We start from the raw sequence: 101,689 nt of genomic DNA, 5'->3' as shown, positions 1-101,689 counted from the left end.
ACTTTGTAATAAACACAGATTATTCATTTCAGATAACTGTACAACTATTCAAATGCTAGGCTTTTCCCCCATGTAAATCAAATTCCTAATCAAGCCTGTTATTTCATCATTCTTTGATTCAGACTGAATAGAATCACACTTCATCAGATATCACGGTAGTTGTTTCTCGATTATATTGTCTTTGACAAAACACTAAAATGATCTCATTTCATCTGGATTAATATGAACAATCTGAAGCGGAGATAAATAATAATATAAAATGCTTCAAATATTCATATCGACATCCAATCTTAATTGCAAAGAAAGAGGGTGGAAAAAGGTGCACGTGGAGAGAAAAGAGCAGCGTGGAAGGAAGCGGGGCGGCCGCTGCTGTAATTTATAGTCTGGTACAAAGAGGCACTTTAGTGGGCCTGGACCGCTCCAGCGGCTCCGCTGAACAGGAGGTGGGGTCAGATCACCCCCCCCTTCCCACCCTCCGCGCCATAATGACGAGCAGAGCCGCTCACCGCTCCCCTTCTGTTTGATTTCATCATCGCGCCTTTGAAAAGCACATCTTAACAGCACAACAATAAAACAGCTGTGTTTGTGTTGGCCCATTCATTGTTGAAAATTTTACCACCATCCCCTCTTCTCTCCCCTCCCTAAAGAGATAACACGAGAATAATGTCGCTACCGTGATGCTCTCTCGGAAAAGAGAAAGGAAAGATCGCTGTTATTAATTGGTTGTTATTAAAGCAGAGGGGGATGAAGGTTTTGTTCGACGTTCTCGCAGGCCTGTCCGTGAGGTAGAATGAGATTTGATGGGTTTTGTAGCAATGTTGTAATAAGCGTGTGAGGTTTTTCTCATGAATAACAGTTAATTATTTGGCAATTATTATTATTTTTTTTTTTCAGATTGGAAAGAATAAAACTGTTGGGTTTTTTTTCCTAGTTCAAAATGTGAACAAACACTAAAGCTTGTGTAAGCTGCGCACCGGCTGACCTCTGTCAGATCGGGGCATTTTGTTTTGGTTATGTAGAGCTAACACTAACAGGCGTGCATGACCTTCCCTTTATCAAGAAGACAATGACCTCATCACTCCTGGCATTACATGCGACTTCAGATGCAGCTGCATCGGTTTGGATCCAGAGCTCATGGCTGGATCCAAACGACATGGACAGACGCGGTCAAACGCGCCAGGCTCGTTTCTTCCTTCTTTTTTACGGAGGACGAACCTCTGGGGCATCCCGCCTCAGCTCAGAGCCGACAGGCTCCTTGCAGTTGGGCTGAAGCAGCATCCTTGCATTACACGAACAGTCTGCTTCATAATCAAATACCATCTGTCGCTACATCTGAACCTGTTTTTAACATCTGTGCTTTCTGGTCTTAACAAAGCTTTAAAAACCAATTCACAACTTTCACAGCTCACTGGGCTGGATGTGTATATTTACTACTTTTAATACATCTTTCTGCTACTTTTACGAGGGCTCTGCTCTCTCCCAGCTGGGGGGCTGTTAGGAGGGCTGCCGGCAGGATGATACTGCCTTGCTCAAGTACCAACTGGCCCGCCACGAGTAGCCAAGTGCAGAGCACTGCCGCACACCGGGTCACAAAGGAAAAGGAGTGAGGCGGAGGAAGGGAAAACAAGGCGAAATGTGCCCCGATGAGAGAATGAACACCTTTTGCCAAAACAAGTTTTGTCCATTTGCCCCTCCGATGAGGAGGCTTGGAGTTGATCACGCTTGAAGCCCTATTACTGGAAATGGCACTGCAGGCCGAATGGCAACCAAGGGGAGAATCACGACCGTGGAGCAGAAGTGTGTTCTGGGTAAATGGGTAAGTGAAAGGTCCCTCCGAGGACAGTTCGGTCTGTCACCTCGCACATGCCGAGGAATCTGCAGTGTCTTCTACAACTTCAAACCCATTTGCCGGCAGATGTTACCGGAGAGGTTTCCAGAAAACATGATGGTATACGTTCTGCAAAGCCAAAAGTAGACGTCAGGCCGATGTTTTCTATTCGCTGTGTCTCGTATTTGCTACATGTTGAGCAAAACAGCAATCTCTCTGTTCAGTTTGTGTTCTCGTATCAAAACGAACCATAGAAATGAGATGATGTGAAACAAAACCGCATAAAAAATGTATGCCAAAATGCAATTGGTTGGCAGTTTTTCTCTCTCTAATTTCAGATACATGCATCAATTTCTCAAAAATGTGCGCTTTGTATTCGTGTTGGGTTCATATGGTTTCAAAAAAATTTATGTAATTTAAATAAAAAAGAAAAAATATAAAGTGAAAAATAATGACATTTTCCGAGATGGTCCTTGCTGCAGAACATAGATCCAGATCCAAGTCCTCCCACCTTACATATACCTAAACCTACCCATCTCCGCCCCCTGATCCCTAAACCCACCCCTAATCCTACCCATCTCCACCCCCTGATCCCTAACCCCACCCCTAATCCTACCCATCTACGTACCCTAATCCCTAACCCCACCCCTAATCCTACCCATCTCCACCCCTTGAGCCCTAACCCCACCCCTAATCCTACCCATCTCCACCCCTTGAGCCCTAACCCCACCCCTAATCCTACCCATCTCCACCCCCTGATCCCTAACCCCACCCCTAATCCTACCCATCTCCGCCCCCTGATCCCTAAACCCACCCCTAATCCTACCCATCTCCACCCCCTGATCCCTAACCCCACCCCTAATCCCACCCATCTACGTACCCTAATCCCTAACCCCACCCCTAATCCTACCCATCTCCACCCCTTGAGCCCTAACCCCACCCCTAATCCTACCCATCTCCGCCCCCTGATCCCTAAACCCACCCCTAATCCTACCCATCTCCACCCCCTGATCCCTAACCCCACCCCTAATCCTACCAATCTCCACCCCCTGATCCCTAACCCCACCCCTAACCCTAACCCATCTCCACCCCTTGATCCCTAACCCCACCCCTAATCCCACCCATCTACGTACCCTAATCCCTAACCCCACCCCTAATCCTACCCATCTCCACCCCTTGAGCCCTAACCCCACCCCTAATCCTACCCATCTACGCACCCTGATCCCTAAACCCACCCCTAATCCTACCAATCTCCACCCCTTGATCCCTAACCCCACCCCTAACCCTAACCCATCTCCACCCCTTGATCCCTAAACCCACCCCTAATCCTACCCATCTCTGCCCCCTGGTCCCTAACCACACCCCTAATCCTACCCAACTCCGCCCGCTGATCCCTAACCCCACCCCTAATCCTACCCATCTCTGGTCCCTAACCACACCCCTAATCCTACCCAACTCCGCCCCCTTATCCCTAACCCCACCCATCTCCACCCCTGGATCTAGTGTACTGCAATGAGGTGCTACTGCATTTTCCTCACACTTTGAACTAGGGGTGTAACAATATATCGTGTCACAATATATCGCAATACAATTATGTACAATATGATAGTGACAATATGAATTGTGTATAGTTCACCCAAAATAAAAATGACTGTGAGAAGGAATTCAAGTTTTCAGAGTTTTAGTATCAGTACTACATTCAATTAATATATATAATGTTGAATATAATGCATAATAATGCAATGTGGGAATATTTGTGTAAAAAGTGGCCTACGTTATTTTAAATATATCTCGTCAGTGACAGAGTGCAAGCATATTCATCTAAAATAATTCAGTTTTTTCAGCTGCTGAATCATGAATATCTTATATACGGGTGTCACCATTGTCCTGTGTATTGGGTTACCAACACCAAGTCCAAGTCTATTCATTTTCACCCACACTGTAATATCAAATTCAGCGTTTTAATCAACAGTATTTTTTTTCTACCCTCTTATCATATGTCTTGGAGTATCGCAATAATATCTTAACGTGAGTTCAGTATCGTGATATGTATCAAATCATGACATGAGTGTATCGTTACACCCCTGACTTGAACACATGAGAGTGTAAACAAAATCATTATTTTCAAAGTTTTAAAATGTATTTATAAGGAAATATTGATTAGTAAATTTTTGAGGAATCACACCAAATTACATTTTAGAACCTGACTAACTTTACATTGTCGTAAAAGATTGAATATGGTATTTTAAGAGATTTTATGACACGATAAGTGAGGATCTGCATGGGCCTTTATCATTAGGCCTATGTGTTTTATGATTCATATAGTATCATGTTGTTGACCCATTTAACAGAATCTAAATCGAACGTTTGTTTTGTGGCATTTGATTCTGATCAATCTGGTGCATTTAAATATGTGCAGCAGAAGAAAGAAAAAAACTTTTTCTCGCTCTGTGGCCTTTCAGAAAAGGCTAATGTTTCAGATGACTTAGTGACACCTGGTGGCAGATTCATTACTCTGATCTCTGCTAATAGAGTCAGTTCCCACTCCTCCAATGTTGGGGGGAGGACAGACCACAAGCCAGTCATTAATTAAGAGTCACATAAGATCATTAAAAAGTCAATAGGGCCTTTCAAGTCTGTTAGCGTTTTCAGCATGCCAACTCAAAGCCGGACCTTTTAAATCAGAGAGCGAGAATAGCCACAAGCATTTCGCTTTCAACTGGCTTCTGTTTCACTTCCAAGTCCTCCTCCATTAGCATTTCCAGAGTTTTCTTCTGCAAAGACCATTCCATATTTGATATTGTGCCTCAATGGGATTCTCTAAGGGTGACTCTGTTGTCTCGATGTATGATATTTATGAGTGCGCACAGCCTTAGAGTGGCCATGACTACTTGTCTGTGGTGTTTTATTTGAGCAAAGACCTTCTGATGTGAAGACTTCTGGACATACCAGCTTTACTTTACGTTGTCTGTTGTGTGCTTTGACTTTCAGTGTAAATCGCATTGATTTCAAAGTATGTTCAGATGTTATGTTGAAGTGCTCTACACAGAGAGGAGACTTTGCTCAAAGACAAACCATCAGCATACGAGACCTCTTCCGTGCAGAAGCCTGTTTCCGCCTTAGGGTAGAAAATAAAAAGGTAATTGTGCAACAAAGTTTAAAACAAGTAATTAATAACAGTCACAATTGTCACTGCCACAAATGAGGAGGCCCTGACATTAAAATTATAGATTATAAGATGATCATTTTCATGTTATGCTGATAACTAAAAAAAAAGGTCAATTATTTTTGATGCCTTTTTGTTTGCATAAAGATTAAACTCTAAAACATAAGGTCAACCATTTTAAATGCTATGTGAATTTATCCATCACAACATTAATGTACACTGTGAAAGTGGATATTCATTTTCAGATTTGCTATGGATTGCATTTAACAGTGCAATGAAATCAATAATGTAATCATCTATATGGACAAAATAAGGGGAAATTAGCATGTACATATAAAAATTCAATATTTACCAATTAAAAAAATGAATATGAATCCTCAGTTGCTGGGTATCTTAAAGGGATAGTTCATTAATTACTCACCCCCATGCTGTACCAACCCCGTAAGACCTTCGTTCACCTTCAGAACAGAAATGAAGATATATTTTTTATTAAATTTGAGAGCTGGGTCACTACCACATGGCACCCTAAGGGATTGAAACTTGACGGCCCTGATAGTCATTGAAGAAAATGTTAAAATATTCCATGTGACTACAGTGGCTCAACTATAAGTTTATCAAGCGACGAGAATACTTTCTGTGCGGAAAGAAAAAAACAAAAATAACGACTTAATTCGACTATTCCTTTTCTTCCTTGTAGGCCTGAGACGAGAGTTCAAGAATTTCCACGACGCATGTGCGATCGCAGAGTTAGATCGCAGATCTCCAGCCCATTCTCACTCCCAAGGCGTCACCTAACTGACGCCTTGGGAAGCATTTGGACATGCTTCAATATCTGACGCTTTAGGCGCCCTTTAGCGTCAGTTAAATGACGCCCTAGGATCGCGTGTACCCTACCCCCACCCCACACCTAAACCTAACCGCGTCCTCTAACAGACGCTTCCCTTTAGCGTCAGTTAGATGACGCATTAGGATCGCGTCATGTAAGTGACGCTAAAGGGCGCCTAAAACGTCAAATATTGAAGCATGGTCAAAGGTGACGCCTTGGGGTGAGAATGCGTTGAGATCTCAGGAATATATTCATTTGTGTTCCGAAGATGATCGAAGCTCTTACGGGGTGAGTAATTAATGACTTAATTTTCATTTTTGGGTGAACTAACCCTTTAACAAAATGGCAGAATAGCTCTGATGTGGGATTGCTGTGTAGCATTTGAAGAACCATCAACTCTCATTCCTCCTAATCGTCATGCCATGCATTAAGTTTCTCAGACAATAAGAAAGACAGGCTGTCTTTGAAGATGAGGAATGGCATGCTTGCAATGTGCAAAAGAAGTGTGCGTTTTATTTTCAACTTTTACAAGTTAGTTCTGGTGCTCCTAAGGAATAACCTTGCCCTGCTTGTGTCAAGGCAAGGCATGCCTTAGAAGGAGATATCCTCTTGACAGAGGAGGCCTCTCATTCCTAAAACACTCCATGGTACACTTTTAACGCTTGGGTTACAGCCCCCTTACTCTGAGCTTCTCATGAGTGATGCATTGATATGGCTGATATTTATACATGTTAGACAACCACAGGTTGACACGCAGCGGGCAATACCACCTTCCACGTATTTCACGTTTTCGGACCAAAAATGAGGTTGTGAGATACAAATTAATAACAGATTATACACTGACACTTGTATTAAGCAATGAAAAAACGTTCATAGGAAATAGGCATTACCAGGGCTCCAGACAAAAAGAAAGAGAGAGGAACGAGGGAAGCCACAGTGTTTTGTAAGAATGTTTTTACCTGTTTAAAAAAATATATGTTGTTATATAATTGTAATGATTCCAACATGCCACCAAACAAACTTTAATTCAACCTTAAAACTGGATTTTATATGCTAAAAAAATGAACCAATAATAATTTTGATGTGTTTTTAAGTACATGTTGTCATATGAAACCAGTCAGTAAATAGATTGATGTAAGTCTCACAAATCCACACAGTTTTTGAAAACAAAATCCAGTCATTTTAATAGGAATCCGCACAATCTGAGATTTTGTGTGCGAGACATTGGATTCATGATTTACCACTGACCGACGTTTGGCTGCTAGATTTGGTAATATCACAATATGCTAATCTTCAGAAACACCCATACAAAATATATAATTAGGGGAGCTAATCACAGTACATTCACTTCGGGAGAGAGACCATTTGGCAATACTTCACATAACAGAAAAAGAGCTCCAGAGTGCAAATAATTTTGACGCAAATAATACGACAAAAAAAAAAATCTAATTTGTGACAATAATTTAAAATGTAGATTGCATTCATGGGGGATTTTGTCTGATGCCTTGTTAAGGTGAGGTCGCATTAGAGAAATATCAGCAACATTTTACTAGCAAAAAAGCTCTGACTCTAGACATCACTCACTGAAAAGAGTGACTGTAATACTGTAACACACACTCACACTCGAGTCAACCCCAATAATTCTAGATCAATTGTGAATACTGAAGATTAAATGATCATAAAGTATTAATGTGGGGAAATTTCATTAAGGTCCAAGATAGTCAGATTAAATCTACTTGGAGAGTAACTGGATATTCAATATACATTCAGACAAGGTTGTTGTATAGTAAATCAATTTTGCTAGACATGTTCGTCTTTCCTCCAGAAGCCAAGCTAATTCATCTAAATTTAAAGTGTCTAAACAGACAAAACTAAGAGTATTTTAAAGCTGTACTTTGTGGGATACAGACGGCGACGCTGAGATGTCTAGAGATTATAAACGACTGGCATCATACTTTGAACCCACGCCTCTGATTTTGCCAATCTCCTTCTGCATTTTGAAATGCCACAATCAAATCTATTTGAAATCTTCTTACGAGTAAGCTAAAAAGATTAATATCTTTTTAACCTTGCAGGTTATTACTTACCTTACAGAGGAGGGATTATTACAAACCTGTCTTCTTCCCAGGAAATATTTCTGGGTATGATTATATTCTAATGTAAGCAGGACAGGGTGACCAAATAGAAGAGAGCTGGACTTGGCATAGCAAGGTCTCGTGTCTTTGACGATACTGTGACCTACATCCCTCTTTGTAAGGTTCTGAACCCGTTTGTCAGAAAGAACAAGGAAGCAAACAAGAGATGGTTCACCCAAAAATAAAAATTCTGTCATCATTTACTCACCCACATCACCCAATTTTTAAAGAATATCCTGGTCACTTTTTTATGTGATGAAAGTGAATGGGTCTGTCAATCTTTAAAGGGATAGTGCACTTTGAAATTAATTTTGATATGTTTTAGCTTACCTCAAGAGCATCAAAGATGCAGGTGTCTTTGTTTCCACAGTATTTTTAATTTTGATATTTTTAGGTCAAACCGTTCTTGTCTGTTAGTCATATAATGGAGTTATATGGGGTCCACCTTAAAGAGCATGCACAGAGAAGTCCAAATTAAACATGATTCAATGACTCGTAAATGTAAATACACATTGATGGCCTAAGACATGTGCAATGTGCAGTTTGTGTGAGAAAACGAACAGTATTTATATCGTTTTTACCTCGTCTTGCACTTGTCTTGGACTTTGCTATGCTCTTTGAGGAGGACCCCATATACCTCCATTATATGACTGACAGACAAGAACAGTTTGACCTAAAAATATCAAAATTGAAAATACTGCGGAAACAAAGACACCTACATCTTGGATGCCCTTGAGGTAAGCTAAAACATATCATATCATTTAAAATGACAAAAAATACTTTTGAAGCCATTTGACAGCTTGTGTTAACACCAGACCAACAATTAAGTCTTTATATTTAGCACATTCATAAGAGAATTTGAGATTTGAAAACTCATTTGATTGCACAGGTGATGAACAAATGACATTTTGGAGTAACATACTTTATTCTTTTTTGTCAAACATACAGTAGCTATGATATTGCTTCGCAATGTTGGAATATTGTGCGAGTTGTATGAATCACTTTTATATTTTTATGATGCTTTTGCATCCTTTTTGAGGTTTGACAACCCCAGTCTTCATCCACTTTCATTAGAAAAGGAAGTGACCAGAATATCTTTGAAAAAAAATTGGTCTTTCGTGTTTAACAGAAGAGAGTCAGTCAGTCATACAAGTTTGAAACAACAGTAAACGATGACAGTATTTTTCATTTTTGGGTGAACCATCCCTTTAAGGAACCCCAACAGTGGACAAAGCACCATTTCGCATCTGAAAAATGGTTTCCCAGCTTCATTATTTTTCCAGTTTAATGGTGCTGCCTCTTGTGACAAAGCGTAATAGAAGGTAGCCGCCAAAGAAACTACAAACTTAACTCCTTTTCCAGCTCACATGTCACTGAGCTTGACAAAAGGTCTTTGAGGTGGCCGACATCAACTATCCATGCTCTTTGTAACCTTTGTTTGTGGGATAAATGTGTGAAGGCTGAGGTGCCATAAGACAAGGGATGACAAGCTGGACAGCTGCAGACTGCAAACTCTAATCTTTAAGCTGCCTGGCTCTCTCAGTCCAATTGTTGCGGGCATGGCCAAGGAATTTCATTTATCATGAAATAGACACCCCCTCCAAGAACTCTTCTCCTCTGTACTCACTATAAATAACCTCCATTTTTCCTGCAGTAGAAAAACAGCACGTAACATCAGAGACACACCATTCCAGGTAAAAAAAATAAAAATAAAAAATAAGGGTGGGGGAATTATCAGGGGTGTTGAAGGACTAATTAATCAGATGAGATCATAATAATCTCTAATATCTTTCAACTATACTTGTAAACTCCCAAATGTTATTTGAGAATGGAAGAGCGGTGGTACCAAGTGATGGACGCGCCATCTGTCATTGTTTAATCGTATTTTAGAGGATCACCGGAGGTAATAATTATATAAACCGAGACGATCCCAGTAATACGCTAATGCTTGGGGTGAACCGGGACTCCTTGGATCAAAGTGTGCTCAGGAGAAGGGATCAGCGAGGGTGAGGGCATTGGACGTAAATGTTATCTTTGAGAAGAGACTCACTAAGGCATCCGTGGCTTGTGTTCCTCAACAACTGTTGTCGAGCTAGTTAAGAGACAATGCAGATCAAGCCCAGGTATCCGACAGCTGTTAGCCAACAATAAATGGGAGAGGGGAGGCAGCCATGGAAGAAGTTACAGCATACAGCATTTAGTCAGCCCCCTTTCGCAGTTGTCACTTGGGCTATGTCCATCAAAGTCCAATTTAGGATGGCTATTGAGGGAGATGGACAATGCCGTTCTTTTTTTTTCCTCCTTGCTTCTTGGGATGCCAGGAAGATGGTGCCGCGCAAACACACATGGATGCACGCGCTTACACACACACCATAAATAAGACAATGACACATTGTTCCCTTGAAACCATGAACGTCTGGGCTATGAGAAGGTCAGCCGAAGGAGAGCTCTTGTTGTGGAGGCACAAGCAACATGGAAAGAACACAAAAGCATGCCAACTGGCATCGCGGCAAAGCACATTCTCAATCACTATCAGCGTGTTGACATGACATGATATGTCCGCAAGAATCCTCTAGAGGAAGTCAGAAAGGTGTCACACATCTCCTTCATGCGACTTTAGCCTGAATTAAACATCTCAGGTGCTCGTGAAGCTTTTTTTTCTATGTGAGATTTCTGACAGATCATGGCACTGTTACGTTCCCTCATTATTGTCAAGACCCATAACAAAGCAGATTACTATACACTCTTAGAAGAAAAGGTTCTATATAGAACCTTAAAAGGTTCTATCAGTGCTACGTATTTGGAACCCCTATAAGGTTCTATACAGAACCCTTTTTAAGGGTTCAATAATGATAACTATATGGAACCTTTTGGGTTCATTCATTATCATTTGTTCCGGATTAAATATTTCATATTATTGACAAACATCAAGACCCTACAATGGATTTATGAATGCATGTGAATGATCACAAAATTCAAGATATGGGGGTTAGAAAATGTATTTTATATCATTTTATGTAGTTAATGAATATCACACGACGAGTGCCATTTCAGTTTTTCTCCTCCAAAAATCAGCATGATTAAAATGTGATATTAAGTTACTACGACAGTTTAATAAACAATAATTTAATTACAACAATAAAACGTTGCAGAATAATGCAATATATGAATGAATAATAGCCTTTTGTGCCAAACGGGTTCTTTCTTGTCATTATAGAAACATTTTAGCATAAAAACCTATGCTTCATATACTGTATAGAAGCCCAATGAACGCTTTTTTGTTTTTTGAGTGTACTGTGACCATTGTATTTGTGGATGAGGTACCTTTGAGAGATACGGTAAAAGAAAGTCAATGACTGGATTAAGAGACTTCAGAATTTACATTGTGAGACATATTGTTTTTGTATTTTCTAATCAAATGATCTTCTTATCTCATAAGCCCAAGATTGAAGCACTAATCTAACCCAAGATTAGGCTCAGGTCTACCAATGGTTTTCATCTACGGTGACCCCAATAATGTTAGGACACTTAAGACAAGATTATATATATATATATATATATATATATATACATAGTCTAAAAAATGCTGGGTTATTTTAACCCAATTTTAGGTCAAATATGGACAAACCTAAATTTATAAATTAAATTTTTTAATCCAACAATTGAGTTTGTCCATATTTGACCAAAAAAAAACAGCATTTTTTAGAGTATATATATATATATATATATATATATATTAAAAATAAACATCAAAGCTAACACGCATGTAACAAATTCGTTTTAACTAAGGGTAGATGCTTAAACAATATATATATATATATATATATATATATATATATATATATATAACATGTTCCTTTGGTTTCAAATGCTTTTAATTAAATATTTCTGTCAAAAAAGTGCTGTTCTTTTAAAATGTTATTGATGAGAGAACTAGAAAGGTTGCTTGAGCAACAAATCAGCATATTAGAATGATTTCTGAAGGATCATGTGACACTAAAGACTGGAGTAATGACTGCTGAAAATTCCGATGCTATTAGCTGTGGCTAAACCCATGCCAAAACAATATAGAAGCAATTTAATTTTTGATAAACAGTATAAGGGGTTACACAACGTTCCCTTATGAACATCACCTATCCCAGGAGGACTTGAAAGGATTTCATGATGTAACAGCAATAAACTAAATGCAATCTATCCAGGCGCAATGAAGACATTTGGTAAATGTAATATTTTCTGACGAGGATGCTTCGGTCTTTGTGTTTAATCCACAAAGAAGCCTCCCCCCTCTCTCCAGACAATCTCATCCTTTTCATTCAATCAAAAGATAAGCACACAAGAACATGGTCAATTCATCAAATCTGTACCAGTTCAATAATATTAGGTCCTTCTACTCCATGATGGGATGATTTTTTTTTTTTGGAACAAACCAAATGCTTATACAAAGGCAAGTACAACAAATCATGCTTGAGTCCATTCCTCACATCAACTGAGACGTGCCAGAAAATCTGCAGAAAATGCTTGATAGAGAAATTTGCCATAAAAAATATTAAACTATAACAGAAATAGGGCATCTTAATCATTAGAAATTATTTATTTCCAATATTGATCTTGTTAAACAAGAAATGTCCTCATCCATATGAAACAGGTCATTGGAACATCTGTAAATGGCTATAAAGCAGCATCTGTTTCGCACACATAGTGGCTTGCATTTAAATGTCCAGATGTCCCGTTTTACCCATATTAATAAAATGATTGTGGTGGAGGAATTAAAGAAAACTGCTCTCATCAGCTCAAGGGAGACTTGTGGAAGCACAGCAGGGCCTACATTAATTCCTTAATTTTGCTTTACATTTTCTTATTTGAGATCAGAAAATAATTTAAGCATCTACCCTTAGTTAAAACGAATTTGTGGCATATATACTAAAATGTTTAATTTCAATGTCCAATATGAAGTTATATACATTAGAATTTAATTTATATCCTTGAGTTAACGTGAATGACAGGTGCTCACGCTGTCACGAGTAGCTGTACAAGATTTTATATCTTTGACAACTGCAACAAATATTTAATGAACATTCTTTCAAGACTGCTATTGAATTTTATATTGATACAAACATTTTAATAAATGATTTAACCCATTTAATTATTATTATTATTAAAATAATTAGAACCACATAACATTTAAAATTAATACTAATGTATAATATTTAGTAAACCAATGATATTTGAAGTATGGTCATATTTGAAGCTTCTTATTTCTTGTATTATTAAATCTGACTATTTTCTCAATGTAAATAGATTGATACTTTACAATTGACACAAAAATATTTTTTCTTGTACCCAATGATGCCCTAGTCAAATTAAATAAACAATTTGATGATTAAATAAATAAACAAAAGTGTATGTTTAAAAAAAAAAGCACTAACCAAAACTTAGACTTTAAACACCTTTGGATATGATGTGCAGCGCCCTTTCAGAACTCATGAAAAATGTAAATGTCACAGGTGTAAAGGTGCTTAACAGTATCATGCTAATTTTGACACTCAAAGCAGAAGTGAGACCATCTCTGACTTCAACTGAGGTCAGATGTGCACCTGTTTTGAGGGAATCAGTTGAATTCAAAGCTCCATGGTGAACACAAAGATCAGAGTGGTGATAGGAGACCACAGGTTTGGCACTCAATCTGAGCGGCATAATAACACAGCAGCGCCTACAACTGCAGGGAATTTTCTTAAAGCACGTTATGGGCCAACAATCGCACATTACTCATGTCTGCAACAGCTGCTGTTAGAAGAATCATGTGAAACTAAGATGTGCCCTAAAGGGAACATGGAAGAACAGTGTGTGAAATGAACACAGGATTTTTTTGCAAGTGCATTTGTGAACAGTGATTCCTTTACAGAAGACACTGAAAATTAATGTATATTATGGTAACACTTTATTATGCAAGTCCTGAGCCCAAGTACTTACTATTGTATTTATTATAGTAGTCACAAAAAAGCCTACTCCTAAACCTAACCTTAACCCGAGAAGTTACCTCATATTACAAGTAACCTATATCCCCATACAAGGGGTGTGTGTACCTGAACATCTACTAGGTTGAGAAAACTGCAGACAACAAAAGAAAAAAGCATTTCTGCATTCAGGGTTCAAACTAATTGAACTCAGAGTGTAGCATTAAGCCCTACATGTTTGTTATGGGGAGATTTAAGGGTTCAGACTGCTCTCTGTCATCTGCACAGATTGAAGCATTTTATCATATCTGAGTCTCCTTCGGAACTAAATCTACTTATATATTTTTTTTCATTCCTTATCATTTTCTTTCATTCAAAATGACAATCCTGACTATCTAATCCATCTTCCTTTTATTAGAAAAAAATATTATTATTATTCCCATAGGCTCTGCCCTTGCTAATATGAAAACTGATTTAGTATTTGGGACATGACGACTGGGGGAATGCCAAACAGAGGGGGGGTTATATCCCAAGAAACATTGGGTTACACATTAATCAAGAAAAGAAATGAAAATTATAGCATTATTCACAAATGGATAGGTGTATTCTTCTTTGCCTTGATGGTATTATAGAGGGTTGTGTCTTTAGATTAGAACTACTAAGAAAAAAAAACATTTTGATTGGTCTGCAGGGTTGGATAAATCCTTTAGGTGCATGTTTGTGTCAGATCCTTGTGTTTATCTGAAAGGTGCTTTTATGAAATTTTAATACAGAGAAGAATAGGGAATATTCGTGAGTCATTTCTTAATCTTTGATCCTTCCCAAAGAGCTTGGAATAACTTGTAAAATGTATTACAAATGAATCTGACTGAGATGAAACTAAGGCATGTTGGAGACCCACAGGAGTCAAACTGCAACACAAATTGCAGTCTTACAGTTTTGTAGAATTACACAAGAATGGTCATTAGTTAGGTAGCTATAATTACATGGAAAATTCAGCATAAACAAGTAATATATATATATTTGTAAGCGTTTTATTTTACATTGTTTTATTTTAAAATAAATATAAAATTTTAAATATTTTTTTAATTATTATTTTTAAAGGATTTAATTAATCATTAGCATTTCATCAATTTCCAAAAACCCTGCAGTTCCTGCACAAACCCCAGTTTGAGAACGCCTGACATATGTTTAAATGCATTTCACGTTGTTGATAAATTTTTATATCAATATGTTACAAGCTTATTGTATTCAAATCAATATGATAAACAAGTATCAAAAGTAATCAAAAATTAATCAGATTATATTACCTAAAATGTGCAAGATTACAGTACTAATACAATTCTCATAGCAATTTGTATTCAGTACTGAATTACTGATTGTAAGTAATCTACCCAGCACTACACAGTGTATATATATATATATATATATATATATATATATATACACACACAAATACACAGTACAGTATACACAGTGTGTGCTTTTGGCCCCTAAATCAATATATTATATGTATATATTGATTTAGGGGCCAAAAGCTATTGCTTTTATTACATGATGAACAATTGTGATGAATTATTCAACTCTGATGATAACTTAACACAAAGAGCTGATCTGTAACTTTGCCAATTGGACTAATTGATGATTTGCATGTGAATACTGGCCTACCATTAACCACCCTTTAATGTAGGATCGGCTAGAACCATTTTGAAATGAAAAGCTGAAACATCTTTGTTTTTAGGGTTGCTTTTGTAAAAAAAAAAAAAAAAAAAAAAAAAAAAACTAATTGATGCAGTGGTTAGTTTTTGTTTGTCATTCAGGTATTGACCATTTGGCTCCTTCTGCTTATTATTATTGAAATTTGAAATTGAAATTTTTCCACACACAATTATTTGCCAAAATATATTCAGATCGATACTGGAAAACAACATTCATGTTCACAGCAGAAACTCCTCTGCCTTAACAGATAAATTCTTTCAGGGTTTAATTTCTTCTGATGTCGCAAACCTAATTGAAATTCAATAATTCTTAGGTACAACATCCAGGACATTAGAAAAAACAACAATCCCAGTGGGACCAAGCGATAAATGAGTGTAACTCGCTCTTGCCAGCAGATGGAGGTATTGGAGAGCATGTTTCAAGAGTTACAGTAGCAGTGCACTATATGGTCAGCAGATGGAAGCACACATTAAAAAGAACAGCCAACTGTATTATGGAGAAATCAGCTCACTTTGTCTGTTTGAGGTAAAAAAATAAATAAATAAAAAAAACTGTAAGGAAAGAAAGAATTATAATTCACATTTAATATTATTAATAACATTTCAAAATGACTATTTACTGGGTTAAAGCAACTTAAGATATATATATATATATATATATATATATATATATATATATATATATATATATATATATATATATATATATATATATATATACATATAAAGGACTTTGCAAGAGGAAAGGGAAGTTGTTTTGATTAAAGATTGCGAGCTATTAGATTGCTATTAGAAACTATTTTAGCTTTGATTTCATGGCGAGGTTTTTATTATTATTATTATTATTATTATCGTATTTTTTATATATAATTTTTATTTTAGGAGATCAATTTGAATGTTTCACAATCTCAAATGGCTCGCACTTTCCCCTGATGACCACGCGATGGCGCCATGAAGTCAACTATCGAGGTAGGCCGGTGGTGGACGCTGCTCGCTGACGGGCTTTAGGACCGCTGGGCGTGTGGGGCATTGCCGTAAGCCGCCTGTCTTCTGGTGCAGCCCGTTGTTCGGAGTCTTTTCGCTGAACATGTGGTGTAATAGTGGCGTCACTACACTTGCCGCAGTCACTAACAAAACCTATTGAGAGCGAGGCACCGCTTTCTGGCGAATGCAAGGAAGTGTGACACGCGAGCAGCAGGTCAAGAGCAATGAAAACCGAGGGAATTGAGGGTACTGAAAGATTTCTGAGCCCCGGTAAAGGCCGGGGACTCAAAGCCACCAAGCATTTCAAAGTTGGTGATCTAGTGTTCGCCTGTCCGGCGTATGCTTACGTGCTGACAGTGAACGAGAGAGGCGGACACTGCGAATACTGCTTTACCAGGTCAGACTCAGCGCTCCTTTTAAGTCCACGTCTGACACTTTGTGTACGAGACTAGATCCTCCTGACTTGTTGTGGTGCACGGTGGTTATTTTGACAATGCATGCACGTACATCAAGAGCTTTGTAATAATTGTTGTTAACTTTTATAATAGTTCTTGATCAACTTTGTTTTGATCATGGCATATTTGACAGGAAGCTAATCTGCATTCACTACAAGGCTTGTCCCTCTTAAAGATGGCTGGCACATGCTTTCTATTTTCTCTGCGTTTGAATGCGGCTGGGTCATGCACTGTGAAGGGTGACCCACTTTACACACCTCCAACACGGACACTGAGTGCTGTGCATGAATGTCTAGTGAAATCTTTCTTTTCAGACAGTCAGTCTGTAGATTTTTACAGCAGACGTGTGTGATGTTAACTACACTACATGACGTCCACTAGATACAATGGCAATACATCTATCATAAGCATGTAAACACAAGACAATGTAAACGATTGTATTATAGACTTAAATGAGAGCTTTTGGTGTGATGCATTTGTCAATGGTGAACTTTTTGCACTTTTGTATTGTTGCAATGAAGGTGATGTATGACTTTGTTCCATTGAATAAGAATGGAGATGTTCAAGTTTGTATGCAAGAAAAAATCACCTTATCTGTTTTCTAATTGCTTGTTATAGATCTCATTGTGAGTGATTTATCCTTGCATATGTTTTGTAGTTAATTCATCTTATATGTTTAATCAAAATGTACAAACTGGACCTTCTGGTGAAATCTTCTCTCTGGGGATGTATTGTAAATGAACATTGTGTCATCATTAACGAACCCTCATGTCGTTCCACAACTATAAGACTTGTGTTCATCTTCGAAACGCAAATTAAGATATTTTTAATGATTATTTACAGATTTCTCTCTATCTCTATTTCTATCTTCATAAAGACATCCAAGTGAAACAAGTGGTTTAATCCAACTTTATAAGGGATAGTTTAGCTAAAATGATCATTCTGTCATTGTTTACTCACCTTTTTAAAACTGTAAGAATTACCTATTTTTATGGAACTTAAAAAAATTAGACATTTTTGAGATATAACTAAGTGTTTTCAGGGTAACCAAGTGTTTTAACTAAAACTGTATTGTTATTACCAACATTCTTCAAAATATCTTATTGTATGTTCTGCAGGAGAAAGTCGTATGTGGTTGGACCGGGTGAGGAAATTATGACATGATTTTTATTTTTTAATAAACTTAAGGCTGAGAGAATGACAGAAATAAGATGCAGTCATTGAAACTTAATGGTGACCGTGGCAAAAAATCTTTTGTGCTCTAGTGAAGAATGAAATTATTACGGTTTTAAAAGGCATACCGGTAAATAATGACAGGATTTTCATTAACTTTAACATAGAGGGAAACGGTGGCATGCTGAAATGTGATTTGAGGATCATATAAAAAAAAATAACTTTTTTTGTCATTTTATTCACAGGAGAGAAGGGCTGTCGAAGTGTGGAAAATGTAAACAGGCCTATTACTGCAATGTAGAGTGTCAGGTAAGTCTGTGTTTGTGCATTTTGTTGAGGGAAACGACATCATAGTCTCTCTGTTTGTGGATTTGCTCCATTACAGAAATAGTTCACCAAAAACAAGAAAAGAAAATTCTGTCATTATTTACTTACACATCATTATTTCCTATATGCTGTGGAACACAGAGACCTACAGTACGCTGAAACACTGTATTGACCAATCAGAAACCACGGCCATAACGACCTGTTTTATAAAGTTCATTTAGCTCTGTCAGCATATATCAGAGCTTTTTTTCCCAACACTTAGTACTTACACTACAGTGCTCTAATTGTGAGGATGGTCCCACTGGAGCAACGCTTGTTGAAGTGCTTGTCCTGTGTATGAGCCAGAATAGCATAGTCTCAGAATGAAATCCACAGTTAATGCATTCACTTTATCTGGAATCAAACCTGAAGGCTTTGTGTTAGCAGCGCAACCACCCTTTGCTACATATCTGATACTAGATTTAATCCATCCATTCTAATCAAATGTAGGGTCGTGGGGATTCTGGACAGTTTATATATAAATAAATAAATTGTTGTATATTTTTTACGAAATATATACAACACCGTTTTAAACTAAAAACGAAAAACTTATGCATTTTGGCCATTAATTTAAAGAAAGAATTCGTTTTTTTTTTTTAAGAATTAAACAGGCCGTCAAAGTTCTGTTTAAAGGAGTAGTTCACTTTTGAAAAAACTGTTGCTGATAATTTACTTACCCCCATATCATTCAAGATGTCCATGTCATTCTTTCTTCAGTCGAAAAGAAATTAAGGTTTTTAATGAAAATATTCCAGCATTTTTCTCCATATAATGCACTTCAGTGGGAACCAAACGGTTCAAGGTTCAAAAGACAGTTTCAGTGCAATCTGCAAACTGTTCAAAGGGCTTTAAACGATTCCAGATGATGAATAATGGTCTTATCAAGCAAAACGATCGCTCATTTAATAAATAAATAACAAAGTTTAAGTTTTATAAGCTCAAATGCTCGCCTTGCTCTGCTCTGTGACGCATGTTCGTGACTCTCTCCTGTTTGAAATTTTTTTCCGAGTCAATTTGTTCATTTCGTTCGTTGAATGAACCAAATGACACGAAAAAAGATTTGTTCACTTTGATAAACGATTTCGAACAGAAGAGTCACAAACGCGCATCACAGAACAGAGCAGGGCGACCGTTTGAGCCTATAAAACTTAAACTTTGTTTTGTTTTTTGTTTTTAAATGAGCGATCGTTTCGCATGATAAGACCCTTATTCATCGTCTGGAATCGTTTAAAGCCCTTTGCAGTTTGTATTAAAAGTCTTTTGGACCTTGAACCGTTTGGTTCCCACTGAAGTGAATTATATGGAGAAAAATCCTGGAATGTTTTCATCAAAAACCTTCATTTCTTTTCGACTGAAGAAAGAAAGACATGGACATCTTGGGTGACATGGGGGTGAGTAAATTATCAGCAAAAGTTTTTCCAAAAGTGAACTACTCCTTTAATTCTATGGCATCACTGTCGGAAAGTAATTTGTTGGTGAAGTGGATTTACGTATTATAGCGTTAACGAAAGCGCATCATAACAAATATCGGTAGACCGGGAAGATTTTAAAACGAGCAGTTCATTCATAAATCCGGAAGGTCTTACCTGCATACTGTGGAAATATAAAGCATAAGCATATTAGAGACTTAAAGGAGACATAAAAAAACTATCTTACCAGCCCCAAACATTTGAATTGTAATTTTTAATTTATATATTGACTTTTGACTGTTCTAAAAGGCTTTACAATATTTATTTCATCTCATCAACTTTGTATAAGACAAAGCACAGTTGACATAGTTCCTCATTTATGAGTTCCTCCAGGATGAGAAACAGGGATCGTTCTCTGTAGAAACCACAGCCAGAATGACAGCTCTGTAATTGATCATTGCGGGTGAGTGCCAAGCAGAGTCGAAAATCCAGCACAGAAAATAAAGATCATCAATAATCCATTTGCACTCTACCACAAGTCCCTTCTCTCTTGTCCCTGCTGTTTTTCCGCGCCTTACAAGTTGTGCCGTTAGAATCAGCCTATCCATCATCATACGGTTTTAACCTGTTCCAATTCAGGCTCGTCCTCTGTGGATCCTTGCTCTGAATTTAGGCTTTTATTCACATATAAACATTGATCAGCCTACATAAACAGAAGCTCAACCTTACTTGCTTGACAAACCTCATTGGTTCTTGTGGAAGCTCAAACGTGCTGCGTAACACAAGAATGAACCTCATTGGTTCTCGCACATCAAGCAAACATGCTTGAGCTTCTGTTTACCATGTCTGATGTGTCTGTTGATTCATGTGAATATTAAAAGCTGTTCATCATATAAAAAGCGAACATGTCTCTTCAGAAAATGTGTAGTGGACTACACTGCTCAATTAATATGGATCAGTTTTACAATCTCTTTATGAACTTTTGAAGGACGAAAAAAAGATTTCATGGACTCAATGGAGAGACCGTGATTTGAGGATGAACAAATATCGTTTGGAACGCCATGATGATGACAGAATTTTTTATTTTGTGTGAGGCTAACCCTGTAACGTATAATCATGAAGTAAGGTAGTTTGTAAAAATGTAAGGTTTATGCATTATCATTAAAATCTAAATCAGTTCCTCCAACATTAAAACGGAAAGCATTTTTACTTTATCTAAAATGCAACGCTCTATTCCCTGCTAAATGACACACAGGAAGTCCCGCCTCAAAATCACATCAATGATCTAAGACTTGCAGCAGAACAATGATTTGATAGCACCTCAGTGTTTATACTGTTGAAAGGGAAACTATAAATGGTTGTTTTTGGCAAAGAAATTACACACTGTTGCCCATTTAAATATAAAAAGCAAAGGTACAAAAAAAGAACAGCAGACCAATATAATTAAAGCAGTGATCATGGAGAAAATCTGCGTAGCCTTGTTTATTTTAAGGGACTTGGTTGTTGCTCTAGTCCTAAATTGAGCTGAAAGGCGTTCTGGCCACGCTGTTGCTATGACAATCCGTCTCAAATGCATTAGGGATCAGTTTCTGTTTGCTCGCCAGAGTGCAGGATTTAGTTTATTCGTCGCCCAGTAGCCTGTGAGGCAGGCTGAGACTAATTCATAGTCTTATCTCTCAGGAATTCTCGTATTCGCCTTGAGGTTCCATACCATTTGAAAGCATGACTCATCAAACTGAATCGAGCCGACTTGTGATATATCAGTAGACTATCATCTCAAAAAGGAGAACTGTGACCCTTCATGCTGGGTGTATTATTCATCTGTTGATGAAATATGAAAATATGCTCTTTTTTTCCAGTTTGTGTGAAAATAAACAATGGCCTTGTACTTTCCTCAGAGAGGAGACTGGTCCATGCACAAGCTGGAGTGCTCAGCCATGTGCGCATACGGAGAGAACTGGTGTCCATCAGAAACCGTACGACTGGTCGCCAGAATAATACTCAAACAGGTGAGGACAATCAGGTTTTGCAGGATAACTTTTTGTTTTCAGCTTTACTATAGAATGCTATTTATTATGTTTAATTATTTTATCAGTAGCCTTGTTATTATTTTATCTCAGTTTTAGTATTTCAGAATTTCTAATGTGAAGTTTCATCAAATATTATTTTTATTTTATATCAGCTTTATTTCAGTTACCTAATATGAGTTTAATAGTTTTAGTTAAAAATAACAACAGTGCTCTGAAGTCACCTATTTCCGGGTAAGTTTTCATGCACGTATTAAATGCAATTATTATTACACTTAGTAGTTCACTAGGACTTAGGAGTAGTTCACTTTTCAAAAAACTTTTGCTGATAATTTACTCACCCCCATGTCATCCAAGATGTCCATGTCTTTCTTTCTTCAGTTGAAATGAAATTAAGGTTTTTGATGAAAACATTCCAGCATTTTAATGCACTTCAGTGGGAACCAAATGGTTCAAGGTCCAAAAGACACTTTCAGTACAAACTGTTCAAAGGGCTTTAAAAGATTCCAGACGATGAATAAGGGTCTTATCATGCGAAACGATTGCTCATTTAATAAATAAATAACAAGTTTAAGTTTTATAAGCTCAAATACTCGCCTTGCTCTGTTCTGTGACGCACGTTCATGACTCTCCTGTTCAAACTCATTCAACAAAATGAACAAATATTTTTCCGAGTCATTTTGTTGGTTTCGTTCATTGAATGAACCAAGATTCTGAAAAAGATTCGTTCATTTTCATCGTCTGGAATCGTTTATAGCCCTTTGAACAGTTTGTACTGAAAGTGTCTTTTGGACCTTGAACCGTTTGGTTCCCACTGAAGTGCATTATATGGAGAAAAATGCTGGAATGTTTTCATCAAAAACCTTAATTTCTTTTCGACTGAAGAAAGAATGACATGGACATCTTGGATGACATGGGGGTGAGTAAATTGTCAGCAAAAGTTTTTTCAAAAGTGAACTACTCTACTTAATGATATTTTGCTTACTAACAGTCTTTGCCTAGGTGGATATTTTATCTGCTAGAATTATATTGCCTGTTAGATCTTAAACGTTTGTTTGGCTGTGGAAGTATGTTGAGGAGGCAGCTCTGCTGTATTAATGTCTATAGCTACAGCCACTCTACTCATGAGTACTTCAGTTCAGAGAGTAAGAGAGGTCTAGTGCAGGTCTCACATTCCTCACTTGCCAATTAGGTTTTTTTTTTTTTTTTTTGTAGTTTGAATGTAGTTTTAAGTTTGTAATGCATTCAGAACCTTCAACTGTACTTGTCTGAATGCTTTGAGAAAAAAAAAATGTTATAGATGAAGAGGCGGCTTGCTCAGGGTTGGTAATATTTTTAAATGTTTAAAATCTGTCTGTTATGCACATCAAAGATGCATTTATTTGATCAAATATGGATTTTAAAATGTGTTTTTTTTCCTGTGCTGATTTTCCTATGCCTCAGGCTGATTTAGTGCCCAGTAAATATTTCTTATTATCTGTGTTAAATCATTGTGCTGTATAATATTTTTGTGGAAACAATGTTTTTTTCAGGTTCTTTGATTAATCGAATGCTTAAAAGAACAGCATTTATTTGAAATAGAAATCTTTTGTAACATCATGAATGAATTGTCACTTTTGATCCATATAATGAGTCCTTCCTCGCTTGAACACAAGCATTTATTTCTTTAAATAAATAAAAAGTTAATGAAACCAAACTTGAGTTGCTTAAAAAAAACTTAAATGTCAATGATGGAAATTGTTTTAAACCAAACATCTATAAATGAGTTTGCTCCTTTTAGCCTCATCTTTCGACGCTATTATTATTAATGCGCCTGATCGTGAGATTATAGGCAGCGAAGACCGCACGCATCTCTGTTGTCTTCAGAATCCAACCAGATCAAGGAGTTTCACTAGACAGGCTGTTACACAAACATTGGATTTAGATGTGCCTTGTTGCCTTTCACTCTCCATATGTTGCTTGTGAATGTAGCATTTATCAAGTTTCAGACACATCTAGAGTGAGTCTGAAGGAATTTCAGATGATTAACCTTGGATGGCTTTTCTTTTTCTGAACACACTGATGCATAGTTCGCCAATAGTAATATTCAGTCATTTAAGAATCAGTACTATCCAGTGCACAGCTGATGATTTAGTCTAAGTTTAGAATTAGTTCTAGAATTTTCAGTGCTGCTCTGGCACATATGGTGCTACCATGTGTTTTTTATGGCTGTGTCAGGCCCGGCAGCTCTCCGTGACTCACTCTGCCGACACATGGCATGGTGCTTTGTGTCACACAGCATGTGCCCGTTCAGACAGTTGGCCTGAAAACTGTTCGGTCTCATCAAACACTGAAACAAGGTTTTGTTTTGCATGTTTGACAGTTTGCGAGGAATGTCACATCTAACTTTTAAACATTTTCTTGTTTTCCAGAAAAGCCAGACAGAAAGGAGTCCTTCAGAAAGAGTGTTGACTCTTAGAGAATTAGAAGCACGTAAGTGTCAAACAGTATCCTTATGAGGTTTAAAAAATGCAAAGTCCGTTTCTTTTACTTAAAAGAGGGTTTGAAGTTGAAGTCAGTAAAAGGCTGCTGACTTTCCACACCTGTTTAATGACCCTTACCATCTGCCCTGTTGGCCGTCACAGATATAGGACGCCTAGAGGAGGACTTAAAAGTCTTCGTCTGTGTCTGAAATTGCAACTGGTGGAGCCATGTGACAAAAAAATAAATAAATAATAATTTGTCAGAACATGTTTGATGAAAAGAGAGCTATTTCTGCTATTGTCCCTGATATTCAATTATATTGTAAACCTTCTATCTAATTTGTGGCACATAGGCTTAACTATGTAAGACTAGACTCTTTTTGAAGATCAAATGCTAATTTCGTTTTCTTTACAATGTTTGTCAGATCTGGACAAGATGGATGATGAGAAGAATGAGATGAATGATACAGACATTGCTGCACTACATCACTTTTACTCCCGGCATCTCGATTTTCCCGATAATGCAGCACTTACCGAACTCTTTGCTCAGGTAAAGTAAACTGTGATGTTTTTTTTTTTTTTTTTTTTGCGTGTAGTTTTGGGGCTGTGCATGTTTTTCAATAAATGAACAAAGAGAAATACTATTTAATCAATTTCATGCATCAATGAAGAAATGCAGTAAAACAAGAAATAATTGAAGTACTATCTTATGTTTGCTGCAACATTATAATAACTCATCAAATTTTGTAATGGAGTAATTGAAAGTGACTGTTTGAAGATAAATTTACAGAAATGAACTCGGCAAGTTTTTTTGCTTCTAAATAAAAAGCCGAATTTAAAAAAATGCTTTATTTTATATTGCCAACAAAATCATGCAAACTAAGTATTATAAGAGCTGATTATATTCTAATCACTTTATAAAGTATGAATGCGTATCTATAAAAATATATTGTATTTATATTTCTTAAAATATAAAATAAGTTTACTGTGTTTATTTTAAAGGGATAGTTCGCCCAAAAATGAACATTGTCACTGTTTACTCACCCTGTAAAATCTGTTTTGTGCAACATAAAAGAAGATATTTTGGAAATATATTAGTGTTTTCAATGTCAGTGGTATCTAAAATGTTTAGTTACTTGCCAAGATTCTTCAAAATAATTGCTTAAAAAAGAAAGTCATGTTTAGAATGACATGAATTCTCATTTTTTGTATGAAAAGTAAGGAAAATGTCAGACATGGAAATAAAAAATGCGATGATAGTGAATTGTGACCGTGGCTTCTCTTTTATTTTCCATGGAAGAATGAAAGTACTATGGGTTTTGAAAAAATGATAGTATCCTAGGTTAGTCTAACAAATCTAATAGTTATCGCTTCAGAAAGCATGACATTTGTTCCAAAACCTTGTTACCCTATTTGTGGATTATAGTTCCAAGTCTGTGTGTCTATGCTAATTCCTCCTTTTTACATCACAGGTGAATTGTAATGGCTTCACCATTGAAGATGAAGAGCTGTCTCATTTGGGTTCTGCTGTTTTTCAAGAGTAAGTCTCATACTAGAAATCAAAACCACTTCCTTGACCAAAATATATGAAGTACTTGATAGTAATTGAATGTCTTTCCATGGTAGTGTTGCTCTGATGAACCACAGTTGTAGTCCAAATGTGATTGTGACGTATAAAGGTACAGTAGCCGAGGTGAGAGCGGTGCAGGAGATCAACCCTGAAGATGAGGTGAGACAGGCCCATATTATGCTTGTTCTTAATATTGTATTGTATTGCAGGATGTCTTGCCATTGTTTGACACTAAATAGTGACTAAAATATTACACATACGGTAATGCTAAATTTTATCTTCACTGACTGGCCAGACTTTGCATGATTTTTATTGTCAAATTCAGGAAGCCTTTGTTTGTTATTTAGCATTATAATCATTTTCATTAAATTGTAATGGGAAATGCTCATGTAAAATGCAGTATTATCTAGAAAGTCAGTATTGAATTCTGACATCTATTATAGCATTGCATAATCATCTCATTACTAATTTAATTGTTGTATATTGTGTGACGGTCCTCTTTGTTTCTCTGGGATAGATCTTCAACAGTTACATTGACCTCCTGTATCCAACAGAGGATAGAATTGAACGGTTGAAAGATTCTTACTTCTTCACCTGTGACTGTAAAGAATGCACCTCTAAATCAAAGGTGAGTGTCATTTTAACCCTTCAATAAATGACTTTTCATATACCGTACAGGTGCGTTTACACTTTTAGTTCAGTTATTTTGGTCCAACCCAAAAAAATATAATAGATTTTTTCCTGGTTTGCTTAACGTTCACACTGTCATTTTAAAGGCCGAGCCTAAAGCGCAAAAACAAAAACAAAAAAAACAACAACGTATTTTGCGACTGAACTTACCGAATATCCAAAACAATGTTGTGTGCTCGGCTAAATGTGCTCCTTATATGTGTGTACATATGATGGCATTTTGTCCAGCTGAGAACTCGTAAAGAGTTTGTAAAATGTGTAGAGTCAAAACAGCGTCAGGAATTCCTCTGTTGCACACAAACGAAGATCGAAGGAGAAGGCGTTTCTGACGCCTCTACCGAACTGTTATGGCTCCTAGGACGAGAAAAAAAAATCAGGTATGCTTCAGCATTCTGTCCTTTATAGGGTCGCATCTGGTGACATCACGTCATGTTTTTGGTTTGTCTATGTCTTTGGTCCTTGTTGCGTTCATATGTCTGTCGAAACGCACCAGAGTTCGTTTGGAAGCCAACCGAGACCCATCCTTTTTATATGTAATAATAGTATGGATAAAAATTAACCCTTAGGGAACTCAAGTCGATATATGTGGAATAACGCCTCCTTTTTTTATTTAGGACAAAGCCAAAATGGAGATCCGTCAGAAGCTTAGCACACCTCCAGAAGAGGAGGAAATCACACAGATGGTCTTGTATGCCAGAAATATCATTGAAGAGTTCAGGAGAGCAAAGCACTACAAAAATATCCTTCATTGGCCTGTTCTTTTTTTTCTTTATAGTTTTGTCTGTGATATCGGGCAATATTTTGAATATATAGCAAAGGGGTCTGGGATATATTTAGTCTCCACTCTTGAAGCCATACTAACATTTGCGATACATTGCGTCACAAAACATGCACTAGTGTTTTATTAAAAACACAATTGCTGAAGTCACAAAAGTCTGAGAAAATATAGACTGAGCAGATCAAACCAAGCTCCCTTTGTCAGACAATATACACTACCATTGAACATTTTTGGGTCAGATATTTTTTTTATATTTGTTGCTTTTATTCAGAAGATCTGCATTCAAATTATATATTTTTTAGAAATCTATAAACTGTTTTCAGCATTGATTATAAGTTGTTTTTTGAGCACCAAATAATATTAGAATTCAGAAGGATCATGTGAAAATAAGAAAATAAGTAAGAGTGGAAAATAAATGCTGAAAATATAACAATATTATTATTTTTACTGTATTCATAATCAAATCATTGGTGAACACAAAACACTTTTCACAGACCCCGAACCTTTGAATGCCAGTGTATATATCCTGAAGTTGTGGTTTTGACTAAAAGTTCCTTGACCGCTAAGTACCCCCCAGTGAGCTGCTGGAAATCTGTGAACTAAGCCTGGAGAAAATGGGTTCAATCTTTGCCGAAACCAATGTGTACATGCTGCATATGATGTATCAGGCAATGGGTGTCTGTCTCTATATGCAGGATTGGGACGGAGCAATGAAATATGGCGAGAAAATTGTCCAGCCCTACAGGTAATGCTGAGTTCAATGTGTTTCCTGTCTTTAAAACTTATTTTAATTTAAAATTACACTGTAAGAATTTACAGTGTGTCCACTTTACTAATAGTGTCCAATGCGCATATCTTTCTAGTGTGCACTACCCTCCTTACTCACTGAATGTGGCATCTATGTACCTGAAACTTGGAAGATTGTACCTAGGACTTGAGAGAAGTGCACAAGGAGTTAAAGCCTTAAAGAAGGTAAGGTGTTAGCAGTGCTAATGTAATATTAGATGTGGACATCCTTTTGAAATCTAAAAGAATAAGAAAAGCTGTAAATATTTTGGAGACATCTAGGCTTATAAATTGTTGTGGCTGAATTTATCACAGGCTCTTGCAATCATGGACATTGCCCATGGTAAGGACCACCCATACATCGCTGAGATTAAAAAGGAAATAGAAGACCAGAAATAATGGGAAAACGTGGAGGAATATGCATCAAACACTGGCATGTGTCTTATACCTCTCCTGGGAATATAAAAACAAAGTGATGTCAAAATGATCTGTTTATTTGAGATGTCATTTTAAATGAGTTTTGTAAATAGATGGCCTGAGTCTGAGATACTTTGTTGCTTGTATTGTCTGCACTTTGAGCAAATGTGCTGTACTGTTTTCTGAGAAGAAGGGCTAAGGGCATACCTCATATATGCCAGGTTTTTGACAACATTTTGCCCACTCTTGTAGCAACACAATATACATTTATATATTCTCAATAAGGCGAAAGTCTCTGATTATGTTTTACTTGTCTGTTTGCATGGTTATTGTTTTTGCACTGATTAAAATATTTCATGGGTACTGTTAAGATATTGGACTTCCAATCAATCAGTGCATTTCATAGTGTTACTATCATTGTTGCTTATTTGTTAAACGTTTCTTGTTTGTTTAGTATTGTGCTATTTTGACAGGTAGTATTGGCAAAACCAAAAAAAAAAAAGATGCAGACTGCCACATGCAAAATACATTAAATTTAATGCGACAACACTAAAGTAATAAATTCCTATTGACAAACACTGACTTTATGGATTGCATTTTTTTAGTGGAATACAAGCTATTTAAGATGTGCAACCAGCATCAAAATAACACATTTATCTCTGAATTGTATCATCAAATACATTCAGCGACTTCTAATCATCATCATCTGCTATTGTTTTTGTCATAAGTCTTTTCTTGAGCTGGGTTGCATCCCTGGCAGTATTAACCATGGTGATGAAATCCATATATGGCTCTCATACCATCTGCTATGACCCAGAGCACGTGTTTGGCAGAGCCCTTTGGAAGCAGTATGGTGCCGTTCATCTTTCTACAGAGCACCAGAGCACTGCATTCTGGAAGACAAACAGGAACAGAAGAGTAACCATTTAGAAGTGTATAGTAGAAAGGGATTAGAAATCATTACACATAAACACAAAGCATAGGTTGTGTATTTACTATGGACGGTATTCTTAACTCGTGAGGTTTGCTCAAGCCCAGTTTCAATGTCACTACTAGTTTTATACAAACAAACATGATTAAAGTTTTCTTTTAATATGAGTATTAGGAAAGTTGCATGTCTTTGTTTTGGATGAGAGTTTACTGGTTCACACGGCTATTTATTTCAATTAAATAAAATATAATTGTTAAAAAAAAAACAGTGGGCGGAGTTAAATTCGAATGGACAGGGATTTCCAATCAGAGGCCGATATGTTCTTACGTCTTATGTCAAACGCGCCAATGACGACGGTCTATTCAGTGGCGAACAGTTTTGAACCTTTTTTTGAATTTTCCACTTTAGTAACTGAAGAAGAACACAAGAGAAGAACGTCGACAGTATTGCAGATTAATCGTGAGGGGCTCTTTGTTTATTTCTGGTAAGATAATATATATTTTTTGAATGTAGTAATTCATTGTTGAGAGTGGAATGTTAAAAGCCGTTTTAAAGTGTCATACTAGCCGACTCGTGCATTTTTTTTTTTCAGTTTATATATCGTATATTTACGTATTTTTATTGTTTGTTCTAAACAAATATAACATTAACTAAACCTAAAACTACCTCCGATCATTAGCTACTGACTAACGTTAACGTCACTTACTTAGATAGATTGCAATATGTTTACGAAATCTAACGTAAATATTTATTCTTAAATCAAACTAATAGCGTGAATAACTTGTTGTTTATACACCTCTTATTACGTCTCACAGCTGTGGCCCTAAAATATTAGTGAAATTAGGTAATAAACTAGGCTTTCATCCTGCAAGTCCATATGATATATTTCACTTGATATTATCGAGTCTAAAAAAGTTACACGTCCTGATGAGATCCGAGTTATTGTTACAATAACGTAAATTTTGACATAAATAGATCCTTTTGCCTTTAATAAATATGTGAAATGCAAAATATTATTTTGTGAACATTAATTTGTCAACACATCGTAAGATATTGTATCAGACTGGTGACTGCAGTAGATGAAGATGAAAATAAGTTTAAACCATCCTGTAGTCTCCATTCAATAAGTGAAGTGGATTCAAGATTTGCCAATATTTATAATAAATGTGAGAAACAAAAAATGTATCCGACAGTGTTTAATAATTATTATATATATTATATATATATATATATATATATATATTAATAATTTCATTATCATTATAATCAATTTCGCTAATATGTCTTATCTCTGTGTTAGCTTATGCATATAATTCTGTAATGTTTCATCTTGATTTAAAAAACAATGTTGCTTATTGCATTGTTCAGAGCATGCCACTTTGTCTTTGAGGAGCAACACAGCATCTTCAGTAAGTATGAGCTGGGCTGTAGAAGAGTGGAAGGATGGCCTTCCTGCAAAGGCCTTGCAAAAGATCCAAGAGATTGAAGGGCAGCTTGACAAGTTAAAGAAAGAAAGACAACAAAAACAGTTTCAGATGGATTCCCTTGAAGCTACTTTACAGAAACAGAGGCAAAAGGTCAGAAATATCAGAGTAGATATCCTCAGAGTTTAGCAGATTCAAATATCTTCATTATTTGTGTATTGTATTTCCCTACAGATGGACAGTGAGAAAAGTGAAGCATCTGCCCTTAAGAGGGAGAACCAGTCTTTGGTAGAGTCTTGTGAAAGTCTGGAAAAGACTAGACAGAAACTTACACATGACATCCAAACGAAGGAGCAACAGGTGAATTATCTGGAGGGGCAACTAAACTTGTGCAAGAAGCAGACTGATAGACTAGAGCAAGAGGTCAAAAAGTAAGTGGACTGTGTTTAATACTTTGTTGTGACAAAGATATCAATATAATATCATTATTTCTTTTAAATGTATAACTAACTTTTATATAATATTACTATAAAACCTAATTAGCTTATAAACTCTGTGTCAGAAAATACTCTAAACTAGCCAAACATGACTCATTTTGGGCTTGGCTTAATTTTATTTATTTTTATTCAGGTATAAGCATGAATTGGAGCGATCCCAAAATTCACATTCTTCAGAAATCCAGCAGTTTAGTACACCACAGAAAACGTTTGCAACCCCTGCAACACCTAATCATTGGCAACAAGGTAAGATATAAAATGTATAGAAAATGAAAATACAATTCAGAATGAATGCAACATACTTAAACATTGTAATATTGCATCTTCAGACTCAAAAATAAGTGACCTACAGGAAAAGTACAATCGAGAGGTTGAGGAGCGGAAAAGGTTGGAAGCTGAAATCAAAGTCATGCATGTAAAAGTAAGTTAAATGCATATATTTTGTTGAAAAGAGCCTTGTAGATAGATGGTATATTAAATTAAAATTTTATAATTTGCTCACCCTCATGTTGTTCCAAACCCATAAGCCTTTTCATCTTCGGAACACAGATTAAGATATTTTTAATGAAATCTGGGAGATTATTGTCCCAGATTTGACAGTCTGCGCAACTACCACGTGACTAAAAGGCTCAATTCAAATGGATTAGTTTTACAATCAGTTCATGTAATTTTTATAAGCATCAAAGTATTCACATATAAACATTAATCATCAACACACACATTTATAAACTGAGCTTGCTTGATTGACATGCAAAAACCAACGAGGTTCACTCTTGTGTTACGCAGCATGTTTGAGCCTCATCAAGAACCAATGAGGTTTGTTCTCGCATTGAGCTTTTGTTTGTGGTTGCTGATCAATGTTTATTTGTGAATAAAAGTTACATTTAATCTGTTCTTAATATAAAGCAACTGAGTTTCTTCTAAACCGCTTTAAGCATATGGATTCGTTTTACAGTCTCTTATGAACCTTTTGAAGTGTCAAAGTGGTAGTTGCATTGAATATTAAACATTTCTTAATTTGTGTTCTGAAGATTAACAAAAGTCTTACTGTTTTGAAACGACATGAAGGTGACGGTGAGTAAATAATGCCAGAATTTCTGGTTTTGGGAGAACTAACCCTTTAATTTACTAAATGGTAATAATGCATCTCTCTTTTGTAACACCTGAAGATTCTGAACCAGTCTGCAGTGAGCCATAAAGACATTGCAAGACAGCAGACAGGGTCATCAATTTTCCCTTGGCAGCAAGACCAAAAAACACACAGTCATCAGTCTCAGACTGTGATGGAGACACCATCTAGGAGAAGAAACGGACCCTCTGGGATGTCATGGTCTTGTGATGACACACCAGTAAAGCCACAGCAGCAGTTCACATCAAGCTCTCAAAGTGACACAGTTGGATCACAGCAGATGGAACAGCTTAAGAATATAAACCAAGGTTGGTCTGACCTTACAGGTGGATTTATTTATTTTTATTATGTAACTGAGAGTATGCTTTTGAATATAGCACTACAGTGATAATCTTAATATGCCTTGCGGTAACACATTTTGTCTCTGTTTTTTTTTTTTTTTCATTTTTTTTTTTTCATTTTTTTTTTTTTCATATACTAATCAGATCTGAGGTCAAGGGTTTCTGAGTTAGAGCTCCGTCTTCAGGCTCAAGAGAAGGATATGAAGAATCAGATCAATAAATTCAGTGAAGTTCAAACACAACTGGAAATGGCCAGGAAAGATCTGGCAGACAAGGACAAACTCCTGAGCAAATCCAGAGATGAACTCACAAAGACTACAGGCCACTATGAGCAGTCAGTTTCTAAGGTAATGTAGATCTGTTTAATATATAATACTAGGGCTGGTCCGAATACCATTTTCTGAGCTTCGAAGCTTCGGTAATAATGAACATCGAATATTCAAAGCTCCGGAATCTCTATGTCTGTCTGTCCGTTTGTATTTTGATTATTTCGAGAACCGTTCATCCAAATGACTTCACAAGGTAGTGCAATGTCGTATTTGGTGCAATATACAGTAGATAGACAGGCGAGACACGATGCGTTCAGAATATATTTTTAATAAACTACAGAACAGCGGGAAGCGGCGCGCCTCATGAAGACCTGAGGGTCGAAACATTGCTTTTTAATGCATTTTTAGTAGTCCGAGTGTTTTTACTAACACTTTTAGTAGTCCGAGAAGAAGCAAATATATGTTTTAAGTAGCTATGACGAAGTTATATGTTAAATATTATATTTCACCAGATTTTATAGTGTAAAACATATTCAAGCACGAATGAGAACCATTTCGAGGGGGGTGCCCTCGAGGAAAAATAAAATGAATATTCGAATGTGACATTTTCAAATCGAATACCAACCCACCGAACGAATATTCGGGTCCAGCCCTACATTATACTACTGCATATTAAATAAGTTATAGAATATAAATGATCTTATAGACCATTTCACAAGATGTAAACAACACTGGTCCAGAAACACTTCCTGTTTCAGTTTGTAACTGTTTTCTTTATTTCACATGTAAAGAAAACATCTTAAAGATGTTTGTTTAACTTTTTGATTCAGTTTTAAATGTTCTGTTGGTTGTATTTTATTCCAGCTTTTATGTAGTGTTAAAAAACTGAAACAGGAAGTGCTTCTGGACCAGTGTTGTTTACATCTTGTGAAATGGTCTATACAGTGGCCCCAGAAAATATTTAAAACACATTTAAAATATATAAATTTAATTATAGCAAAGAACATTTTTTTAAAGCTAAAACAAGCAAACTTTCTAGAAAATCATTCCACAAAATGTAACTATTTTGCTTTTAAAATTGTGCTTGTTAATTTTTTTTTTTTAAATAATTGGCACTTTATTTTATATTTTATCATGATTATATGTTATGTATAATGTATGAAGATATTAAAACATTAAGTGTCCTAATATATTTGGAGACCTTTGGGTGGGGGTGGGGGTCATTGTTTAGAGTCTCAAAATTTCTAAACAATGAGTTATCATGTGAATGTAGTAGTTCATCTTTGGTTAATTTTGTCTCCTCAGTGTTCTTCAGTTGAACTAAAGCTGAAGCAGGTAACAGAGGAGATGAAATGTCAGAGACATAATGCTGAAAGTGTGCATAGATCTCTGGAGCAGAAAATCAAAGACCAGGAGAGAGAGAGTCAAAAGGTCTTGTCTCCTTACTGTCAAATATAGTTTATAATTTTTAATTATATATTTCTGAATATTGGATGAGATGAAATTTTCAAATGTTTGTCTTCTCACTAATTTCAGGAACTTGCACAACTTCAAAGCTCTCATCAAGCTCTTGAGCAACAATTTAACCAGGTAAAAAATAAAACGAGTATGGAGATCCAGCAAGCCAAAAAAGACTACAATGTTTTGCAATCAGACATGGATAAGGTAATGTGAATATTTTACTATGAATATTGTTTTATAAATGTTCTGAATAACAAATTTCTGTTCAGTATATTTTCTTTTTTACTTTGTTTTCGATTTATTTATACACATATAAAGTTAATCACAACAGAATGTCATTGGTTTTGTCAAGGTTACTGCTCTAAAGAATCGACTGGAGAAAGATTTGGATGAGCTGAAACAGAAACTTCTCAGATCTGAGCAGGGGTTACAGGCCAATCAAGTGAAGGAGGCAGAATTGAAGAAAAAATTTGATGTAAGTTCTTTGTGTATCTGTTAAAGAAAAGGTATTAACTGGCTTGTTTTAATTTAATAATAATAGATTTTACTTTATGGAGAATGTGGACTAAAGTTTGTGGTACAAAAGCAGGTAAATGGCTTTTTTTTCTGCTTATATTAGGAGATGCAGAGAGAGAAGAACACTCTCAGTTGTCAGTTAGACCAAGGATTGAAGAGGGTCAAGCAACTTGAAGAGGAAAAACAAAATATTGAGCAAAACCTTGCCAAAAGCCGTACGATGGTGGATGATTTAAAAAGTATGTTTTAAAAGTGTAATAAATCTCATTGGTACATTTTCAATATTGCATAACATTTTAGAAGAAAATTCAAGGAAAATCTAAAGAAATGCTTTATCAAAATATTTTTACCCATTACTTTCAGTGAAGACACAAACCCAGAGTGAAGAACTGACTGAACTTCGCAAAAAAATGGAACGTCAAAATGCATCATCATCCCAAGAATTGGAAAATGCCAGGAAAACTCTTGCTGAAACAGAAGCAAAGAATATGAAGACTCAGGCTGAGTTGCAAAAACTAGTTCATGAAGTTGACCTCAAAGTTAATAAAATTTGTGCTGTGGAGAAAGAAAATGAAGACCTCAAAATGACCTCAAACTCCTGTCAGAAAGAAGTTGCTGAGATGAAGAAAGAGTATGAAGCTCTTCTGGAGTGGAAAAACGAAAAGGAACAGTTGATTAACAACACCGAATCCAACCTTGAGGAAATGCAGAGTAAAATTTCAGATCTGGAGAGAGACAAGGCCAAACTCAGTGATGCTCATGATGGCTTTCAGAAAAAGATGCAAGATTTAGAAAATGAGAAGATTTGCCTATCTGGTCAGATTGATTCCCTCAAAGGTGAACTGCTTCTAAAATCTGTGGATCTGGAGGAAAAAGTTAGAGTGTATGAGGAGCTTCAACAGCAGTTTAGTGAGACACATCAAAAACATAATAAGGAAATGGACAATTTGAAGCAACAAATCACTGTAATGCAGGAGCAGGTGAGCGAGCTTGAAACTAAACTGCATCAAGAAACAAGGAAGGTGGAAGGAATGGAGCAGGCCCATGGTCAGCTCCTTGAAGAATATGAAAGTGCTTGTGGCCTGGCTAAATCAAAGGACTCCATTATTGAAATGAACAGAACTGAGTTTGAGCATCTTCAGGAATCATTTGCCTTGCGAGAGCAGGAGCTAGATAAATTCAAAGAAGAGAAAGACATGTTGGCTAAAGAATGTGAAGTCCACCTTGCACAAAACAAAGAGTTGGTACAAGAAAAACTCAACGTGGAAACGTCTCTGCAGGAGGTTCTTGAGAATATTGCCCTCTTGGAATCAGACCTAAAATCTCAAAAAGATTTAAATGCAGATATTCAGGAAAAATATGATGATCTTTCTAAAGTCAAAGAAGATCTAGCAGAGAAAGTGTCTTTGGTGGAAAAGAGGGAAAAAGATCTTATTCTTGAAGTTGAATCAATGTTGCAAAAGAATAAGTCCTTCTGTTCTCTTGAAGAGCAGTTTAATTGTCTTGTTTCTGAAGCAGAAGAAACCAGAAGTTCCTTAGAAAAAGTAAAGGAGCTACAAGTTAAGACTGCCACTGAGTTGGAAAATCAGAAGACAATAGCTGAAAATCTTGCTAAAGAAATAGATGAAGAAAGAAGGAAAGCATCAAGCATGGAGCAGGATAATGCACATCTCAAAGTAAAACAAGAAGAGCTTGAAAATAAAGCAAATGATCTATCTGAGAAGTATGAAAGCCTTCAAAAAGTCAATGATGTTGTTTTCCAAGAGAAAGAAAAACATCTTAAACAGCTTTCCATAATGACGGAAGCACTTGCTGAAAAAGATGTAATGGCAGAAAAGATTGTTGTAATACAAAGTGAGCTTGAGGCCTCAAATGATTTGTCAGCCACCCTAAAGAATTCACTAGAAAGTCTTCAGAAACAGTTTGACTCTACTGTAGAGCTGAATTTATGTCTGGAAAAGAAATTACTAGATCGATCTGAAGAAAAAGCTCTATTAGAGGCAAGTGTCAAGGAGCTCACTGAGAGACATAACAGGGAATCTGAAATGTATGTCTCTGAAAGGGAAACTCATTTTAAAAAACAAAATAGTTTAGAGGAGCGCATCAGTGTTCTTGAGGCAGAGTTACAGAGCAAATGTTTGGAGGTCAGAAATGCTTCAGAACAACTGAAGGAGGCTGCCCTCGAAAAGGAAAAGCTGAAGCAAGATCTTGACTTATTAAAGGACCAACATAAAGAGGACACTGATTCCTATCAGAAAGTTGCAAAGGAACTTGAAGACTTTAAACAAAATGCATTTCCTTATCAGCAGGAGATAGAGAGTCTCAGAGCTGATTTGACCGTTCTGAGAAGCCAAGAAGCCACACAATCTAGTGAGATTGAATCTTTAAGAAACAAACTTCAGGAAGCTCAGTCTGAAAAAGCTAAAGCATTAGAAACATTGAATGAAAAAAAGATTAACATGAGCAAAATCGAAGTACAGCTTGAAATGTTGCAGATGGATCTTGAAGATAATGAAACTCAGTTAGAGGAGTTGCAAGGCAACATCTGTGTTCTTGAAGCAAAGTTAAGTGAAAGTGAGGCTCAGAGGTCCACCCTACAAGCAGAGCTTGAGTCTGTCAAAGATGACTACAAAAAGAGTGTCCTTGAAGTGTCCCTGCTATCTGCACGTTTGGAGGGAACACAAAAGGAACAACAATTTAGTTCTGCATTAGTCAAAGAGTTGGAGTCTCTCCATGTAACCCATGAAAATCTTAAAGTTTCCCTAGAGCAAGAGAAGTGCAAGCAGACAAACCTTGAAGCAATGTACAACAGTCTTATGGAACAAAAACTAAAGTTGGAATCTGATATCCAGGGATTGAAAGCAGATGCTCAGAATTCCCAGGAGCAAGTGGATAAATTAAAGCAGGCTCACGATTATCTGCTATCTCAGATTGTTGAACAGCAAACTCGCATGGAACAGCTTCTGTCTGAGAAGAATCTTGATGCAGAAGGTTACTCTGATGCAGACACAATGAATAAAGAGCAAACTGCATATGAGAATGATCTAGATATTTGTGAAATGGCATTTGCCAACACATCTATTTTGCCCTTTGAAGAAGATACTGCTGTTCAGAGAAGTTCATCACCTGGAGAGCAGCTAAATTCACAAGAAGAGGCCCAAACATCCTTGTCATCAGATGAGGATATCAAACAGTTACCACTGAAAGAGCTAATGCAAAATCAATCCAGGGAGCTTGAGGAGATATCTCGTGTTCTTGAGAAGAATGTCAGAACCATGGAGGAGCAAACTAGGGCTCAAATAGATCAAATCAAATTACAGCATGCTAAAGAGCTCCAGAGCTTGGAGGAGCAAATGCTCAATATCAAAAATGAGTTGGAGGCTAAACTCCAAAAAGAAAAACAACACACGGAGAACTTGACCTCACAACTGGTGACTTTGCAGCATCTACAGGAATCGGACGTTTCATCCTCCTCCTTGCTGGCTACTAAAACTTCACAGGTAACATATCTATTCCACAATGTAATGTGATGATTTGAATTCAGATATTATCCATTAAATCAGTTAAAGTGCTGACTTAAAGGTCTATTTCACTTGTGAAATAAATTAATCTTGACTTTGACATGCACATTTTTGCAGTTGCATCAGTAAACTTAAAATTTCCTTTTGCGTTATTCTACCTTCAGGCTACCAATATGACATAAACTAAAAGATTACTGAGTGCAGCTTTAAATCATTGTATTTAAACAGTGTTACTGGGGGCACTATAGGTTTGAAACTGCTGATATTGAAAAGTTATTTGATTTTAATTTCTCTTGATTTGATTTGTACTTTTTTTCATCTTGATCAGGAAATGACATCCAAAGCACAGAAGAACATAATCCATCATCCTGAAGAGTCAGACTCCACTCCAGATATTAGCGAGGAAAGTGAAAAATTACATGTGGAACTTGAAGGACTTAAGGAATCTCTAAGGTCACGTGAAAAGGAGGTTCAACATTTGCAATCCCAGTTTGAAGTCTTAGAATCTGAAATGGCAATCAGAAAAAAAATGTGCTCTGACTTGGAGGGAAAAGTTCGTGAAACGGAAATAGAAAAGACAAACAGCACAGACAAATTTATGTCTGTTACTCAAGAAAACCAGAAACTGAGCAACCACATTGGAGAGTTAATAGAAGAGATCAATTCATTAAAACTACAGCTACAGACCTCCAAATGCCAGCTCTCAGATGTAATGGAGATGATGGAAAGCTTAGAGATGGCAAAAGGTGAGTGGGATGAGAATTTTTTCCAGATTGAGAGCGAACTAAAAAGAGTACGTTCTGAAAAGGCCAATTTAGAAAAGCATATCCTTTCCATGGAGGCTGACATAGAGGAGATACAGGAACAGAAACAAAGGCAAGCAGTAGAGCTTGATGCAGCTAGGAGGACAAATTACAGCCTTGAACAACAACTTAATACAACTATGGCAGAAGGTGGGCGACTTAAAGAAGAGCTTATTTTGTGTACTGATGTAAGGGAAAGTGAAAACCACTCCTTAATGAAGTGGAAAGAAAAGGCTGAGCTTCTGGAGAGGAGAGAGAGCAATACACGAGAACTTATAAAAGAACTAGAAGAGGACATTAGGGCAGGGAAAAGACAAATCGAGGCTGCATCTAACCAAATTGATGTCCTGAGGAAAGAAAAAGAGCAACTAATTCAACAGTCTCAAAACCTTGAGAATACAGTGGCTCTTTTGAATGAAGACAATAAAAATGTGTTTAGTGAATTAAACAGTTTAAAGAACAATGAGAATTTTGCGTCAAGAGAGTCTGAAAACATGTCTTCCAAAATCCAATCACTTGAGAATGAGAATGTCAGGTTGTCCCAGTCCCTTGAATCCTCCCTCTTGGAGAAAGGTGAAATAGCCTCCAGGTTGATTTCGACTCAGGAGGAAGTAGCTCAGATGAGACGGGGCATTGAAAAACTGAAGGTACGAATTGAATCTGACGAACGGAAAAAGAACCACATGAGTCAGCTGCTCAAAGCTGCACAGAGGAAGGCAGATGATCTTCAGGACAATATTGAAAAGCTTGAGAGAGAAAAAGAACTTTCTGACCAGAATCTTGAGGACGCCATTCTTCAAGCAGAGAGTGCCAAAGCTGAGCTTGAGGAAATACAGGCTGAAACGCAAGAGCTTACCAAGAAAATTGACGAGATGGTCACTGAGCTGAAGGATCTCAAGGAGGAGAAGTATAAACTTGAGCAAGAACTTCAGCAAAAGAACAGCCTAATTGATGAATTGCAGTTGTCCAATCAAGCAGCTTCTGAAAAACTTAAATCTGTGGAAGAGGCAACAGTGAATCAGCAACAAATGATCACAGACTTCCAATTTAAAGTTGGTGCAATGGAGGAGGAACTTCAACTCTGTCGAACAGAAGTAGAATCGAAAGAACTGATCACACAGGATTTGACCTCTCAGTTGTTGTCTTTGCAATCTGAAAACGAAGAGTTTGCCCAGAGAGTTCTCGAATATGAAAGGTGTCAGGCAGAGCTTTGTTCAACCAACCAGTCAGTCTTGAAAGACTTTGAAAACCGTCAGCAGGAGCTTTGCAAAGAAAATGCCCGACTTCAGTCACAAATAGATTCAATTCAGGATGAACGAGATGAATTGCAAAAGGACAAGGTCAAGTTACAGTGTACTATTGCACAGTTGGAGGAGAAGACGCATATGCAGTCTTCCAAGATAGAGGACATGCAGAAAAGTGTCACTTCTCTAGAGAACAACATCCAACAGCTAGAGAGCCAACTTGATGCTATGAAGCTCATGAACTCTGAACTAACTGAAAAGGTATTTTTCATTACCATTAGCAGTTTATTTTTTTCTCCTTGTTTTCATTTCACCAATTAATTTATTTGTATATACTTTCAGGTAAATGCACTACATGAGAGCAGTTTGCTCCTCCATACGCAACATCAGCAAGAACTGTGTGAGGCAAGGGAAAGGCATAATACATTGGAGATTAATCATAATCAATTGACTTGTCAACTGCAGGAGTCTCAAAAACAAATCGAAATATACAAGGTAAGAATTTGTCCTTCACAGTGATTTACACTGGCTTCTTTTGCCGCGTTTCCATTGTCGGGCCAGTGTGAGTCAGGCCTTTAAACAGGCCGTGCCAGGCTAATAGCCTCAGGCCAGTAGCACAAAATCTACTGCGTTTCCATTGCCAGGCCAGATGCTCTGCAGCGCGTCACTAAAACATGGCAGTAAAAACAGAACACCGTCACACAAACTCATAATTTCACCAACAAATGGAATTTTTATCAGAAAACTAATCAGAATGAAATCACTGGAAACAGCGTGATCGCTAAGCAAACATGATAAAAGCGACCATTTGCTGGCATTTTTGTGTTGTTTACTTGAATATTTAAAACCTAAGCATTGATGTTTTACCACCAGTTTACAATAAAAAGTTATACATTGGTCATAATGAATTCATTTGTGTCAACTGCACATTAGTCACAGAAATAAAGTGGTTTACCGTTAGGTCTAACTTATTTCACAAAAGAAAGAGGACACACTTACTTATTCAGTCGCATCTGTTTCTGTTTATTTAGTAGTTACAGGACATTTTTACATCACATTTAGAAAGAATTATAATTTCTACAAATATGCCACCAAAAAAACCACCTGAGGAGCTTTAGCACTCTCTCCCAGTAGGCTACAGTTATATTTGTTGTCGGAGAAACAGGAAGTTTCCAGGGGAAAAAAAGTTGCTTTATTTTATGTAGTCCATTATAAAGAGGCGATACATAGGCTACTGACAGATAAAATAAAAACATTATTATGATAGCCTTTATTTGATTTGTCTGATTGCTTCAAGCCATCATATTTACCATGTTTACTATGGTAATAGTTAGCGTGCATTGTCTTTGTGACAGTGGTAATGCTATTTGACCTAGCACGCCCGATTTTGGCCCGACAGTGGAAACGCGGCTGGCTATTGATGTTTAGTGTCTGCTTGCACTACATTTTATTTACACCCTTCAGCTTGGCATGGAAGCATTGACGATAGAGAAAGATGGCCTGCAGAAAAATATATCTGATATTCAAGAAAGTCATGATGCTCAGATGAAGGAAAATAACAGGAGGCATGAGGAGAACCTGAAACATCTACAGCAGCAGGTGGGTAGATGTACAATGTGTTATATGTATATATATATATATATATCATAAATCAAATCATAAAATTAGAATATTTTTTTGAAGACTGAAGCAATGGAGTAAAATTCCTCTTTGCCATCACCAGAATAAATTTCATTTTATAATTTAAATTATAAAAAAATTAAATTTATTCCTGTGATGGGGGAGTTGAATTTTACTCAGCTGTTTTATATTTTAATTTACAAATATTTTTTATTTTAAAATGTAATATTTCACAATAATACCTTTTTTAATATATATTTTTATTGAGTTTAAATAATAATGGAGAATAATAAACTGAAGGAAGAAATGATGGTGTTTGAAGAAAAGGCTGTACAGTATCTCTGACCTACTGACCTCAATAGCTTCAAGTCTCAAAATTCAGATCTGGAGTCTGCCTTAGAGTAACAAAATAAATTGGTATATTTGTGAAAATTAAAAGGTTTTTTGTATTTGTTCATTCTTCATTATTTTGGACACAACTTTTATTCTATATTTAGTAAAGTAATTAACTTTTATATTTATTGGTCTTGGTCCCTGTAGGCAGAGTTGGACTCTAAGGTTGTGCGCTTGACCAAAGAGAAGGACAGTGCTATGAGTAAGATCAATTTGTGGATGAAGTCATGCAAACAGCTGGAACGTGAGAAACAGGCACTTCAGGAAGAACTTCAGCAGCAGGGACAACAGATAGCAGAACTGCAGGCCTCACAGAAACAAGGTATATACTGATTAGCTTCATCACTGTCTCCTCTCCACCAGTAAACTGGTGTGTGATGGGCGTTCTGGCGCAATATGGCTTTTTTTTTTTTTTTTTCATCAGTGATTTCATATCGGCCATATTTAAATTTGGTCCATCTCGTTTTAAACTGATATAATCTGTTTTTGGATTTTGACAAATGTTAAACAAAGAAACATGATGGAAATTCAGTAAGATATACTTAAATTTTGCACATTGGGCATTTATTTTATTTATTTTATTTTTTTTTTATTAAATATATATTTTTTTATGTAATATATATTATTTTTATATTTATATAATATATATATTATTTAAATATACCGGTAAATGTGCTTGTACTTTAAATTTTTTATGTATTTAAAAAACATGAAAGTAGTTTTGTATTAATATAACATTAGCATATATTGCATAATATATGCTAATGTTATATTAATACAAAACTACTTTCATGTTTTTTTAAAAAAATGTAATGTACAAGCACATTTACTGGTGATTTCAGACTTTTGGACACAGTATATAAATTTCAAGCATATCAGACAAGTTCAGATATTTACTTTTTTGAAAAAAAAAAAAATCAATTTTACAGCATCTGTCGTGTTAACAGGTGATGGCAGCAGTGACGGCCTGAAGGAAGAACTACAAGAGCTGAAGGAAGCTCTGGAGGAAAAGAGCCTTGAGGCAGACGACAACATGGACCGATACTGCAGCCTCATGGTCAAAGTACACAAGCTGGAAGAGACCAATGAAAGCCTCATGAACCAGCTCAAGCAGATGAGCACCCAGACAAAGACACCCAAGAGCAGGAGGTCCCTGAGGTCTGAGAAGAGTGACATGGAGAATAATAAGCCAGTGGAAGACACTAAAAGCGCTCCAGCAGGAAAGAGACAGAGAGCAGCGGATGACACCCCCAGCAAAGCACAGGAAGCCCTGTACAGTATCACCAAGAGACTGAAAGCTGCGGCTGCCACACCTAAAGCCACACAAGATGATGAGGATTACAGACCAGAGGGTTTGCCTGAACTTGTTCAGAAAGGTCAGAGGTTATCACAATTTGTTATATGTCCTCATGGCACAGCCGTCACATGGCACAGCCCATCAATTGCGAGTTGTGCTCAATCAAACTTTCAGAATCGAAGGAACAATTGAAGTCATTGAATGCTATTTTTTACACATCTACATCACTTTTTCTGTACAGGTTTTGCAGATATTCCAATTGGAGAGATGAGCCCATTCATCATTCGCAGAACTGCAGTCCAACGCTGCAGCCCTCGTCTGGCCGCCCAAACAACTGCGGCTCAGCAGAGCTCCGTTTTAGCAGAACATCCCGTTCAAATCTCCAAACGGACAGCAGAGGGCAGGAAATCAAACACAGTGAGTAGAACTACCTGTGTGTGTTCCTGCAACCACAACAACCTACATGGAAAATGGTGATAATGATAGTATTGATTCCATGAAAGTTTGTTTTAATCTTTGGTGGGAAAAAAAAACATAGGCTATATCTGTTAACCTTCCATTCCATTTGTAATGTGTAATAGCCATCTAATAATTCTACTTAAATTATATTAATTAGCAGTTCAGATGGGCTCTTTGTCTCTCACAAGTCTACTCTTTATGCCATCAATCAAAGCAGGATTGCAAAAAAAAAATGGTTTCACGCAATGTCAAAAGTCAGCAAAATGTTGGTGCTGCATTGGGGGGAAAACTAGGATTCGTTTGTATAAATAACAATACATTAACTTTCTCTTAATTACATTTACATATAGTCACTTAGTAGATGCATTTATTTAAACTAACTTACACATTTGGGAAACAAACACAAGCAATTTTCCAAAGCAGCCAATATTATTAGCAGTGTATTTATCCCACATTTTAAGAGTAGATCAAAATAGTTGAATATAATATGATAAATGTTCTGTTATTTTAACAACAAATATGGGGAATACAACCATGAGAGCTTTATATGTAATTAACTCTCATTGTGTAGCTGAAAATATGTAGGCATTCCTCAGTCTTTAACCACAGGAGGGCATCATAGACCCTCAAAAAATGGACCCTCAGACTCATTATGTCACTCTTAATGTTACTGACCATGAAAGCATTTTCCAGATGAACTGTGCATGACATTTCAGAGTTGGAAAGCCTTAACTACTCTGAGGCATTAAAGCTCTCCTGTCAGCTTCTCTGATCATGTCACATTACCCCAGGTCACCATTTCCTGGAGATTTTCCCATGTAGTCTTCAAGAATGCAGCATTTGGTCTCCACTTCCCTTTATTAAGTTACTCTTATGTCCCAGAAATACCCTTCACCAACTTGAATACCTGATTTAAGATATAGTTAAGCTTTTATGGAGGCCAAAGTTCTGCATACCTGCTGTCAATTTAAAGGAATGATCTGGGTTCAGAACAAGTTAAGCTAGGTCATTTGTGGCACTAGCACTTGTGGCATAATATTGATTAAAAAATCATTTTGATAGTAAAAAAAAGCAAGAGAAGTGAGTTATAGTGAGGTAATTGCTATATGTAACAATTAAAATAATCCTTTAAATTTCCTTTGTGTGTCACTGTCCTTTGAAGAAAACGAGAGTATGGATGTGTATGAATTAATAAAGATCTATTTGCTCAAAATTTGGCTTTCGTTAGGCCAATATACCAGCCATGAAACCACACCGTATAATGGTCTGATTACAACATGCAATACAACATGCAAAAGTGCTCATTTTGGATTTCGTTAGAGCGGTTCATCTAGTACAAGGCTGAATTCAGAATCTTATTTGTTTATCATTTATTGAAGCATGACCCTCCCCTTTATATAATACGACATTTTCTAAAGTCCTTTGTCTATGACTCTGCTTGCGATAAGCGATGTTAAAATTGAACTAAGAAATTCAGCATTTATCCACCATCTGTAAGGATGCATTAAATTTAAAAGTGGTACAATAAAGAGTGTTTTGACCTTGTGAAATACACATTTTTAGCATATTTTACAGTACAAATATTTGTTTTGATTGGCTGTTAATTTTATATGGGATAATTCCAATATAAATATACTACCCTTCTTTTTTTATTACTACTTTTTACTATGCCAATGTTTGTTTGTTTTTTATTTTTAGAAACAATTAAACTTGGCATCTACTTTAGGAAAATGAATTCTGAGCCACCTATTGCACCACCAGCCCATTATGTGGCAGCCACGGAGTAAAATTCATTAAAGCACATAATACTGTCTAGAAATACAATGTACTGCCATAGCAAAAGCCACATTTTTAGCACTTTTTACTGTCAGTCTCAAGTCAATGTGACTGACCTTAATTGTCTATCTATATATTGTCTATATTATATATATATATATATATATACAGACAGTATACACTTTATTTAAATAATAAATCATGTAATTAGTTCCCTATAAAGATAAGGAAACAATTGACAGCCCTAATTAATAGATGACATGACAGAAAACCCAACAACTAAACTTTGAATGAAACAGACGCTAGCCGAGATGAGCAAACCATTAGTCAGCTTGCAGCACAGCCACTTTTCAAGTATTATTCAGCACTGGTTCTTCTCCAGAAAGTACATGCTGGGTCTAAGTCAAGGGTTAGGGGAGAACAGAAGATTGATTGATTGCAACATACATTTTGCCCTTGTCCTCAGCTTGGCTCTTCACCCAGATAGAGAAATACAGTACGAGTGGTTTTGAACATTGCTGCTGGGCATTCTTGACAGCTCAGTGTTGCTCTCTTCTGACTTTGTTCATGTACTTTCAGGTCCAGGCTCCTAAGGCCATCCAGAGCAGTGCGGCTTTATTATCACCGCTCGCAAATAGTCCACGGGAAAACAGCTGTCGAAGCCCTGTGCAGAAAACTGGCAGGCGCTCTCGCGGCTTCAAGAAGACCCCTGAGAAACAGGAATGGCCCGGCGCTTCTCCAAAACAAAACGACAACTGCCAAGTTCAGTGATTACTGGGATGCCCTGCACATTTCCAGTGTTTTAATTAAATGCTATATTTTGCTGAATGTTTATACACTGGCATTTTAGCTTGTAAATAATATTCAAGAGCCGTATCTATATTTGTTTTTCATAATATTTTCTATTTCTTGTTTCATTCATCTGTTCTTTTTTTACGATTTCAAAACATCTGATGTGTTATCATTAACAGAATAGCAGTATTGTTTTAGAGTTCTATTGACCTGATTTCTTTTATACTTTTTGTATTTTTGTAAATAGAAACCTTACAACTAATCACTCCATTTTACAGTATGTCATTGTTTTTCTGACTGCTTTACTAAACTTTACTCTGCCTTACACATATGTTTGTTTGTGTACTTCTGTTTTTGTTGAAGTGGCCTTTTCTCTGTTTACTCGCAAACAAGAAATACAGCAGATTTTATTAAGCAATGATAAATTCCAGCCTTGAATGCATTAAGCTGTGTAATATGTAAAGATTTATTTGCAGACTGGCTAATACAGTCTATTATTAATGAACACACAACACCAGGGATCTAATTCTTAGTTCAGGCTCTGACTCAGTGCAGGTCTACTTGGCTCTTAAATCAATACCTTTGCTCTGATATTCACTCAGAAGTTCTCCCCTGAGGTTTGGTTAAGGTTTAGTTGAGAGGATTTGGGAAGAAAAATACAAAGCTTTTATATTATGTGATGATACAATGAATAATGAGTGTTTCATCATGACAACCTTAAAATGTGTTCCCTGAAACACTGCATCCTCCTTATTGGTCAGTCCTTTTACTTGAATAATTTGACACCAAAAGCTGTTTTGATATTTATTTTATCAGTAATGTAACTGGAAAATATTTTTTTAAAGGTATTTTTTAGCCTATGATCTGTGTTTTTTGAATTGGCTTATTTAAGTTTTAGTAATTGTGTTATAGGCTTTTGCCTTTTCTTTTTAAGAAAATGCCTATTTGGCTTTAATTTATATTTCTTTTAGTTATAATAATCTTAGTACTTCCAATTAAACTTTTATTTAAAACAATATTAGGCAACATTTCAAATTTTCATGTATTGGGCGTTTATTTTATGGCAGCTTATTTATAACCGTAAAACCAAACCATTAGTGAGTTTTTAGTTAACAGTGACAGCACTGAACATTATGTATTCATGAAGTATCTCTGTTGTCGGAAATAAATATACAATGCCGTTTTTTTTTCTCTTGTAGTGCAAAGCAAGAACAAATCCTCCAGTGCATTGAAGTTTCTGCTGGTGTATCACTGCACAGTAATGCATCATATCATGTCATATTTTAATAATTTCAACAAAATGCTTTTGGGAAAATGGGCTTTTATGACTCCACAGACATGCTTATTACGCAATATGTGTGCATTATTAAGTTGATCCCATGAGGGAAATTGTGGTGTTTTACCAGTCAAGACAAAATTCAACATTAATATATCGTAAATTAAAAATACGAACACGTTTACTTTTAATGATACTAACTCACACTACTAAAATTGCATGTCACTTCCACATTATTATATTAAATTGCACCATTTGTCAGCTGACATTTACAGCTATTGTTTTGAGTTTGAAGAGCTGCCCTTTGGATTATATCATAGTTCAATATTTCAGGACAGACAGCTTTAATAGAAAACATAAATACTGTCCACAAAGACATTTTAGAATTAGAATGCTGTGCCATATTAAATCCACTTCCTTCTGTGTACAGTGCAATAAATTGTAAGGCGATTCAATCGAATTTAATATCAACAGAAAAATTATATACACATTTGTGGTTCTGTTTCTGAGTTTTTAATTTTGATGTTATATTAGGCTACATAGATACAATTTTAAAAGTGTATGTTAAGGGAATATCAGATGGTGTATCTTTTTTTCTGCCTAACAAGAACTGTAGCCTGCATAACATTATTACTCACTGATATTGAATTTATATTTTGCATGCAAAAAGCACATGAAAAGGTTTCTTTGTATTTCTAAAATCTTTTAAATGATAATCATATTAAAAAAGGAGACTCCAAATTTAAAAAGCAGTCTGTGATATTGGTAATTGAAGAAATTTCCATTATTTAACTGACTTGTGCTGACTGCTAAGAATGATTTTGATCTAAGTCACGGGCTGAGGGCAACATGTCAAATTTAAACACAATCTGTGACAACTGTACACATTCTGGAAGGATGCAGTCCATACATTCTTGTCAATAAGATGCTAAAACTGTTAACTATCCTAAGACTAGTTTGATCAGATCAGTAGACCAGTAATTAAAATTATATTTAAAAAAAAAAATCTTAAAATGAAATAAAATCACAGTATAGTCTAGAACATGGTCTTCTTTTCAATGAATGATGTTCTTTTTAACTTGCATTCATTCTTTATTCTTTCAAGCAGATATATTTATTTGTATAAACAAAATTAATTTAAAGCTATTAAAGAGCTGAATGCTTTCTCTTTTTCTTTTGTTGTTTGATTAATAGCCTATTAAGGCCAAAGACGGCATTAGGTTTATTACGCACTATCAAGTCAAGTCACCTTCGGTTTTAACAGTAGGCCTATTGATTGTTTCAAAGCGGCTTTATAAAATTATTGGAACAGATTGTTTAGGCTTTACAACAGCAATAGGATAAAGTTATTGTCCAGCTAAATTTAGTTTTGATTGATTCACTTCCGTGGCGAAGATCATTAGTTATTATGGTTAACTAACACGGCACCGCTCTAACAGAAAAACTCAACGTGCCGCCCATCCGCACAAAACAGTGCCTGGTGGCACTGTAGTAGCTACTCGGTCCACTGTAGATTAGATTTGCTCGTTTGAATTAAAATAACAGAAAGAGAGAAAATCCCTCCCCTCTCCTACCCTCTTTTCCCCTTGCTGCAGCTTCTGTTTCGAATTCTATATTGGTATTTTGTTTCTGTCTCTCATTATAGGCTAATGCTCCCCTTCACCTCACCCTCACTCAGCAAGATCTGGGGGGGGGGGGGAAACGATTGATGCTAAGCCAACTCATCCATCCAGGCTATAAATAGAACACGTTTCAACCTAATGGGTCAGTGAAATATTCAATTCATCTAAACACTTGCGACCTCTTGCTTCTACCTGGGATTCCTGCCAGTCACTTGGCTAAAGCAACAACACAAAAATAAGTCAACAAATATATCCGAGAAATTTAAGGAGCAAAAGAGGGTAGCCATTCAAGTGAGATCTGAAGTGGTTAAAAAAGAATGCAGTATAGATCTTTCTGAATATCAAGCGATGAACAAGACAACATGGAGATTGCCATGAAATCGTTTTATTACAGTTGGGGACAATACACAAAAGGGGCAGAAAACAAAGAAGGTCAACATAACACACTCCACAATAAAAATACTTGCTTGGGCTTATAAGTGAAAAATATGAGAGCAAACAAAGCAAGTTAGTCATACTCAATCGAGACAAGCAAGGTGGAAAAGAGAACGGGTATACAGTCCTTGATTGACATGATGATGAGGGACAGGTGAATGCGATTATTCTGGTGAATGGGACTGTGAAGAATCAGGTGCAGGTGTGAAGCTGAAGGCTTTCTCAGGATGTTGCAGTCATATCCTTGACTGTACTGGGACATTCAGTCAAACAGCACATGCTGACTCCTCATTCATTCCAATCCCAGAGGTGACATCGTGTTTATCCTCATCCTTGCCTATGACTTCAGAAGTCCCCAGTGGAGCTGTAAATAAGCAGAAAGTGACATGAAACTGTGAGTTCCTGATAAGTCTCATTTCCTAAGCTCAGGCTGAAATTGGTAAAGGTGACAGCAAATCAACTTTTGTGTGAAAGTGTATTCCTATCTGTTCCTTATCAAACAAACAAACAGAAAGAAACCTAAGTTAGTCTATTTTTCTTTAACCGTATTTTCCACATCATGTTCAAGGCACCTTTTCTGGAGGTTTGTTTTGCTCAATAGGCCTGAATTTCCTAGAAGGCGTTATGCTCCACTATAGCCATTGAAATTTGTATTGGCAAAGTGAAGGAGGCTCTTAACCTCTATGAAACATTTTAAATGGTTCTGTATATAAGCACACTTATACTCCACAGCTGTAGTACTTTGGTAAAGTGGTACAAAGCAATTGGTATAAGAACATTATGGCCATGTGAAACGTATGAAAGCTGCTTCTAGAAGTGTCATCTTGTTTGTTGTTGCCAATCAAAGAATGCACCCTTTATAGATTTTCTTTAGAAGGAAAAATATCAGTTTGTGTACTTATTGCAGAGGACTTTACAAGACATGTAACACTTTTGTCCCTTTTTAACATGATAAAGTATGGTCTCTTTTTACGGTAACATTACAATAAGGTCTCATTTTTTTTACATTTGTTAATGCGTTAACATGTTCGTGAATAAAAATGTTTGTGTTCATAATGCCTTCATTAAAGGGATAGTTCACTTTGAAATCAATTTTTGATATGTTTTAGCTTACCTCAAGGGCATCTAAGATGTAGGTGTCTTTGTTTCCACAGTATTTTCAATTTTGACATTTTTCAGTCAAACCGTTGTTGTTGCACAAAATTAAACATGATTTAATGACTCGTAAATGTAAGTACACATTGATGGCCTAAGACACGAAACGAGCGGTTTGTGTGAGAAAACGAACAGTAGGCTATTTATATTGTTTTTACCTCTTCTAATCATAACCATGACAAAATGATCTGACGGCACGGGCGCTTCAATCTGTGCATGCACCGGAAGTGATCGCTTGCGCACCGACGTCACTCTTTGTTTATACAGAGATTTCGGAAGTTTTACCTTTCACTAAAAATATTTAGATGTACGGGAAACTGCAATGGAAGACTTCGTTATATCTAAATATGTTTAGTAAAAGGTAAAACTTCCGAAATCTCCGTGTAAATTTTGAGTGACATCACACGCAAGCGATCACTTCCAGCATAACATTGAACTGATTCAATTCGGTTCAGTTGGACATTGCACAACTGATTCAGATCACTTGGACGACACTGTGATTACACGAGGTAAAACGATATAAATACTGTTCGTTTTCTCACAAAAAACGCTCGTTTTGTGTCTTCGGCCATCAATGTGTACTTACATTTACGAGTCATTAAATCATGTTTAATTTTGACTTCGCTGTGCATCCTTTTTGGTGGACCCCCTTAGCCTCCAGTGTATGACTGATAGACAACAACGGTTTGGCTGAAAAATGTAAAAATTGAAAATACTGTGGAAACAAAGACACCTACTACATCATGGATGCCCTTGAGGTAAGCTAAAACATATCAACAATTAATTTCAAAGTGAACTATCCCTTTAACTACACCATATATGTGACCATATAAGTCCTCAAGGCCAAAAGTGAAAAATAAAAACGGCCATCTATTCATAATACATTAATGGTGATGTATTATTATTTCGAAGCAACTTTCTAAATTAAGAATTTCATAATAACTTTCTCGCTGGTGCTATTTCAATGTATTGTCTTTTGACTTGGAGATGGACTGATAAAATGGTCCAAGTAAAAGTTTGCTCAGGAGAACTTTCCCACTGACCACACTGGTGAAACTTCATGCAATGTCAGTGTTTTTCTAAGGCATAGCATAAGCTCATTCACGTGCATGGCAAACACAAGCTAAATATTTTCACACTGCATGGGTCAAGGGGTTGCTTCTCAAAATGTTATGTAACGTGGATTAGACCGTTATCTTGCTAAGATCAGAAAACGGCCCTCTATTTTTATACTGTGAGCCCCTAAAAAAAGAATGGGCACTGTTTAACTTTCAAATGCCAGTGGATGTTCTCCCTGAGATTTACAATGAGTCAGCAGTTTGACATTTGACCCAAGTGTTTTTTCGAGTAGTCAATTGAAGTGAAGAGTGAATGCCAATAAATGGACTTATGCTAGTCATGAGCTTAAGCCCAAATGTGCTGTACCAGCCCGTTCTCATCCTTTAGCGTCACATAAAACCCTATATGACAAAACGGCGCTATACTACGTACATGGCACCCTTTATCGTTAATATAACACGCGAACCCGAGACGTAATAAATCCTTTAGCGTGAATATGACACGCAGACCCTACCCCACACCTAAACTTAGCCCTCACAGCGCGTGTTATATTAACGATAACGGGTGCCATGTGCGTAGTATAGCGCCGTTTTGTCATATAGCGTTCTATATGACGCTAAAGGATGAGAATGCGTTGGCTGTACATAAACATTTTTATTCTGCAAGATGGGACCGCAGGATTAAAGACATGACAATACTGACAGACACGTCCTGTAATGTTTATCCTGCTTGTTTAACAAGTTTTCTATGTTAAAGGAATAATATCCTAATATTGATGATTGCCGCATTGGTTGTTGGCCCATAATATGATAAATTGAATGAATCTGTTCTTAAAGTTGAAAAATGAAATTATTAGGGGAGCGCAGGGCACAACCTATCGCGGGGTTTAATGTAACACAAACCGTTTATGTAGTTTCTCAGGGACCCGCAGGTTGTGTTTACGCTATTTTTGTCTTGCTGCCAAAAGACTGTCTCCCGTGAATTTGCGGAAAAATTTACTAATATTTCGTGAAGATACTGGACAAGAGTGTTTTGTACATTTTTTCATCATGGTTTTTTTTTTCAGTTTCTGAGTTGGGTGTATACGTTTACAAATACAACTTTATATTGCCTTAATCACTGTCTTGTTGGCTCAAACATAGCACCGTTTAGAAACATGTCCGCAATTCCTAGCGACTGTTAGCTAGGCTTAAAACATGTAATACACAGCGGGGTTAGTTGTAACACAGTGTTACAAACAAGCCGCCAAGTGTAAAATGATAATCAAATGAATACAGGGAGCCACACAACTTCTCAGGTTTGAGTATTATTTATATATTTAACTTTGTTGGACTTTCTCAAACAATGTTGGAATTTAAAATGTTTAAAATTTAGTTTACTATGCATTGATCACTTGTTTATTTATTAAAAATATGGCCTGTTTTTAATGCAATAAACCCATAATTTTTATTTTAAGCTCATTTGTATTATTATTACTCTTATTATTATTAATAATAATAATAATTTTACATGCAGCTGCCACACACAAATCTAATTCAATTGCAATTGCAGTATTTTATGATTTTATTTATTATTATTTATTGCAAAACTGTGCAGCCCTTTTCTATGTCTCTATCCATGATATTTATCCAAAATAGAAGGATGATTGGATGAGGGATGGGTGTATGGATATCTACTATACAGATGCACAAACAATATCAAACTGTACAAATAAAATTGTACTGAATTATGTGTGTTACACACAAGTGTTACAACTAACCCCTCTGTCTGTTACAATTAATCCCGCATATGGGGTAAGTTGTAACATTTGCACTTCTGTCACTTTCAGTCCAACTGTACGAAAATGGTAGGTCCTAGAAAAAAACTTTAAGTGTTCATTTGTAGCAGAGATGTGTATGTTGCTTGTGTAAAAAAAAAATATTCTTAGCTAATTATTTTTTAATTAATTGAGCCAAAACCAAAAAGCGTTAGGTTGTGCCCCGCTCTCCCCTACTTCCTCATCCTGATGTCATTCCAAAACTGCTTAGTGTTTATATCCATACAGTGAAGAAGAAATAATGTGAGATATAGCAGGATTCTCATTTTCAGTGCACTGAAAGGAAGGATGTGATATGAATAGAAAATATGTCCATGTCCCTGTGTATTCTGACCTGAAATATAGCTTAGTGAAAATTATTCTGGAGCAAGTTCATAAACGCAGTCTCTAAACTACACATTAAGTGGTAGAAAAATACCAGGTGTGCTAATCTTTGCTAATTGTCTTCCTGTGGGAGGCTTACAGTCTCAATACAATCACATAGTTGGCATTTTTCCGGTTACTGGCTGTTAAAACGGATGTATGTGCCATAGGTCAAATTCTGGTCAAAAATTATATCTAATTAGAAACCTGATAGTGTAAACAGTGTTTCTCTGCAGGAGTCACATCACTTACTTTACTTTAATGAGAATTTGTGTAGCTGCTCAGTAAACTAAATTGCCAGGAGTCAAATTAAGTATCAAATTAAGAAGATGGTTACAAGCACTACAGGTGTTCTCTTTAAAATCAGATGATTTTCTATTAATTCAATTGAATGTGAGGGAATAATCGGGAATACCAAAATGGTGCCGCGGTGGCTTTACCTTTTATGCCTTCATAAGCAATCCAGTCATTTAACAAAGATATTATGTAAATATATTCATTGTTGAATAATCTACAGGCCTATTGAGTAATTCTGCATGAATCATTTCTTAATTCTTTCTTTAAAAAGTTTGGCAAAATTGTGATGCTTGTAACTGGGCTATAAAAGTGAGTTGTTGTTTTGTTTGTTTTTTGTTAGTTTTTTGAGGATATATAAGAGGTTCACAACACTTCCAAGTTTTCCGTTGTTTATGTTCTTGCTTGAAATAAGATCCATGCCAATATTATGGTTAAGTTTGGTATTGTGATTCCAAAGTAAAACTGGCAGAGGATAACGACAGTCCATGGAGGAAGCTCATGAACACTGTGGACATGGAATGTGAATGCACATGTGCCTTTGATGCAATTCTGTCACTGCCCAAAGGACACATAATTTTAGCCATTTCAGTGACAGAAAGTGTGATCGCCAAGGTGAAAAGACAATGGGGAAAAGGAAAGGGAAACAGAAGCTGGTGTATATGGGAAATAAAATATGGTGTCTCTTAACAGCTGTATTTTAAAATCATGATGTCTCAACATGAACTATGATAATTCACTACTACATCATCTCTACAGTTTGTGCAGTTAACATGAGGGGTCATGCAAAGTTAAACTCTTTGAGACTTTCTACTCTAATATACAATGAATTGTGCATGCAAATTGACTGTGCAGTTATATTGTCATTTGCTATTGACAACCCTTTCTCTGTTCATATTCAAACAAATGTAGCCTATATAGCCTACGCTGAATCGTCCTTTAACTAATGTTGTAAGTTCAGCCTTTTCATTTTCATCTCAATGGGAGATGTATCAGGAATGTAAGCTGTTAATGTGTTCACAGCTGGAACACTCCCAAAGTCATTATGGAAATTTTGTAGTACTGATAGATGATTTGAACTAGAATGACATGAGAAGAATATGCGATCTATATTTGAAACATGCCCTAAAGCAACCTTGAACAGTGTCTTAAAATCTCTACTTTGTTGGAACAATTTAACAGTGGCTTAAGCACCTTACGTTTAAAAAAAACACACAAAAAAAAAAACACTGCAGTTTTAAAATGCAAGTTTGGGTACACTGGGAAAACAAGTTTTGTCAGCTCTAAAATAGCTAGTTTTGTTGAAATGAAAGAATTCCACTATTGTGGAGTTATTCTTTTTCTATTTGAGCAAATGGGAACACACAGAAAATATATACTTAATGTATTCTCTCATTCGTTGCTAAAGAGCTTTTAAAAAAAAATACTTCCGCTTCCGAGAAACCCGGAAATTTGAAAAGAGTCAATTAATCAGAAAGACAACCACAAGTTCAGTTTCCGTTTCAAAACAACTGTCACTGTAATGATCGGTTGTTATTTTATCTGCTTGGTTGAAATAATTTATCTCATCACTTGGAAACAAGCTGCTATGGTTCTTTAAAATATGTAGCCTACTCCCCAAAAGTGGCTCCTAACCGGAATCGTTCAGAGAACAAGAATCATTAAATTCCCCGTGATTTCCTCCCCCTGTTATTGACTGGCATGCGGTGTGACCTGCGGCAATGGAGTTGCGCGCATGAAATCGTGAAACCTGCCCACAGTTTGCGAACAAACGAGGAGCTCGAGCGCTTGAGAGCGTGGAGACGGACAGCTCGCGCGCTCATGATGAGAAGTCCAGTTATCCATGTGCCCCCTTTGGACACTCCCTTCTCACTTCAGTGCTTACTCAACCACGAAATCCACCACTGGATTCCAAAATACAGCTCGCATGGAGATTTAAAACTGGACAGAGGCATGATAGTCCAGAAGAGAATACGGAGGGATGCGAGTGTGTTTGCTGCCATGATTAACATCCAGATTTTGCTGGTGTGCTCCTGAGAACGGCAAGACAACAACTCGAGAGGTCCAGCACTCCAGATAGCCGATGAGGAAGAAGAAGAGATTTGACAAAGTAGTAAGTAGGCTACGAGATGTCTTTTAGCATAATTCAATTGTTAATTATGTAGTAAATGTGGCACGATAGTTAACCCATTCACACCCGAATTATGTTCTATGGACATTAAATATGATCATGCTTTAATTCTACTCGAGATGCGACCATAATCAGTTCATTTTAATAGTTCTTCTTTATTACGGTTTGGATTTGGTTCTGAACAAATAATTGGATAAAGTTAATGCAAAATCACTGTAGATTCCGTTTTTTTTTTCTTCCTGAAATTAAATAATAGGCCTAAAATGATAAATATAGATTAGCTGGTATTCAGTATTAGGTACTGAAAGAAGATAAAGGTAAAATATAACTGTAAACACTGCAATACACTTGGTAATGGCTATTGAAATGCCTTCTGCAGGGGTTGAACCTTTTACCTTTAGGTGATCAGCTCAAATGATGCATCACAGTGCCACACCACACACAGCTTTGACACGTTTTTACAGATTTGTATGATGATTATTACTGAAATCACATTTTTCAGTACAGTATGCCTCTTCTGCTAAAAATGATATATAAACGCTTTAATGTGATCTAATGACTTGTCTTGCTCAACTTTAGCTTTAATGTAAAAGTCACAATATTATTGATATACTTTTTAAGTTTGGCAGTTCGAGTCCTATTAGAATCATCAAATAAAAATATTTCAAAACACCAAAGAGAAGTTATTTGAATGGATCTGCATGGGTTAAAGTTTCACATCCACATAAGTGGTGACATTCATTGCTTGAACCCTCTGGGGCTTCATCAGTAAGTAACTAGATCTTTAATAAGCACTAATGTCTGTATTATGCAGAACTCTAAATTAATGCTGAAACTTTGCTGTCTTGCATAACGTAGTTCCACACGCTGCATACTGGACACTAGTGAGGAGAACATTACGTCCACTATCACTGGTTTGCTAGAGAGGGTTTTCACACTTGGCTGGAACACTGCAGAAGTCAGCTGAGAAAGAACCAAATTAATATTCTCACAGATGAAGGGCCAGATTCACTCCTACGCTGGCTTTTACAACCCTGAAAATGATTTTTTGGGTTTAATTCAGTGTGTTGCTTGCCATTTATTGTGATATTTCCTCAGAAAATTGTTTACATATATTTTTTTTCCATTTCTGCAATGATGCTCTTTTATGAAAATATCTTTTAAAGTAAATTGTAAATGCCTGTTTTAAGAAATAAGCAGTCAAATGTTTCAACACTGTTATGATAACCCGATCATAAACACCATATTCCCTGGTAACAGAATTTAAAATGCTTTAGATTCTCTTAAACCATAAAATCTATGTCCATAATCTAAATCGAACTCATCACTGTTTTAAAACCCTGCAGCTGTCTGTGCCTTTCATTGCGACTATTATTTATTGATGGCTCCATGTAAAAAACATGAATGCGTTTTTGTTCATGTACAAAGACGCATGAAAAATAAATCTAGAAATCTATACATCAAGCAGGATTCTTTAAACTGTAATACAAAATTATTAAAACCTCATCGGCAGTTGAATTACTGCTGGCTTTTATAACCTCTCTCTCTCTCTCTCTCCTCATTTGCGCTCTCTCTTAGTCTTACCTCCTCTCTCCCTTTGTTCCCCCCCCCAGTGGCTGCACCTGATCTTTTAGATCCTAAATCAGCCACACACAACACCAAACCACGGCTGTCGTTCTCCTCCAAGCCCATTGTGTATAACTCGGGTGATGACTGTGATACCATAACCACCGTAATGAAGTGGAAAACAGTATTGGCGATCTTCCTGCTGGTTGTCCTGTACCTGATCATCGGAGCCACGGTGTTCAAAGCTCTGGAACAGCCCCAGGAGATCTCTCAGAAGTACCTCATCCTGCAGGAGAAAATGATCTTTCTCTCTAGACATGCCTGTGTCAACACCTCCGAGCTGGAAGACCTGGTCAAGGTACAAAATCTTTTACCTGTGTGCTTGAAATTTGAATTCAAAATATTTATTTGTAGGTAAAAATAGCCTTTTTAATGTTGATTCAAAGCATAGTGTTTTTGTGTGTGGTACGTTGGGTGAATAGACTAATTTTTGCCAAAAATCAATGCAGACAGCTCTGAAGTTGGCAGAAACGGTGTGCCATCTGATTAATTGGAGACACTAATAACACTAAGCTGAAGAGTGATGCAACCATATTTCTTAGAAAAAAGAAGGATGGAAAAGATTGCTTGGCTGAAATGATTAACATTCTGAACAATCTGTTGTCTTGAATGTATGAAATGTTCTTATGGCCAATAACTGTATGCTTTATCTGCTCTCCTAAAAGTTGGGTTGCTGCCAGTAATATCTTTTAAATTGGCTTCTGGGAGTTCAGGTAACATTATTTCACGTGTTGTGAAATTAAATCTGCTGTTGACATTACATCACTATGTGCCTTCTGGTATTTACCTTTGTGCAAAAGTAGATTGCACTTATAAAATGTCACTTTCTATTTAGGGATTAGTGTTTACTGCAATTCTAGCAGCAGTGTAAAGGTCCTGGATGCTGTGTGTCATTAGCTGGATTTTCATCCACAAAATCTTATATAAATCTTAGGATATTGCTTAAATTCAGGATAATGTTTTTATTTTATTTTTTACTGTAAATGTGCATAAAATTGTGAACACATGGGATGGGAGTGTTGCTTTTGTTTTTGCAATATTTAAATAATCATTTCAAGAATTTGAGCAATATTTCTACGTTTGATTTCCATACGGTTCGGTCGTTGTGCGCTGTGATGCATTAAAGTAACCTCCTACCTATAGATATTCCTGTAGTTCTCTGACAGGCTATAAATCTACATTTCCTGACCCCAGGAGACAACTCGTACTCCTCCCCCTTACCTTTTACGATAAATTGCATCCCAACACCATGCATTCATCTACTTCCCATCTCTTGATTACGGTTCTGACGCTCACATCCACACACCTCTGAACAAATGTTGATTCCTGCCAAGTTGCTTTGCTGCCAACAGCCCAAACCCAGTAGTGATTGTAGCGGCACTTAGTTGGTGTTCACAAACAGGAAAGCCTCCCCATGGAAAGAATGGCCTCTCACTTTTGCCTGAGCTCTTCTGTAGCCAACTAGGAGGAGGAGGAGGCATGGATGAGCAGCTGGGATACACTGAGTGACTCCTGCTATATTTAGGTCAGGAGAATCTGCACAATGTGCAGATGTTTTTGACAGTGTTTATATTGCTCACTCACTGCTTAGTGAAAATATGCCCAGTTTTTCTTTTGCTACTAACAGTTCTCTGGACTTTGAGTTTATCTCAGAGGCCCTGGTGGCCCAACACCCGATACAAGCCACTGCAGAATTAAAAAAGAGATAGATACTTAGTGCTTGAATATTTTGCAGTAAATATTGGCCCAATGTGACATAAATGAAAGAAATGCGAAATTAAGGGTCTTTTTGTCCTATTTTCATCACTGTTTGGGGATGTTCAAGGTCTAGACACTGTTTATTTATTTATTTTTTTACTTTTAAGTTGAACTAATTTTAAGTTGAGCACTGCCTGCCATTCGAACATCCACTTGTTCTGCCATTAGAACATCCGTCTAGTGTCTTTACATTGAAAAACAATGGAAAAGTACAACGGTGGAAAAATGCATTCTGTGTGAGCACCTCTATTTTTCAGTTTCGTGAACCATTTTTTATTTTTATTTTTTATTGAGTGCATTTTCCATTTTCTTTTAGCAACAGGTGACAAATGTATATAGGTAACAATAAACATTACAAAGTGGGACCTAAATGACACCTGTACCCGTTCCAACCCCCTCCCCACCCCACAGTGAACTAACCCAACACAGGCCCAGAAATGAGGACAGACATATAGACCCAAGCATACCAACAAACATTTACCAGTAGAATCACACAGTGTGCACACAAAAGACAAAAAATAAATTAAATAAATAAATAATAATAATAAATAGATAATTAGATCTGTGAAGAGTTAAAAAATAAAATATAGGGACTCAAACCTCCAAATCAGGGGACCGGTTGAGGGAGTCAACCAGCTCTATTTTATTTATTTTTGACATTATTTGCAACGTTATTTTTAATTCCTGCAGTTTTTTTGTCGACATTACATTGTATACCAGTAATTAGGGCCCTAGCACCGATGGTGAGAGGACCCTGTTGGAAATGCTCCGTTTATTGCAATTTTAATTTGCAATGCAGTTTTCCAATTATATTTATATATCATGACTGATACTTTATTAAATTCAATTTCCATTTGTTTGTTTTTTTAAAAATCCATTTTATAATTGCAACTTGTTTTTTTATTGTATTTTTTTGCATATGCAATTTTCCATTATTTGAACATCAACAAGATTTGAACATCTCAACTTTTAAAAAAAAAATTGCAATCCAATTGTTCATTATTTTGACATTACATCTTGTACTTCATCTCATCTCGCAGTTGTGATAAGAGATGGCCATGCTACGTTCTTGCCTCATGTACATGTAATGAGAGAAATCCTGAAAGAGATATGAGTTAAGGACCACGGACAGCTCCACCCTTTGCCCTTCACTTACTTTAGTTTCTGAAATTTGCATGCATATGAAATGAAAATAGAAAAACTTCAGCAGCAAAGCTTTGACCTTTCACTCACTCGTTGAGTAATGTGTCCTTTTAAAGTGCTTTTTAACCTATAGTGTTAAAGGGATAAGAAAATCTCTTTAAAGAAATACACATTCCATAAGTTTGGAATCAATCCAAGCTTGTAGTAAGTCTTCAAGGAACACACTGATCAGAGAAGCAAAAATTTTGTCAACATCTCAATGATGCCAAGATCCCTTCTTTAAAAGAAGAGGCACAGTCTGAAAAAACTGTACAAGTTGTATAATATCATTCCTGCTGCACAAACAAAGGGCAACACATTTGATAAGGCAGCCATACTACAGATTTGACAGTGCATGAAATTACTGGACAAATTCTGTCTTAACTCCCAGCTGACACGGTAATTTGTGATGTAAATTCAGGAGTTGCTGTGGAACACTGATAAAGAACAGATCCATGTCTTTGTTTGAGGGCCTGAATGTAGGCAATTGGAGCCAGCCATCCTGCTCATTCAGAGACAGTCTGCTTCAGATTTAAATGTGTTACATCTCTCTGCACAATAGCAGATGGAGTTATACTGGAAATAGCATGGCTGAATATGATTCAAAATGGGTAAATTGGAAATATAGCACTCTCTTTCTAAATCACATGTCCTGTATATTCATGTAATACTTGTCTCAATGAAGATTTGCCATCATTTGTTCAACCTTCAGGTCATTCTGACCCTGTAATATTTTCTTTCTTTTGTGGATGGCATAGGATATATTTTTGTGTTTCACAAAGAAAGAAAATACAGGTATGACATGAGACGGGAGTAAATTCTGACTTTTCATTTTGGTTTTTTTTGTTAACGACCTGTTTTCTTATTTGCAGCAAGTGGTGGTTGCTATCCGGGCCGGGGTCAACCCCTCGGGTCACCCCTCCAATGACAGCAGCATGTGGGACCTCAGTAGCTCCTTCTTCTTTGCAGGGACTGTCATCACCACGATAGGTAACAGATGTACTCCGTATCAATACCCTAATTGATTCTTTAATTGATTAGTGACTTTGAATTTCATTAGAACTTAATTTACTTGATGAAAGCAACTTGGGGAAAGGTGCTTGGTAAAACGAGTTTAACTCAATTATATAGACCACCATTAGGGCTGCACAATTGATTTTATTTTTTTTTTGCAATTAATTAATTTTGAAATATGTCAATAGCTGGGTTTCAGTCACGTGATTATGATGACGTACGGAATTCAGATGGAGGGCAGGGAGTGAAGAGCGCAATGGACGAGATGGGGGGAAAGTCCGTACTGTACTACTTTACACGCTATTACAAGAGAAAGATATAAACAAAAAATCAAACATATGTTGGACGTGATCCTTGCGTTATGAAGAGGAGCGATTTTTCAACTGAGCAAATATTTTTCGGCCATCGAGGCGGTAGATATCAGCAACTACCTCATTTTACAGACATACTTTGACTTGACAAATTTCGGAAATGTTACACGTTACACAAACATAGCCACTTAATTTGTATTAACTCACCTTTGACGAAGTGATCATTAACGTTACACACACGGGCATTTTCCCATTCGGCTTCTCCCGATCGCAGACGTAGGTTTGCAAGCCGTTTTTTCAGAGTTTTTCGGTCAATTTCTTGCATTTTCCCCCCTTATGAACAACAACTTTTGGTACACGATAAAAACTCCTTGTGGTTTGATCGATTCAAGCAACCATAAACGATGCAAAACACAGGCATTTGGAGTTTGTTATAGTGCTTTCTAAATGCAGCAAATCACTTCCTGCCATCCATTTGTATTTCGCGCCATGGCAACGCAGTGGTGTGACGTCATATGAAAACAAGCTATTACAGCTTTACCTTTAGATGTGCTCCAGTGAGTCTGTCAGCTTATATTGGATGTGTGGGTGGGTATGATTTTAAAAAAAATAAAAAAATACAGTAAAAAGTTATTTTAAATTGTGATATTTTACAATATTACTGTTTTCCATTTTAAATCAATATTATTTATTGCTGCAATGGCAAAGCTACAATGTCAGCAGCCATTACTCCAGTCTTCAGTGTTACATGATCCTTCAGAAATGATTCTAATATACTGATTTGGTGCTCAAGAAACTTCAAACTTCAGAAAACTGTCCATATCCCCCAAGAATACCAGGACCTAGCGGAGGTTTTCGGCAAGGAAAAATCAAGCTGAAAACCAGAACAAGAACACCCAGAAGTCCATGGAAACGAAAAGGAAACTAAACGTGAACATCGCATTAACGACTAAAATTTTAATGTAAATTTTATTAGTTCAAATATTTTTGTTAAATTGCAATTAAAATATCAAGGTAATTAATCAACTTATGATTTTCCCCCTTACCACGACAAGGATCTTTATGTATTTGTGATCTGAACACTCAGCATTTTATGGATTAATTTCTTAGCAAATAATCAGCAGCTGCATTTTTTTATTTTGACTTCATTGCTAAGGATGTGAAGGAAATTGCATTAATGTTAACCCTCTGCCATTAAGATTAATAAGCCTGATTAATGAACCCTAACTAATCCTTTCAAAAGCTTTGACTGTTCTTGAATACATATGTAAGACATCTTTGAAACCTGCTGGAAGGGAGCCAAGTAGTGAATTACAGAGAAAGCCCCCTTCATCAATCCTCCTTGTCCCTGCATAGGTTGCGAAGTACAAATTGCAATTAATGAACTGAGCTGGTCTGATAACTTGGCCTCTTTCAACTGTATAAAAGCTCAAGGTCTTGGGGCTGCACATCACATCTCCATGTTTTATGTACATGTTAAAAAATGTTTAAGAATGCCCTAAATGTATATATATTTTTTTATGAAATGAATGCTTTTATTCAGCAAATATGCATTTCATTTTAACAGAAGTGACAGTAAAGACATACATAATGTTACAAAAAATAATATTTTAAATAAATGCTGTCTATATTCATCAAAGAATCTTGAAAAATATCTTGTTTCCACAAAAATATTAAGCAGCACAGCCGTTTTCAACATTAATAAGAAATGTTTCTTTAGTAAATCAGCAAATTAGAATGATTTCTGAAGGATTATGTGACATGGAAGACTGGAGTAACTGCTAAAAATTCAGCCATCAGGAATTATTGATAAAATATATTATTTGACCATTTTAATGGTAAAATAAATGCAGCCCTCATGAGCATAGGTATAGATCTTCTGGATGTATGTATATGTATATATGTATGTGTAGTTGTTTGTGTGTGCACGTGAGGAAAAAAATACATGTTATTAGATTTCATTGTTTTAACATTTTTGTTAAACAGGTTGCTTAGAGTTATTTTATTAATGTTGTTGTATTATTTTGCATGAATCGACATCATCCATAATGTATTTGTGTCACCCAAGGGAGTCAATTTATAGGCTTGGCCTTTAAAGCTCCAACTGCTAATTTGTTTACCAATAGGTGACCAAATGATAATTATCTTTAGACATTCAAATGAAAACCTGTCAACTCCCCCTGACCACCTCCACCAGCAAGATGCACTCACTTTGTAGTGTCCTTATGCGTTCATCTGTTGGGGAGGGCATAACATTCACTAACAGCCATCAGCACGAGTGCAGAGTATTTGCCAAAGGTGAAGCCCTCAAAAGACACACTTGTGTGCTCATTAAGCTCTTTTTGCGTCAGTCTTCCAGTAATGCTTCTTCGCTAATGACTGTAGCACGACATTTTGTTCCCTGTGTCAAACTGACTAATGTTGTGCTCTAAGACAGCACATGACATTCATTTCTCATCAGATTTGAGAACCGATATTATCCTGCTTTTTCAACATCAATCCTGCTAATTTCAGTAATTTAGGTGTTAGACTCATAACCGTGTTTATGGTGCTTTCAATACTGGGACTATACAGCTTTTTTTGTGTACATTTGTACAAAACATTTTTACTTAAGTACTTTTCTTTTCATTATCATTATGGTTGAGGTGTTAAAATAGTCGTTGGTGTAAAATAAAAAAATATACTGTCCATACATTCTTCAAAAGGACTACCTGAAGAACAAATATGACTTGATGCCCTAAAGTGACATGTTTCAATAAACATTATCATTGTGTTTTTATTTCATTTTTAAAGCTATTGTTTACAAATTCAACAAGCCATCAACAAATGTAAGACTTTGTGACAACTGGTGTGAATACAGACTTAACTTGAGTCGATGTTCAGGGTTGATAATGTTGACTCGCAGTATGATGAACAAAACAAAGTCTGACTGTTTGCATGTGGCAGACAGAACAAACAAGATATTGGTTAAGCAAAGAGAAATGGAGCATTCAGGGTTTTTTTTTTCTATGAAGGTTCTGTTTTGAAGGATTTGTTTATATCCAAGTCATTTTGCATAACATTTTTATAGATCTGGCACAAATAAATATATGTGCATCGGAACAGAGGTGGTTTATGTTTGTGAAACTTTTTTATTAGAGCAGCTATTTTATCTAAGTATGTTCAATCAATTGGGGGCTGCAAAAAGAAATTGGCAAAATGGTTTTAGCCCACTGGTCACCAGTTAATGTTCTTCTCTAGGTCTATGACAAATTAATTACTCGTTGTTTGTTTCCATTTAAAGTTAGAAAATATCTGAACAATGCAGTGTCTGGCCACAGTGTTTTTTATATAAAGAGGAAATAGAAATGCTGAAGCCATTGACACGCATTATAAATTTTTATAGACTTGAATCCTTATAGTTAATCTGCTGGAATCAAGCATGATATTATCTAACCATAAACATGTGCATAATTCTTCCAAAAGGCTTTGTGTAAAGCCATTATAGTTATTTGTCTCCATTGTGCAGTGTGTAATTAAGGTTGTCTCGTAGGAAACCATTTTATGTCTCTTTCAAGGTTTTTTGATTTAATTAGATTTAAAAGACAATAGAGTGCATGAGGAGTGATTGCCCAGTTAATGAGTTTCAAGGAAAAAGGAAATGTAATGGATGGAGGCTCTTGCGGAAATGCCCCCCTCCTGCTGTGTTTCGCTCATGGTGGGCCTGTCCAGTGGCTTAGCCTCTTGTAATTGCTAAAATTCCTATTGTGGAAGTATTACACACTCTGCAACCACTGGTATTCTTGCTGTATTCTCACATTTTAATGTTGTTCAAAGCTTATGTCTTTGAAAATGCATAATGTAATGCATTTCAGACTTAAAAGGAAATTTTCTAAATGTTACTTTCCCTTCATACTCCTAGTGCAAAATCATAATCTAAGTTGTAACCAAGGGATTTGTTAGATTTGGTTTGAACCAGGCTTAATATGTGAAAAAATAATCGAATCGGTTCCCTTGTGAGTAAACTTCGACGCTGCATTATTGAGTGGGCGCTGTGGGAATGTTGTCGGCGTGACCTGAGTCTGAATCATGTGTACACACGCGCACCAATGTCACTGCTCATGTAGAAATTCAGGTGACGTATCTATAAAATGGCACCTGATGCGGCATCACCAGCTCCTTTGTCATTAGAAGTTGCTTGTCTGTATAGTTTGTCACAGTCTCAGTGTTTTAGAGCTGGAATTTGACTTAAAACAAAGAATAAGTGAAGGATAGTTGTTCTGCCATGTCCGATATATATTTCTGTGGGTGACGGGCAATAATTTTGTGTTGTGTGTACACTCGTCTCTGAAACTTTCGTCCGTCATTAAAAAAAATCGTATCGGGTTCGATTTTTTTTTGTGTTTTTGCATTCATAGCAAGCAGTTTGAATGGTGTTTGAATAGTGTTTTGACAATTCACAGAATCACGAATACGAAGAAAACAGCCTGGCGTCATATACGACGATTGTCATCCCAAGGCGTCATATACGACCGACGCTTTTGCCAAAGCGTAGACATCCAACGCACATGGCACCTTTTAGCGTCAATATGAATCGCAGATTGGTCTAACCCTAATCCTACCCCACCTAAACCTACCCATACTGTGTGCGTGTTATATTGACGCTAAAGGGTACCATGTGCGTTGGATGCCTACGCTTTGGCAAAAGCATTGTATATGACGCCTTGGGATGATACGAAAGTTTCGGCCTCAGTGTGCAAGGGCCTTAACCCAGTTAACTACCTGGTTGGTTCAGTACTGGAGTTTCTTCAAGAGCCTCTCTTAGCAGGACTAACCACTGCTACCATGAAGGAGTGTGTGGCTGCTATTTCGGCTTGCAACATTCACATTGAAGGGGCTTCTGTAAGACACACGTCTTGGTTTCCCGCATCCTACGACGTGTCAGAAAAGCTAATTTCTTTCTGCAGACCACCAGTTCATTCATAGGATCTCTTGTTTTAGAAGAGTTTTTAGGAGGAACCTTTAGAGACGGTCTCAGTGAAGTTTCTGACTCTTAAGGTAGCTCTCTTGATACCTATAACTTCTGTTTTTAAGAGGGTAGGAGATTTGCAGGCCCTTTCAATTCTCTAAATTATCGGTATGACTCAAGACAATGGTTGACAAAATACAAGCTTTAGAAAACAACTAAATAATGTTTCAGGAAGAACAGTAATACCCCAGCTAATAAAAATTAGTTCTAAGAACATTTTGTGAATATTCCCATTAAGTTATGAAACCATTGTTTCTGAATGTTCTTCCAACGTTCAAAAGGGGCGGTTTTTACAAATGTTTTCTATATTTTTTTCTTGATTCTTGGTGAACGTTAATGTAATGTATTTATTAATTTTCAGGTATTATTGGAGTGTTACCTTTTGAATGTTCTCTGAATTATCTGAAAAAGTAGCGAGTAATATTTAAAAGACATTAGACTAACATCCAACTAAGTGCTAATGTTTTGAGAGCAGTATTATAGACCACCAGATGACTCTGAACAAAAATTCTATTAATGTTACTGGAAGAACGTTTGTTCATACCTTTGAGAGAACCTTACCTTGTTAGCTGGGACCTGTATGTTTTTGCAGATCATTCCTACATATAATATCTGGGACTTCTCTTTCTGCAGGGTTTGGAAATGTCTCTCCACACACAAAAGGAGGAAGGATCTTTTGCATTATCTACGCACTGCTGGGGATTCCACTCTTTGGGTTCCTCTTGGCAGGAGTGGGCGATCAGCTGGGAACAATATTTGGCAAAGGAATCGCCAATGTGGAAAAGATGTTTGTGGTGAGATTAAATTAAGATTTAAATTAAGATCCAAAAACTAGCAAAATTGCTCAGAGGATTTATACCATTAATGCACTTTATAATCTATAGCCTAATTATAATCCTTTTACTTGTGCAGCAGTTTCTAGAATCATACATCTATACTAACTTGTTTCCAGAATAGTTTTTTTTAAACGGAATTAATGAAAAACATGTTGAACTGAACAATGTAAATGGCTATTCAAGTTAAAACAACAGATTATACCAATTCTGTGAAATATTTAAACTTTAACTTAATGTGTAATAACCACCATGGCAAGTCAAAATATTACGTCTAAACAATATTAGTATATCATTAATTTAGAAATAAGGCTGTGCACATCAAATGCCTTCAATCAGAAATACACTGTGTCGTCTTCGCTCAATAAATCCCCTGCAGCTATAAAATAATGATTGTTTTGTAGAAATGCCTGCTTAATAGCCTTGTTTTGTGCTGCAGAACATTCGGCCACTTCAATGATTCGCTGTAATAACTTAAGTGCCTCTGGTGGCCATCTTGTTTGCACTCGTTGCACATACACCAACATTCTTTTCTGCTGAGCTGTTGTGTTTTGGTACATTGACGTGTTCAATGAAGAGCACAATACAGTGTTTTTTTTTTCTTCGTCAGAAATCAATACAGCAAAGTGAATTATTTATTGCTGGTGCACTCATTCTTTTGTGTACTACATAACAAACACAATGGCTGAAAGGGCAAGTGTTTATTTCACCAACTCTACTCAATGAATTTACTTGTCGAGTGCAGCTTTCTGTCCTGTGATGACATATTTCCATATTTTATAGCCTTTTATTTCATTCATGATGCTGGTTGGTTGCAGGCATCGTTTGAGTGATTAGTGATTGGCCAGTATTGCAGCCAGGCTGATCATTCGTCCTACAGCATGGCTTGAGATTATCAACATTTGGGCAATAACTGTACATGCTTGGCTAATTAATGTATATTAATACAGTCTATTAATAAAGCCTGATCTAAGTGTTTATAACACTTAATTCACACATTTTTATTTTTTTAAATTGAGTAAATCTGTAAGACAAAAATGTTAATTTAATTCAAACAAATGATTCAACTTCAGTATTTTCTTAATCAGAAAATAGACATCATTATGTCATTATGACATCATAATTATTTTCTTTTTTACAGCTGAACAATACTAAAAATGTATATTCATAATAATTTCTTTTCAGATTGGATTACATTTTAAAATTGCCCGATATTTCCAGGTTTTCCGTGACTGTTGGATTTATGATAGATGATGTCATTAGAAGTTGATTTATTATTTTCATAAATTTTTCACAAAATTTTAAATCTATTTGTTTGTGATTTTTATTCATTAATTATTTACTTGAGTTTCTTTATGTACACTAGCATACAAAAGTGTGTGGTTTTTATTTTTATTATTTGTAGTTTTTTATTTAAAAAAGGATGCATTAGATTGATCTAAAGTAATGGTAAAGACATTTACATTGTTACAAAAGATTTAATATTTTAATATTAAGCAACTGATCGTTGATTAAGTACCAAATCAGCATATTAGAATGATTTCTGAAGGATCATGTGACACAAAAATTGCATCCTTGATGAGCAAAAGAGACTTTAAGAAACATTATAAAATCTTTTTGATCCCAGGCTCTTGAATGGTAGTGTGCTTCTCTATGTCTCATGTGTGACCGTGTTTACTAGATCCCAGACATTGCATAAGAATGAATGTTTTCAGACGGTTTCTGGTTAAGTACTGTGGACGTCTCTCAACAGTGTGATTATAGTGAGCTTAATTGCCTTTTCCACCCGTCATTCTCAACCTCTCCTTGCATCTGTTTTCCCTTACAGAAATGGAACGTGAGCCAAACTAAAATCCGTGTGACATCCACAGTCCTGTTCATCCTGTTCGGGTGTCTGCTGTTTGTGGCCCTCCCTGCTCTCATCTTCCAACACATCGAAGGCTGGAGCGCTCTGGAGGCCATCTATTTTGTCGTCATCACTTTAACCACTATTGGATTTGGAGACTTTGTGGCAGGTGAATGAAGTCACTACTTTACTCCTTCAGTCTCAATTTCAAGTATATTGTGTTAGTTTCTGACAGCAAACAAATACCCTGAAAAACAATTCGATTGTATTCATGAGTTGATTGGGTTCATTTCTCATTCAGGAGGCTCTGAGATTGAGTATCTGGACTATTATAAGCCCTTGGTGTGGTTCTGGATCCTGGTGGGTCTTGCCTACTTCGCTGCAGTTCTCAGTATGATTGGAGACTGGCTCCGGGTCATCTCCAAGAAAACCAAAGAGGAGGTATGTGCTTGTTTATATGGTTTCAGGCAACACCAGAGTGAGAATTGTGCTTGGATTAGCCGGAACAGAATGTTTGCTCTGTCTGAAAGGCATAATGATACATTTCTCTTGACCTCTTGTGCTTTTCTGATGCGATCATAAAAGTGCGGTTTTCTGACATGATACTCTATAGTATCACAAAAACATAAAAAGTTTTAAGTTGAGGAGCTGGGATTTGTTCTTTACAAGAACATGTATGGAAAGTGCTATGGAAAGCAGAAAACTGTAAATCTGAACCGGAGTCCATTATCACATCTTACTGTAAATAGAAGGCAAATGCAGTGCAGGATTAATGTGAATGAAAGGTCTGAATGACCCTGTTTCTGCTATTTGATTATCATCCATAATATATCACCTATCAGGGTTTCTGAAATGCTGTAAATGCTGTACATGCTCTTTTTTTCTTTCTTTTTCTTTTGCATCAGGAATAATCATCTCAAATTAGAACTTTTCTAGAGTCCTTTGACCACCTTACCATCTAATGACCTCATTAGAGAGGAAACACCACTTTCTTTTTTCAGCGGTGTTACTCTTTTATTACTCTGTTCTTCGTATTACAATTTCTATTTTGAGAGGCAACCCACACAATTTGTCTTGAAATTGGCTTGGCTTATTAGTGGAAAATTTCTTTGTGAATAAATTGGTAGTGGTAAGTTACTGTATAATATATTTTAAGGTGCTGTGAACATTAGAGACTATAGTCTTACTGTAATTTGTGTAACTGTACTATGTTTTAGAGGTTTGGTTGGCAGGAACTGATTAATCCTAAATTTGTAGTGCTTTAACAGTTAGACAGTTACAATACATTATTTTTGGATAAATTTAAAGCTTCTTACAAAGACATAGTGTAACCAATGACTATTTATATTCTTAAAAAATGCTGTATTCAAACACTCTGTGTGCAGAATCGGCAGCTTGTACATTCAAGCAGTTTTCCATAGTGCAGCACTTTCAAAATGTCTTGTTTTTCCATTTTTAAAACCAATATTTGACTTGAAAGTGTACAGCGACCTGCATATACTTTAGCAACTGAAAAAAAACACTGTACTGCTGTTTCCACACTTTATTAGGCAGCAGAATTATTTTCAACTGTGATAATAATTATCATAATAGTAATACTATTATGGGATATGTAAGTACCAAATCAGCACATATATGATTTCTTATATGTCAGAAAATAATTGGTACTGATCTGAACAGTATTGAGCGTATGTATAAGGCCAGAGCTACACAGAGGGCAATGGCCATTTTTGCTAACACCACTCACCCACTACACTCTAGTTCTGCCTCCTACCATCAGGAAGGAGGTATACCTACCGAAAACGTGCCAGATCCAACAAATATTTGAAATCATTTGTACCATTAGCTGTTGGGTTTCTCAACAAATTATAGGTACATGTTATTTATGTTTTTTATCTATTTATTATCTCCTGTTTTTATCCGTTTTTGTGTGAATGTGTATGTGTTGGCTACCGGTTGTGAACTAAATTGCCCCTTGGGGACATTAAAGATATTTCAATTCAATTCAGTTATATATTATATAACAGGTAGATTCATTAGACTGGAATATTGGCTGCTAAAAATGGGACTTCGTTCATCAGTTTTCTTATTATTTTAAAGGGTAATAATATTTCAAGATACATTTTATGTTTTCTATTTTAAATAATTAAAATTTAAGATTTTATACCTGTATTCCTGAATTCAAAGCTGAATTCACAGCATCATTATTACTCCAGTCTTTAGTGTCACTTGATCTTTCAGAAATCATTCTAATATGCTGGTTTGCTGCTCGAACATTTTTAATAGTAGTAACATTGTATTGTTGTAAATGTTTGAAAGAGTTGTGCTGCTTAGAATTTTTGTGGAAACCTTGATTTAAAATAAAAAATCAGGATTCTTTGATGAAAAGATAGTTTGACATTGAATTTAGTCTTTACAGTCTTTTTTGCTGAATCGATGCTTCCTTGCTGTATATAAGTATTAGTTATAGCACTATACATGGTATATATTACAGAAAATACACAAATATTGGAAAGCGTGATCATAAAAATAGTAAAAATTGTATTATAGTTTGAACAACATGGCAATCTATTGTTACACCAGATGTGGCCCGGATCTGGGCCGACACTATGTTGCTGTCTGGAATAAATTTGCACATGATAAGCCCAATGACAGCTACGGATTGAGATGAGGGGATCCTAAAAATCGGCACACTGTGGTTGAGTTGTACGGTCTTATATCACCAGGCCCAAACTACTTTCTTTAACACTCCCAGCTGCACTGAGTCCGAGTCAGCCCACGTCCTTCTCATTCCCTCGAGCTGAAACATTTTCACAGAAAGCAGCCTTTTGAAGTTCTGATTTACACCTCTTAAATGCTTCTAAACAACAGTTGACTGCGTTTGGTCCCACTGACGATTCGGTGTGTTCCAGGTGGGAGAGATCCGCGCTCACGCTGCAGAATGGACGGCTAATGTGTCAGCGGAATTCAAAGAGACGCGCCGCCGCCTGAGCGTGGAAGTTTACGACAAGTTTCAGCGGGCAGCGTACATCAAGCGCAAGCTGTCGTCAGAGCTGGGACAAAATCCAGGTCAGGACATGCAATGCAGGAGGACCCTGTCCGTGAACTTCACAGATGAACTAGAGAAAGAAGGTCTCCCGACCCTGACCAAAAATGGCAGCCTGTACCTGAACGGTCTTACCGCGGACCGCCACGATCACGGCGAGATCGCCGTCATTGAACATCTCAAATGCTAAAACACTGATAAGGAAGAACAGGAAGATATATTTGTGTTTACAGCTGTTTGATCACAAATCTATATCTTTCCTGGGTGTAGGCTTATATGGATGTGCTTTCATCACAGTTTTCAATGTACTGGAATGAGAAGGGGACTTCATGCGTTGTGCCAGTGAAATGATCCTGTTGAATGAAGATGAAGTGTGTGTTCTTGAGCAGAACAGGACAACAGCTTTTACTTTCCAGTTAATCATATTTGTGCCTTATAGACTTCCCTGAAGCTGCTACTCTGATACAGTACGTACAGTACAATTGAAATGTATTGTTATTTCAGAGGATGAACCACCAATCTTGTCCAAACACTGACAAATTTGTTTATTTGATGCGTATCGCAAACCCAGCATGTGTAAGCATTTGTTAATAAACTATTACAGGGTTTCAGGCAAGAATGGTTGAGCGTTTATGATCCTGACACAGATGTGATTGGTGGCTCACCAGTTGTTTATATCTTGATTTTTAAAAAATCTACATTCACATTCTGTTTAAGAGCAATTGTGACAGAAAATACACGAAACTGTGTTAGTCGAAGCATCTCACATTTTTTTAATTGTATAATTTCTGATGTGATGTGCACCAGTAGCATGATTCTTTAAGGAAATACAATTTTTCTGATGGTCGTAAGTGGACATGCGGCCATATTGTTAATCATTCGTTGACCGCTGAATAAAGTTGTGTGGTAAATGCAATGTATAAGTATATTTCTAGCAATGTAACATGGGATTATATTTTCCTTTAGCCTGCACATGATTTAAAGTGACAGTTCACCCAAAAATTACAATTCTGTCATTTACTCACCGTCATTTCGTTCCCAACCTGTATGGTTTTCTTAAGTTTAACTCAAAAGGGGAAATTTTAAAGATTGTTGGAAATTCACTGACTGAATAAATCATTAATTTGAGTTGGATCTTGGTAAATCAGTTTAAGATTCAATCACAAAAGTCTGGAGCTGCATGAGGGTGATTTAAAAGACCACATTTAAATGTTTTGGGTTTTTTGGGGAGAAATTGTCCTTTAAACTCATAATTTTAAGCCAAATGTAACGACTGTGGAACCAGTAAACAGGAATGGCCAAAGAGAAATCTGTTTTTAGGGAAAAAAGCTATGACTTTTCAGACTGTTCAGTTATAATCTATTTTGTCATAAGCAACTTTTTTCATAATATGTTTTTAATAATAGCATACATTTGCCTCAGTTTTGAGATCTTAATGTACAGAATGACTTTGAATGTTCTGTCAAATCCATGTCGGCTTTGTGTCAATGCGGAGTGGATAATATACCAGAATGATAGATAGTTAGACAACCAGTAGACTGACTGAGAGAAAAGCAAACTCATTAGTTTTTTTTAAAATTATTATTATTGTAAAAGCTTTATTTTTTTGACACTGGCATCAACTGAAACACACAGGAGCCTGTGGCATTTCCTCATTGTGTATTGCGAGGTTAGCAGTAATGGGGTATGAATGGAAAGTATTTCAACACCAGCTAAACATCGAATTCATTACACTATTTCGATGTAAATATTAAGTTTATTCAAAAAGGATATATGCATTTCAGTGTTATGAGATTTTCTGGTTTAAGAACAATCAAAAGTATTTTTCACAATCTTCTTGCCTAGTTTTTAACACTTGTCAGCTGATTGTTAAAAGAACAGTGCCATACTATCTGTTGTAACAGTGTGTTTATCTTGCCTTTGCTCTGTCTTTTAAACATTTAAACTGAAAACTGCTATAAGTCATGGTTGTTATGCTAATAGCTTCGTGTTTTTTTTTTTTCAACCATTTTTATGAGCATTATTTGTGATGTTTCTACAGTTTTGCATCTCGGTGCTTTTCTTTTAAAGCAGAATAAACAAACCGATATTCTTATTCTTCAGGAGATTGAGTTTTTTTTAATGTCTAATAGAATTGCAACTTGCCATATTGCTTTTAGAAAATTCTATTAGTTCCTGAATTAAAGCCCTTTAAATCAGGCCTTTGTGGGAAACTAGGCCCTTGGATCGAGTCTTTGTGGGAAAGAGTGATGATGTTACCAAAAACTTGTGCCACATATGCAGTGAATAATATGCTCTCAGTCTTCTCCCATAACTCTGCCGCTGATACAGTCGGAAGCTGACGGTAAATCTTGCCGTCATCAAGAGCCAATCAGGACTGTGCACTTCAAGCATGAGCAGATGTTATGTAAGCACGTCTGAGCATCCAAAGAAAACAAGAACCACATTGTGAAATAACATTTCCACTTATTAAATCCTCCTGCTTTGCCACTAGTCTCATATGGGTCAATCGGCAGAGGACATCCCGAACAAAAACAACACCAGACTTTATATCTGTAAACACAACCTGTGTGAACTCAAATTCAAAAGAGAATTTGATATCTAAAATATCTGTCCTTCCGTCTAGACCACATCGTTTTACTTTTTGGTTTATTTGAACATTTGAACATCATATCTATTGTGTAAGGGAAAATATTTGATGAAGACTGAATGTTGAGAGAAATTTGTTGCTAAATATCAAACTGAACATGTGTTTGTTCTCATTTATAATTCAGCATGGGAAGAAGCCTAAATGTCATAATATATTATTTAATAAACACTGGCTGTTCCCATAAAGGATTTTTTTTAACGTGCACACTTATACAAGGATAGTAAAATTAGAACTGTTCATAATGTCTTTACCCCCAATATTTTTTATAAAGTATTTTATTTCAATTGATACATCTCTGTTTGGCCAGAGGAGACTCATTGTGATTTACATTCCTTTTTTGGCTCTGGAAGTTAGCATTCTACTGACACAACATTGTTCTCTGTAGGCTACCTTCTACCTTTTGTTAACAGGTTTGCTCTGCTTCTATTGTACTGATCCATTTTTAACTGTTACCATGGTGAATTTGCTGACAAAAAAGGAGCAGTCTTGGGTCATGTCATGAGGTTGGGAGAACTTTTATTTACAAGATTTTTAAGATGTTAGATTTTACATTTTTGATTTTCCCAGCCAAACCTCTGTACACTGGAAAAAATCCTCGAGTTTAAAGTTTGGATATTTCTATATGCAGCATCAGTGGGACGACTAAGCAGGGGTTCTCTAGTGTCCAGGTCTTTCAATGCGGCACTACATCAAAAACTGCTAGTTTTTAATTTTATATTTCCCCGATATTTTCAATCTGATGTCGTAGCTTTTAACTTGACAAACGTTATTATTAGTCACATATCATCTGACTGCAGCAATAAGCTATTAAGATTCAGAAACCCTTTACACATACAGTTTTGATCGATAAAACACACACACACAAAATCCAATATTACTTTTCCCTCTATTATGAGCAGATCCCTTAATGAGAGCCCAGAGAATGCTGAGTTCCGGCAGTTCCCACTAGTCGATCTGTTCGTTAAACGTTTGGTTCTCAAGGGAGCAGAGATGCCCAATGAGGCAGACAGCCTGTACAGTAGCTTCCCATGATGCAGCAAACCTCCACCATCAGTTAATCCACAGTCTGAGTGACAGCCAAGTGACACACATCCTCACACACACACACACAGCTCACTTTCCCAAAGGTGATGGTGAGAAAGCAAAACATTCACACACTGGCTTCATGAGGAAAGCCATTGTGGCAATAGACCTGCAAATACATTTTCCCCCTTTTATATACTTAATAATTATTATTTCATTGTTTTTATTAATATAAAATATTTATTTTTTGTTATATTCATTTATTGTGTTAATATATTGTAATACACTCACCTAAAGGATTATTAGGAACACAAACTGCGTTTGACCCCCTTTCACCTTCAGAACTGCCTTAATTTTACGTGGCACTGATTCAACAATGTGCTGAAAGCGTTCTTTAGAAATGTTGGTCCATATTGATAGGATAGCATCTTGCAGTTGATGGAGATTTGTGGGATGCACATTCAGGGCACGAAGCTCCCGTTCCACCACATCCCAAAGATGCTCTATTAGGTTGAGATCTGGTGATGTGGGGGTCATTTTAGTACAGTGAACTCATTGTCATGTTCAAACAATCAATTTGAAACGATTCAAGCTTTGTGACATGGTGCATTATCCTGCTGGAAGTAGCCATCAGAGGATGGGTACATGGTGGCCATAAAGCGATAGAAATGGTCGGAAACAATGCTCAGGTCGGCTGTGGCATTTAAACGATGCCCAATTGGCACTAAGGGGTCTAAAGTTTGCCAAGAAAACATCCCCCACACCATTACACCACCACCACCAGCCTGCACAGTGGTAACAAGGCATAATGGATCCATGATCTCATTCTGTTTACGCCAAAGTCTGACTCTACCATCTGAATGTCTCAACAGAAATCGAGACTCATCAGACCAGGGAACATTTTCCAGTCTTCAACTGTCCAATTTTGGTGAGCTCTTGCAAATTGTAGCCTCTTTTTCCTATTTGTAGTGGAGATGAGTGGTACCCGGTTGGGTCTTCTGCTGTTGTAGCCCATCCGCCTCAAGGCTGTGCGTGTTGTGGCTTCACAAATGCTTTGCTGCATACCTCGGTTGTAACGAGTGGTTATTTCAGTCAAAGTTGCTCTTCTATCAGCTTGAATCAGTCGGCCCATTCTCCTCTGATCTCTAGCATCAACAAGGCATTTTTGCCCACAGGACTGCCGCATACTGGATGTTTTTCCCTTTTCACACCATTCTTTGTAAACCCTAGAAATGGTTGTGTGTGAAAATCCCCAGTAACTGAGCAGATTGGGAAATACTCAGAACGGCCTGTCTGGCACCAACAACCATGCTCAAAATTGCTTAAATCACCTTTCTTTCCCATTCTGACATTCAGTTTGGAGTTCAGGAGATTGTCTTGACCAGGACCACACCCCTAAATGCATTGAAGCAACTGCCTTATTGAACAATTGAATTATTATTGATAAAAAATGAATAGTTTTATTTAATATTATTAAATTTTTAATTTGTTTTGGGTTTTCTTTTTTGCTGATTTGAAAACATATTTTTTTCCATGAAAATATAATCCAACTGTTTTTAATGACTTTTTAAAATAAGCTAAAATAACTTTGGATAAGCATGAATTGCTAGGTGTTTGTTGATGTTAACCAGTAAAATCGTATCTGGTTGAATTTACACATGCAGTCTTTCAGTTGAGACTGGTTGACTGAGAAAGTAATAATCTCGAATAATCTAATCATTCATCAATGTGACTAAAAATAGTAGCTGTCTCGAATAATAAACTTCCTGATTATTGATTCTACTGTTGTTAAACATAGGCTACTCTGAGTCTGTATTGATCTGCAATCAATGTCTTTTTAAATCGTGTGCCTATTCAGCAGGATGACTACGTTTTGTAAAAGATCCTGAGTGTAACCTAGTTAACATCAATTACACATGACATGACTGGGAGAAAACTATGGTAGTCCAGCAGCACTTTCTGCCCGGCTAAGAAAAGAGCAGCTCATGCATAGTGTACAGATACAGAAGGACTGTTCACACCGGTCAGAACAGTGAGAATATACACAACTTTATCATGCTCTACTTATCACTGGCACTAATTTCCTTTTTGAAACAAGAAGTGCAAAGTGCTCCTCTCTGCGCAGGCCGTTAAAACATATCTTGCATATCTTATTGTGGTCATTAATTTAGTATCATATTGCATTTCATATTTTTTATTAGCCCGATTCAGTATCATCAACTAGCATGCTTTTAATTAAATAAGACTTTAGCACATTGTGGTGAGCGGGACGGCCGAGGGACGGGAGTTCTCAGAAAGTCGCGAGGCCACACTCTCACCGGACACATAAGTGTCATTGAGATGAGGGGAATGCTAACAGATACCTTTCTCAGACCACTTTGCAACTGTGTTTATTTTGTCATTGTTTGTCACATTAACTTTGCTGTATTAGGCTTTACAGAAAAGTCAAGTGTTCATGGTTAATATATTAACTATGAGATTATTCTCTAAATTTTTGCAAATACTGTTTATATAAAGTACTGCACCTGTTGACAAAAATATATTCTTGAGATATACCACTGTGTAGCATAAATACATTTACTAGACACTAAATCAGCAGTCACCATTGACCTTTGACCTGATGCCTAAATGACCTACTAACAACAACAGCCGTTGGTTAATAAACAAATAGAATATAACTAAGGGAAAGCTTGGTTTCTATAGCACCGGATTAGCAGGATTATCATAAAATTGTTTGTAATGTTTGTGAAGACACAATAGCATTTTGGCTGATCTGGCAGTAGGAAAGAACAGATGGTACCGAAAGAAATGCATGAAACAGGCGCAGCTGTTAGGAAATCAAACACCGTCCACACAACACACACTTGTGAGATTTACATATATGGATAAGAGGAAAGCTGATCAATTTATAATCATGCATGTAACTCACTATCTTTTCAAACCTGTGAAAAACAACCTTATCTAATGTTAATTCTGAAAATGGAGCAGATATGATCGAGATATGTGCATTATTGCTACATGAAGACTTACATCCATGTGTTTCAGACAGAGCACACACTCCCTAGTGATTTACTACAGAGATCAATGATGAACTAGGCAGATGATATACAATGAGAAGAAATATTCAATGAACATTAGATTTACTTTACAGTATGACTGGCTGCAGGGAGGCGGATATTGATTTTTCCCCCGCTATAAACTAAGGTTTGTGCACTTTGAGTTGATCAACAACAAGTGAATTGATTAATTAACTAACTCTAAGTGGACTTTTATGATTTGTGTGTGTGTGTGTGTGTGTGTGTGTGTGTGTGTGTGTGTGTGTGTGTGTGTGTGTGTGTGTGTGTGTGTGTGTGTGTGTGTGTGTGTGTGTGTGTGTGTGTGTGTGTGTGTCTGTGTCTACTAGCCAGGGTAATCCTTGAAAGAAACTATTGTTGTGTTTTGCTGGCTCAGACACATCATGGCTCTCCCAGTCCAACTGGTAAAGAAAGGAAATCCATAACCTGCAGCAGGTTTGATTTTTCTTTCAAACATACTTGCTAAAAGACAAAGAAGTCTAGGATGGATGGGTGGACGGACAGAGATAGATAGATAGATAGATAGATAGATAGATAGACAGACAGACAGACAGACAGACAGACAGACAGACAGACAGACAGACAGACAGACAGACAGACAGACAGACAGACAGACAGACAGACAGACCGACCGTCCGTCCGTCCGTCCTAGGTAGCCTGACATAGTTAGCCTAGAGACTGATTCACAATCTGACTCTGCACCCTTTGATTTCTTTTACATAAAGTAATTAAATGAGTTTAGGTGGACATATGGGGGTTTGGGGCATAACCAACGCGAAAAACTAAACTTTCAACAAAGGGAAAATTGGCTTTCATTGTAGTTACGCTACTTTGTCTCAACTTTTTAAACGGTAGGAGCGCATTCGTGTGGCCAAACTTACCACGATCCCCCTCTTACAGTAGCTAATATCCATATTATTATTATGCATCAGTGACGGTGAGTGGGTTTCACTGAGACAGATCATTGTATTTGCGTGCCATCTTGTGGCCAGATTGTGCAAAACTTGGACCGTGCGGTCTGGAGGACCGTGACGTTGACGTGCTGTCTGATGGTCTGACTGCACTAGTGCGTTTACTACTCATGGGTGGGAGAATACCTGTGATGCGTTATGGGCCAAAGAGTATAGAAGAACAAGAGGCGAAACTCTGATGCTTTTTTGGTAACAGCCACCAGGTGGCGCGGCCATTTCGGGGTGAAAATTCCAACTGGAGTTACTGGACAACAGCACAGATAACAGTTTTTTTGAGGTAGTTTTTTCTTGCATTAGTGAGTATTTCCGTTTTATGCAACTTTACACCTTTACTACTATTATTAGTTACCAACACTAGGCCTGAAATATATTTTGTATGTTTTAATCGCCTGGATCATGCTACAAACATGATGATCTTATAGAACATGATGCATTGCTGTGTCTGTTATCCTATAACTTTAACGTTAGTGTTTTTATTTATTTTTTATTACTAGTCTTGCTTTAACGGTCATTAATATAAGATAATACTGCAAAAAAAAAAAAAGAGTTTACTATTTATTTACTATTGCTTTTATATTTATTGTCCAACATTTACATTTTAGTACAATTTAATTTATTTGCTGAATTCATTTATTTCATTGATAACTTATTTTTGTATGTACCGTTATGTGTATCTCTTGGATAGTATTACAACTCTTGAAGTATTACAACTTTATGAACTGATATCACTTTATTCTTACCTGGAGAATAATAATTAATTAAAACCTTGAACTTCCCTGTCTCAAGTTATGTGGAGGAAAATTCTGGTTCAGTAGCAACTTCTTTTAAACTGCTATAACGTTAACTGTTGTGAGTTAAAATAATCACCTAATTATTTCAACCTAAAATGACCTCTGCACTGTGCACTCTGCAAAAAAAGTTTATCCAATCTTCTTGAAACTCTGGATTCTGATAGAGGGCCATGTGACTTAGACCTAAGTGCAAAAATAGAGGCTCTAGACCCTTTCAGAGCTGAGATATTGAGATAATAATGAGATAAATGCTACGTGGTATCTCAATATCTCAGCTCTTGAAGGGTCTAGACTAGAGCCTCCATTTTTGCACTCAGGTCTAAGTCCCATGCCCCTCTATCAGAATCCAGTTTCAAGAAGATTGGAGGAACCTACAATTTCCACCCAAGAAAAAAAACGAGTGTTACCCCTGTCGGTTTTTTTTTTTGGGCAAAAAATACGTTTCTCCAATCTTCTTGAAACTCTGGATTCTGATAGAGGGTCATGGGACTTACACCTGAGTGCAAAAATGGAGGCTCTAGACCCTTCCAGAGCTGAGATATCAAAATTTAAAATTTCGACTCGAAAAAAACCCGACAGTGTTACCCCTTTTGTTTTTTTTCGTTTTCGGGCGAAAAATTACGTTTCTCCAATCTTCTCAAAACTCTGGATTCTGATAGAGGGCCATGAAACTTTGACCTGAGTGCAAAAATGGAGGCTCTAGACCCTTCAAGAGCTGAGATATCGAAATTCAAAATTTCGACCCGAAAAAAAAAATGACAGTGTCACCCCTTTTGTTTTTTTTCATTTTCGGGCGAAAAATTAAGTTTCTCCAATCTTCTCAAAACTCTGGATTCTGATAGAGGGCCACGAAACTTTGACCTGAGTGCAAAAATGGAGGCTCTAGACCCTTCCAGAGTTGAGATATCGAAATTCAAAATTTCGACCCGAAAAAAAAACGACAGTGTAACCCCTTTCGTTTTTTTTTATTTTCGGGCGAAAAATTGAGTTTCTCCAATCTTCTCAAAACTCTGGATTCTGATAGAGGGCCACGAAACTTTGACCTGAGTGCAAAAATGGAGGCTCTAGACCCTTCCAGAGCTGAGATATCGAAATTAAAAATTTCGACCCGAAAAAAAAAACGACAGTGTTACCCCTTTCGTTTTTTCCGTTTTCGGGCGAAAAATTAAGTTTCTCCAATCTTCTCAAAACTCTGGATTATGATAGAGGGCTGTGAGACTTTTACCTGAGTGCAAAAATGGAGGCTCTAGACCCTTCCAGAGCTGAGATATCAAAATTTAAAATTTCGACTCGAAAAAAAAACGACAGTGTTACCCCTTTCGTTTTTTTTCGTTTTCGGGCGAAAAATTACGTTTCTCCAATCTTCTCAAAACTCTGGATTCTGATAGAGGGCCACGAAACTTTGACCTGAGTGCAAAAATGGAGGCTCTAGACCCTTCCAGAGCTGAGATATCGAAATTCAAAATTTCGACCCGAAAAAAAAACGACAGTGTTACCCCTTTCGTTTTTTTCCGTTTTCGGGCGAAAAATTAAGTTTCTCCAATCTTCTCAAAACTCTGGATTCTGATAGAGGGCCACGAAACATTGACCTGAGTGCAAAAATGGAGGCTCTAGACCCTTCCAGAGCTGAGATATTGAAATTCAAAATTTCGACCCGAAAAAAAAACGACAGTGTTACCCCTTTCGTTTTTTTTTTCGTTTTCGGGCGAAAAATTACGTATCTCCAATCTTCTCAAAACTCTGGATTATGACAGAGGGCTGTGAGACTTTGACCTGAGTGCAAAAATGGAGGCTCTAGACCCTTCCAGAGCTGAGATATCAAAATTTAAAATTTCGACTCGAAAAAAAAACGACAGTATTACCCCTTTCGTTTTTTTCCGTTTTCGGGCGAAAAATTACGTTTCTCCAATCTTCTCAAAACTCTGGATTCTGATAGGGGGCCACAAAACTTTGACCTGAGTGCAAAAATGGAGGCTCTAGACCCTTCCAGAGCTGAGATATCGAAATTCAAAATTTCGACCCGAAAAAAAAAAACGACAGTGTTACCCCTTTCGTTTTTTTTTTCGTTTTCGGGCGAAAAATTAAGTTTCTCCAATCTTCTCAAAACTCTGGATTATGATAGAGGGCTGTGAGACTTTGACCTGAGTGCAAAAATGGAGGCTCTAGACCCTTCCAGAGCTGAGATATCAAAATTTAAAATTTCGACTCGAAAAAAACCCGACAGTGTTACCCCTTTTGTTTTTTTTCGTTTTCGGGCGAAAAATTACGTTTCTCCAATCTTCTCAAAACTCTGGATTCTGATAGAGGGCCATGAAACTTTGACCTGAGTGCAAAAATGGAGGCTCTAGACCCTTCAAGAGCTGAGATATCGAAATTCAAAATTTCGACCCGAAAAAAAAAATGACAGTGTCACCCCTTTTGTTTTTTTTCATTTTCGGGCGAAAAATTAAGTTTCTCCAATCTTCTCAAAACTCTGGATTCTGATAGAGGGCCACGAAACTTTGACCTGAGTGCAAAAATGGAGGCTCTAGACCCTTCCAGAGTTGAGATATCGAAATTCAAAATTTCGACCCGAAAAAAAAAACGACAGTGTTACCCCTTTCGTTTTTTTTCATTTTCGGGCGAAAAATTGAGTTTCTCCAATCTTCTCAAAACTCTGGATTCTGATAGAGGGCCACGAAACTTTGACCTGAGTGCAAAAATGGAGGCTCTAGACCCTTCCAGAGCTGAGATATCGAAATTCAAAATTTCGACCCGAAAAAAAAACGACAGTGTTACCCCTTTAGTTGTTTTTCATTTTCGGGCAAAAAATTTAGTTTCTCCAATCTTCTCAAAACTCTGGATTCTGATAGAGGGCCACGAAACTTTGACCTGAGTGCAAAAATGGAGGCTCTAGACCCTTCCAGAGCTGACATATTGAAATTAAAAATTTCGACCCGAAAAAAAAAACGACAGTGTTACCGCTTTCGTTTTTTTTTTCATTTTCGGGCGAAAAATTGAGTTTTTTCAATCTTCTCAAAACTCTGGATTATGATAGAGGGCTGTAAGACTTTGACCTGAGTGCAAAAATGGAGGCTCTAGACCCTTCCAGAGCTGAGATATCGAAATTCTAAATTTCGACCCGAAAAAAAACCGACAGTGTTACCCCTTTCGTTTTTTTTTTCATTTTCGGGCGAAAAATTGATTTTCTCCAATCTTTGCAAAACTCTGGATTCTGATAGAGGGCCACGAAACTTTGACCTGAGTGCAAAAATGGAGGCTCTAGACCCTTCCAGAGTTGAGATATCAAAATTCAAAATTTTGACCCGAAAAAAAAACGACAGTGTTACCCCTTTCATTTTTTTTTCATTTTCGGGCGAAAAATTGAGTTTCTCCAATCTTCTCAAAACTCTGGATTATGACAGAGGGCTGTAAGACTTTGACCTGAGTGCAAAAATGGAGGCTCTAGACCCTTCCAGAGCTGAGATATCGAAATTCAAAATTTCGACCCGAAAAAAAAACGACAGTGTTACCCCATTCGTTTTTTTTCATTTTCGGGCGAAAAACTGAGTTTCTCCAATCTTCTCAAAACTCTGGATTATGATAGAGGGCTGTAAGACTTGGACCTGAGTGCAAAAATGGAGGCTCTAGACCCTTCCAGAGCTGAGATATCGAAATTCAAAATTTCGACCCGAAAAAAAACGACAGTGTTACCCCTTTCGTTTTTTTTCATTTTCGGGCGAAAAATTAAGTTTCTCCAATCTTCTCAAAACTCTGGATTCTTATAGAGGGCCACGAAACTTTGACCTGAGTGCAAAAATGGAGGCTCTAGACCCTTCCAGAGCTGAGATATCGAAATTCAAAATTTCGACCCGAAAAAAAAAACGACAGTGTTACCCCTTTCGTTTTTTTTTCGTTTTCAGGCGAAAAATTACGTTTCTCCAATCTTCTCAAAACTCTGGATTCTGATAGAGGGCCTCGAAACTTTGACCTGAGTGCAAAAATGGAGGCTCTAGACCCTTCCAGAGCTGAGATATCGAAATTAAAAATTTCGACCCGAAAAAAAAAACCGACAGTGTTACCCCTTTCGTTTTTTTTCCGTTTTCGGGCGAAAAATTAAGTTTCTCCAATCTTCTCAAAACGCTGGATTATGATAGAGGGCTGTGAGACTTTGACCTGAGTGCAAAAATGGAGGCTCTAGACCCTTCCAGAGCTGAGATATCAAAATTAAAAATTTCGACTCGAAAAAAAAACGACAGTGTTACCCCTTTCGTTTTTTTTCGTTTTCGGGCGAAAAATTACGTTTCTCCAATCTTCTCAAAACTCTGGATTCTGATAGAGGGCCACGAAACTTTGACCTGAGTGCAAAAATGGAGGCTCTAGACCCTTCCAGAGCTGAGATATCGAAATTCAAAATTTCGACCCGAAAAAAAAACGACAGTGTTACCCCTTTCGTTTTTTTCCGTTTTCGGGCGAAAAATTAAGTTTCTCCAATCTTCTCAAAACTCTGGATTCTGATAGAGGGCCACGAAACATTGACCTGAGTGCAAAAATGGAGGCTCTAGACCCTTCCAGAGCTGAGATATCGAAATTCAAAATTTCGACCCGAAAAAAAAAACGACAGTGTTACCCCTTTCGTTTTTTTTTTCGTTTTCGGGCGAAAAATTACGTATCTCCAATCTTCTCAAAACTCTGGATTCTGATAGAGGGCCACAAAACTTTGACCTGAGTGCAAAAATGGAGGCTCTAGACCCTTCCAGAGCTGAGATATCGAAATTCAAAATTTCGACCCGAAAAAAAAAACGACAGTGTTACCCCTTTCGTTTTTTTTTCGTTTTGGGGTGAAAAATTAAGTTTCTCCAATCTTCTCAAAACTCTGGATTATGATAGAGGGCTGTGAGACTTTGACCTGAGTGCAAAACTGGAGGCTCTAGACCCTTCCAGAGCTGAGATATCAAAATTTAAAATTTCGACTCGAAAAAAAAACGACAGTATTACCCCTTTCGTTTTTTTTCGTTTTCGGGCGAAAAATTACGTTTCTCCAATCTTCTCAAAACTCTGGATTCTGATAGGGGGCCACAAAACTTTGACCTGAGTGCAAAAATGGAGGCTCTAGACCCTTCCAGAGCTGAGATATCGAAATTCAAAATTTCGACCCGAAAAAAAAAAACCACAGTGTTACCCCTTTCGTTTTTTTTTTCGTTTTCGGGCGAAAAATTAAGTTTCTCCAATCTTCTCAAAACTCTGGATTATGATAGAGGGCTGTGAGACTTTGACCTGAGTGCAAAAATGGAGGCTCTAGACCCTTCCAGAGCTGAGATATCAAAATTTAAAATTTTGACTCGAAAAAAACCCGACAGTGTTACCCCTTTTGTTTTTTTCGTTTTCGGGCGAAAAATTACGTTTCTCCAATCTTCTCAAAACTCTGGATTCTGATAGAGGGCCATGAAACTTTGACCTGAGTGCAAAAATGGAGGCTCTAGACCCTTCAAGAGCTGAGATATCGAAATTCAAAATTTCGACCCGAAAAAAAAAATGACAGTGTTACCCCTTTCGTTTTTTTTCATTTTCGGGCGAAAAATTGAGTTTCTCCAATCTTCTCAAAACTCTGGATTCTGATAGAGGGCCACGAAACTTTGACCTGAGTGCAAAAATGGAGGCTCTAGACCCTTCCAGAGCTGAGATATCGAAATTAAAAATTTCGACCCGAAAAAAAAAAACGACAGTGTTACCCCTTTCGTTTTTTTCCGTTTTCGGGCGAAAAATTAAGTTTCTCCAATCTTCTCAAAACTCTGGATTATGATAGAGGGCTGTGAGACTTTGACCTGAGTGCAAAAATGGAGGCTCTAGACCCTTCCAGAGCTGAGATATCAAAATTTAAAATTTCGACTCGAAAAAAAAACGACAGTGTTACCCCTTTCGTTTTTTTTCGTTTTCGGGCGAAAAATTACGTTTCTCCAATCTTCTCAAAACTCTGGATTCTGATAGAGGGCCACGAAACTTTGACCTGAGTGCAAAAATGGAGGCTCTAGACCCTTCCAGAGCTGAGATATCGAAATTCAAAATTTCGACCCGAAAAAAAAACGACAGTGTTACCCCTTTCGTTTTTTTCCGTTTTCGGGCGAAAAATTAAGTTTCTCCAATCTTCTCAAAACTCTGGATTCTGATAGAGGGCCACGAAACATTGACCTGAGTGCAAAAATGGAGGCTCTAGACCCTTCCAGAGCTGAGATATCGAAATTCAAAATTTCGACCCGAAAAAAAAAACGACAGTGTTACCCCTTTCATTTTTTTTTTCGTTTTCGGGCGAAAAATTACGTATCTCCAATCTTCTCAAAACTCTGGATTATGATAGAGGGCTGTGAGACTTTGACCTGAGTGCAAAAATGGAGGCTCTAGACCCTTCCAGAGCTGAGATATCAAAATTTAAAATTTCGACTCGAAAAAAAAACGACAGTATTACCCCTTTCGTTTTTTTTCGTTTTCGGGCGAAAAATTACGTTTCTCCAATCTTCTCAAAACTCTGGATTCTGATAGGGGGCCACAAAACTTTGACCTGAGTGCAAAAATGGAGGCTCTAGACCCTTCCAGAGCTGAGATATCGAAATTCAAAATTTCGACCCGAAAAAAAAAAACGACAGTGTTACCCCTTTCGTTTTTTTTTTTCGTTTTCGGGCGAAAAATTAAGTTTCTCCAATCTTCTCAAAACTCTGGATTATGATAGAGGGCTGTGAGACTTTGACCTGAGTGCAAAAATGGAGGCTCTAGACCCTTCCAGAGCTGAGATATCAAAATTTAAAATTTCGACTCGAAAAAAACCCGACAGTGTTACCCCTTTTGTTTTTTTTCGTTTTCGGGCGAAAAATTACGTTTCTCCAATCTTCTCAAAACTCTGGATTCTGATAGAGGGCCATGAAACTTTGACCTGAGTGCAAAAATGGAGGCTCTAGACCCTTCAAGAGCTGAGATATCGAAATTCAAAATTTCGACCCGAAAAAAAAAATGACAGTGTCACCCCTTTTGTTTTTTTTCATTTTCGGGCGAAAAATTAAGTTTCTCCAATCTTCTCAAAACTCTGGATTCTGATAGAGGGCCACGAAACTTTGACCTGAGTGCAAAAATGGAGGCTCTAGACCCTTCCAGAGCTGAGATATCGAAATTCAAAATTTCGACCCGAAAAAAAAAACGACAGTGTTAACCCTTTCGTTTTTTTTTCATTTTCGGGCGAAAAATTGAGTTTCTCCAATCTTCGCAAAACTCTGGATTCTGATAGAGGGCCACGAAACTTTGACCTGAGTGCAAAAATGGAGGCTCTAGACCCTTCCAGAGTTGAGATATCAAAATTCAAAATTTCGACCCGAAAAAAAAACGACAGTGTTACCCCTTTCATTTTTTATTCATTTTCGGGCGAAAAATTGAGTTTCTCCAATCTTCTCAAAACTCTGGATTATGATAGAGGGCTGTAAGACTTTGACCTGAGTGCAAAAATGGAGGCTCTAGACCCTTCCAGAGCTGAGATATCGAAATTCAAAATTTCGACCCGAAAAAAAAACGACAGTGTTACCCCTTTCGTTTTTTTTTTCATTTTCGGGCGAAAAACTGAGTTTCTCCAATCTTCTCAAAACTCTGGATTATGATAGAGGGCTGTAAGACTTTGACCTGAGTGCAAAAATGGAGGCTCTAGACCCTTCCAGAGCTGAGATATCGAAATTCAAAATTTCGACCCGAAAAAAAAAACGATAGTGTTACCCCTTTCGTTTTTTTTCATTTTCGGGCGAAAAATTAAGTTTCTCCAATCTTCTCAAAACTCTGGATTCTGATAGAGGGCCACGAAACTTTGACCTGAGTGCAAAAATGGAGGCTCTAGACCCTTCAAGAGCTGAGATATCGAAATTCAAAATTTCGACCCGAAAAAAAAATGACAGTGTCACCCCTTTTGTTTTTTTTCATTTTCGGGCGAAAAATTAAGTTTCTCCAATCTTCTCAAAACTCTGGATTCTGATAGAGGGCCACGAAACTTTGACCTGAGTGCAAAAATGGAGGCTCTAGACCCTTCAAGAGCTGAGATATCGAAGTTCAAAATTTCGACCCGAAAAAAAAAATGACAGTGTCACCCCTTTTGTTTTTTTTCATTTTCGGGCGAAAAATTAAGTTTCTCCAATCTTCTCAAAACTCTGGATTCTGATAGAGGGCCACGAAACTTTGACCTGAGTGCAAAAATGGAGGCTCTAGACCCTTCCAGAGTTGAGATATCGAAATTCAAAATTTCGACCCGAAAAAAAAACGACAGTGTTACCCCTTTCGTTTTTTTTCATTTTCGGGCGAAAAATTGAGTTTCTCCAATCTTCTCAAAACTCTGGATTCTGATAGAGGGCCACGAAACTTTGACCTGAGTGCAAAAATGGAGGCTCTAGACCCTTCCAGAGCTGAGATATCGAAATTCAAAATTTCGACCCGAAAAAAAAACGACAGTGTTACCCCTTTAGTTGTTTTTCATTTTCGGGCAAAAAATTTAGTTTCTCCAATCTTCTCAAAACTCTGGATTCTGATAGAGGGCCACGAAACTTTGACCTGAGTGCAAAAATGGAGGCTCTAGACCCTTCCAGAGCTGAGATATCGAAATTAAAAATTTCGACCCGAAAAAAAACGACAGTGTTACCCCTTTCATTTTTTTTCATTTTCGGGCGAAAAATTACGTTTCTCCAATCTTCTCAAAACTCTGGATTCTGATAGAGGGCCACGAAACTTTGACCTGAGTGCAAAAATGGAGGCTCTAGACCCTTCCAGAGCTGAGATATCGAAATTCAAAATTTCGACCTGAAAAAAAAACGACAGTGTTACCCCTTTCGTTTTTTTTCATTTTCGGGCGAAAAATTGAGTTTCTCCAATCTTCTCAAAACTCTGGATTCTGATAGAGGGCCACAAAACTTTGACCTGAGTGCAAAAATGGAGGCTCTAGACCCTTCCAGAGCTGAGATATCGAAATTCAAAATCTCGACCCGAAAAAAAAACGACCGTGTTACCCCTTTCGTTGTTTTTCATTTTCGGGTAAAAAATTGAGTTTCTCCAATCTTCTCAAAACTCTGGATTCTGATAGAGGGCCACGAAACTTTGACCTGAGTGCAAAAATGGAGGCTCTAGACCCTTCCAGAGCTGAGATATCGAAATTCAAAATTTCGACCCGAAAAAAAAAACGACAGTGTTACCCCTTTCGTTTTTTTTCATTTTCGGGCGAAAAATTGAGTTTCTCCAATCTTCTCAAAACTCTGGATTATGATAGAGGGCTGTAAGACTTTGACCTGAGTGCAAAAATGGAGGCTCTAGACCCTTCCAGAGCTGAGATATCGAAATTCAAAATTTCCACCCGAAAAAAAAACGACAGTGTTACCCCTTTCGTTTTTTTTTCATTTTCGGGCGAAAAATTGAGTTTCTCCAATCTTCTCAAAACTCTGGATTCTGATAGAGGGCCACGAAACTTTGACCTGAGTGCAAAAATGGAGGCTCTAGACCCTTCCAGAGCTGAGATATCGAAATTCAAAATTTCGACCCGAAAAAAAAAACGACAGTGTTACCCCTTTCGTTTTTTTTCATTTTCGGGCGAATAATTGAGTTTCTCCAATCTTCTCAAAACTCTGGATTATGATAGAGGGCTGTAAGACTTTGACCTGAGTGCAAAAATGGAGGCTCTAGACCCTTCCAGAGCTGAGATATCGAAATTCAAAATTTCGACCCAAAAAAAAAACGACAGTGTTACCCCTTTCATTTTTTTTCATTTTCGGGCGAAAAATTGAGTTTCTCCAATCTTCTCAAAACTCTTGATTATGATAGAGAGCTGTAAGACTTTGACCTGAGTGCAAAAATGGAGGCTCTAGACCCTTCCAGAGCTGAGATATCAAAATTTAAAATTTCGACTCGAAAAAAAAACGACAGTGTTACCCCTTTCGTTTTTTTTCGTTTTGGGGTGAAAAATTAAGTTTCTCCAATCTTCTCAAAACTCTGGATTATGATAGAGGGCTGTGAGACTTTGACCTGAGTGCAAAACTGGAGACTCTAGACCCTTCCAGAGCTGAGATATCAAAATTTAAAATTTCGACTCGAAAAAAAAACGACAGTATTACCCCTTTAGTTTTTTTTCGTTTTCGGGCGAAAAATTACGTTTCTCCAATCTTCTCAAAACTCTGGATTCTGATAGGGGGCCACAAAACTTTGACCTGAGTGCAAAAATGGAGGCTCTAGACCCTTCCAGAGCTGAGATATCGAAATTCAAAATTTCGACCCGAAAAAAAAAAACCCACAGTGTTACCCCTTTCGTTTTTTTTTTCGTTTTCGGGCGAAAAATTAAGTTTCTCCAATCTTCTCAAAACTCTGGATTATGATAGAGGGCTGTGAGACTTTGACCTGAGTGCAAAAATGGAGGCTCTAGACCCTTCCAGAGCTGAGATATCAAAATTTAAAATTTCGACTCGAAAAAAACCCGACAGTGTTACCCCTTTTGTTTTTTTCGTTTTCGGGCGAAAAATTACGTTTCTCCAATCTTCTCAAAACTCTGGATTCTGATAGAGGGCCATGAAACTTTGACCTGAGTGCAAAAATGGAGGCTCTAGACCCTTCAAGAGCTGAGATATCGAAATTCAAAATTTCGACCCGAAAAAAAAAATGACAGTGTCACCCCTTTTGTTTTTTTTTCATTTTCGGGCGAAAAATTAAGTTTCTCCAATCTTCTCAAAACTCTGGATTCTGATAGAGGGCCACGAAACTTTGACCTGAGTGCAAAAATGGAGGCTCTAGACCCTTCCAGAGCTGAGATATCGAAATTCAAAATTTCGACCCGAAAAAAAAACGACAGTGTTACCCCTTTCGTTTTTTTCCGTTTTCGGGCGAAAAATTAAGTTTCTCCAATCTTCTCAAAACTCTGGATTCTGATAGAGGGCCACGAAACATTGACCTGAGTGCAAAAATGGAGGCTCTAGACCCTTCCAGAGCTGAGATATCGAAATTCAAAATTTCGACCCGAAAAAAAAAACGACAGTGTTACCCCTTTCATTTTTTTTTTCGTTTTCGGGCGAAAAATTACGTATCTCCAATCTTCTCAAAACTCTGGATTATGATAGAGGGCTGTGAGACTTTGACCTGAGTGCAAAAATGGAGGCTCTAGACCCTTCCAGAGCTGAGATATCAAAATTTAAAATTTCGACTCGAAAAAAAAACGACAGTATTACCCCTTTCGTTTTTTTTCGTTTTCGGGCGAAAAATTACGTTTCTCCAATCTTCTCAAAACTCTGGATTCTGATAGGGGGCCACAAAACTTTGACCTGAGTGCAAAAATGGAGGCTCTAGACCCTTCCAGAGCTGAGATATCGAAATTCAAAATTTCGACCCGAAAAAAAAAAACGACAGTGTTACCCCTTTCGTTTTTTTTTTTCGTTTTCGGGCGAAAAATTAAGTTTCTCCAATCTTCTCAAAACTCTGGATTATGATAGAGGGCTGTGAGACTTTGACCTGAGTGCAAAAATGGAGGCTCTAGACCCTTCCAGAGCTGAGATATCAAAATTTAAAATTTCGACTCGAAAAAAACCCGACAGTGTTACCCCTTTTGTTTTTTTTCGTTTTCGGGCGAAAAATTACGTTTCTCCAATCTTCTCAAAACTCTGGATTCTGATAGAGGGCCATGAAACTTTGACCTGAGTGCAAAAATGGAGGCTCTAGACCCTTCAAGAGCTGAGATATCGAAATTCAAAATTTCGACCCGAAAAAAAAAATGACAGTGTCACCCCTTTTGTTTTTTTTCATTTTCGGGCGAAAAATTAAGTTTCTCCAATCTTCTCAAAACTCTGGATTCTGATAGAGGGCCACGAAACTTTGACCTGAGTGCAAAAATGGAGGCTCTAGACCCTTCCAGAGCTGAGATATCGAAATTCAAAATTTCGACCCGAAAAAAAAAACGACAGTGTTAACCCTTTCGTTTTTTTTTCATTTTCGGGCGAAAAATTGAGTTTCTCCAATCTTCGCAAAACTCTGGATTCTGATAGAGGGCCACGAAACTTTGACCTGAGTGCAAAAATGGAGGCTCTAGACCCTTCCAGAGTTGAGATATCAAAATTCAAAATTTCGACCCGAAAAAAAAACGACAGTGTTACCCCTTTCATTTTTTATTCATTTTCGGGCGAAAAATTGAGTTTCTCCAATCTTCTCAAAACTCTGGATTATGATAGAGGGCTGTAAGACTTTGACCTGAGTGCAAAAATGGAGGCTCTAGACCCTTCCAGAGCTGAGATATCGAAATTCAAAATTTCGACCCGAAAAAAAAACGACAGTGTTACCCCTTTCGTTTTTTTTTTCATTTTCGGGCGAAAAACTGAGTTTCTCCAATCTTCTCAAAACTCTGGATTATGATAGAGGGCTGTAAGACTTTGACCTGAGTGCAAAAATGGAGGCTCTAGACCCTTCCAGAGCTGAGATATCGAAATTCAAAATTTCGACCCGAAAAAAAAAACGATAGTGTTACCCCTTTCGTTTTTTTTCATTTTCGGGCGAAAAATTAAGTTTCTCCAATCTTCTCAAAACTCTGGATTCTGATAGAGGGCCACGAAACTTTGACCTGAGTGCAAAAATGGAGGCTCTAGACCCTTCAAGAGCTGAGATATCGAAATTCAAAATTTCGACCCGAAAAAAAAATGACAGTGTCACCCCTTTTGTTTTTTTTCATTTTCGGGCGAAAAATTAAGTTTCTCCAATCTTCTCAAAACTCTGGATTCTGATAGAGGGCCACGAAACTTTGACCTGAGTGCAAAAATGGAGGCTCTAGACCCTTCAAGAGCTGAGATATCGAAGTTCAAAATTTCGACCCGAAAAAAAAAATGACAGTGTCACCCCTTTTGTTTTTTTTCATTTTCGGGCGAAAAATTAAGTTTCTCCAATCTTCTCAAAACTCTGGATTCTGATAGAGGGCCACGAAACTTTGACCTGAGTGCAAAAATGGAGGCTCTAGACCCTTCCAGAGTTGAGATATCGAAATTCAAAATTTCGACCCGAAAAAAAAACGACAGTGTTACCCCTTTCGTTTTTTTTCATTTTCGGGCGAAAAATTGAGTTTCTCCAATCTTCTCAAAACTCTGGATTCTGATAGAGGGCCACGAAACTTTGACCTGAGTGCAAAAATGGAGGCTCTAGACCCTTCCAGAGCTGAGATATCGAAATTCAAAATTTCGACCCGAAAAAAAAACGACAGTGTTACCCCTTTAGTTGTTTTTCATTTTCGGGCAAAAAATTTAGTTTCTCCAATCTTCTCAAAACTCTGGATTCTGATAGAGGGCCACGAAACTTTGACCTGAGTGCAAAAATGGAGGCTCTAGACCCTTCCAGAGCTGAGATATCGAAATTAAAAATTTCGACCCGAAAAAAAACGACAGTGTTACCCCTTTCATTTTTTTTCATTTTCGGGCGAAAAATTACGTTTCTCCAATCTTCTCAAAACTCTGGATTCTGATAGAGGGCCACGAAACTTTGACCTGAGTGCAAAAATGGAGGCTCTAGACCCTTCCAGAGCTGAGATATCGAAATTCAAAATTTCGACCTGAAAAAAAAACGACAGTGTTACCCCTTTCGTTTTTTTTCATTTTCGGGCGAAAAATTGAGTTTCTCCAATCTTCTCAAAACTCTGGATTCTGATAGAGGGCCACAAAACTTTGACCTGAGTGCAAAAATGGAGGCTCTAGACCCTTCCAGAGCTGAGATATCGAAATTCAAAATCTCGACCCGAAAAAAAAACGACCGTGTTACCCCTTTCGTTGTTTTTCATTTTCGGGTAAAAAATTGAGTTTCTCCAATCTTCTCAAAACTCTGGATTCTGATAGAGGGCCACGAAACTTTGACCTGAGTGCAAAAATGGAGGCTCTAGACCCTTCCAGAGCTGAGATATCGAAATTCAAAATTTCGACCCGAAAAAAAAAACGACAGTGTTACCCCTTTCGTTTTTTTTCATTTTCGGGCGAAAAATTGAGTTTCTCCAATCTTCTCAAAACTCTGGATTATGATAGAGGGCTGTAAGACTTTGACCTGAGTGCAAAAATGGAGGCTCTAGACCCTTCCAGAGCTGAGATATCGAAATTCAAAATTTCCACCCGAAAAAAAAACGACAGTGTTACCCCTTTCGTTTTTTTTTCATTTTCGGGCGAAAAATTGAGTTTCTCCAATCTTCTCAAAACTCTGGATTCTGATAGAGGGCCACGAAACTTTGACCTGAGTGCAAAAATGGAGGCTCTAGACCCTTCCAGAGCTGAGATATCGAAATTCAAAATTTCGACCCGAAAAAAAAAACGACAGTGTTACCCCTTTCGTTTTTTTTCATTTTCGGGCGAATAATTGAGTTTCTCCAATCTTCTCAAAACTCTGGATTATGATAGAGGGCTGTAAGACTTTGACCTGAGTGCAAAAATGGAGGCTCTAGACCCTTCCAGAGCTGAGATATCGAAATTCAAAATTTCGACCCAAAAAAAAAACGACAGTGTTACCCCTTTCATTTTTTTTCATTTTCGGGCGAAAAATTGAGTTTCTCCAATCTTCTCAAAACTCTTGATTATGATAGAGAGCTGTAAGACTTTGACCTGAGTGCAAAAATGGAGGCTCTAGACCCTTCCAGAGCTGAGATATCAAAATTTAAAATTTCGACTCGAAAAAAAAACGACAGTGTTACCCCTTTCGTTTTTTTTCGTTTTGGGGTGAAAAATTAAGTTTCTCCAATCTTCTCAAAACTCTGGATTATGATAGAGGGCTGTGAGACTTTGACCTGAGTGCAAAACTGGAGACTCTAGACCCTTCCAGAGCTGAGATATCAAAATTTAAAATTTCGACTCGAAAAAAAAACGACAGTATTACCCCTTTAGTTTTTTTTCGTTTTCGGGCGAAAAATTACGTTTCTCCAATCTTCTCAAAACTCTGGATTCTGATAGGGGGCCACAAAACTTTGACCTGAGTGCAAAAATGGAGGCTCTAGACCCTTCCAGAGCTGAGATATCGAAATTCAAAATTTCGACCCGAAAAAAAAAAACCCACAGTGTTACCCCTTTCGTTTTTTTTTTCGTTTTCGGGCGAAAAATTAAGTTTCTCCAATCTTCTCAAAACTCTGGATTATGATAGAGGGCTGTGAGACTTTGACCTGAGTGCAAAAATGGAGGCTCTAGACCCTTCCAGAGCTGAGATATCAAAATTTAAAATTTCGACTCGAAAAAAACCCGACAGTGTTACCCCTTTTGTTTTTTTCGTTTTCGGGCGAAAAATTACGTTTCTCCAATCTTCTCAAAACTCTGGATTCTGATAGAGGGCCATGAAACTTTGACCTGAGTGCAAAAATGGAGGCTCTAGACCCTTCAAGAGCTGAGATATCGAAATTCAAAATTTCGACCCGAAAAAAAAAATGACAGTGTCACCCCTTTTGTTTTTTTTTCATTTTCGGGCGAAAAATTAAGTTTCTCCAATCTTCTCAAAACTCTGGATTCTGATAGAGGGCCACGAAACTTTGACCTGAGTGCAAAAATGGAGGCTCTAGACCCTTCCAGAGCTGAGATATCGAAATTCAAAATTTCGACCCGAAAAAAAAACGACAGTGTTACCCCTTTCGTTTTTTTCCGTTTTCGGGCGAAAAATTAAGTTTCTCCAATCTTCTCAAAACTCTGGATTCTGATAGAGGGCCACGAAACATTGACCTGAGTGCAAAAATGGAGGCTCTAGACCCTTCCAGAGCTGAGATATCGAAATTCAAAATTTCGACCCGAAAAAAAAAACGACAGTGTTACCCCTTTCATTTTTTTTTTCGTTTTCGGGCGAAAAATTACGTATCTCCAATCTTCTCAAAACTCTGGATTATGATAGAGGGCTGTGAGACTTTGACCTGAGTGCAAAAATGGAGGCTCTAGACCCTTCCAGAGCTGAGATATCAAAATTTAAAATTTCGACTCGAAAAAAAAACGACAGTATTACCCCTTTCGTTTTTTTTCGTTTTCGGGCGAAAAATTACGTTTCTCCAATCTTCTCAAAACTCTGGATTCTGATAGGGGGCCACAAAACTTTGACCTGAGTGCAAAAATGGAGGCTCTAGACCCTTCCAGAGCTGAGATATCGAAATTCAAAATTTCGACCCGAAAAAAAAAACGACAGTGTTACCCCTTTCGTTTTTTTTTTTCGTTTTCGGGCGAAAAATTAAGTTTCTCCAATCTTCTCAAAACTCTGGATTATGATAGAGGGCTGTGAGACTTTGACCTGAGTGCAAAAATGGAGGCTCTAGACCCTTCCAGAGCTGAGATATCAAAATTTAAAATTTCGACTCGAAAAAAACCCGACAGTGTTACCCCTTTTGTTTTTTTTCGTTTTCGGGCGAAAAATTACGTTTCTCCAATCTTCTCAAAACTCTGGATTCTGATAGAGGGCCATGAAACTTTGACCTGAGTGCAAAAATGGAGGCTCTAGACCCTTCAAGAGCTGAGATATCGAAATTCAAAATTTCGACCCGAAAAAAAAAATGACAGTGTCACCCCTTTTGTTTTTTTTCATTTTCGGGCGAAAAATTAAGTTTCTCCAATCTTCTCAAAACTCTGGATTCTGATAGAGGGCCACGAAACTTTGACCTGAGTGCAAAAATGGAGGCTCTAGACCCTTCCAGAGCTGAGATATCGAAATTCAAAATTTCGACCCGAAAAAAAAAACGACAGTGTTAACCCTTTCGTTTTTTTTTCATTTTCGGGCGAAAAATTGAGTTTCTCCAATCTTCGCAAAACTCTGGATTCTGATAGAGGGCCACGAAACTTTGACCTGAGTGCAAAAATGGAGGCTCTAGACCCTTCCAGAGTTGAGATATCAAAATTCAAAATTTCGACCCGAAAAAAAAACGACAGTGTTACCCCTTTCATTTTTTATTCATTTTCGGGCGAAAAATTGAGTTTCTCCAATCTTCTCAAAACTCTGGATTATGATAGAGGGCTGTAAGACTTTGACCTGAGTGCAAAAATGGAGGCTCTAGACCCTTCCAGAGCTGAGATATCGAAATTCAAAATTTCGACCCGAAAAAAAAACGACAGTGTTACCCCTTTCGTTTTTTTTTTCATTTTCGGGCGAAAAACTGAGTTTCTCCAATCTTCTCAAAACTCTGGATTATGATAGAGGGCTGTAAGACTTTGACCTGAGTGCAAAAATGGAGGCTCTAGACCCTTCCAGAGCTGAGATATCGAAATTCAAAATTTCGACCCGAAAAAAAAAACGATAGTGTTACCCCTTTCGTTTTTTTTCATTTTCGGGCGAAAAATTAAGTTTCTCCAATCTTCTCAAAACTCTGGATTCTGATAGAGGGCCACGAAACTTTGACCTGAGTGCAAAAATGGAGGCTCTAGACCCTTCAAGAGCTGAGATATCGAAATTCAAAATTTCGACCCGAAAAAAAAATGACAGTGTCACCCCTTTTGTTTTTTTTCATTTTCGGGCGAAAAATTAAGTTTCTCCAATCTTCTCAAAACTCTGGATTCTGATAGAGGGCCACGAAACTTTGACCTGAGTGCAAAAATGGAGGCTCTAGACCCTTCAAGAGCTGAGATATCGAAGTTCAAAATTTCGACCCGAAAAAAAAAATGACAGTGTCACCCCTTTTGTTTTTTTTCATTTTCGGGCGAAAAATTAAGTTTCTCCAATCTTCTCAAAACTCTGGATTCTGATAGAGGGCCACGAAACTTTGACCTGAGTGCAAAAATGGAGGCTCTAGACCCTTCCAGAGTTGAGATATCGAAATTCAAAATTTCGACCCGAAAAAAAAACGACAGTGTTACCCCTTTCGTTTTTTTTCATTTTCGGGCGAAAAATTGAGTTTCTCCAATCTTCTCAAAACTCTGGATTCTGATAGAGGGCCACGAAACTTTGACCTGAGTGCAAAAATGGAGGCTCTAGACCCTTCCAGAGCTGAGATATCGAAATTCAAAATTTCGACCCGAAAAAAAAACGACAGTGTTACCCCTTTAGTTGTTTTTCATTTTCGGGCAAAAAATTTAGTTTCTCCAATCTTCTCAAAACTCTGGATTCTGATAGAGGGCCACGAAACTTTGACCTGAGTGCAAAAATGGAGGCTCTAGACCCTTCCAGAGCTGAGATATCGAAATTAAAAATTTCGACCCGAAAAAAAACGACAGTGTTACCCCTTTCATTTTTTTTCATTTTCGGGCGAAAAATTACGTTTCTCCAATCTTCTCAAAACTCTGGATTCTGATAGAGGGCCACGAAACTTTGACCTGAGTGCAAAAATGGAGGCTCTAGACCCTTCCAGAGCTGAGATATCGAAATTCAAAATTTCGACCTGAAAAAAAAACGACAGTGTTACCCCTTTCGTTTTTTTTCATTTTCGGGCGAAAAATTGAGTTTCTCCAATCTTCTCAAAACTCTGGATTCTGATAGAGGGCCACAAAACTTTGACCTGAGTGCAAAAATGGAGGCTCTAGACCCTTCCAGAGCTGAGATATCGAAATTCAAAATCTCGACCCGAAAAAAAAACGACCGTGTTACCCCTTTCGTTGTTTTTCATTTTCGGGTAAAAAATTGAGTTTCTCCAATCTTCTCAAAACTCTGGATTCTGATAGAGGGCCACGAAACTTTGACCTGAGTGCAAAAATGGAGGCTCTAGACCCTTCCAGAGCTGAGATATCGAAATTCAAAATTTCGACCCGAAAAAAAAAACGACAGTGTTACCCCTTTCGTTTTTTTTCATTTTCGGGCGAAAAATTGAGTTTCTCCAATCTTCTCAAAACTCTGGATTATGATAGAGGGCTGTAAGACTTTGACCTGAGTGCAAAAATGGAGGCTCTAGACCCTTCCAGAGCTGAGATATCGAAATTCAAAATTTCCACCCGAAAAAAAAACGACAGTGTTACCCCTTTCGTTTTTTTTTCATTTTCGGGCGAAAAATTGAGTTTCTCCAATCTTCTCAAAACTCTGGATTCTGATAGAGGGCCACGAAACTTTGACCTGAGTGCAAAAATGGAGGCTCTAGACCCTTCCAGAGCTGAGATATCGAAATTCAAAATTTCGACCCGAAAAAAAAAACGACAGTGTTACCCCTTTCGTTTTTTTTCATTTTCGGGCGAATAATTGAGTTTCTCCAATCTTCTCAAAACTCTGGATTATGATAGAGGGCTGTAAGACTTTGACCTGAGTGCAAAAATGGAGGCTCTAGACCCTTCC

General features: G+C 37.1%; 3 protein-coding genes across 4 annotated transcripts; all 3 read left to right on the top strand.

Annotated features, from left to right (window-relative positions):
* The first annotated feature begins 16,575 nt into the window (after positions 1-16,575).
* Positions 16,576-29,326, top strand: smyd2a (SET and MYND domain containing 2a). Its single transcript, XM_039677691.2, has 12 exons — positions 16,576-17,008; positions 18,485-18,548; positions 21,913-22,023; positions 24,453-24,513; positions 24,929-25,053; positions 25,976-26,043; positions 26,130-26,232; positions 26,591-26,701; positions 27,378-27,501; positions 28,112-28,286; positions 28,405-28,513; positions 28,643-29,326. Exons 1-12 carry the CDS (start codon positions 16,836-16,838, stop codon positions 28,724-28,726), a joined length of 1,308 nt encoding a protein of 435 aa, XP_039533625.1. The 5' UTR covers positions 16,576-16,835; the 3' UTR covers positions 28,727-29,326.
* A 696-nt stretch (positions 29,327-30,022) lies between these two features.
* cenpf (centromere protein F) lies at positions 30,023-47,544 on the top strand. The gene is made up of 19 exons (XM_039677825.2): positions 30,023-30,159; positions 31,044-31,252; positions 31,334-31,530; positions 31,730-31,842; positions 31,926-32,017; positions 32,766-33,033; positions 33,211-33,413; positions 34,641-34,766; positions 34,872-35,000; positions 35,149-35,271; positions 35,416-35,551; positions 35,676-38,812; positions 39,162-41,141; positions 41,223-41,375; positions 42,345-42,479; positions 43,041-43,215; positions 43,841-44,269; positions 44,432-44,607; positions 47,005-47,544. The coding sequence occupies exons 2-19, from the start codon at positions 31,091-31,093 to the stop codon at positions 47,194-47,196; spliced, it is 7,926 nt and encodes a 2,641-aa protein (XP_039533759.2). The 5' UTR covers positions 30,023-30,159; positions 31,044-31,090; the 3' UTR covers positions 47,197-47,544.
* A 3,170-nt stretch (positions 47,545-50,714) lies between these two features.
* On the top strand, positions 50,715-76,094 carry kcnk2a (potassium channel, subfamily K, member 2a). Of its 2 annotated transcripts, none has more exons than XM_039677933.2 (7): positions 50,715-50,944; positions 58,982-59,292; positions 62,807-62,924; positions 68,901-69,061; positions 70,929-71,115; positions 71,248-71,387; positions 73,859-76,094. In XM_039677933.2, the coding sequence occupies exons 2-7, from the start codon at positions 59,104-59,106 to the stop codon at positions 74,180-74,182; spliced, it is 1,119 nt and encodes a 372-aa protein (XP_039533867.2). In that variant the 5' UTR covers positions 50,715-50,944; positions 58,982-59,103; the 3' UTR covers positions 74,183-76,094. The 2 variants fall into 2 exon arrangements, with proteins under 2 accessions (XP_039533867.2, XP_039533944.2); XM_039678010.2 differs by lacking the exon at positions 50,715-50,944 and adding an exon at positions 56,771-57,350.
* Positions 76,095-101,689: the final 25,595 nt, after the last annotated feature.

Source organism: Pimephales promelas, chromosome 15 (assembly GCF_988280905.1).
Source record: "Pimephales promelas chromosome 15, fPimPro1.hap1.1, whole genome shotgun sequence".
Lineage (NCBI taxonomy): Eukaryota > Metazoa > Chordata > Actinopteri > Cypriniformes > Leuciscidae > Pimephales > Pimephales promelas.
Note: the sequence above shows the minus strand (reverse complement) of the source record. Positions and strands in the feature narration are given on the sequence as shown.

Bases quoted from the DNA above. Each gene is read 5' to 3' on its own strand.
- smyd2a (XM_039677691.2), top strand. From the start codon at position 16,836: ATGAAAACCGAGGGAATTGAGGGTACTGAAAGATTTCTGAGCCCCGGT. The intron at 25,054-25,975 runs GTAAAGTAAACT...TTTACATCACAG, and splicing joins TTACCGAACTCTTTGCTCAG to GTGAATTGTAATGGCTTCAC. The intron at 27,502-28,111 runs ATATCCTTCATT...ACCGCTAAGTAC, and splicing joins GAGAGCAAAGCACTACAAAA to CCCCCAGTGAGCTGCTGGAA.
- cenpf (XM_039677825.2), top strand. From the start codon at position 31,091: ATGAGCTGGGCTGTAGAAGAGTGGAAGGATGGCCTTCCTGCAAAGGCC. The intron at 33,414-34,640 runs GTAATGTAGATC...TTGTCTCCTCAG, and splicing joins ATGAGCAGTCAGTTTCTAAG to TGTTCTTCAGTTGAACTAAA. The intron at 44,270-44,431 runs GTCAGAGGTTAT...TTTTCTGTACAG, and splicing joins GCCTGAACTTGTTCAGAAAG to GTTTTGCAGATATTCCAATT.
- kcnk2a (XM_039678010.2), top strand. The intron at 59,293-62,806 runs GTACAAAATCTT...TCTTATTTGCAG, and splicing joins AGCTGGAAGACCTGGTCAAG to CAAGTGGTGGTTGCTATCCG. The intron at 69,062-70,928 runs GTGAGATTAAAT...TTTCCCTTACAG, and splicing joins ATGTGGAAAAGATGTTTGTG to AAATGGAACGTGAGCCAAAC.